Source organism: Pantherophis guttatus, chromosome 16 (genome assembly GCF_059756535.1).
Source record: "Pantherophis guttatus breed Tessera chromosome 16, ASM5975653v1, whole genome shotgun sequence".
Lineage (NCBI taxonomy): Eukaryota > Metazoa > Chordata > Lepidosauria > Squamata > Colubridae > Pantherophis > Pantherophis guttatus.
Genome location: NC_142078.1, coordinates 5,833,543 through 5,936,284, shown reverse-complemented (window position 1 = coordinate 5,936,284; position 102,742 = coordinate 5,833,543). Strand labels below are relative to the sequence as shown.

The following is a 102,742-nucleotide window of genomic DNA, read 5'->3' as shown; positions in this document are numbered from 1 at the left end:
GAAATGTAAAGATGGGTCAATATTAACAAAAAGCTTATTTTACCCGAGTAGACCTGCTTAAAATTGGCAAAAAAACAGCAAGGAACATGTTTATTTTCCACCCACCCACCCCTGAAATTAACCAGAAAAATCCAAACAAGCCTGAAAGTGACCAGAAATTGAAACAAATTTCCTAGGGAGTTGTAATTGACCAATAAAATTGAAATTGACTAATTTCTACTTGAAAATCAACTTAATTTCTAATATTAAATTCTATTAATTCCCTGAACAAAAATCAGCAATGATTTTGTTGGTCATTTTGCACTTGAGTTGGCATTTCTTAGGGCTTCTCTTAAGGAAGACCATGGTTAGTTTTGATCCTGGCTTGTTTTTGTTGCAAACATCCCCTTTTTCCTCCATAAGCTTTACATTTTCTCCCAATTTTTCTCCCTTTAGGCTTATTTTCCTTCTTTGATTTGCTTCTGAATTGCACTTTCAAGCTGATTTTTCATCCATTTTTCCCACCTATTTCTCCTTCATTTCTAAATAAACCCCACATTTGTCTACATTTTTTTCTTTTACCAATTCCTTTCCTGAAGCCATTTTTTTCTCTTTAAAATTCATTTTTTTTCTCACGGCCTTTCAAACCTCTTCTATATATTGCAGTATTTTCTCACTTTTCATAAATCTTGGGTTTTCTTTTTCTCCCATTTTCCTTGAGATATTTCCCCATTTTTCTTTCCTCGTCACTTTATTTTTCACTCCAAACCCATTTTTCTCATCTATTGCCCTTCCCTAAAATAAATTTAAATTAATTTTAATCTCCCAGTCACCCAAACTTTTTCCCCAATTTTTCTTTCAAGTTCCTCTTTGCTTTAGAATGTTTTTTTTAAAAAAAAACATTCTACATTTAAAAACATTTTAATTTTTTTAAAAAATTTTAATTGCTTTTCCCTCCTTCAAGCTTCAGCTCTCCTTCATTGGCTTCCTGCCCTTGTAATAATATTTATTTTTAAGATATATATATTTATTTCCAATTCTTTTTCCCCTCAGAAACTATTTTATTCCCCCCCTTTTTTTTGAAAGGAAAAAAAAAAACCGGGGACGGTTAGGGAGGCGGAGCCTTAAATACCTCCCACCTGTAAGCCCCGCCCCCTGAAGCCCCGCCCCTTCTCAGCGGCGTGGCGGAAGCGGGGAATTTCATTCGCTTCCCTCCTGCGAGCACGAGCCTGGCCGCGGGGCAGGCCGGGAATTGGGGCCGCCGCACGAGGGTTCGCGGGAGCGCGCTTCCCGACCCTCTCGCGGGCGGAGAGCCAGCATGGAGAGGGGCGGGGGCGCCTTCGCGGGAACGCGGCTGCCGTTCTTACTGCTGCTGCTGCTGCCTCTGCCGGGGTTGATGCTCTCGGGCGCCCTCTGGAGGCCGAGCGCCTGGCATTGCAGCCTCTCGGCGACCTGCGAATGCGAGTTCTTGCCGGATCTAACTGGTGAGGCTGCAGCGGGGTGTAGTGGTGGGAACGTCCGCTAGGGGGCGCGGGGGGCGCAGGGAGGCGAGTTCGAGTCCCTCCCCATCCAAGTAACAGCCCTGCTAGGTAGGCTGGGATTAATACAACAGCAATAAAATATATTTTATATAATATTATATATATATATATATAATATAAAATATATAGAATTGGAAGATTCTACCATTCTAATTGCACCTGTCCTACCTTGCAGGGTTGTTGTTGAGAACCAAAGTGGTTCATTTTATGGGTTCTCTTTTTTTGGGTGGGGGGGAGTTTTGTCAGTCCTAATTTTAAAGCCCAGGATCGGGCAGGAAGGGGGGGGAGAGGATATTTGGGGGCACAGAAATAGCAGGAGGGGTGGCCCCCGTGCCAAGAGACATTGGCAGATGCCCCCTTGGGACAGGCCATGCAGACGTGCCACGTGTGAAGACATCTTGGCCGACGTGCCAGAGGAGGCACGTCGCCTTCTCGAGCCCTTCTTCGTCTTCCTTCCTCCAGGTCTCGAGTGCGAATTAGCCCTGCGCCTCGTCGGACAGCCTCTGGCCAGGCAGCTGGTCCTCCAAGGCCTGAAGAGCTTCGTGCAGGACCCTGAGCCCGCCAAGCCCCTGGTCTTGTCCTTCCACGGCTCGACGGGCACCGGGAAAACCTACTTGACTTCCCTACTGGCCCGGCATCTCTTCCGGACGCCTTACGTCCACCGCTTCTCCCCGCTGATTCATTTTCCCCACGCTGACCACCTCCAGCAATACAAGGTAACAGAGGTTGGGCAGTGGGGAGTCCGTTTCCCCCCCCCCAAAAAAAACCCTGCATGCAAACGCTTGCTTCCGTGGACACAACAGCCTGATGAGGCGGTACGCTTGCAAACCAAAGGACCTTCTGATCTCCCGCCGTGGCTTTGCTTGGCGGCCCATTTTGAGCCACATCAGATCGGTGGCCGGGATCTCCGATAAACCCAGCCTCGGGCGTTGCTCCGTTAGAGGCAGTCCTCGACTTATGGCTGCAATCGGAAGCAGAATTTCCGTGGCTGAGCAAGGCGTAAGAGTAGCCCAGTGACTGAACGGGTATAACGTCATCGGCAAGCAAGGCGGTTGTTAAGAGGAGTTACGTCTGATTTTATGACCTTCCTGGCTGGGGTTCTTGAGCGAGGTCTTTGCAGTCGTTGAGTGGACCACATCGTTGTTAAGTGAATCCGGCTTCGTCCCCTTGATCTTGCTTGCCAGAAGCCAGCTGGGGAGGGTCAAAATGCAATTATCATCATAAATTTTGATCATGGGGTGGAATCTGTGGGGATTGCTGCCACCGTTGTAAATGCGAGGACCGGCTTTAAATCACATTCTTCAGTGCTGCTGTAAATTCTGCAATACAAGCAGTCCTTGACTTATGACCACGATTGAGCCCCAAATTTCTGCGGCTAAGGGAGACATCAGTTAGGGGAAGTTTTGCCCCGTTTTTACGACCTTCCTTGCGGCGGTTGTTAAGTGAATCGCCGCAGCCGACAAGTTAGGAGCCCGGTTGTTAAGCGAATCCGGCTTCCTCCATGGACTTGGCTTGTCAGGCCGGTCGCAAAAGGGAATCACATGGGACTCTGCGGCGGTCGTAAGTGTGAAGCGATTGCCAAGCGTGTGGATTTTGATCGCTCACACGATCGAAGGTCGTAACCTGTGAAAAACCGGTCACACGTCACTTCCTTCAGCGCCGTCGTAACTTTGAACGGTCACTAAATGGACCGTCGTAAGTCGAGGACTACCTGTAATGGCGGGAAAAAAGGGGGTACGTCGAGGACTGCTTAACGGTCCTGCCGACGACTTTTAAGACAGGGACTGGAAGGGAGATACCTATATCACCGTAGGGCGGCTACATCCCCTGGGTGTGGATGATGGGATCTGGAGTCCCCCCACCCGCTTTCGCTTATATCCTGATGGACGGTTTCTGAGCGCGCCTTTTTGTTTTTGGAATCCTTTTCCAACGTGGATTCTTTTCTTTTTTCTTCTTCTTCATTTTTTCCCCCCCCCTTCTACGTAGGACGATCTCAGAAACTGGATCCAGGGAAATCTCACTCGGTGTAGCCGATCCCTTTTCCTCTTCGACGAGATGGACGACCTGCAGCCTGGCTTGATGGACGTCGTCGCCCCCTTCCTCGGATCTTCCTGGGTGGTTTTCGGAACCAATTATCGGAAAGCCATCTTCGTCTTTATCAGGTAACGAGAGGGTGGGGGGGTGGGGGTTAGACACAAGGCTGGGGAATATGGGAGAGGTAGTCATTCAATCATTCAATCCGAATAGAGCTGGAAGGGACCTTGGAGGTCTTCTAGTCCAGCCCCCTGCTCAGGCAGGAGATCCTACACCAATTCAGACAAGTGGCTGTCTAGATTCCTCTTAAGGTTCCGCCAGGCTGGGTTAGCAACATAATTTTAAATTGGATGTTTTAAATTTTTGGGGTTTTAAATTAAGCCAAATTTATTTAATACTTTTAAATTATTTTAAATTGATGTCTATTCTGTTTTTAAATAGGCTGTACACCGCCCTGAGTCCTTCGGGAGAAGGGCGGTATAGAAATAAAATTATTATTATTATTATTATTATTTATTGGTTAAACTTTAGTGAGATTCACAGCCTTTGAGGCTGGTTAATAGCTCAGCAGCTCGAGTCCTAACCAAGGACCTAGGAACTGTTAAGGTATCGTCGGAGGATGTAAGCTGTTCCGAGTAAGGTGGTTTATTATTATTATTATTATTATTTTATTATTATTATTATTATTATTATTTAATCTTTGGTGAGATTCACAGCCTTTGAGGCTGGTTAATAACTCAGCAACTCGAGTCCTAACCAAGGACCTAGGAACTGTTAAGGTATCGTCGGAGGATGTAAGCTGTTCCGAGTAAGGTGGTTTTTTGTAGAGTCAAAATGTTCAAGTCCGGCAGATTTAGAATTTCTAAATAGTGGGGTAGCCCTTTGGGTATTGCTCCAAGGGCTCCAATTACAATCGGGACAACACTCGATTTCTTTTTCCACAGTCGCTCAACTTCAATTTGTAAGTCCCGGTACTTTGTGATTTTTTCTTGCTGCTTATCTTCAATCCGTGCATCACCAGGTATTGCAATGTCAATGAACCATACTTCTTTCTTTTCAACTATTGTTATGTCAGGTGTGTTGTGGACCAAGTGCCTGTCAGTCTGAATCCTAAAGTCCCACAAAATCTTGAGTTTCTCATTCTCTAAAACTTTCTCAACCTGATGTTCCCAGTGGTTTTTGCTGTACTCAAATCCAAACTTCTGACACAATTTCCAGTGAATGATCTTAGCAACACGGTCATGGCGTTGTAGGTAGTCAGTTTGTGAAATTTTGCTGCACCCACTGATCTTATTATTAACTTATTATTATTATTATTATTATTATTATTATTATTATTATTATTATTATTATTATTATTATTATTATTAAAAACCTCTAGTGATGGAGCACCGGGAACTTCTGGTGGCCAGCTGTTCCAGTGGTGAATTGTCCTCACTGTTAGGAAATTTCTCCTTAATTCCAGGTTGCTTCTCTCCTTGATTAGTTTCCATCCCTTGCTTCTTGTTTTGCCTTCTGTTGCTTTGGAGAATAGCTTGACCCCCTCTTCTTTGTGGGAACCCCTCAAATATTGGAATACTGCTCATTTTTCTTTTCTCGAGATTATCCATACCCAAATCCTGCAGCTGAACTTTGTATGTTTTAGTCTCCAGGTCTTTGATCGTCTTAGTTGCTCTTCTTTGCACTTTTTTCCAAAGTCTCAACGTCTTTTTTTTGCAACCAAAACTGGATGCAGTACTCCAGGTGTGGCCTTACTAAGGCTTTATAAAGCGCTACTAATACTTAAAATGATTTTGATTCTATGCCTCTGTTTATACAACCGAGGATTGTGTTAGCCTTTTTGGCTGCTGCCGCACACAACTGGCATCTGTTTAAGGGATTGTCTACTAGGACTCCAAGGTCCCCCTCACAGTGACTGTTTTGGAGGCAGGTTTCACCTTAATCTGTGCTTTTACTGTGTAAAAAGGAGCCTGGTTTATAGCTCAACAGACAGAAGCACTGTAATTTAACACCAGCTGTCTGCAATTAAAGTAAGATCGAATCTCGCCAGGCTCAAGGTTGACTCAGCCTTCCATCCTTTCTAAGGTAGGTAAATTGAGGACCCAGATTGTGGGGGCAATAAGCTGACTTTGTATAAATATACAAAAGTATGAAGGCTATTGCTTAGTGCATTGTAAGCCGCCCTGAGTCTCCGGAGAAGGGCGGCATATAAATCAAATTTAAAAAAAAAAGAAAAGAAAGAGAAAGAAAGAGAAAGAAGGAAGGAAGGAAGGAAGGAAAGAAAGAAAGAAAGAAAGAAAGAAAGAAAGAAAGAAAGAAAGAAAGGAAGAAAGAAAGAAAGAAAGAAAGAAAGAAAGAAAGAAAGAAAGAAAGAAAGAAAGAAAGAAAGAAAGAAAGAAAAGCTGACTTTGTATAAATATACAAAAGGATGAAGGCTATTGCTTAGCGCATTGTAAGCCGCCCTGAGTCTCCGGAGAAGGGCGGCATATAAATCAAATTTTAAAAAAAAAGAAAAGAAAGAGAAAGAAGGAAGGAAGGAAGGAAAGGAAGGAAGGAAAGAAAGAAAGAAAGAAAGAAAGAAAGAAAGAAAGAAAGAAAGAAAGAAAGAAAGAAAGAAAAGCTGACTTTGTATAAATATACAAAAGGATGAAGGCTATTGCTTAGCGCATTGTAAGCCGCCCTGAGTCTCCGGAGAAGGGCGGCATATAAATCAAATTTTAAAAAAAAAGAAAAGAAAGAGAAAGAAAGAGAAAGAAGGAAGGAAGGAAGGAAAGGAAGGAAGGAAGGAAGGAAGGAAGGAAGGAAAGAAAGAAAGAAAGAAAGAAAGAAAGAAAGAAAGAAAGAAAGAAAGAAAGAAAGAAAGAAAGAAAGAAAAGCTGACTTTGTATAAATATACAAAAGTATGAAGGCTATTGCTTAGTGCATTGTAAGCCGCCCTGAGTCTCCGGAGAAGGGCGGCATATAAATCAAATTTAAAAAAAAAAGAAAAGAAAGAGAAAGAAAGAGAAAGAAGGAAGGAAGGAAGGAAGGAAGGAAGGAAGGAAGGAAAGAAAGAAAGAAAGAAAGAAAGAAAGAAAGAAAGAAAGAAAGAAAGAAAGAAAGAAAAGCTGACTTTGTATAAATATACAAAAGGATGAAGGCTATTGCTTATCGCACTGTAAGCCGCCCTGAGTCTTCAGAGAAGGGCGGCATATAAATCAAATTAAAATAAATAAAATAAATAAATAAATAAAACCTGGGCAGGAAAACTCTCGCTGGGCTTCAGCTGCTCTCCTCTGACCGTCTTAGCAATACGGGAGCGGACCAGATTAACCGGATGGCTTTGGAGCTCTGGCGAGACCGCAGAGACCGCGAGGAAATCAGCCGCCGGGACCTGGAAGCGTCTATTTTGGAGGCCATTTCTAAAGACCCCCAAAGTGAGTATATCTTGGGAGGGAGGGGAGAAAAAAAGATGGAAAACCGTTCAGCCTTGGTGGGTCAGTTGCGATCTTAAAAAAACTGGACGTGCCCAAAAGCTAAAAAAAAAATACTGGATGAAAATACCGTATTTTTCGGACTATAAGATGGACTTTTTTGTCTCCTAAAAGGCAAAAATGCCTGTGTGTCTTATAGACCGAATATTACCGAAGCCCTGCCTACCCGCTGACTGATTTTTTTGGCCTCAGCATGGCCTTTTTCAGGCCTTTTGGGGCCCATTTTCAAGGCTTTTTTCAACCTGTTTTCAAGGCCTTTTTCGACCTGTTTTCAAGGCTTTTTTTCAACCTGTTTTCAAGGCTTTTTTCGGCCCCTTTTGGGGGCTTTTTTGGCCCATTTTTAGAAAAAACGGGCCAAAAAAAAGGCCTCAAAAATGGCCCCCCAAAAACCCCAAAACGGCCCCACAAGAGCCCCAAAAATGGGCTGAAAAAAACCCCCAAAATGGGCTGAAACGATTCACCATCACTGCCCTACACGAGGGGTCAGCAACCTGTGGCTCTGGAGCCACATGTGGCTCTTTCATCCCTCTGCTATGGCTCCGTCACTCAAAATATGCCTCACAACCGCCAATGTGCGACACCCGCCGGCACACAATTTATTGAGCTTTTCAACTCCCGGTAGGCCAACCATGGATAAATCCAAGAAAAGAAAAGTTTCAGAAGAAAACAGAACGTTTAATTCAACTACATATGCTAGTTTTGTGGCCGCTCAGGAAATAGTCAGGCACGGGAAGGGTTTTTGTGGCTCCCGGTGTTTTCTTTTCTGTGGGAAAGGGGTCCAAATGGCTCTTGGAGTGTTTAAGGTTGCTGATCCCTGCCCTACACCAATGTTACGATTTAAATCTTGAATTAAGCCTGGGGGGGGGGTCCCCTTGGCCAGGTCCCCGTGGCCACAAAAGGTATTTAACGGGGATCGGTGGTAAAGAAAAAAAGACCACTACCATAATCTAATGACCCTGAAACAAAGAGGGATAGAAATTCGGTGTCCCCCATGCCTCTTCGGTATCATTTCACCCTTGTCCTCCTTCGCGTCTCTTTCAGACGGATTCTGGCGATCCGGGATCCTTGAGCAAAACCTGATCGACGTCTTCGTGCCCTTCCTCCCCCTGCGACAACATCACGTGAAGCAGTGCGTGGTCAACGAGATGGCTGGCCAGGGTCTCACCCCTAGCCCGGACGTCGTAGATGGCGTGGCCGACAGCTTTTCCTACTTCCCCGAGGAGGAAAAAATCTTCTCTTCCACCGGATGCAAAACTGTGTCTTCCCGCATCCCGTTTTTCCTATGACGCCTTTTTTGGGCAGGCGTTTTCGGTCCGGAATGGAGTTTTTAACGGTTTTCGTCCAAGCTTTTGCGGGTCGCGAAAAAGTCCGCTGAACTGAAGGACTTAAGGGACGGGGCCTTTCGAAAAAAGCAAAGAATAACGTTTGGCTTTTTCAAACATTTTCCTTCCCCTTACAAGTCAGCCGGAATCTGGATTTTTTTTTTTTTTGAACTCAAAAAGAAAAGGGAAAAAAAAGAAGAAGATTGTGTGATGCATTATGTGGGGGATCTCGTCCGCTTTTAAAACACGGTTTCGCGGAGGTTTTTCAGGTTTACCGCAGTTGAATTAATTCGTTTTTCTGGGGATTCTTAAAATCCTACCTCTCAAGTCAAGGATTATTCTGTGATTTTATTTTATTTTTTAAAAAAAATCCAATAAGATGTATTTTACAATTCTAATTCAGGGACTTTTTTTGCAGGGAATTCCCCGCGGTGTCAACTTGATGGACGGAGATGCGGGTTGTTGCTAAAAGGTTACACCAACACGCAGCTACTTTTAAAAACACATCAACAACGAGAGATTGTTTTTCTCGGCGGTTTCAAGAATGCACCAGCCAGTAATAATCTTTTTTCTCTCTCTCCTTTTTTTTTCTATCCTTTTTGGTGCAGAGAGCAACTTGAACAGTTAAAAGAGTCGGAAAAATATACTGAAATCCGCTCTGTCTCAGTGCTGCTAGTTTTAAAAGGCAGGGAAGATGAGAAGTAGTGATTTATTTGATTTTTTTTTTATCGTGGAAATGTTTGGTGGCTGAGCGAAACTAGGCCATCACGAGACGTGCCGCCCTGATTCGAATCCGTGGCCCACAAAAATTTGGGACCCTCTCGAGAGAAAGTGGCTCGGTGGTTAAGACGCTGAGCTTGTCGATCGAAAAGTCGGCAGTTCGGCGGTTCGAATCCCTAGCGCCGCGTAACGGGATGAGCTCCCGTGACTTGTCCCAGCTTCTGCCAACCTAGCAGTTCGAAAGCACGTAAAAAATGCAAGTAGAAAAATAGGGACCACCTTTGGTGGGAAGGGAACAGCGTTCCATGCGCCCTTGGCGTTGAGTCATGCCGGCCACATGACCACGGAGACGTCTTAGGACAGCGCTGGCTCTTCGGCTTTGAAACGGGGATGAGCACCGCCCCCTAGAGTCAGGAACAACCAGCATGTATGTGCAAGGGGAACCTTTACCTTTACCTTTTACCTAGAGAAAGAAGGGAGGGCAGGAGAGAGCTGCGTGCACGAAAATACCAGCAGCCCCTTTCTTATTCAGGTTTGTTGCTGATTCAAACGCACAATGAATATGAAAAACCTGGACGTACCTGAAGGTCTTCAAAAGGTTGCTTTATTTAAATAAAAAGCAGGAAAAGCAGGCAACTTTATATATCAAGTCTTTTTCCAGAGTCTAGAAAAAAAAATGCAACAGAAGTGAGCTGGCTTCCGGCTTGCAGATTTCCGATAGTTCAAGCAATTATTACGGGGAAAAGATTTATTCTGGTGCTAACTGCTTTTTCCCACTGGGTAGACTTTTAACGGGGGGTCTGCCACAAGTCACTCAGGGCCCCGAAGGGAAGGAAGGATGGCATCACACACACCCCACCCCTTTCCAAGATTTTGGGGTTTTGGTTACAGAAACGAAGCCTCTTAGCCGAGCAAAATCTGGCCAAGGGATCCTAACTCTTTTAACGGTGAATCCAGATAGTTCGTGGGGTTTTTGAACTGGCAAGCAGGAGAAATCCGGTTTGTTTGACTCACTAGGAATTTGGGATATTTTGGGGAGAAAAGCAAGAAGAAGGGGGGGAGAGGGGGGTTTCCGTCCCAAGGCCGATGCTTCGGACAGGCCTAAAACGGACCGACGCCTTTTCTTAGAATTTCCTCCAGCAGTACGGTTCCTTGGGGCAATCCTTGGGGGGCGGACGAGGGCAGGGGTCTATCCAGACAGTTTTGGATTCCAGCGCTGGTTTATTTTGATAAGCATCCTTCAGCTCTTGGTTTGCCTGCGAGACACACGGGACAATTTGCCGCGGGCCAACCGGACGCTCCGACCCGCCTTCCGCACAGGGTCCCCAACGTTCGTTTCAACCTGACTTAAGTGGCGGTGATAGCAACGGCCCTAACGCTTAGACTTCTATACCGCTGCACAGCCCTCTCTCTGAGCGGTTTACAGAGTCAGCGTTTGGCCCCCACCAATCTGGGTCTTCGTCTGATCGACCTCGTTTGATTTATTTATTTATTTATTTTATTTGTTTAAATTTCTATACCGCCCTTCTCCAATATAGGACTCAGGGCGGTGAACAGCCAAAATAAAACAAGACATACATACAAAACATACAAAATCTAAAAACTGATTAAAATAATTAAATCTTTTGGCCGTAATTAAAACAATTCCAATTTAAAATCAGTTTAAAATTTGACTCAAGCCAGCCCAGCTAGTTGAAATAAATGGGTTTTCAGGGCCCGACGAAAAATCCGGAGGTCTGTTATTATCCGTAACTCTGGGGGGAGGTTGTTCCAGAGGGTAGGCGCCACCACAGAGAAGGGTCTCCCCCTGGGGGTCGCCAGCCGACATTGTCTGGCGGACGGCACTCTGAGGAGGCCCACTCTGTGTGAGCGCACTGGCCGGTGGGAGGCTACTGGTGGCAGAAGGCGGTCTCGTAAGTACCCCGGCCCTAAGCCATGGAGCGCTTTAAAGGTGGTCACCAACACCTTGAAGCGCACCCGGAAGACCACCGGGAGCCAGTGCAGCTCGCGCAGGAGAGGTGTCACATGGGAGCGCCTCGTCGCCCCCATAATCCCCCGCGCGGCCGCGTTCTGGACCAGCTGGAGCCTCCGGGTGCACCCCAGGGGGAGCCCCATGTAGAGAGCGTTGCAGTAGTCCAGGCGGGAAGTGACGAGTGCCTGAGTGACTGTACGTAGGGAGTCCCGATCTAGAAAGGGGCGCAACTGGCGTATCAGGCGGACCTGATAGAAAGCCCCCCTGGCTACGGCCGTCAAATGATCTTCCAAAGACAGCCGTGCATCCAGGAGGACGCCCAAGTTACGAGCCCTCTCTGTGGGGGCGAGTGATTCACCCCCAATAGCCAGCGATGGCATCAGCTGGCTATATCGGGACGCTGGAAGCCACAGCCACTCGGTCTTGGAGGGGTTGAGTCGGAGCCTGTTTCTCCCCATCCAGGCCCGCACGGCCTCCAGGCACTGGGACATCACTTCAAGGGCATCGTTGGGGTGGCCTGGGGTGGAGATGTACAGCTGGGTGTCATCAGCGTACTGATGGAACTCCACCCCGAAGCCACGGATGATCTCACCCAGGCGGCTTTACATAAATGTTGAACAGAAGGGGCGAGAGGACCGACCCTTGTGGCACCCCACAAGCAAGGTGCCTCGGGGTCGACCGCTGCCCCCCTGTCAACACAGATTGCGACCGGTCAGAGAGGTAGGAGGAGAACCACCGCAGAACGGTGCCTCCCACCCCCAACCCCGCCAGCCGGTGCAACATGATACCATGGTCGATGGTATCAAAAGCCGCTGAGAGGTCTAACAGGATCAGGATAGAGGAGCAACCCCTATCCCCGGCCCTCCAGAGATCATCCACCAACGCGACCAATGCCGTTTCCATGCTGTGCCCAGGCCGGAAGCCGGACTGGAGCGGGTCTAGATAGACAGCTTCATCCAGGTACCGGGGAAGCTGTTGCGCCACCACACTCTCAACAACCTTCGCAACGAAGCGAAGGTTGGAGACTGGACGATAGTTAGCCAAAACAGCCGGATCCAGAGAGGGCTTCTTGAGGAGGGGCCTCACAACCGCTTCTTTCAAAGCGGCCGGCAGGACCCCCTCACTCAAAGAAGCGTTAACAATCTTCTGGAGCCAGCCTCGTGTCACCTCCCGGGAAGCCAGTACCAACCAGGAGGGACACGGGTCCAATAAACATGTGGTCGCGTTCAGCCGTCCCAGGACCCTGTCCATGTCCTCGGGAGCCACAGGATCGAACTCCCCCCAGATAACACTCTCAAGACCTGCCTCAGTCATCCCGTCTGGACATACCCAGTCAGAGGCCAGCCCTTCCCGAATCTGAGCGATTTTGTCATACAGATACTGCACAAAATCCTCAGCTCGACCCTGCAAGGGGTCATCCCGCACTTCCAGATGGAGGAGGGAGCGGGTCACCCTAAACAGGGCAGCTGGGCGATTATCTGATGACGCGATAAGAGCGGCAAAATAGCTAGTTTTCGCCGCTTTTATCGTCACTAGGTAGGTCTTAATATGAGACCTCACCAGTGTTTGGTCAGATTCGGAGCGGCTGGTCCTCCAACTACTCTCCAGGCGTCTTTTCCGGCGCTTCATCTCCCTAAGCTCCTCAGTAAACCAAGGAGCTAGGTGAGTTCGGTGCCGGGTCAGAGGCCGCAAAGGCACGACTCGGTCCAAGGCCCCGGCAGCCGCACTATCCCAGGCGGCCACCAGGTCCTCAGCCGAGTCATGAGCCAGAATCTCAGGAAATGGCCCAAGCTCCATCTGGAACCTATCAGGGTCCATCAGGCGCCTGGGGCGGAACCATCTGGTCGGTCCCGCCTCCCTGCGGCGGGGTGCAGCGGTTAGAAAGTCTAGTCGAAGGAGCGAGTGGTCAGTCCATGACAAGGGTTCGATGGCTATATCCCCTATATCAAGGCCACTCAACCGCTGACCAGAGACAAAAACTAAATCCAGAGTGTGTCCCCCTGTGTGAGTGGGGTCATGAATTAACTGAGTAAGGTCCATGGCCGTCATGGAAGCCATGAACTCTCGAGCCACTTCAGACGTTTCACCGATAGATGGCAGGTTGAAATCTCCCATGATGACAAGTCTGGGGGTGCCCACCGCCACCTCGGCTATAACGTTAAGGAGCTCGGGCAGGGCCGTTGCCACGTGGCAGGGAGCCAGGTACGTGACCAACAAGCCCATCTGTACTCCACGACCCCACTTCACAAAGAGGGACTCGCATCCGGCTATCTGTGGAACAGTGGTCTCCCTTGGATCCAGACCTTCCTTTATAATAACCGCCCCCCCCCCCGCCCCTGCCCTGAGCCCTCGGCTGATGAAATGCACGGAAGCCTGGTGGGCATATATCCACGAGGGGGACTCCTCCCTCCTGGCCCAACCAGGTCTCCGTAATGCCCGCCAGGTCCGCCTCCCCCTCCTGAATAAGATCGTGGATGAGGGGGGCTTTATTAACAACGGACCTGGCATTGCATAACATCAGCCGGAGGCTCTGGCCCTGAGAATCTGGACAACCTGGGGAACAAGAAAAGCATTGGGGACCGGAGTGCGCAATCGCTCTAAGATAGCGAGTGCGCATTCCCCGAACATGATATGGTCCCCAGCTTCCGCCATATCTGCCCCTCCCACTCACTGTGTTGATGGTTGCTTTAGATATATCTAAATAGATATATATGCTTTAGATATATCTATATCTAGATATATAGATAGATATATCTATCTATAGATAGAGATAGATAGATAGATAGATAGATAGATAGATAGATAGATAGATAGATAGATAGATATGGATGGATGATAGATACATATAGATGGATGACAGAAAGATAGATAGATATGGAAGATAGAGAGAGATAGAGATGATAGAGATAGATAGATAGATAGATAGATAGATAGATAGATAGATAGATAGATAGATGATAGATAGATAGATGATAGATAGATAGATAGATAGATAGATAGATATGGATAGATAGATAAATTAGGTAGGCAGGCACGCAGTCAGACATAGATAGCAATAGCACTTAGACTTATATAACGCTTCACAGTGCTTCACAGCCCTCTCTAAGCAGTTTACAGAGCCAGCCTCTGGTCTCCAACAATCCGGGTTTTCGTTTTACCCACCTCAGAAGGATGGAAGGGACTGAGTCAACCTTGAGCCGGTGAGGTTCGAACTGCTGGCAGTGGGCAGAATTAGCCTGCAATACTGCATTCTAACCACTGCGCCACCCACGGCTCCTATGTTAGAATTGTTGGCCTCTTTTGCTTTTGACCTGGCAGGGCAGGGGTGGGACCTCACCCTGCCACTCCACCGGCCACCATTTCTTCTCTGACTCGGAAGGGACCTTGGAGGTCATCTAGTCCAACCCCCTGGCGAGACAGGCGGCCTCGCACCATCCCAGACCAAAAAAAGAACTTTTCTCAAGGGGTGGAAAGTTTCTTTTGTGATGTTTTCAGCTGCAAAGGGCTGGATGAAAAAATAAAAGAGTAAATCTCTTCATCCAGGGCTGTTTTTCTAGTAGCTGGATCTGTGACCCTCTGCGACCCCTTAATGGTTCTCAGAGAGTTATGAAAAGCCCCAGAGTCTTCAAGGACCAAGCTTCTGGGGGAGATGGGCAGCGTAAACTTTTAATAAGTAAATAAATAAAACGTCTTGTTTTCCTTCCAAGGGGCGGACATACCTGGTGTGACTTTTGCTGACATTCAGATAGTTTCTTCTGCAGCTTTTTTTCTTCCGAAACCTCCTCCTTCTCCTTGGCCAGCGACGTCTCAGAGTTTTGGTCCTCAATCTGAACGTACACGTTGATCAGGGGTTCGGATCCTGCAGATTTCAGAGGCCTGGGAGAAGGTGGAAAAGCAGGGAGGAGGGAGAGAGAATGAGAAAGAGAGAGAAGAGAGAGAGAGAGAGAGAGAGGAAAGAATGAGAGAACAAGAGAAAGGAGACAACGAGAAAGAGAGAGGAGAGAACCGGAGAGAGGAAAGAAAGAGAAAGAATGAGAGGAGAGAGAATAAGGGGAGAGAAAGAGAGGAAAGAAAAGAGAAAGGAGATAGAATAAGAGAGGGGAAAAGAGAGGGAAGAGAACGAGAGAGACAGGAGACAACGAGAGAGAATGAGAGAAAGAAAGGAGAGAAAGAGGAGAGAGAATAAGAGGGGAGAGAGAAAGAAAGAGGAGACAGAACGAGAGGAGAGAAAAAGGGGAGAGAGAAAGGAGACAGAATGAGAGGAGAGAATGGGAGAGAGAGGAAAGTATGAGAGGAGAGACAAAGAAGAGAGAATAAGGGATGAAAGAAAGAGGAAACAGAATGAGAGGAGAGAACGGGGAGGAGAGAGAAAGAGGAAAGAATGAGAGAGGGAAGAGAGAACAAGAGAAAGGAGACAATGAGAGAGAGAGGAGAGAACGGGAGAGAGGAAAAAAGGAGAATGAGAGGAGAGAATAAGAGGGGAGAGAAAGAGGAAAGAAAAGAAAGGAGATAGAATAAGAGAGGGGAGAAAGAGGGGAGAGAATGAGAAAGAGACACAGGAGACAATGAGAGAGAGAAAGGAAGAAAGAAAGAGGAAAAGAATGAGAGGAGAGAACGGGAGAGAGAGAGAAAGGAAAGAATGAGAGAGGGAAGAGAGAACGAGAAAGGAGACAACACACTGAAGTTTATCCTCGTTTTTGTATCCGCTGGGTGTTATTGATTGGGCTTGGTCTTAATTAAGGGACGGTGCTGCAAAGGAACGCAAGGCACCCAACAGGGACCAAGGCTGCGCAGAAGTAAACGGAGCTCGTGCGCGGGGGATCTCCCGTGCTGCAGACGACTACAACTCCCGTCTGCTCTGGCAAGGGTTGCAGAGTTTCCTGGCCCAAAGGCAGGAAAGAGATCAGTTCTCCCAGCTGACCGAGAAGTTCCCAGGTGCCGATAGAGAAGGGGAAAATGAGATTGTTTTTTTTTATATATATTATTTATTTATATGCCGCCCTTCTCCGGAGACTCAGGGCGGCTTACAGTGTGTTAAGCAATAGCCTTCATCCTTCTGTATATTTATACAAAGTCAGCTTATTGCCCCCACAATCTGGGTCTTCAATTTACCTACCTTAGAAAGGATGGAAGGCTGAGTCAACCTTGAGCCTTGGCGAGATTCGAACCTGCAGTAATTGCAGGCAGCTGGTCTTAATAACAGGGTGCTTTAGACCACTGTACTACCAAGGCTCCTACCAAGGTTGAGGGAGACACCCCCACCCCAAAAAACCCAACATGTCCAGGTCTCCAGAAAATAATATAACTCCCCCGTCCCCCTCGTGGTTTTCGATTCAATACCTCTGCAAGGCTTTTCCCCCGGGGAAAGATTTCAGCTTTCGATCCAGGAGAGCTTTGGTCAAATCTCCAACTTTGCTGTTGAGCAGGGATTCTGCGCTCTCTCCCGGAAAGAGGTTGCCCATCAAGACTCGGACCTGGAATTTAAAAAATAAAAAAAATTAAATAAAACCGGTTAACGTTTTTTTTTAAATCAAAAAGCTATACTCAAAATGGAGGAGCTTCTATTGCACCCATGGAGGTGTCTACAAATCTGGGGTGTGTTTTTTTTTTGTGTGTGTGTGTAGTGTTTATTACTATTATTTAATAATTTTAAATAATAACAATTTTAAATTTTGTATCTGTATGTGTTTTAGCTCTGGCTGTTCACCGCCCTGAGTCCACTAGGAGAAGGGCGGTATACAAATTTAAATAAATAAATAAATAAATAATTTTAATTATTTTTAAATATTGTCTGTCTTTGTGTCTTTAATTAGGCTATACACCGCCCTGAGTCCTTCGGAAGAAGGGCGGTATAGAAATAAAATAAATAAATAAATAAATAAATAAATAAATAAATAAATAAATAAATAAATAAATAAATAAAATATTACTCTCATCGGCTTTAAGTGCTGGGATTTCAACTCCCAGAAGCCTTAAGGTGGGTGGAAATTTGGGGCCACGATTGTGGTCGTAAAGTGGGGGGACTACCTCGACCCACCTCCTCCTTGTTGGGGTTCAGCAGCAGGGCGCTGATCATGTCTTCTTTAGCTCCCAGGAACTCCTGCAGGAACACGCGAGTCTTCGCCCTGTTCAGATAATACTTCACTTCCCAGGGATCGTTGTCCACGGCAGAGGAGAAATGCGTTTCAGCCTGCAAATACTGCCTGAAAACACACACAAAGCTACAGATTAACAGAGTGGGAAGGGACCTTGTAGGTCATCCAGTCCAACCCCCCGCCCAAGCAGGAGACCCTACGCCATTTTTGACAGACGGCAGCCCAGTCTCTTCTTGAATCTCGGTCCCAGTTGCCTGTTTCGCTGGGCTGTTGCGAAGAACGACGACCAAGAGGAATAAAATTCCTGCCTTAAAAAGGGGGTTGGACTAGAAGATCTCCAAGGTCCCTTCCAACTATTCTAAAACTGGGGTGGGGGGGGGAAACCAAGGTCTGAAGATGATCTACGTTAAGGGCCATCTTACGGGACAAGCGCTCCCCTCCGAGGAAATCTGGCCACGAGCCCTCCCAACGGATCCCAGCCTACTTTCTGCGGAAGTCTTGCAATCCGGTCTCGTTGGAGAGCCAAGCGATGCGACGCCGGAGTTTGGGATCTAAAGGACGCAGCTCTAAAGCTTGTTGATAATCCGCCATGGCAAAATTCAGCTGGCCCAGTTTCAGGAAACAGTCTGAGAGAGAGAAAGAGACAGAGAGAGACAGAGAGAGAGAGAGAGAGGGGGGGGGGTGGATGGATGGATGGATGGATGGAGACAGTCAGACAGACAGACAGACAGAAATAGATGAAAGATGAGAGAGAAAGGGAGGGAGGAGCGAGAGATGATAGATGATGGATGGACATAAGAGATAGATCGATAAATAGATTAATAGATATATATATATAGAGAGAGAGAGATGATAGATGGATAGATGGATGGAGACAATCAGACAGACAGACAGAAATAGATGAGAGATGAGAGAGAGAAAGGGAGGGAGGAGCGAGGGATGATAGATGATGGATGGACATAAGAGATAGATCGATAAATAGATTAATAGATATATATATATATAGAGAGAGATGATAGATGGATAGATGGATGGAGACAATCAGACAGACAGACAGAAATAGATGAGAGATGAGAGAGAGAAAGGGAGGGAGGAGCGAGGGATGATAGATGATGGATGGACATAAGAGATAGATCGATAGATAGATTAATAGACATAGAGAGAGACAGATGATGGATGGATGGATGGATGGATGGAGACAGACAGACAGACAGAAGACAGACAGACAGACAGACATAGATGAGAGATGAGAGAGAGAAAGGGAGGGAGGAGCGAGGGATGATAGATGATGGATGGACATAGAGTTAAGATAGATATAGGTAGGTAGGTAGGAAGATAGAGATAGATGATAGGTAGGTAGGTAGGTAGATAGATGGACAGACAGACAGACATAGAGATAGATGATAGGTAGGTAGGTAGATAGACAGATAGATAGACAGACAGACAGACAGATAGATGATAGGTAGGTAGGTAGATAGATAGACAGATAGACAGACAGACAGACATATAGATGATAGGTAGGTAGATAGACAGACAGGCAGACATATGGAGGGATGGAGACACAGAGACAAATACATAGATGAGAAATGAGAGAGAGAAAGGGAGGAAGAAGCGATAGATGATAGATGATGGATAGACATAGAGATAGATAGATATAGGTAGGTAGGTAGATAGAGATAGATAGATAGATAGATAGATAGATAGATAGATAGATAGATAGATAGATAGACAGACAGACAGACATAGATTATACATAGAGGGAAGGAGGGAGGGAGAGAAAGGAAGAGAGAGAAAGAGCAAAAATCCATCAGCAGGCAAGTGGGAATGGCTCTCAGGCCCAAAGAACCAAGAATGAGACGAGTAGTTTATTGCCGTTCGCCAGAATCTTGCCAGGTTAAAAACGATGATCTGCATAACTACAGATAGACTCTGTGAGTTGCTTGGAAGGGTCCATCCTCGCCCTCTTCCTGCCCATCGCACATTGCCAGCTCCCCTGCCTCTCTGTCCACTGGGAAAGCCCCCCACTCCCTGCATGCAACCATAGATCTAAGGGGTTGAAATGAGGGGGTCCTTGGTGCTCTCTTGAGCTTGGTGGTTTTCTAACCAAACCGTGTTTCCCCGAAAATAAGACCCTGTCTTCTATTTTTTTTGAACCCTGAAATAAGCGCTTGGCCTTATTGCCATGCGCTCAAAAGTCCGATTGGGCTTATTATCAGGGGAATGTCTTAATTTGGGGGAAACAGGGTAGGTAACATCATCAGTGCTAGAAGGGTGTGAGGAGGAGGAGGAGGAGGAGGATTGTGTGGTTCTTGGTACTCTCTGAGCCTGGTAATTTTCTTGCGGATGTTTCATTACCCAAACTATGTAACACTGAGCACTGATGATCCTACTTAGTTGGGTAATGGGACGTCTGCAAGAAAACAACCCAGCTCAGAGAGCACTAAGGATCACCCAGTCCTCCTCCTCTTCCTCCTCTTCTCTTTCTCTTCCTCCTCCTCTTCTCTTTCATCTCCTCCTTTCTTTCTCCTCCACCTCCTCTTCTTTCTCCTCTCCTCTCTCTCTTCTTTCTCCTCCTCCTCTTCTCTTTCTTCTCCTCCACCTCCTGCTCTTTTCTCTTCCTCCTCCTCCTCTTTTCTCTTCCTCTTCTTTCTCCTCACTTCCACCTTCTCTTCTTTCTCCTCTCCTCTTTCTCCTCTTCTTTCTCCTCCTCTTCTCTTTCTCCTCCTCCACCTCCACTTCTTCTTTCTCCTCTTCTCTTTCTCCTCTTCCTCCTCCTTATCTTTCTTCTCCTCCACCTCCACCTCCTGCTCTTTTCTCCTCCTCTTCTTTCTCCTCTTCTCTTTCTCACCTCCACCTCCTCTTCTTTCTCCTCCTCCTCTTCTTTTTCCTCCTCCTCTTTTCTCCTCCACCTCCACCTCTTTTCTCCTCTTCCTCCTCTTCTCTTCTTTCTCCTCCTCCTCCTCCTGCTCTTTTCTTCTCCTCCACCTCCACCTCCTGCTCTTTTCTCCTCCTCCTCTTCTTTCTCCTCCTCTCCTCTCCTCTTTCTCCTCCTCCTCTTCTCTTTCTCCTCCTCCACCTCTTCTTTCTTCTCCTCCTCCTCCTCTTCCTCCTCCTCTTCCTCCTCTCTCCTCCCACTCTCTTCCAGCACTGATGACATTACCTACTTGGGTAACGAAACGTCTGCAAGAAAGCCGCCCAGCTCAGAGAGCACCAAGGACCCCCTCCATCATAGCTCTGGAGATCTCGGGCCTGCCCCCAAACACCACCCCTTGTGCTTTTCCTCTGCGGAGACCACCGGAGGCCCATGGCGGGGAGGAAGACGGGGGAAAAGCAGAGGCGTCTTCTTCACCTACCCCCTCGGTTGATGTAGAGGCCGAACTCGTTCTTCTCCCCTTTGATCGCCTTGTTGAGCAGCAGCACCGCCTCTTCGTAGCAGCCCTTGAAGTAACAGTGGACGGCAAAGTCGTTGTAGCTCAGGAGCACCTGCTTCTCAGCCTCGCTACGCACCTCGCTGGCCTCGTCGGCCCGGCACAGCTCGACGGCCTTCAGGTAGTCGTCAATGGCCGCGCTGAAGTCCTTCAGCCTGCGCAGGAGGGTGCCTCTTCCAAGAGTCCAGAGGAGAGGAAAGCAAAGCAATGGAGGTGAATCCAGGGGCTTAGCAACGATTTCTACTTTCAAGAGTGTCCCCTCAGGAAAATTTCAAGGCACCTGAGAGGTTCTCACCGCAGCCACGCCAGGAGCAGTTAGCTGCCTTAGATATCGAATTATAACATATTTTTTCCCCTCTGACAATGACCTTGTAATGCCCTTGCATCAGGGTGGAGACTGGATGGAGCTGAGCGTTTACCGACCGGATGCCCTTCCTGACGCCTAGGGGGAGTTCACAGCAGATATTTCCTTCTTTGTGCCCTGAGAGAGAAATATCTGCCGCTACCTAGCATCGAACACACAACCTCCTGATGCTGAGGCGAAAGCTCCACCTCCAGGCCACCACGCAACTTAATAATTGAATTAGAACATCTATGGAATTCTATCGCTCCATATTATGGTTATTTTATTGTGGTTTTATCGTAGTTTAATATTTTATCTCCTGTATTATATTGTCCGCATATTTGTGGACAATACAATATAGTATACGTATGTACATATGTAAATGTATGTACATCTATCTATCTATCATCTATCTATCTATCTATCTATCTATCTATCTATCTATCTATCTATCTATCTATCACTATTATCTAACAATCTATCTATCATCTATATCTATCATCTATCTATCTATCATCTAACGATCTATTTATCATTCATCTATCTATCTATCTAATCTCTTATCTACATCATCTACTGTATATCTATTTCTGTCTGTCTATCTATTTATCTTCATCAGTATCTATCTATCTAATCTAATCTCATATCTGCATCTATATTTCTGTCTGTCTATCTATCTATCTTCATCAGTATCTATCTATCATCTAACAATCTATCATCTATCTATCATCTAACGATCTATTTATCATTCATCTATCTATCACCCTAACGATCTATCTATCATCTATCTATCTATCTATCTATCTATCTATCTATCTATCTATCTATCTATCTATCTATCATCTAACAATCTATCTATCATCTATCTATCATCTAATGATCTATTTATCATTCATCTATCTATCTATCTATCTATCTATCTATCTATCTATCTATCTATCTATCTATGCTTTATTTAAACCAAATTTGTATATCAGTGAGAGCATGACTTCTGTAGGTGCCATATGCTAAATAAATAAATAATTTCAGCCCCTTGTAGAAGCCCACCCCTTCCCCCAAAGAAAAATCCCAAGCCCAGAAACCCAACTTTTGGGGTTGAGGGCGAGACAGTTCTTACCGTGCTCCTTCTGAGCTACTAAATGCCATTCGAATCTGTTCTTCATCCCAGCTCTTCCCTCTCTTCATCCACCTCATTTACACCCCCTTGCAGAAATCCAAAACCGCAGCGACTACACCCCGGGTACCTGAAGAGGAAATACTTTTCATCCAAGGGGTTGTAGTTGATGGCACGATTGATCTTCAGCAAAGCACCTTTCAGGTTGCCCTTGATGGCCAAGCTCACCGCGCAATCTTTAGACCTCTCTGCCTCTTTGGTCATCTTCTTCAAGAGAAGACAGGCTTCCACATGGTCTGGATCCAACGCGAGGGCCTCTTGGACGTTGCAAAAACAGCAGCTCGCCTTTGGAGGGAGCAAAGCAGACGGCGCCGTTCTTAAGCGAAGATGGGTAAAGGTAAAGAGTTCCCCTCGCACATCTGTGCCAGTCGTTCCTGACTCTAGGGGGCGGTGTTGATCTCTGTTTCAAAGCCGAAGAGCCAGCGCTGTCCGAAGGCGTCTCCGTGGTCATGTGGCCGGCATGACTCAACGCCAAAGGCCCATGGAACGCTCTTCCCTTCCCACCCTATTTTTCTACTGGCATTTTTTTACGTGCTTTCGAACTGCTAGGTTGGCAGAAGCTGGGACAAGTCACGGGAGCTCACCCCATTTACGTGGCACTCGGGATTCGAACCGCTGAACTGCCGTCCTTTCGATCGACAAGCTCAGTATCTTAGCCACTGAGCCACAACTCAGGTTATACGGATTCAAATCCCCCCCACCCCCACTGACTTGGGAAGGTTGCAAATGGAGACCGTGTGACCCCAGACAATGCAATTGTTGTCAAATACACACCGGGCGCCAAACACCTGAGGAGAATCTCTGTAGCTCAGGGTTGACATGAAGGAGGCCTTGGTGCTCTCTGAGCTTGGCGGTTTTCTTGCAGACGTTTCATGACCCAACTAGGGAACATCATCAGTGCTAGAAGGGAGTGGTGTGTGGAGAGAGGAGGAGGAAGGAGAAAGGGAGGAGGAGGAGGAAGACTGTGCTTGTAGATGTTTCATGACCCAACTACGATAGGTAACACCATCAGTGTTAAGCATCACTAGCAGTGGTGGGTTGGTCCCGGTTCGCACCGGTTCGCAAGAACCGGTAATAAAAATTTGTAGTAGTTCCGAGAACCGGTAATAACATTGGCTGGCCACGCCCCCGAACCGGTCCCCGGCCCGGTTGCCGCTCGCTTACCCCGCCCACCTCATCAGAGGGTTTTTTTTAAAAAAAACTTTTAAAAGCGTTTTTTCTATAACCGCTTCGGCCGAAAAAATGCTTTTAAAAGTAAAAAAAAAACCTCTGACGATCACGTGGCTCAGCTGGGATCGTCAGAGGCTTTTCAAAGCATTTTTTCTGCAACCTCTTCAGCCGAAGAGGCTGTAGGAAAAAAAATGCCTTGAAAAGCCTCTGGCGATCCCAGCTGAGTTGCCTGATCGGCAGAGGCTTTTCAAAGCGTTGTTTTCTGCAAGGTTGTAGAAAAAATGCTTTTAAAAGTAAAATAATAAAAAAAAAAAAGTTGGCCACGCTCACCCAGTCATATTACCCCCCCACCAAGCCACGCCCACAAAATAAGCCACGCCCACAGAACCGTTAGTAAAAAAAAAATTTAGAACCCACCCCTGATCACTACCACTGATGATGTAACTTAGTCGGGTCATGAAACATCTGCAAGAAAACAAGCAACTGAAGATACCGAACATACTATTGGATCTAGGATGTGATGTTACCCTAACATGGGTGATGGAGTTATTAATCCAGCTGAAAGACATTATAGAAGATATCATATGGATTACAAGCTTAAAGTCTTTTTTAAGAGGATTTTATTTACATAAGGGAATATTTTTTAGTGGTGTGGGCAGAAGAATAAAGATATTACGAATTATTAAGTATGGTAGTCTAGTAGGAAAGTAGGTAGTTTATTGATTGTTTAGTTTAAGAAAAGGGATATTACGTTTAGATATGAATATATGTAAAAGATTGGAGTTAAGAGATATATCGATGGGGGTGAAGGAAATGGGTAGACTATCAATTGAATAAATGTTAAATTAGGATTTATTATATAGTTTTATAGCGGAAGGTTGCTTTGAAATGTTAGATTAATATACATAAAAGATTTGATTTAAGAGATATATGTATGGGGGGGTAGAAAAAGGGTAGATTATGAGCAGAAATCGCTAAACTGGGAGATATAATAACATTATTATGTTAAATTAGGAGTTATTATATAATGTTATAGTAGAATGTCATTTTGAAATGTATAGTATAAGGGGGATATAATAATATTATTAGAAAGAAAGGGTCAGTATATGGGGATGGAGTAAGGGGATGGTAAAGTATTACATAATCTGTTATGAATTTGGGTTTTATTATGAAGAAGCCACAGGGGGAGGGGAGGGGGAGGGGGGGTTAGGGAGGAGGGGGGAAAAAAGGAGGAAAAAATTTGTATTCGAAAAACTTTTTCAATAAAAAAAAAAGAAAACAAGCAAGATCAGAGGGCACCAAGACCCCACATCCTCCTCCTTTCTCCTTCCTTCTTCCTCCCTCTTCCTCCTCCTCCTCACCACATCCCACTCCCTTCCAGCACTGATGATGTTACCAAGTTGGGTCATGAAATGTGGGTCTACAAGAAAACCACCAAGCTCAGAGAGCACTAAGGACCCCACCCCTGAACTTCGATCCCATGACCCTGGGGATGCCACGATGGCCGCAACCTGAGGACCATCGGTTGTTAGGTCACTTCTTTCAATGGAACTGTCGATTCGTCAGTAAGCGAACGGTCATTAAGTTCAAGGGCGACCTGAGTATAACTAATGGGTGGGTGAGAGAACAATCCCCCAAAGAATAAAATCAGGTAGTTTTTCCACCTTCCCAAAATATTCGAAGAGACGAGCCCGCAGGACGAAGAGGTCGGCGTTGTTCTTCTCGAGCTCCACCTCCTCGTTGACCATCTGAAGGCAATCGTTGAATCGGTTCATGGCAGCCAGGCAGGCGATGCTGGCCGGCGAAAAAAAGAGGAGGAGGCTTTAAGGTTGGAAAAGAAATGCGGGGGATTCAAGAGCCGACGTGGCACAGCGGTTAGAGTGAGGTCCTGCGGGCTGACTGTTAGCTGCAGTTCAGCAGTTCAAATCTCACCGGCTCAAGGTTGACTCGGCCTTCCATCCTTCCGAGGTGCGTAAAATGAGGACCCAGATTGTTGGGAGCAAGAGGCGGATGCTATAAACCGCTTAGAGAGGGCTGTAAAAGCACTATGAAGCGGTATATAAGTCTAAGGGCTATTGCTATTCCTTCCTTCCCTCCCTTTCTTCTTTCGTTCTCTCTCTCTCCCTCCCTCCCTTTCTTCTTTCTCTCCCTCCCTTTTCTCCTTCCTTCCTTCCTCCCTCCCTCCCTCCCTCCCTCCCTCCCTCCTTCCCATGGTGGTGCGGTGGTTAGAATGCATTACTGCAGGCTAATTGACTGCTGACTGCCAGCAATTCAGCAGTTCGATCCTGACTGGCTCAAGGTTGACTCAGCCTTCCATCCTTCCGAGGTGGGTCAAATGAGGACCCAGATTGTTGGGGGCAAGAGGCTGACTCTGTAAACCGCTTAGAGAGGGCTGTAAAAGCACTGTGAAGCGGTATATAAGTCTAAGTGCTATTCCTAACTTCCCTTCCTTCTTTCTCTCCCTCTCATTTCTTTCCTTCCTTCCTCTATCCCTCCCTTCCTCCCTCCTTCCTTCCTTCCTTCCTTCCTTCCTTCCTTCCTTCCTTCCTTCCTCCCTCCCTCCCTCCCTCCCTCCCTCCCTCCCTCCCTCCTTCCTTCCCATGGTGGTGCGGTGATTAGAATGCATTACTGCAGGCTAACTGACTGCTGACTGCCAGCAATTCGGCAGTTCGATCCTGACCGGTTCAAGGTTGACTCAGCCTTCCAACTTTCCGAAGTGGGTCAAATGAGGACCCAGATTGTTGGGGGGCAAGAGGCTGACTCTGTAAACCGCTTAGAGAGGGCTGTAAAAGCACTATGAAGCGATATATAAGTCTAAGTGCTATTGCTAACTTCCCTTCCTTCTTTCTCTCCCTCTCATTTCTCTTTCCTTCCTTCCTTCCTTCCTTCCTTCCCATGGTGGTGCAGTGGTTAAAACAAAAATGGAATCCCCCCTCAATCAATAAAGGTCCTTCTCACATCAGTCATATCTTGACGAAAGGGCATTTTAGAACTGTCATTCTTTTTTAAAAAATAATCTTTTCAAAACAGGATGATTAATCACCCTGGTTGATCATCTTATTTAGTGGTCATCCTAGACAGGGACCTCGGAGGAGGGAAGACCCATCGTTCTTAAAACTTTGGGGAACAAATTCGGGGTTTTTTTGGTACCTCCTCATGCGGTAAAGCGTGCTCTGAGGCTGGAGCTCGCAGGCGTGAGTGAAGGAGTCGAGGGCATCCAGGTAAACCTTCTGCTCGTACAGAGACTGGCCCTGGTGAGGGAAGGGATGATGGGCGTCGTAAGGACCAGGTTGCAGAAAATGCCCCTTCCTGTTTTCTCCCATCCAGGCAGAAGTCTCAACGCTTTTATTATTATGCCAGACGAGATACTATAGTGGATAGATAGATAGATAGATAGATAGATAGATAGATAGATAGATAGATAGATAGATAGATAGATAGGGATGATAGATAGATAGATAGGCAGGCAGACAGGCAGGCAGGTTGAGGAATGAGGGGAAGGAAGGGAAGGGAGAATGGAGGCAGGAAGGCAGACAGGCAAGGGAAGGGAGGGGAAGGGAGAATGGACAAAGGCAGGCTGGTAGGCAGGCAGAGGCAGGAAAGAAGGAAGGAAGGAAGGAAGGAAGGAAGGGGGAAGGGAAGGGAAGGGAAAGGAAGGGAGAGAAAGGGAGAATGGACAAAGGCAGTCTGGTAGGCAGGCAGGAAGGAAAGAAGGAAGGAAGGAAGGAAGGAAGGAAGGAAGGAAGGAAGGAAGGGAAGGGAAGGGAAGGGAAGGGAAGGGAAGGGAAGGGAAGGGAAGGGAAGGGAAGGGAAAGAAAGGGAGAATGGACAAAGGCAGGCTGGTAGGCAGGCAGAGGCAGGAAAGAAGGAAGGAAGGAAGGAAGGAAGGAAGGAAGGAAGGAAGGAAGGAAGGAAGGGGGAAGGGAAGGGAAGGGAGAGAAAGGGAGAATGGACAAAGGCAGGCTGGTAGGCAGGCAGAGGCAGGAAAGAAGGAAGGAAGGAAGGAAGGAAGGAAGGGGGAAGGGAAGGGAAGGGAGAGAAAGGGAGAATGGACAAAGGCAGGCAGGCAGGCAGACAGGCAGGCAGACAGGCAGGCAGGCAGGCAGGCAGGAAGGAAGGAAGGAAGGAAGGAAGGAAGGGGGAAGGGAGAGAAAGGGAGAATGGACAAAGGAAGGAAGGAAGGAAGGAAGGAAGGAAGGAAGGAAGGAAGGAAACGGAAGCCTTTCCAAGAATATCCCCAACTCCACCTGTATGAACAGAATGAAGGCCAGCCGTTCTCGGATCTCCTCCTTCGGCGACATTCGAAAGACCTTCCGAAGGTGCATCGCGGCAGACTGGAAGTCGCAAAGCTGGAGAAAGGCTTCCGCTTTCTTCTCGTAAAGTTCTCCCTGGAGGGGGTGGGAGGGAGGAGAACCCACGATGGCCTTCAGAAGCTCCTTGGCATTGGCGATCCAGCCTGGGGAACTCTGGGAGTTGAAGTCCACACCCGCTTAAAGTGGCCATGGTTGAGAAACGCTGGCCTAGTGCCTCCACTTCTAATCTGGCTGATGAATTCTCAGAATGGACCCTCAAAACAACTATAGGGCACTGCACACCAGAACAACTAGACACAAGGACAGTTTTTTCCCAAATGCCATCACTCTGCTCAACAAATACTTCCCTCAACACTGTCAAACTATTCACTTAGTCTGCACTACTATTAATCTTCTCATCGTTCCCACCACCCAATTCCTTCCACTTATGACTGTATGACTGTAACTTTGTTGCTGGTATCCTTATGATTTATATTGACTGTTTCTTAGTAGGATTCGATTGCTTATTTGTTCCCTATGACTCTCATTAAGTGTTGTACCTTATGATTCTTGATGAATGTATCTTTTCTTTTATGTATACTGAGAGCGTATGCACCAAAGACAAATTCCTTGGGTGTCCAATCACACTTGGCCAATAAAAAAATTTATTCTGTTCTGTTCTGTTCTGTTCTGTTCTATTCTATTCTATTCCTATTCCTATTTCTAATTCCATTCCATTCCATCCCATCCCATCCCATCCCATCCCATCCCATCCCATTCCATTCTATTCTATTCTATTCCATTCCATTCCATTCTATTCTATTCTATTCTAATTCCATTCCATTCCATTCCATTCCATTCCACATTCTGTTCTGTTCTGTTCTGTTCTGTTCTGTTCTGTTCTATTCTATTCTATTCTATTCTATTCTATTCTATTCTATTCTATTCTATTCTATTCTATTCCATTCTATTCTAATTCCATTCCATTCCACATTCTATTCTATTCTATTCTATTCTATTCTATTCTATTCTATTCTATTCTATTCTATTCTATTCTATTCTATTCTATTCTATTCTATTCTATATCCCGTCCCAACTGTAGAACCAGCTTCTCCAATGTGGATCATTATTGCTCGACTTATTTATTTATTTATTTGAGGCTGCCAATCTTCATCCTCACATCTTGGCTTGAAATTTCAATCCAGGCTCGAAATTTTGGGCTTGGGCAACCTAGAACTACGCCGCCTTCGGTCTGACCCAAAATTGTCTGCTACAGAGTCCTACCTGTCAATGACAACTTCAGCTTCAACCTCAACAATACACGGGCAAACAATCGATACAAACTCAAGGTAAACCGCTCCAAACTCGATTGCAGAAAATACGACTTCAGCAACGGAGTGGTCAATGCCTGGAATGCGCTACCTGACTCTGTGGTTTCATCCCCAAACCCCCAAAACTTTAACCTAGACAGTCTACGGTGGACCTCACCCCATTCCTAAGAGGTCTGTAAGGGGGCGTGCATAAGCGCACCAGCGTGCCTTCTGTCCCTGTCCTACTGTCCCCATTTATTCATCCCCATTTCCTGTATTCATAATCGTGTTTATACTTATATCTGTTACCTCGTACATGTTTGGCAAACTAAACAAATAAAAATAAAATAAATCTACCTTATTGGGATCCAGATTCAGAGCCTTGGTGTAGCAAGTGATGGCTTTCTCCCATTCCCCTTGGGAGAAATGGAGATGACCTTCTTGGGAACTGTAAAATAATAATAATAATAATATTAATAAATTAATAATAAAAATAATAATAAAATAAAGTCTTGTGGGACTTTAGGATTCAGACTGACAGGCACTTGGTCCACAACACACCTGACATAACAATAGTTGAAAAGAAAAAAGTATGGTTCATTGACATTGCAATACCTGCTGATGCACGAATTGAAGATAAGCAGCAAGAAAAAAATCACAAAGTACCGGGACTTACAAATTGAAGTTGAGCAACTGTGGAAAAAGAAATCGTGTGTTGTCCCGATTGTAATTGGAGCCCTCGGAGCAATACCCAAAGGGCTATCCCGCTATTTAGAAATCCTAAATTTGCCGGACTTGAACATTTTGACTCTACAAAAAACCACCTTACTCGGAACAGCTTACATCCTCCGACGATACCTTAACAGTTCCTAGGTCCTTGGTTAGGACTCGAGCTGCTGAGCTATTAACCAGCCTCAAAGGCTGTGGATCTCACTAAAGATTAACCAATAATAATAATCCAAAAGGAAACCAGAGGTGTTGGGACTGGAGGCCCATCCATCTCTCAAAGCATCTTTAAACATTTGGAAGAAGAACGAAAGACCAACGATTTGCCTGTCTAAACCAGGGGTCGGCAACCTGTGGCTCTGGAGCCGCATGTGGCTCTTTCACCCCTCTGCAATAACAAGGGGGATTAAAAAAGCAAATGTTAAAAAAACAAGAGCAATAAAACAACCAAGGAAAAAGAAAATGTTGTGGTCCACCAGCAGCCTGCAGAGCTGGAAGCAGAGTCGGACAGTGAGGAGACTGGGGAGAAACATGGGCCAGTCCTGGAATCTGTGGAAGGCCCGGACGAGGGCTCTGCATCTGAGGCAGAGAAAGAGCCATCTGGGAGGTACGTGCTGCCTCCGGAGCCTCCAGAGTCGGATATCAGAGAGGCAGAGGAACAGGAGGAGCCTGTTCCTAGTGCATGCATGCGCAGACCTGCCAGAAGGCAAGAACAGTTAAAACAAAAGGGACGACTCGGGAGTAAGGCCTGGAGATGATTGGCCCCTCCCATAAGGCTTAAAAGAGGAGCAAAGGCACATGGGCCCTTTGCAGGAAAGCAACGTTGTTAATTCTGTTCTCAGTTGGCATCTCTGTTTGATTCTGGACTCCGTGTGGCTTTGCCAAGTCGGTCTTTGGCAGCGTGTCAAGGGAGATCAAGGTTGGTGATTCTCCCGAAGGACTTTTTGCAACTAATTGGGACTCAGCTGTGAATGAACGTAATTCACAGCTGTTGCAATAAAAGATATTTTTGGGACTACTCGTGTGTTTTAATGACTCAGGAAACCTAGAGGTCACAACAAAAACAAGGAAGAAAACAAAGAAGAAAACAAGAAAACTTCACAACTGTGGCAAGAACGGTCATAAAATGAGGCAAACCTCCCTTACCATCGATCTCCTTTAACAACAGAAATTTTGGGTCATATGTCGAGGACTATCTGTATTTGTTCACCATACCCTGACACAATTGCCTTCATTAATACAAACCTAGCCCAGTTTTAAGCTAAGCTTTAAAATTAAAATTATTTTAAAATTAAAGCAAATTTACGGATGAGTCACTGATCCGTGTTTTAGGGACGGGGAGAAAATTTAACACGTACTGCTCATCGATTTTCCTGTTCAAAATGCTTTCATAATCTCCTGCCCTTTGGGGGTTTTTAACCTTCAGCAAAGTCTTCGCCGGCCCAAAAATACGAGTGATGGCTTTTTCCTTGGATTCCTGAAGCTTTTCTTCAGTGACGGCCGTAGGGAAGAGCGTCATAACGATAGTTGACATCTTCACCTCCTGCAGGGATAGGAAGGATGGAAAAAAAGTCAGCGGGTCCTCTGGACGTATGCAGAGCGTTTTCACCCCATTGGCCAAGGAAAGCCACTTGGTTTTGACAGGAAAACAGAGGGATATCCAAACTATTTGAGTAAGTAACACAAAATTTTCTACTGTTGTGACTCCGACCCCCGAGCCCGTCTTATCGGAGGGAGAAGGCTCTGAAAGTGAAGGAGAGGAGTTGGCCAGGCCTCCCTCTCCAAGACCCTCCTCTCTGGCAATGCCTCAGGTGTCTCCCGAGGGAGAAGAGATTGGCCAGGAGCCAGGTATCTCCGAACAGTCGCAGTGGGACAGTGACGGAGATAAGTCTTGGCTGGATCCACGCCAGCGTCGGAGAGACAAGCGCATGCAGCAGAAAAGGAGGCGTGCAAGAGATTAAGCTGAGTCACTGGACCACACCCCACAGGGGATAAAAGGGGGTGTGGTGGCCATTCAGGCTCTGTGACGGACAAAACTAAACAACTAGCGAGTCGCATTGTATCTCTGAAACTACGTTATCTGCCTGCCTTCGATTTAATACGGACTGGACTTGACAATTCTGTGGCTTTGTGTATTTGTTTTGGTTTATTTGACGGAGGAGGAACACCTCCCTCTGTGAGTAAAGTTCTTGGCAAGCAGCTACTGGGTTGCTGCCAATCCTGTTATCGAAGGAATTTATTGTCTGCAAGTTTTATTTAACTCCTGGCTGACTGTTTATGTGCGTGTGTGAGACGGGGACAGAACATCTACCCAGGGACTCCTCTGAAAAAAAGCAAAGCTGGTTTGGTCATCATCATCATCCTTTTTTAACGACCCCATAATCCCTTGTGGGGCAGAGTCTGGGCAACTGAATGGAGCTGAGCGTTTACTGGCCAGATGCCCTTCCTGTCGCCAATGCGGAGTTTTGTTCAGCAGATAATATTCTCATTGTGCCCAGAGAGAGAAATATCTGGCTCTACCTAGGATCTGTTCTGTCCCCGTCTCACACGCACACACACCAACAGACGTTCAAGAGTTAAAGACCAAACCAGCCGACAAAATCCTTTTCCTTATGATAACGGAACTTGGCAGCAACCTAGTGGCTGCCTGCCAAGAGTTTATTACTACAAAGGAAAGAGATAACTTCTCTCCGCTTCTGGTACATCAAAGTAAAAAGCTCAATAATTACAGAGTCAATCAAGTCCAAAGATAATCCAGCAAAGTCTATAGCAAAAGTCCGGCAATGCAGAATGGCGTGGAAGCTTTCAGCTTTGTTCGTCACAAAGGCGCTCCCATGTGACTCCTCTCCTGCGCGAGCTGCATTGGCTTCTGGTGGACTTCCGGGTGCGCTTCAAGGTGTTGGTGATCACCTTTAAAGCGCTCCATGGCTTAGGGCCAGGGTACTTACAGGACCGCCTTCTGCCACCAATAGCCTCCCACCGGCCAGTTCGCTCCCACAGAGAGGGCCTCCTCAGGGTGCCGTCGGCTAGACAATGCCGGCTGGCGACCCCCAGGAGGAGAGCCTTCTCTGTGGTGGCACCTACCCTTTGGAACAATCTACCCCCAGAGATACGAGTGATCTCCGACCTCCGGACCTTTCGTCGGGCCCTAAAAACTCATCTCTTTCAGTTAGCCGGTCTCTCTTGATTTTATGATTTTATGGTTGGTTTTAAATTTTGCTATGGATTTTAAATTGATAAATTTTAAACTATGGGCCAAATTTAATTATTTTAAATCTATTTTTAATCGTATTTATGTATAAATGTTTTTATTTTGGCTGTTCACCACCCTGAGTCCGAAAGGAGAAGGGCGGTATAGAAAATGAATAATAATAATAAAAAAAAAAACAAGGTTTGACTGGCCACCACGCTCCCTTTTATATCCTGTGGGGTGTGGTCCAGTGACTCAGTCTAATCTCTGGCATGCCTTTTCATCTGTTGCGTGCGCTTATCTCTGTGACGCTGGCGTGGATCCAGCCAAGACTCATTACCCTCATCACTGTCCATCTGTGGCTGCGTGGACGTGCTTGGCCCCGGCCCTATCTCTTGCCCTTTGGCGGACACCGAAGGCATTGCCAAAGAGGAGGGTCCTGGAGAGGGAGGCCTTGCCAACTCCTCCCCTTCACTCTCGGAGTCCTCTCCTGCCGATGACACAGGCTCAGGTAACGGAGCCACAACAGGATCGAACTCACAGCCTCCATGATTGTGAGGCCTCCACCTCTAGGCCACCGCACCACTCACATGCTGGTTTGGTATTTCTGCAAAATTACTATGGGAAGAACTGAAGGCTAGGGGGCACGATTTCCCACCAAGGATCCCCATAATTTTGACAGGAAAGTTTGCATGCAACATTACTACAAGACCGCAGATACTATTCTCTCCATCAGTGCGTCTCCTACTCAGTCCAAGCCACTTGTTCTCGGCCGGGGTGCAACCTTCTCCTCACCTTCACCTTTGCTTTAGATTCTTCAGCCTCTTCTTCATCCTCCATCGCTCCCCCAACCGCTCTGTAATTTACGTCCCCCGGTTTCTATGTCAAGCGCTCGGCGGGCTCAAACTTCCCGTTGGCTGATGGAGAGGAAAAAAGGAATTTTAAAAAGGTTTCCTTGTCAGGTTTCCAAGTCTTTGGAGCACAGAAAGATTGCATGGAAGAGACTTAAGTTTAGTTTTCAAAGTCTCCAAAGCCAAAAAGTCATTACGTAGCTTCGGTCCAACGTCTGTGTTCCTTATTGCCCTGACTTAGAAGAAATACCTGTTTCAGCTCTTCCCTAAAAAGGGTTTTCAAAGCAAATTCCAGAATTAAAAACCCACCAAAGGGCCATAGAAAATGCTAAAAAAAAATGAACACACAATGCCTGTTACATCCAGTGGTGAAATTCAATTTTTTTTACTACCAGTTATGTGGGCGTAGCTTGGTGGGCGTGGTGTGGCTTGGTGGGCGTGGCAGGGGAAGGATACTGCAAAATCCCCAATCCCTCCCCACTCCAGGGGGAAAGATACTGCAAAATCTCTGTTCCCACTCCACTCCAGGGGGAAAGATACTGAAAAATCCCCATTCCCTCCCCACTCCTGGGGGGAGGATATTGCAAAATCCCCATTCCCTCCCCATTCCTGGGGGTAGGATACTGCAAAATCCTCATGCCGTCCAGACTCCTGAGGGAAGGATATTGCAAAATCCCCATTCCCCTTATGTCATTCATTTATAGTGCAAATTTAGTAACTATAATTAATATTTTATTATTATGGTTGACTGCACAGTGAAACTTGATTTGACACTTTTATTAAGCTATCAAGTCCTTCCCAAGGTATTATTATTATTATTATTATTATTATTATTATTATTATTATTTACTTTATTCATTAAACATGAAACTCAGTCAACTGAACATTCAAAAATGCATCGCAAATACCATTGACTGATGCTAATGGTTGATATGGGTTGCTGCCAGCGTCCTAGGTATCAATCAAGTACATTATTATTATTATTATTATTATTATTATTATTATTATTATTATTAATTAATCTTTAGTGAGATTCACAGCCTTTGAGGCTGGTTAATAGCTCAGCAGCTTGAGTCCTAACCAAGGACCTAGGAACTGTTAAGGTATCGTCGGAGGATGTAAGCTGTTCCGAGTAAGGTGGTTTTTTGGAGAGTCAAAATGTTCAAGTCCAGCAAATTTAGAATTTCTAAATAGCGGGGTTATTATTATATATATAATAACCTAGGGCTGTAGAACAACTAAGTTTACATAGGTAAAACCTGGCTAGAGAGAATATGCATGCATATATATATATATATATAGTTCGGCCTTGCCTGAACTACTCAACGTTATAGCCGCGGTGGCGATTGATACCCCTAGACTTATGGTCATGGGGGACTTCAACCTGCCATCCGTCGGTGAGGCGTCTGAGGTGGCTCAGGAGTTCATGGCTTCCATGACGGCCATGGACCTGACCCAGTTAGTTCATGGCCCTACTCACACGGGGGGAAACACGCTGGACCTGGTTTTTGTCTCTGGTCAGTGGCTGAGTGGTCTCGAGATAGGGGATATAGCGATCGAGCCCTTGTCATGGTCAGATCACTCCCTCCTTCGCTTTGACCTTCGAACCGCCACACCCCGCCGCAGGGAGGCGGAACCGATGAGGTGTTTCCGCCCCAGGCGCCTGATGGACCCGGATAGGTTCCAGACGGAGCTTGGGCCATTTCCTGAGGCTCTGGCACACGGCTCGACTGAAGACCTAGTGGCTGTCTGGGATAGGGCGGCCGCTGGAGCTTTGGACCGGGTCGTGCCTTTGCGGCCTCTGACCCGGCGTCGATCTCACCTGGCTCCCTGGTTCACCGAGGAGCTGAGGGAGATGAAACGCCGGAAAAGACGCCTGGAGAGCAGTTGGAGGGCCAGCCGTTCTGAATCTGACCGAACACTGGTAAGGTCTCATATTAAGACCTACCTGGTGGCAATAAAAGCGGCAAAGTGTAACTATTTTTCCGCTCTTATTGCGTCATCAGATAATCGCCCGGCCGCCCTGTTTAGGGTGACCCGCTCCCTGCTCCACCAGGAAGCGTGGAAGGACCCCTTGGAGGGTAGAGCCGAGGACTTTGTACAATATTTGTATGACAAAATCGCTCAGATTCGGGAAAATTTGGACTCTGACTGGGTAGATTCGGGAGGGATGATGGAGGCAAGTCTTGAGAATATTATCTGGGAAGAGTTTGATTCTGTGACTCTGGAAAACGTGGACAAGATACTGGGCAGACTAAGCGCGGCCACATGTTTATTGGACCCGTGTCCCTCCTGGCTGGTGCTGGCCTCTCGGGAGGTTACACGAGGCTGGCTCCAGGGGATTATAAATGCTTCCTTGAGAGAGGGTGTCTTCCCTGCTGCCTTGAAGGAGGCGGTGGTGAGGCCTCTCCTCAAGAAGCCTTCTCTGGACCCAGCAGTGTTGGCTAATTACCGTCCAGTCTCCAACCTTCGCTTCATTGCGAAGGTTGTTGAGAGTGTGGTAGCGCGACAGCTTCCTCAGTACTTGGATGAATCGGCTTATCTAGATCCGTTCCAGTCGGGCTTCAGGCCTGGATACAGCACGGAAACGGCATTGGTCGCATTGGTAGATGATCTCTGGAGGGCCCGGGACAGGGGTTTCTCCTCTATCCTGGTCCTATTAGACCTCTCAGCAGCTTTTGATACCATCGACCATGGTATCATGCTGCACCGGTTGGAAGAGTTAGGGGTGGGAGGCACCGTGTTGCGGTGGTTCTCCTCCTTTCTATCTGATCGGTCGCAGTCTGTGTTGACAGGGGGGCAGAGGTCGACCCCGAGGCCCCTTGTATGTGGGGTGCCACAGGGGTCGGTTCTCTCACCCCTTCTGTTCAACATTTATGTGAAGCCGCTGGGTGAGATCATCCGTGGTTTTGGGGTGAAGTATCATCAGTATGCTGATGATACTCAGCTATACATCTCCACCCCGGACCACCCCAATGATGCCCTTAAAGTGATGTCCCAGTGCCTGGAGGCTGTACGGATCTGGATGGGGAGGAACAGACTCAGGCTCAATCCATCCAAGACCGAGTGGCTGTGGTTTCCGACGTCCCGATATAGTCAATTGGTGCCATCACTGACTATTGGGGATGAGTCATTGCCCCCCACGGAGAGGGTTCGCAACTTAGGCGTCCTCTTGGACTCACGGCTGTCTTTAGAAGAACACTTGACAGCTGTGGCCGGGAGGTCTTTTTATCAGGTTCGCCTGATTCGCCAGTTGCGTCCCTTTCTGGATCGGGACTCGTTAAAAACGGTCACTCATGCCCTCGTCACTTCACGCCTGGACTACTGTAATGCTCTCTACATGGGGCTCCCCTTGAAGAGCACCCGGAGGCTCCAGCTGGTCCAGAATGCGGCCGCGCGGGTAGTTATGGGAGCAGCATGGCGCTCCCATGTGGCTCCCCTCCTGCGCGAGCTGCACTGGCTCCCTGTGGTCTTCCGGATACGCTTCAAGGTCTTAGTTACCACCTTTAGAGCACTCCATGGCTTAGGACCGGGGTACTTACGAGACCGCCTTCTGCCACCAATAGCCTCTCACCGCCCAGTACGCTCCCATAGAGAGGGGCTTCTCAGGGTGCCGTCAGCCAAACAATGTCGACTGGCGGCCCCCAGGGGGAGAGCCTTTTCTGTGAGGGCACCCACCATCTGGAACGAGCTCCCCCCAGAGATACAGAAGATTCCGGATCTGCGCACTTTCCGCCGTGCCCTCAAAACATTCCTGTCTCAGCAGGCCGGCCTGGCCTAACTTTCCCTTTATATTGCTTTTTGATTTTATTTTAAACTGGGATGTCTTGAATTATCTAGGACCAGAATGTTTAGTATATTTTAATTGGTTTTTTTATTATTAACGTTTGTATTACATGTATTTTTATCGTTCGCTGTTCACCGCCCTGAGTCCCTTAGGAATAGGGCGGTATATAAATATATAAATATATATATATTTTAATATTTTGTATTATTATTTACTATTACTATTATTATTACCAATTGCTATTATTATTATTATTATTATTATTATTATTATTATTATTATATTATTATTATTATTATTATTATTATTATTATTATTATTATTATTATTATTATTATTATTATTATCTTATTGTAGTCTAAAGGCTCTGACTTTAATTTCTAACTTTCAAAGTAATATTTTGCATCTTTTCAAGGGTTTTATACTATTCCATTACTGAGATTAGAGCTGCCCTTAAAAGAAGACTCGAGCTTCCGCCCCTAAGAAAGATGGCGCTGGAAACCTTCCTGCCAGGCCTCCCGCGATAGGCCACAAGCCTGATGACGTCACACTGAGGCAAAGGCGCCGCCGCAGAGCTCGGCTTTTTTTTTTTTTTAAAGACTGCGGCCGGCCCCCGGAAGTAGGCCTTCGGGAAGGGAGGGGAAGGGAGGGGAAGAGGCGAGGCGGAGCGGCCATGATGCGCCCTCAGACCTTCGGACAGCTCCTTCGCTGGGCTCTGGGTCACCGCAGCGACGAGCTACAAACCGCTCAAAAACGGATGATGGTAAGTCAGGCCGCGAACGCCATCATGGCCCGGCTCCTTCCGGTTTGGAGTCGATCGCTTCCGGGTCGGGTGAGTCGATTCTACCTCGGCAGCCCAAAGAGGTAAAGCAGGCATGGCTATCACATTAGACTTCCGGTTCTTTGTAACGGAAAAAAAAAAACCTTCCATATGCGGGTCAGGAAGGGAGAAGACGTTTAAATAAAGATAGGGCAGCGTGCCAGCTGTCCCTTCCAGATGTTTTGGGCTACAGGCTTGCATGAATAACCGGATGAGATCTCAGTTTTGTCTCCAATTAGAAGAGCTGCAGCTGTTGTGTCCCGTTCCCACCTCTCACAATGCAATGTTCCACTCTCTCGTAAACATCTGGATGGATTTGCCCCCAAGGAAAAGCTGGAATTTAAAGGGAGTGAAATTAGGGAATTCTTGCCTGGTTTGGGCCTCCAGGAGCTGGAGGTCTCGAAGTCCAATTGTTGGGGACAATGTGATCTATAGAACATCTCTAGAACATCTGGATAAGCTTAGAGAAGAAGACCAGCAATGCAAATTCATCCATTCATCAATTGCGAATGCTCCAACACTGGAAGTTTTAAAGAAGATGTTGGATAACTATTTGTCTGAAGTGGTGTAGGGTTTCCTGCCTAAGCAGGGGGTTGGACTAGAAGACCTCCAAGGTCCCTTCCAACTCTTCTCTTCTCTTCTCTTCTCTTCTCTTCTCTTCTTTATAAAACATATAAAGATATAAACATATGTCTAGTCTGATGAAAAGAAGGACCAGGGGTGACATGATAGCAGTCTTCCAATATCTCAGGGGCTGCCCCAAAGAAGAGGGAGTCAAGCTATTCTCCAAAGCACCCGAGGTAGAAGAAGAAGCAACGGGTGGAAACTAATCAAGGAGAGAAGCAACTTAGAACTAAGGAGAAATGTCCTGACAGTGAGAACAATTAACCACTGGAACAACTTGCCACCAGAAGTTGTAAATGCTCCAACACTGGATGTTTTTAAGAAGAGATTGGATAACCATTTGTCTGAAGTGGTTTTCCTGCCTAAGCAGGGGGTTGGACTAGAAGACCTCCAAGGTCCCTTCCAACTCTGTTATTCTATTCTAATTCCTTCCTTTGGACAATTCATCCCTTCTCCTCTTTCTTTGCAGGTGGCTGGCCTGGGCAACCACACGTACCCAGGCACCCGGCACAGCGTGGGTATGGCGGTGCTGAACCACCTGGCCTCCAAGCTGGACGTGGCTGACCAGTGGAAGAGAGACAAGCAGTGCTGCGCGGACGTGGCGGTGGCCCGTCTAGGAGAGGCTGAGCTTCTGCTGATGAAACCCCGCAAGTTTATGAACCTCAATGGGATCTCGTTGGCCACAGCTGGTACGATGGGCTCTCCTCCGTCCTCCCCACTCGCCAAGGGACGGCCACCTCCCTCTGTGAGGTCCACATGCCAACAGGAGGCTGAGCCACTGATGGTGTCGTTGAGGGTTTGTTGAAGGCATCACCCTCGATGGGGTTCACACACCACCGTTCCAACCACATTCCTCCCTGTGGTTGGTCAACCCAGTTAATTTATGGGTCACACACGATGAATTGAAGAACCATCGTGGAATCAGAAAGCAAGACTGACGCGCTTGTGGCTTAGATTGTGCATACAGGCAGTTAAGACAGGGACCATGGTTTACCGAAACGTTGTCTAAACAAATCATACAGCAATGTATGAATTAGGGAGGGAAGGAGGGAGATGGAGGGGAAGGGAGAAGAGAGGGAGGGAGAGGGAGGGGAAGGGAGAAGAGAGGGAGGGAGGGAGGAGATGGAAATATGAGGGGAGGAGGAAGGGAGATGGAGAAGGAAGGAAGGAAGGGGGAGGGGAAGGGAAGGAGGCAGGCAGGAAATAGGGAAGGAGGAAGCGTGGGAGGAATGGAGAGAGGGAGGGAGATGGAAATGACAGGGAGGAAGATGATGGACATGGGAGGAAGGGAGAGAGGGAGGGAGATGGAAATGATGGAGGGAGGAAGATGATGGACATGGGAGGAAGGGAGAGAGGGAGGGAGATGGAAATGACAGGGAGGGAGGAAGATGATGGACATGGGAAGAAGGGAGAGAGAGAGGGAGGAAGATGATGGACATGGGAAGAAGGGAGAGGGAGGGAGATGGAAATAGGGAGGGAGGGAGGAAGATGGACATGGGAGGAAGGGAGAGAGGGAGGGAGATGGAAATGACAGGAAGGGAGGAAGATGATGGACATGGGAGGAAGGGAGAGAGGGAGGGAGATGGAAATGACAGGGAGGGAGGAAGATGATGGAAATGTAAAGAAGGGAGAGAGGGAGGGAGATGGAAATAGGGAGGGAAGGAGGAAGATGATGAACATGGGAAGAAGGGAGAGAGGGAGGGAGATGGAAATGACAGGGAGGGAGGAAGATGATGGAAATGTAAAGAAGGGAGAGAGGGAGGGAGATGGAAATAGGGAGGGAGGGAGGAAGATGGACATGGGAGGAAGGGAGAGGGAGGGAGATGGAAATGACAGGAAGGGAGGAAGATGATGGACATGGGAGGAAGGGAGAGAGGGAGGGAAATGGAAATGACAGGGAGGGAGGAAGATGATGGACATGGGAGGAAGGGAGAGAGGGAGGGAGATGGAAATGACAGGGAGGGAGGAAGATGATGGAAATGTAAAGAAGGGAGAGAGGGAGGGAGATGGAAATAGGGAGGGAAGGAGGAAGATGATGAACATGGGAAGAAGGGAGAGAGGGAGGGAGATGGAAATGACAGGGAGGGAGGAAGATGATGGAAATGTAAAGAAGGGAGAGAGGGAGGGAGATGGAAATAGGGAGGGAGGGAGGAAGATGGACATGGGAGGAAGGGAGAGAGGGAGGGAGATGGAAATGACAGGAAGGGAGGAAGATGATGGACATGGGAGGAAGGGAGAGAGGGAGGGAGATGGAAATGACAGGGAGGGAGGGAGGAAGATGATGGAAATGGGAGGAAGGGAGGAAGGAAGGAGATAGGAGGGAGGGAGGAAAGGAAGAAAGAAAGGAATGATCTCACAGTAATGAGGTTCTCCCACTGATAACATTTTCCAATTCTTGTTCTGTCTAGTTGTATCTAAATATCCAGAAATGCCACTTGTCTGGAGGGAGGGGAGATGGACAAACCTGCCTTTTCTGTGTTTGGGGAACTTGGGGTGGGGGTGCTTTCTCTGGAATCGACATTACAAATGTCTCCCACTCGATCGGTCTCTGCCACTGACCATCTCTTCTCTCTCTCGTGTCAGCGGAAAGGTACAACCTGAACATCGAAGATATCTACCTGGTCCACGACGATCTGGATAAGCCTCTGGGGAAGATCTCCCTAAAACTAGGTGGCAGCGCAAGGTATTCAATGCCAAACGATTATCTTTAATTTACAGACACCCACAGACTCCTTATTTAAGAGCCGAAGAAAGTTTTTGTTTCAACCTAGGGAGTGGGGGGAAAAAAATCAACCCCAGGAAAAACAGCCCGGAGTTCTTACTACAGGCTCAGCAAAGTGGAGGAACCTGATTGCAAAGCAATGAAAGCACCACAGAGAGGCTTTAAAATGGAAAGGTATTTCGTTCTGGAGAAAACTTACTTAGAGGGTTCTTTGCAGGTGTTTCATTACCCAAACTAGGTACCATCATTCGTGCATTTATTTTATTTATTTATTTATTATTCGAATTTCTATACCGCCCTTCTCCTTTCGGACTCAGGGCGGTGAACAGCCAGAATAAAAAACATTTATACATAAGTACGATTAAAAAATAGATTTAAAATAATTAAATTTGGCCCATAGTTTAAAATTTATCAATTGACAGGGCAAGCAAACCCACAATTTTTTTTTTTAATTGAAAAAGTTTTTCAAATACAAATTTCCCCCCCCTTTTTTTCCCCCTCCTCCCTAACCCCCCCTCCCCCTCCCCTCCCCCTGTGGCTTCTCCAAAATAAAACCCAAATTCATACAGATTATATAATACTTTACCATCCCCTTGCTCCACCCCCCATACGCTGACCTTTCTTTCTAATAATATTATTATATCCCCCTTATACTATACATTTCAAAACAACATTCAACTATAACATTATATAATAACTCCTAATTTAGCAATTTAGCATAATAATATTATTATATCCCCCCGTTTAGCAATTTCTACTCATAATTTACCCTTTTTCTCCTCCCCCATACATATATCTCTTAATTCAAATCTTTTATATATATTAATATAACATTTCAAAGCAAACCCACAATCTTTACCAGCACTGATGAGATTACCTAGTTGGGTAATGAAATGACTGCAAAGAAACAAGCCAGCTCAGAGAGCGCCAAGGACTCCACAATTCAACCCTGAGCTACGGAGATTCTCTCTTATTGAAACCTAGATGGCCATTAAGAGACGACGCTGGCTTGATCCCACTTAATCAGTCAGGCGACCCCAGAACTCAGCAGAATGATAACAAGTCCACATCCCGCCTTTTTGTGTCGTTCTCGGGGTGTTGTTTCTCGCGTTGTGTTGTTTCCAGTCTAACTCCCATTGACTGGGATTCATACCTCTCAGGGTGGCTGGCTTATTCCGGCCAGGTCTTTAAACCACAATTAAGCTAGGATTTGGACTGAAATAAACCCATCGTGAAGGAACGACGGGATCTGACAGGCCTCGTTTATCTTTCAGGGGTCACAACGGAGTCCGTTCCTGCATCAGCTGCCTGCGCTCCGATGTAGGTCTTAATTTTGCTTTCCGAACCCTTCCTTGGCACCCTCGTGTCGCCATCGAAAGAGGAGATCCTTGACTGAAATCCCGCAACCCAGCAGCCGGGCCTATTTCGGCTTATCCCGGACGAACCCCCTTTGCATTCTTGATTTCTTGCTTGGCCCGAGCGCCGGGATAGAGCCTGGTGAAAAATGGCACCGGTGTGGCGGTTTGCCAAGCTAAAACGCCTGCTTAAAAAGCTGTGCTGTGCATGGTTAGAATTGCCTGCCTGCCTGCCTGCCTGCGCACAACTTCTAGTCCCGTGATGGCACGCGAGTGTTGCCCTAGCTCAGCGCCGGCCAGCTGATTTTCGGGCCTTCCGGGCCCACCGGAAGTCGGCAAATGGGCTGTTTCTGGCTTCCGGGGAAATGGGGAAGGCTGTTTTTGCCCTCCCCAGGCTCCAAGAAAGCATCTGGAGCCTGGGGAGGGCAAAAAACGGGCCCACCGTGCCATCGAGTGCCAAAAGTGGGGGGAGCGCAGAGGTGTCACATGCACAGGGGACGGGGCACACTGAATTATGGGTGTGGGTATGCGTGGGCGCGACCCCCCCACGCTCCCCCCACTTTTGGCACACGACGGCCAAAAGGTTAGCCATCACTGTTCTAGTCAGTTTCCCTCTGCTGAGCGGGGGAGGCAAATTAGGGCAGGGCCCTATCGAGAAGGGAAAGGGGTCAGCTCTGTGGTGAAATCCAATTTTTTTTACTACCGGTTCTGTGGGCATGGCTTGGTGGGCATGGTGTGGCTTGGTGGCAGTGGCTTGGTGGGCACGGCAGGGGAAGGATACTGCAAAATCTCCATTCCCACCCCACTCCAGGGAAGGATACTGCAAAATCCCCATTCCCTCTCCACTCCTGAGGGAAGGATATTGCAAAATCTCCATTCCCACCCCACTCTGGGGTCAGCTGGAGATGGCATTTGCCAGTTCTCCGAACTACTCAAAATTTCCGCTACCGGTTCTCCAGAACCTGCTGGATTTCACCCCTGGGTCAGCTGATCTAATGATGCTTGAGGGGGTTGACGGAATCTGTAGATCCCCACTGTAGATCCTTCATGCCTTTTTTTCTTCACAGCGCATGATCCGGCTGAGGATCGGCATCGGCCGTCCGACAGGGAAGACATCCGTAGAAGACTACGTCCTAAGCCGATTCACCGACGCGGAGCAAGAGGTGTTGCCGCCCGTTTTGGAGCTGGCAACCACGATGCTGCTGAAGCATATTCAACAGAATTGCGGCAGGAGGGAGTCCCCGGGTTCTTGTGACGGAGTCGTGAGCCCCCCTCCCAAGACAGAAGGCTGGGGCCCCTCTTGAACCCACCTATAAGACCGGCCAGTGAAAACAGCTGAGTGTCGTGTCTGTCTTTTGATGGAGCTGAGTTGTGTGAACTGAGCCTCAGCTCGTCCGCAGGTTGCAGCTATGCACAACGGGCAAACCTTACTCCAAGAAATGAGGGTTAGGGTCCTTTAAGGGGTTGCGCCCCGGATAATCCAAGCACCACACCGCGATGAACAGGGAGGGGGGAATCTTACGAAAACAAAAGGGGGGGGTCGAGGATTAATCAACAAACACACATGTTGTGATCGTTTTGTTCCGTTCGATCCGTTCGTTGGTGCCCTCGGAAATTACAGTTTTAGGAGAAACGGAAACTCATGTTTCTAGTTCTTATGAAGTCCCCCGTTGGGATGTTTGGAGGGGGGGCCTTTCCTGGCGAGAAAAAAAAAATGTTGTTTTGCACTTCTTGCTGCCCTCAAATTGGAAGTGGGTTTGAAACAAACGATTCGTGCAACGGTGGAAGGAATGGCCTCGACTTACGGCCGGCCGTAAGGGAAACTGCTCGGTCAGTAAGCAAGGCGCCCGCGTGGTCGCCTTGCCGCTGTCCTGGATCTCGGGTTCGAATAGCCGAGACCCCAACCGCACGGGCGCTGCCATGAGAATAAGGTTCGGACACCCGTCATTTGGAAGCGGTCGCTGAGCGAACGGTCCGAAGCTGAGGAGTCCGTTCTTCCCCACCCCAGGAGCGGCGAACTGCTTCCCCTCCCTCTTTCAAAAGGAAGACTTTGGGGCTCCGTGATTCGAAGGGTACCGTCCAGTTTAATATGGCTACGAGACAACAAGAACAAAAATGCAGCAAGGGCAGCCAATTGGGGCGAATGGCCGATGGGGACCCCCAGCATGGCCTGTGACACCACCACCCGCTCCCCCCCCCCAATCTCGGTTGGGTCTCCGCCATATTTGTCACTCCTGGCTATGCGACTTTCTCGTTTTTTCCTTTTTGCTTTTATCAGGGTTTGCACAGGTCATTGCATATATTTATTTTTTTGTAAGAATAAAGCCACCGCGGGCAAGCCGTTTCTCTCCCCCCCCTCCCCACCCGCCTGGAGGAATAGCATCAAGCCCCCCCCCCACTCTCCCGCCCTACTTGCTGAGCAGCTCCTGCTTGGCAAGGTGTGTCACTATTTCCGGCAAGTCTTCGCGGATCACCACCTCCTCCGATGCCTGGACCCCTTCCTCTGGCACCTGGCTAACACTCCGGGCTGCCGGGATGACGTTGCTGCCGTTACTCTCGGCTCTCCATGACAATATAGACTGCGGAGGAAGCAAGCGGGGGTGGGGGGGTGGGGGGATTTAAAGCGAGGGTGCTGTTTTCTTGAGGACTAGAAGCCCCGTTTTCCCCGAGGATTAGACGCCCTGTTTCGTGAGGAACTGGAATCCCGTTTCATGAAGACTTAAAAAGCCCTGTTCTATGAGGACTAGAAACCCTCTGTTTCATGAGGACTAGAATCCTATTTCATGACTAAAAACCATGTTTCATGAGGACTAGAAACCCTCTGTTTCATGAGGACTAGAATCCTATTTCACGAGGACTAGAAACCCTGTTTCATGAGAACCAGATGCCCCGTTTCATGAGGACTAGAATCCTATTTCACGAGGACTAGAAACCCTGTTTCATGAGAACCAGATGCCCCCTGTTTCATGAGGACTAGAATCCTATTTCACGATGACTAGAAACCCTGTTTCATGAGAACCAGATGCCCCCTGTTTCATGAGGACTAGAATCCTATTTCACAAGGTCTAGAAACCCTGTTTCATGAGAACCAGATGCCCCCTGTTTCATGAGGACTAGAATCCTATTTCACAAGGTCTAGAAACCCTGTTTCATGAGAACCAGATGCCCCCTGTTTCATGAGGACTAGAATCCTATTTCATGACCAGAAACCCTGTGTTTTACGAGGACTAGCCGTCCTCTGTTTCATGAGGACTAGAATCCTATTTCACGAGGAGTAGAAACCCTGTTTCATGAGAACCAGATGCCCCGTTTCATGAGGAAACGGAAACCCTCTGTTTTACGAGGACTAGCCGCCCTCTGTTTCATGAGGACTAGAATCCTATTTCACGAGGACTAGAACCTCTCTTGTTTCCACGAGGACGAAAAAAGAGACGGAAGGAAGCTACGGGACAGCAATCCTCCCTCTCTTTTGCTACGAGGCAAAGGTCCTTTCTCTGCCCCCCCTCAGACCCTTTCTCAGCCCTACACCCTACCTACCTCGCTGGCGCTGCCGTACGGGCGAAGGGAGACCAGTTGCGTGGACGAAACGGACTCCAGGGAGGGCAGGCTGTGCACCGGCTTGGGCAGCTTGAAGATGTTGCAGTGGGACGTGGTACGCGGGCCCTTCATGTGCCAGTCGCTGGAGAAGCTGCGGAGGGAAGCAGCGGCTGAGTCTTGGGCACAGGGGAGGGGGGTGGGTGTGTGAGCCAGCAGGACCCCTCCCTCCCCGTCCTCCCTTCAACAGCCTGTTCGCTCGGATCCTATGCCTCAGTTTCCCCTCACAGCGGACAGAAAATGTGACTTAGCAACCAGTTCGTTTAGTGACCATTCAAAGTTACAACGGTCCTGAAAAAGAGTGACCTAGGACCCCGTTTTTCACACAACCGCATTCCCCTAGGGGTCACATGATCCAAATTCAGACCCTTGACTCAGGGCGGTGTACAGCCAGCTAAAAACATACAATACAAACATTAAAAACAATTAAAAGGATATATATTAATTTGGCCCCAATTTAAAATGACAAACCAGTTAAAAATGTTTTTAAAAAACGTATTTATGACAGCCGGAGCATCCTGGGATTCGTGCGAACCGGACAGAACCGGCAGGATTTCACCATTGGAAAAAAACTCCCCTCAGCAAAGGTTCCCACTTCAGAACACAAAACGTTGGGCTCGACTGCGGCCGTAAGGTGAGGACAACCTGTAATCCACGCACCTAAGTCCCGTTTGCCGCAGCCCAGCCGCGCAAGCAAACACTTCGCGGTTGTGTGGTGTGGCTCCCCACAGACTCCCCACCTTGAGCCCCATCGGGGAAGGGGCCACGCGGTTCTCCTCGCCCATCCCAAGATGGCGGTGCCCAACGCTCAGCTCCCGCCTCTCTGTGCCCACATTTGCCCCTCTCCCCGCCTCGGGCTCACACCTTCTGGATAGGTTGGTGACTTTCACCACCTTGCTCTCGATTGTGACGGGGTGGAGGCCTTGTTGAGCATCCAGGCGGGCGATGCTCCTCTGGACAAAGCGTAGGATGCCGTGCAAGGCATTTTTACGCCGCAGCTGGAACACCACGTCGAAGTCGCCGTCTTCCTCCTCCGCCAGCGGCCGTTCCTGAGCAGAGAGGGAGAAAATGGTGGTTTATTTCGCGCATACTCTGTGGAGATTCTCCGTCATCCAGGACGTGGTTGTCCCAAAGGTGTTTTTTTCAAGAGGCAACTGGACTTTCTTGTTCTTTTTCTTTTGAAGACATTTCCCTTCTCATCCAAGAAGCTTCTTCAGCTCTGACTGGATGGTGGTGGGGAATGGAAGGATTTATACTCCTTGCAGACAGCTGGTCCTTTGCATCCTTTTAGAGCAGTGTGCCAGCACTCTAGTGCTGCCATAAAGAGAAGAAGAAGAGGCTTGACTTTTCACCTACTTATTTTCTCTGTAGATAATATCCCCTAGGAGATGGGATGGGAGGGGGGACATTCCTGTGAGTTGAAGTAAGGAGATGGGGAGACTGACTTGGAAGATGGCCAATGAGACGCTGAGAATTGGGGAACGGAAAGGGAAGGGTTTGGGGGTCGGAGGGTCAGTGTCGGCTACGATGTAGTCGGGGACAGATTGTTGTACTCAATAAATGGAAGATTTCATCAAAGACTTTTTGTTTGGAAATGCAATTTATTTGAGACGGCATCGTAACCTGACACAGTGATGGTTAACCTTTTTGGCGCTGAGTGCCCAAAGCGCGCGTGAATGCACGCACGCATCTCCAAACCCTCAAAATACAATGCGAGCACCCCCCCCACGCACACATGCCCCCTGCCCCCCCACACCCCATTTTGGCTTCCAGGTTGGTGCAGGAGGCTTTTCAGGTGCACAACAGGGCGCAGGGGGGCTGCACGAGGTCCCCTGTGCCCCGTTTTGAGCCTGGAAAGCTGCCTGCAGCAACCTGCATCCCCCTGCGCATGTACCCCGCCCCTCCTGTAGATGCATGTGTTTCCTGCATGCACCCTGCACATGCGCGGCAGAGGCCTGAAGAACAGCTGGACAGCTGTAGGTGTGTACGCATGCGCGGTGGAGCAGGGCTGGGACAATGGCTGGCGTACCCACAGAGATAGGTTCGCTAGCACGGTTTTAGAGGGTCGTTGAGGCCACTTGGAGGTTTAACTATGTCCTCAGGGTCACCTGTGTGGTCCAATTGGTTCCTGTAATCTGCCATTTATTTATTTTATTTTTATTATTTTATTTTATTTTATTATTTTATTTTATTTTATTATTTTATTTTATTATTTTATTTTATTATTTTATTTTATTTTATTATTTTATTTATTTTATTTTATTTTATTTTATTATTTTATTATTTTATTTTATTTTATTTTATTATTTTATTTTATTTTATTATTTTATTTTATTTTATTATTTTATTTATTTTATTTTATTTTATTTTATTATTTTATTATTTTATTTTATTTTATTTTATTATTTTATTTTATTTTATTATTTTATTTTATTTTATTATTTTATTTATTTTATTTTATTTTATTATTTTTTTATTTTATTATTTTATTTTTTTATTTTATTTTATTATTTTATTTTATTTTTTTATTTTATTTTATTTTATTATTTTATTTTATTATTTTATTTATTTTATTTTATTTTATTTTATTATATTATATTATATTATATTATATTTTATTTTATTTTATTTTATTTTATTTTATTTTATTTTATTTTATTTTATTTTATTTTATTTTATTTATTTCGAATTTATATACCGCACCTTCTCCCGAGGGACTCAGGGCAGTGTACAGCCAGATAAAAACATACAATACAAACATTAAAAACAACTAAAAGGATATATATTAATTTGGCCCCAGTTTAAAATGACAAACCAATTAAAAATATTTTAAAATATGTTAAGCCAGCCCGGCTTGCTGGAAAAAGGAGGTTTTAAGGGCACGGCGGAAGGCACCGAGGTCTTGGATTCTCCTTATCTCTGGGGGCAACTGATTCCAGAGGGTAGGTGCCCCCACAGAGAAGGCCCTCCCCCTGGGGGTCACCAGCCTACATTGTTTGGCTGATGGCACCCTGAGGAGGCCCTCATTGTGGGAGCGCACGGGACGATGGGAGGTTGTCGGTAGCAGCAGGCGGTCTCTAAGATAACTAGGCCCTATGCCATGGAGCGCTTTAAAGGTGGTAACCAACAGCTTGAAGCGCACCCGGAAGACCACCGGGAGCCAGTGCAGCTCGCGCAGGAGCGGTGTTATGTGGGAGCGCCATGCAGCTCCGGTAATTACCCGCGCGGCCGCATTCTGGACCAGTTGGAGCCTCCGAGCGCTCTTTAAGGGGAGCCCCATGTAGAGAGCGTTGCAGTAGTCCAGGCGAGAGGACTACTCGGATTTTGCGGAAAATCCGTTCCTACTCCCACCCCATTCAAAAGATGTCCATCCCAATTGCATAGCTAAAAGTCTGTAGAGATTTCTGAGTCATCCAGGTGAGTTGCAGACTACAAGAAGCAGGAGCCCTACTCAGGGGACCCTGACATAAACCTCCAAGTAGCCTCAACAACCCCCTAAAAGGATGTAAATGACCAGCTGTTTGCAACAGAGGTGGGTTTCAGCAGGTTCTGACCAGTTCTGGAGAACCAGTAGCGGAAATTTTGAGTAGTTCGGAGAACCGATAGTAAAAATTCTGACTGGTGCTGCCCCCCCATCTATTCCCTGCCTCCCGACTCCCAGCTGATCGAGAGGAAATAGGGATTTTATTTTATTTATTTATTTATTTATTTATTTTTATTTTATTAAATTTCTCTACCGCCCTTCTCCCGAAGGACTCAGGGCGGTGTACAGCCAGAAATAAAACCGTGACAATATAAAAATTAAAAGCAATTTAAAACAAATAAGTTGGCCAAAAACTCTCATAAAACAACCCATTAAAATAGTAAAATATTATTATTATTATTTAGGCCAGCCCTACTTGTTGGAATAATAATGTTGTTTTTTTTTAATTTTATTGAAAATTATTAAAAAATACAGGAAAAAAAAAGTATAACAATATGGATAGAATTGCAGAGAATAATATAATACATATAGAGTTTTCAAGTATCAATTTTCGCCTAGAGAAAGTACAAACCTCCATTAAGCCAACTCATCAAAAGAAAGAAAAGTTTATCCAGGAGAAAAAATTCTCAACTGTCATGCAATGCTCCTATAAATATTTAGCCCCCGTTCACATTAAGGTTAATATTTTCATTCTTCTTAAGATTTCTTTTTTTGCAGCCTATATATATGTTTTCTGAGGTTTTCGCGGGTGTTTGTATGTAGGTCTTTGGTTATTTGGGTTTTCTCCCGCGTAAAATTGGAGGTTTCTTGGCTAAATATATATATTTAATTTGATTTATATGCCGCCCTTCTCCGGAGACTCAGGGCGTCTTACAATGCGCTAAGCAATAGCCTTCATACTTTTGTATATTTATACAAAGTCAGCTTATTGCCCCCACAAACTGGGTCCTCAATTTACCTACCTTAGAAAGGATGGAAGGCTGAGTCAACCTTGAGCCTGGCGAGATTCGAACCTGCAGTAATTGCAGGCAGCTGGTCTTAATAACCAGCTTAATAACAGGGTGCCTTAGACCACTGTACTACCAAGGCTCTTTTATATAACCCCCATTCTTATCTATCTCGCAAAAAATAATAATAATAATGCGAATAATAATGTTTTTAGGGCATGACGAAAGGTACGCAGGTCGGGAATCCTACGAATCTCCGGGGGCAGCTCATTCGAGAGGGTAGGGGCCCCCACAGATTTTGCAGTAACCTTCCCCTGCCACACCCACTAAGCCACGCCCACCAAGCCACGCCCACAGAACTGGTAGTTAAAAAAAATTGAAACCCATCATCTGCAAGGGGGCCGTGGCCAGGGGGGCTTTTTATCAGGTCCGCCTGATACGCCAGTTACGCCCCTTTCTAGATCGGGACTCCCTACGCACAGTCACTCAGGCACTCGTCACTTCCCGCCTGGACTACTGCAACGCTCTCTACATGGGGCTCCCCCTGGGGTGCACCCGGAGGCTCCAGCTGGTCCAGAACGCTGCCGCGCGGGGGATTATGGGGGTGACGAGGCGCTCCCATGTGACACCTCTCCTGCGCGAGCTGCACTGGCTCCTGGTGGTCTTCCGGGTGCGCTTCAAGGTGTTGGTGACCACCTTTAAAGCGCTCCATGGCTTAGGGCCGGGGTACTTACGAGACCGCCTTCTGCCACCAATAGCCTCCCACTGGCAGTACGCTCGCACAGAGTGGGCCTCCTCAGGGTGCTGTCCGCCAGACAATGTCGGCTGGCGACTCCCAGGGGGAGAGCCTTCTCTGTGGCGGCACCCGCCCTCTGGAACAACCTCCCCCCAGAGATACGCACAATAACAGACCTCCGGATTTTTCGTCGGGCCCTGAAAACCCATTTATTTCAACTAGCTGGGCTGGCTTGAGTTAAATTTTAAATTGATTTTAAATTGAGTTGTTTTAATTTACGGCCAAAATATTTAATTATTTTAAACTGTTTTTAAATTTTGTATGTTCTGTTTTTACTTTGGCTGTTCACCGCCCTGAGTCCTATTTGGAGAAGGGCGGTATAGAAATAGGAACAAATAAATAAATAAATAAATAAATAAGGAATATAAATCCTTCCATTCCCCACCATCATCCCGTCAGAGCTGAAGAAGCTCCTTGGATGAGAGGTGAAACGTCTTCAAAAGTAAAACCAGGAAGTCCGGTTGCCTCCTGAAAAATAAGCACCCTGGGGCCTATTTTGCATATGGCACATCACAGGTGGGCCAGACACCTGGGGCCCAGGTGGGTCTAAAGGGAAACGCTCACCGCCAGCACTTCCTTAAGCCCCTGAGCTGTGTACTTCAGCAGCCTCTCGGCATTGACCCTGCGCTGCTGTTCGCTCTGCAGTAGCTTCATCTGATCGTGGTCCTTGACCAGCTTTTGGCTCAGTTCTTCTTTCAGCATGTTCAGCTCTTCTCTGCGGGACGGAGGGGGAAAAAAAAGGAAGAGGAAGGAAGGGAGAAAGAGGAAGAGAGGGATGGAAAGAGGGAGGAAAAAAGACGGATGGAGGGAAGGGAAAGAGAAAGGAAGGGAAAGAGGGAAGGAAGAAAGGAAAAAAGGAAACAAGAAAGGAAGAGGAAGAAAGGAAGGGAGAAAAAGGAAGAGGAAGAGAAGATGGAAAGAGGAAGGAAAAAGATGAGGGATGGAGGGAAGGAAAAGAGAAAGGAAGGGAAAGAGGGAAGGAAGAAAGGAAAAAAGGAAACAATAAAGGAAGAGGAAGGAAGGGGAAAGAAGGGAGAAAAAGGAAGAGGAAGAGAAGATGGAAAGAGGAAGGAAAAAGATGAGGGATGGAGGGAAGGAAAAGAGAAAGAAAGGGAAAGAGGGAAGGAAGAAAGGAAAAAAGGAAACAATAAAGGAAGAGGAAGGAAGGGAAAAGAAGAGGAAGGAAGGGAGAAAAAGGAAGAGGAAGAGAAGATGGAAAGAGGAAGGAAAAAGATGAGGGATGGAGGGAAGGAAAAGAGAAAGAAAGGGAAAGAGGGAAGAAAGGAAACAAAAAAAGGAGGAAGGAAGGAAGGAAAAAAGGAAGAGAGAAAAAGGAAGAGGAAGAGAGGGATGGAAAGAGGGAGGAAAAAGACAAGGGATGGAGGGAAGGAAAAGAGAGAGAAAGGGAAAGAGGGAAGGAAGAAAGTTAACAAGGAAACAAAAAAGAAAGGAAGAGGAAGGAAGGAAGGAAAAAAGGAAGGGAGAAAAAGGAAGAGGAAGAGAGGGATGGAAAGAGGAAGGGAAAAAAGACGAGGGAGGGAGGGAGGGAAGGAAGGAAGGAAAGGAAGGAAGGAAACAAAGGAAGAGGAAGGAAGGAAGGAAAAAAGGAAGGGAGAAAAAGGAAGAGGAAGAGAGGGACGGAAAGAGGGAGGAAAAAGAAAGACGGAGGGAAGGAAGGAAGGAAAAAAAGAAAGGGAAAGTGTGAAGGAAGGAGGGAAACAAAAAAAGGAAGAGGAAGTGGAAGGAAGGGAGAGGAAGGGAGGAAAAAGAAAGATGGAAGGATGGAAGAAAAAAAGGAAGGGAAAGAAGGAAGGAAGGAAAAGAAAGGAAGAGGAAACGGAAGGAAGGAAAAGGGAGAGAGAGAGGGATGGAAAGAGGGAGGAAAAAGAACGACGAAGGAGGGAAGGAAAAGAAAAAAGAAAGGAGGAGGAAGGAAAAGAGAAATAGAAAGTGAAACATGGGAGGGAAGGAATGAAGGAAACAAAAAAGAAGGAAGGAAGGAGGGAGGGAAACAGAAGGAAAAGAAAGAAAAAGTTGTTTTTTACCTTCCCTTCCCACCTTCCTTTCCTTTTCTGCTGCCTCTTTTCTGAGAGGGCAGACAGGCCATCCCAGAAGCTACCAGCCTCTCCACACTTCCGACCAAAGGCAGAAAAAGCGTTTTCCGGGATGGAGCCTCCTGCCGCTCTGGTCCCCCTCCGGAGCTAGCGGGAAAAGTAGGGGAGGGAGATTTACCGGAGGACCAAATTCTGCTGGAAGAGGCTTTCGCTGGACTTCTGCATCTTGGCCAGGAGGTTCTTTGTTTTCAGGTGCTCCTCCAGCTGGGTTTCCAACTCTTTGCATTTTTCCGTCAACATCCAGATGATCTGCACAATAATTTTTAAGATTTTGTTTTTTTTAAAAAAGCATCAATTTTGGGGGAGTTTTCAAAAGAAAACCAGACAAAGTTAGCGGGCTCGGAAGGACAAGCTCCACCGTGAAAAGGTAAGAGTCTGATCGGGCGCATTGCAGGTAGCATTACGACCACCACGGAGCCTGCCTGTCACGGTCGTAAAGTCGTCACGGTCGTAAAACGGGTCAATTGTGTGACCAGTTTATAGCTCCATTTGTAGCTTGGAAAGTTCATGAAGCAACCGGTCGTAAGCCAAGGACGGCCTTTAATACAACTGGTGGGTCCGTTTGTAGCTTCAAACCGTCATTAAACAATGGGGCGTAAACCGAGGACTACTTTTAATACAACGGTAGGTATGTTTGTAGCTTTGAACCGTCATTAAGTGACTTGTCATAAGCCAAGGACTACCTTTAATACAACGATACATCTGTAGCTTTGAACCGTCGTTAAGCGAGCAGTCATAAGCCGAGGACTACAACAATAGGTCCAGGTTCTGCCCCAGCTACGGACCCCAAAGAACGCAGCACACACAAAGTCCGTTCAAATCTTAGTTTACTGAATAAACCAGTCTTTTACAACAATGTCTGTTAATTAATTGCATTAACAGCCGCCAAGAATTCAAAGAATAATAACTGAAAGCTTACTGTGGTTGGCAGAATGCCCAGAAGCAATTTGCAGGAAGCTGATAAGATAAGCAAGGCAAGACACGAAGGAGAGTGAACTAAAGTTGTTCCCTACAGCTTGCTGCAATTGGCGTTCCTCCTTAAATAGGCTAAGGGAGTGGCCAATTAGCCCCAAGCCTTACTCTCAAGGAGACCTCCTCCTGAGGAGCCACTCCTGCCTTTTAGCAGCTCTGTGCGCCCGTGCATCGAGAAGAGGCTCCTTCTCTTCTTCCTCTTCACTTAAGGGAGCTTCTGGAGGTTCTGAAGGCCCTGGCTGAATCCCCGCCTCTGGCACCGAATCTTCTCCAGCCTCCTCATTGTCCAACTCGAGTGCCAGCTGCACAGGCTGCTGGCACAGCACCACACCAGCCTCCTCACTGTCGGAATCAGCTACTAGCTGCACAGGCTGCATACGGGCCACAACAGTCTGTCTGTAGCTTTGAACCATTGTTAAGCGAGTAGCCGTAAGCCAATGCCGGAGAGTCAAGGAACGGGGGCCACCTGGCCCAGTGGGCGCAGCTGTCAACCCGTCTGTGTGTGTGTGTGTGTGTGTGTGTGTGTGTGTGTGTGTGTGTGTGTGTGTGTGAGAGAGAGAGAGAGAGAGAGAGAGAGAGAGAGAGAGAGAGAGAGAGAGAGAGAGAGGGAAGCAACCTGCCTTCTGGTGGCTGAGCCTGTTGGTGACCATTCTCTTCTCGTTCTGCTCCAGCAGCTGGAGCTGCTTGATGGCCTCGGCATGGCCCTCCTTCAGGCGGTCGTTCTCCTGGATCAGCTGCAGGCTCTGCTCCGACACCTTGGTCAGCTGCAGGCTGATGGCCACGTTCTCCCGGATGGTGCGCTTGGTGGTCTCCGCCATCTGGTTGTTGGCCACTTTGCGGAACTCGGCGGCCACGGCATTCACCCGGTGCAGCATGTCCTTCTTCAATCTGGGGTGAGGGGGAAAGGGGAGGTTATCAGTTTGCCCCACAGCAACAAACCTGCGAGGTGGGGTTGGGTTGAGAAAGAGGGACTGGCCCAAAGTCACTCAGCTGGCTTTCACGGCTACAGGAAGACTAGAACTCACAGTCTCCAGGTAATTGGCCCAAAGTCACCCAGTGGGCTTTCATGGTTAAGGCTGGACTAGAATTCACTGTCACCTGGTAATTGGCCCAATGTCACCCATCAGGCTTTCATGGCTAAAGCGAGACTAGAACTCAAGGCTGCAAAAAGCCTTGAAAACGGGCTGAAAAAAGCCCCGAAAATGGTCCGAAAAAAGGCTCGGAAAGGGCCAAAAAAAGTTCCAAAAACGAGCCAAAAAAAGCCTCGAAAATGGTCCGAAAAAAGCCTCAACGGGCCGAAAAAAGGCTGGAAAAGGGCCGAAAAAAGGGAGGCCAAAACCTTTTTTGTTGTTGTTTTCCCCCTTCTAAATTTAGGTGCATCTGCTGACCTCTCTTTATCGATCACCGCCTTCCGTTCGAGGTTATAGATGATGTCTTTATGCTGCTCCTCTTCCTTCCTCAGCTGGTTTTCCCGCTCAGCAAATTTTGCCAAAATCTCGTCTTTCTGCAGCCGAAATTCCTCCAGCGCGGCCAACTTCCCACCTGCGCAAGGGGAAAAAAAAAACCCCCACAGTTTTATCTTAAGTTTATCCTGATAAACTTTAAATTATTCCTCAGAAGTTTGACGAAGCGCTTCATCTTATAAAGCGGCTTCTCGAGTTCCGACCATAATTGAGCCCAAAGTTTATGTTGACTCTGTAAATGGCTTAGAGAGGGCTGTAAAGCACTATAAAGTGGCATATAAATCTAAGTGCTAGTTATCTATCTATCTATCTATCTATCTATCTATCTATCTATCTAATCTCTATATCTTTTTCTGTCTGTCTGTCTGTCTGTATATCTGTCTGTCTATCTAGCTATCATCTATCAGCTGTGGTAGCACAGTGGTTAGAATGCAGTATTGGAGGCTAATTCTGCCGACTGCCAGGAGTTCGATCCTGACTGGCTCAAGGTTGACTCAGCCTTCCGTCCTTCTGAGGTCAGTAAAATGAGGACCCAAATTGTTGGGGGCAAGAGGCTGACCCTGTAAACCGCTTAGAGAGGGCTGTGAAGCTCTGTGAAGCGGTATATAAGTCTAAGGGCCATGTCTATTATTATTATTATTATTATTATTATTATTATTATTATTATTATTATTATTATTATTATTTATTGGTTAATCTTTAGTGAGATTCACAGCCTTTGAGGCTGGTTAATAGCTCAGCAGCTTGAGTCCTAACCAAGGACCTAGGAACTGTTAAGGTATCGTCGGAGGATATAAGCTGTTCCGAGTAAGGTGGTTTTTTGTAGTCAAAATGTTCAAGTCCGGCAAATTTAGAATTTCTAAATAGCGGGGTAGCCCTTTGGGTATTGCTCCAAGGGCTCCAATTACAATTACAATTACAATTACAATTATTATTATTATTGTTATTGTTAGGGTGTGTGTAAAAAGTATTTGTTGCTTGTGCAACGAGCAGAGCAGAAACACACAGGGAAGGAGATAAACGTGCAGCTCGTGTGAGAAAAATACTTTATATACAAGATAATAAGCAGTCTCGGTGTAGGTAAAAACAGTCCAAGGTCATAAACAGTAATATCAGTCCAGTAAGTATCTTCCCTTACCAAAGCAAACAGACTTTAGTAACTCTCGGTATACAGTACCATATAACAATCCAGTCTAACACCAATCAGCAGAAAGACGCAGGAAGCAACAGGAACAATCAGGAACAAAGAACGCTTCTCTGCGCTGCTTATTTATGCACTGTAGCCTAATTACAGGGTTCAGCAAACCCTGATTACGTGGCTCAGTTGTTTCTTAAAGAAACAGATATATTGCCTGACCAACAAGTTAGGAGTAAGCTACAAGCTGAACCTAACAATTATTATTATTATTATTATTAAAGAATTGCACCGGACGCGCGAAAGGAGCCCCCGATTTGGCTTACTCAGCAGCATGTTCTCCGAAGTCAGCTGGTCCTTGGTCTCCTGGAATTCGTGCCTCAGTTGGACCAGCTGGGTTTCGAAGGCGTCCTTCTCAAAGTCTTTGGCCTGCTGGAGGTTCTGCAACTGAATGGTCAACTCGGCGATCTCGTCCACCCGTTGGTTAAGGGTCTTCTTCAGGAAGGCCACGATCTCCTTGTTGTCGGTCAACATTTTTTCATATTCGTTCCGGAAAAGTTCTTCGCTTACCTGTAACTGGTCCCATTTCTGCTGGTACCTAGCAAAGCATCAACGACCCCGCACCCCCCCAGGCCCCCCCCAAATCAATCAGTCTCGACTTATGGCCACAACTGCCTAAGCAGGGGGTTGGACTAGAAGACCTCCAAGGTCCCTTCTAGGCTCCTAGAGGCAGAAAAAGCGGGGGGTCGCGCGGGGGGGGTCATGCGTGCACGTGCCCACACCCGTAATTCAATGTGTCTCGCCCCCTGTGCATGTACATGCCACCACCCCATGCTCCCCATGCTTTTGGCACGCAATGGCACAGTGGGCCCGGTAGGCCTGTTTTTTGCCCTCCCCAGGCTCCAGAGGCTTTCTAGGAGCCTGGGGAGGGCGAAAACAGCCTTCCCCCCCCCCAGAGGCCCTCCGGAGGCTGGAAATGGCCTGTTTCCCGACTTCTGGTGGGACCGGAAGGCCCGTTTTTTGCTCTCCCGAGGCTCCAGAGGCTTTCTAGGAGTCTGGGGAGGACGAAAACAGCCTTCCCCACTCCCTTGGAGACCGTCTGGAGGCCAATAACGGCCCATTTCCCAACTTCCAGTGTGCCCGAAAGGCCCGAAAATCAGCTGGCCGGAGCACACGTGCGCACTGGAGCTGAGCTAGGGCAATGCTCGCGTGCCTACAGATATGGCTCCGTGTGCCACCTGTGGCACGTGTGCCATAGGTTCGCCAACACCGTTCTATTCTATTCATGTATCTGGCCCAAGACGGGATGACAAGCTATAAAATCCCGATTTTTAGGATTCACTTCCGATTTACCCAATTTGGCAGCGACTCAAAAAATAGAGCCTCAGGAGCTAAGCATAGCCTGTTCCAGATCCAAAATAAATAATAAAAGCCAGTTGGGGGTCACGGACTTCCAAGCTGCCCCCGTCACACACACACACACACACACACACACCGACTCACCGGGCCAGACGCCCCTCCAAATCTCGGATCTGGATCAGATAAAATTCTCGACTATGCTCTGGCACAATGTCCGAATCCACCTCTTGCTCTTTGGGGGGCTCCTCTTTTTTGCGCCCCCTTTTTTTGGGTGCCATGGCTGACCTTCCGTTAAAGACTCTGCCCTTCGGGAGAAGGGGAGGAGGGGAAAAAAAAAAAGGAACTGGAACAGGGGCGCTTTAAAAGCTAGAATGCCTGCCCGGTTGCTAGGCGAAGGAGATGTACATAGCAACGGAGCTGTGGAATCTAAGAGAGCCAGGCATCCATTTGAGAACCAGCCCTCTGTCTCCAGCACGGAAGGATTCCACTCCTAGCCGAGCCTTTCAGGTGCCTTCCACAAGGTCTGGACTACAGATCCCCTCGTTCCCAGCCAGAGGGGCCTGCATTGGGGGGGGTTTCTTGGTGAGAAGGAAGGAAGGGAGGGAAGGAGGGAGGGGTTGGAAAAAGGGAAGGAAGGAGTAAAGAATGAAAAAAGAAAAGGGAAGGAAGGGGAAATGAAAGGAAGGAAGGAAAAGAGGAGAGAGAGGAGAGGAAAAGCAGGGAAGGAAATAAGGAAGTAAATAAATGAGAGAAGGATGGATGGATGGGTGTGTATGTGGGAGGGAGGGAGGGAGAGGGTTGGAAAAAGGGAAGGAAGGAGTAAAGAATGAAAAAAGAAAAGGGAAGGAAGGGGAAATGAAAGGAAGGAAGGAAGAGAGGAGAGAGAGGAGAGGAAAAGCAGGGAAGGAAGTAAGGAAGCAAATAAATGAGAGAAGGATGGATGGGTGTGTGTGTGGGAGGAAGGGAGGGAGGGAGGGTTGGAAAAAGGGAAGGAAGGAGTAAAGAATGAAAAAAGAAAAGGGAAGGAAGGGGAAATGAAAGGAAGGAGGAGAGGAGAGGTAAAACAGGGAAGGAAGGAAGGGTTGAAGAAAAGGAAGGAGTAAAAAATGAAAAAAAGGAAGGAATGGAAAAGGAAAGGAAAATGAGGAAAGGAAAGGACGGGAAAAGGGAAAGTAAAGTAAAGTAAAAACAGGGAAGGAAGGGTTGGAGAAAAGGAAGGAAGAATGAAAAAAAGGAAGGAATGGGAAAGGAAAGGAAAATGAGGAAAGGAAAGGACGGGAAAAGGGAAAGTAAAGTAAAAACAGGGAAGGAAGGGTTGGAGAAAAGGAAGGAAGAATGAAAAAAAAGGAAGGAATGGAAAACGAAAGGAAAATGAGGAAAGGAAAGGACGGGAAAAGGGAAAGTAAAGTAAAAACGGAAGGAAGGGTTGGAGAAAAGGAAGGAAGAATGAAAAAAAAGGAAGGAACGGAAAAGGAAAGGAAAATGAGGAAAGGAAAGGACGGGAAAAGGGAAAGTAAAGTAAAAACAGGGAAGGAAGGGTTGGAGAAAAGGAAGGAAGAATGAAAAAAAGGAAGGAATGGAAAAGGAAAGGAAAATGAGGAAAGGAAAGGACGGGAAAAGGGAAAATAAAGTAAAGTAAAAACAGGGAAGGAAGGGTTGGAGAAAAGGAAGGAAGAATGAAAAAAAAGGAAGGAATGGGAAAGGAAAGGAAAATGAGGAAAGGGAGGGAGGGAGGAAAGGAAGGAAGGAAGGAAGGAAGGGCATCAGAGAAAGGGAGGGATCCAGGAGGCTGTCCCATTTTTTGTGTGCGAAAGTCTTTATTGCATCAATAAAAATTTGGCTCAGGATTGTCCAATGGAGACCCTCGTCCCTGCACAGCAAGGCGCCATCTCTAGCAGACGGGCGAGCCCCGACCCATCCCTGGTCTTTGCCCGCCCCCCCCCCATCCCTCTTTCTCCAAACAGTTGGAGCCACCACCACCCCCGTGTCTCGGGCGGAGGGGGGAAACGGAGCTTCCATTCACAAATCTGTCTTTGCTCTCCCTCTACCCGACAACGGAAGGCGAACCTGGAAGAGAAAAAAAAAAAAAAAAGCACCGATGATGAGTCACCCAAATTCCATGGATTGACAACACCGATCAAAGCAAAGACCAAACCCTCCCCCCAGCCTCTGAAGAAGAGAAAAAGAAAAAGAAAAAGAAAAAGAAAAAGAAAAAGAAAAAGAAAAAGAAAAAGAAAAAGAAAAGAAAATATTCCCTGGAAAAACTGACAGCTCCCAGAGAGTTTCTCCCCTCTCCTCCTTCATCTTTATTTCTCTTTCCTTCCTTTCTCCTGTCCTTCCCTTCATTTTTCCTTTCCTTTTGTCTTTCCTTCCCTTCCCTTCCTTTTTCCTTTCCTTTCCTTTTTCCTTCCTCTTTCCTTCACTTTCCCTTTCCTTTCCTTTTTCTCTTCCCTTTTCCTTTCCTCTTTCACTTCCTTCCCTCCTCCCTCCCTCTCTTGTTCCTTCCTTCCTTCCTCCCTTCTTTTCTCATTTTCCTTTCATTTCCCCTTCCTTACTTTTAATTTTTTCATTCTTTACTCCTTCCTTTCCTTTCCTTTCCTTTCCTTTCCTTTCCTTTCCTTTCCTTTCCTTCTTTTCCTTTCTCCTTTCCTTTTGGTCTTTCCTTCCCTTCCTTTTTCCTTCCTTTCCTTCCCTTTTCCTTTCCTTTTGTCTTTCTTTCCCTTTCTTTTTCCTTCCTCTTTCCTTCCCTTTCTTTTCTTTTTCCTTTCCTTCCTTTCCCTTTCCCTTTCATTTCCTTTCCTGTTTCTTTCCCTTCCCTTCCTTTTTCCTTCCTCCTCCCTCCCTCCCTCCCTTTTCTCATTTTCTTTTCATTTCCCCTTCCTTGCTTTTTCTTTTTTCATTCTTTACTCCTTCCTTTCCTTTCCTTCTTTTCCTTTTCCTTTCTCCTTCCTTCCTTTTTCTTTTTTCATTCTTTACTCCTTCCTTCCTTTTCTTCTTTTCCTTTTCCTTTTCCTTTCTCCTTCTTTCCTTTTTCTTTTTTCATTCTTTACTCCTTCCTTCCTTTTCTTCTTTTCCTTTTCCTTTCTCCTTCCTTCCTTTTTCTTTTTTCATTCTTTACTCCTTCCTTCCTTTTCTTCTTTTCCTTTTCCTTTCTCCTTTCTCCTTCCTTTCTTTTTCTTTTTTCATTCTTTACTCCTTCCTTCCTTTTCTTCTTCTTCCTTCCCTTCCCTTCCCTGTCCTTCCCCTTCTCCCTTTCCTTACCAGCCAGACGTTACAGCTCATCCCGAGACGCTGTGGGGAAGGAATGGCTAAGGGAGCCTCCGTGGCTGATGCTTCGGGCGTCCTTCAGCGTCTTCTGTGAGCCGCTCCAGGTGGTTTTCCGTGAATCGTCATCCCAGATGGTGGAAAACTCCGTATCGCTCATCCATCCTGGGTCCCCAGCATAATGAGAAGGATAAGCCACGTAGGGCCGGACGGAAAAGGCCCGCAAATTCCGGTTGCTGAAATATTTTTTGTAATCCTCACTGCGGGAGAGAGGAAAGAAAGGGGAATTACGCACGGTGTTCACTGTAAAAATATTTTAAAAATTAAACATGATTTGTCGTCAGAAAGAACTTTGAATATAAAGATCAATATTGTATCCCTCAAAACATGTGCAGGGTCTTATTCTCTTCTCTTCTCTATTCTCCTCTCCCTTCTTCTCTCCTCCTTTCCTCCCTTTTTTCCTCTCCTCTCCTCTCCCTTCTCCTCTCTTCCTTTCCTCCCTTTTGTCCTCTCCTCTCCCTTCTTCTCATCCTTTCCTCCCTTTTTTCCTCTCCTCTCCTCTCCCTTCTCCTCTCTTCCTTGCCTCCCTTTTTTCCTCTCCTCTCCTCTCCTCTCCCTTCTCTTCTCTTCCTTTCCTCCCTTTTTTCCTTTCCTCTCCTCTCCCTTCTCCTCTCTTCCTTTCCTCCCTTTTGTCCTCTCCTCTCCCTTCTTCTCATCCTTTCCTCCCTTTTTTCCTCTCCTCTCCTCTCCCTTCTCCTCTCTTCCTTGCCTCCCTTTTTTCCTCTCCTCTCCTCTCCCTTCTCTTCTCTTCCTTTCCTCCCTTTTTTCCTTTCCTCTCCTCTCCCTTCTCCTCTCTTCCTTTCCTCCCTTTTTTCCTCTCCTCTCCTCTCCTCTCCTCTCCCTTCTCCTCTCTTCCTTTCCTCCCTTTTTTCCTCTCCTCTCCTCTCCCTTCTCCCCTCTTCCTTTCCTCCCTTTTTTCCTCTCCTCTCCTCTCTCTTCTCCTCTCTTCCTTTCCTCCCTTTTTTCCTCTCCTCTCCTCTCCTCTCCCTTCTCCTGTCTTCCTTACCTCCCTTTTTTCCTCTCCTCTCTTCCTCTCCCTTCTCCTCTCTTCCTTTCCTCCCTTTTTTCCTCTCCTCTCTTCCTCTCCCTTCTCCTCTCTTCCTTTCCTCCCTTTTTTCCAGGGGGAAGGGAGAAAGACATGATTGAGGTTGAGTAAATCCAGAACCAAACAAGGACCAGATGAAGATTGGCTAGGGAGCACCAGCCAAGCTTGGATGGGAAAAAAAAACTCAGAATATAAGCCAAGAGGTTAGGCTCTGTTTTAGCTCATGCTACACACACAAATTGCTTTTGCATACAGTCTGGAAGGAAAGCCAAATGGCTTGGCTGGGAGCCTTACAAGCTGGAAACTCAAAAGAGTTTTCCCTACTCAAATGTTACTCGCTCGAGCAGCGGGGGAGCCTCGCTTTTTGGCGAGGTCGCTCCTTGCAAATTCGGAGACGCAGATGATGATTGGCCCGTTTCAGATTTTGGGGTGGAGATACAGAGATATAAAATGTAGAGTTTTGGCTGCAACAGGAAATTCTTTTCTTTCTTTCTTTCTTTCTTTCTTTCTTTCTTTCTTTCTTTCTTTCTTTCTCTCTCTCTCTCTCTCTCTCTCTCTCTCTCTCTCTCTCTCCCTCCCTCCCTCCCTCCCTCCCTCCCTTCCTTCCTTCCTTCCTTCAGTTCTGCAGAGGAGTTATTGAGTCTGTCATCTGCACCTCTATAACTGTCTGGTTTGGTTCTGCAACCCAACAAGACAAAGACTTCAGAGGATAGTTAGAACTGCAGAAAAAACAATGGCTACCAACCTGCCTTCCATGGAGGACCTGTATACTACATGAGTCAAAAAGAGGGCTGTGAAAATATCTACAGACCCCTTGCATCCTGGACATAAACTGTTTCAACTCCTACCCTCAAAACGACGCTATAGGGCACTGCATACCAGAACAACTAGACACAAAGATAGTATTTTCCTGAACGCCATCACTCTGCTAAACAAATAATTCCCTCAACACTGTGAAATAATTTACTAAGACTGTATAAGTCTTTCATAACAGGGATGTTATTATTATTAATATCAGTATTATTTTTAATATATTATATGTCTATTGCTGGTCGATGACCGTAATAAAGTTGTATTTTATTCTGTTCTTCTGCTAAGACTGTATTACTATTATTCTTCTCTTCCTTACTAATATCTATCTCTTCCCATATTATTATAACCATGTTGCTTGTATCTTTCAATTTATATTGTTTTTATTTGTTTCCTAGTACGATTTGATAGCTTATTGGTAACCTGTGACTATCGCCAAGTGTTGGATCTGTTTATTCTTGATTAATGTATTTTATTCTCCTTATGTACACTGAGAGCTAATGCACCAAAGACAAATTCCTTGTGTGTCCAATCACACTTGACCAATAAAGAATTCTATTCTATTCTATTCTATTCTATTCTATTCTATTCTATTCTATTCTATTCTATTCTATTCTATTCTACTCTACTCTACTCTACTCTACTCTACTCTATTTTACTCTATTCCACTCCATTCCACGTTCTATTCTATTCTATTCTATTCTATTCTATTCTATTCTATTCTATTCTATTCTACTCCACATTCTATTCTATTTTATTTTATTTTATTTTATTCTATTCTATTCTATTCTATTCTATTCTATTCTATTCTATTCTACTCTACTCTATTCTATTCCATTCTATCCTTTACTATTCCATTCCATTCCTTCTCTTATTCTATTCTATTCTATTCTATTCTATTCTATTCTATTCTATTCTATTCTATTCTATTCTATTCTAGTCCAGTCCAGTCCAGTCCAGTCCAGTCCATATTCTATTCTATTCTATTCTATTCTATTCTATTCTATTCTATTCTATTCTCTTCTAGTCTAGTCTAGTCTAGTCTAGTCTAGTCTAGTCTAGTCTAGTCCATATTCCATTCCATTCCATTCCATTCTTTTCTATTCTCTACTCTATTCTGTATTCTAGTCTAGTCTATTCTATTCTATCTGATTTGATTCAATTTGATTCTGCATTCTATTCTATTTTATTCTGCATTCTATTCTATCCCTTATTCTATCCTATCCTATCCTATTCTAAAGAAACAGAGCAGAACCCCGGCCAGCCAAAGAAACAGACAGAGCCAAACATTCGCAAATGACATCAGCGCTCAGAAATGAGGCTGCTAGAGTTAAGGAAAGCCAGCCCGATTTTGCAACGCTCAACATCTGTCCTCCAGATGACTCAGGACTGCGAGAGTTACGATTCCCAACCGGGCTGTGTGGGCGTGTAAAAATCCACCTCTCACTTTCTCTCTCTTTATTCCACCTCCTGCCACCGGCAAACATTAACTCAGGGTTGGCATTGGTCATTTGCTGGCACGATTTTTGCTAAAATAACTTCTTTTAAAGAAATAGTTGGAGCAGCTGTTCCATTTCTGAGCTTTGCAGGGAAGAGTGTGTGAAAACTAAGAGGGAAAAATAGGAACTGCTATAAAAGGTAAAGGTTCCCCTTGCACATGCGTGCTAGTCGTTCCCGACTCTAGGGGGCGGTGCTCATCTCTGTTTCAAAGCCGAAGAGCCAGCGCTGTCCGGAGACGTCTCCGTGGTCATGTGGCCGGCATGACTCAACGCCAAAGGCACACAGAACGCTGTTCCCTTCCCACCAAAGGTGGTCCCTATTTTTCTACTTGCATTTTTTTTTTTACCTGCTTTCCAACTGCTAGGTTGGCAGAAGCTGGGACAAGACACGGGAGCTCACCCCGTTCCGTGGCACTAGGGATTCGAACCGGTGAACTGCTGACCTTTTGATCAACAAGCTCAGTGTCTTAGCCACCGAGCCACCGCATCCTAGTACTGCTATAAGATGCTTGATTTTGGCTGGAGGGGGCACTTTGGATTCCTGAAATGGTTTCTCCCCAAGAGAAGAAGTCTAAATTCTAACAAATGCAAACTTCCCATCTCTAAGAAGTTTTAAAAAACAAAAAAAAAAAGCAGAATATCTAAGGGAGGGTGCAAACCAAAATGTCTCCCCAAAGGATGGGGGGGAAGAAATCTGCAGATGCCAAAAAGCAGGAGATGGAAGGGAGCGTCCCATAAGAGGGCTCGGCTGACTGGCTGGCACGCCATGTTCTTTTTCTTGGCCCACATTTTCACTGGGAATGTTTTCCCTTTTAAGGGATGTTCCTTTGATTTCGGGTGAGGAGGAGGAGGACAGCAAATCCTTACTTGGGATGTTTGTCGTACATAATGGGGAGGAATTCATCCACGGGCAGGATTTTAGAGAGGGGCCGCGCCTCGATCAGCTTCTGAGCCCCCCGTCGCGAGAGGACGTAGGCCAACGTCCAGTAGGAATATTCAGGCACCACCAGATAGGGGATTTCTGCCACTGCTTCCTCCTTGTCGGAGTTGACTTGTTTCCTGCCCAAGTAGCTGAAAAGAGAGAATAACAGAATGACAAGAGATGGAAGGGAGCTTGGAGGTCTTTTAGTCCGACCCCCTGATCAAGCTGCAGACCGTATCTCATTTCAGACAAACGGTTGTCTTGAAAACCTCCAGTAATGGAGCATTCACAACTTCTGGTGGCCAGTTGTTCCACTAGCTAATTGTTCTCACTGTCAGGAAGTTTCTCCTTAGTTCTAGGTTACTTCTCTCCTTGATTAGCTTCCATCCATTGGGGAAAAAAAATCACAAAATATTGTGACCTGGCTATCGAAACGACGGGATTATGGATGAAACATGTAACAGTGATACCCATGGTCATCGGGGCACTTGGTACCATGTCCAAGAATTTTACAAAAGACATCAATAAATTGCAACTTCCTGCAATAACACCAATGGAACTGCAAAAACCTGTGCTCCTCAGAACACCGCACATTTTAAGAAGGTACTTAGTCGATATCTAGGATGCTGGCAGCAACCCGTATCAACCATTAGCACCAGTCAATGGTATTTGTGATGCATTTTTGAATGTTCAATTGACTGAGTTTCATGTTTAATAATAATAATGATCACATAAACACTGGGACGTACATCAGCTCCCAATCGAGTTGCGTCCGCTCCAACTCGTCCATCATCTTCAAAAGGCGCCTCTTGAAATAAGCCTCAAATCGGATGTCGTCTTCCAAGACGAGGGATTTCTCCAGCCCTCTCTCAACGATCTGGAAGACACGCGTAGGCAAGAGATACGGAGGATCCCGGATCTGCGCACCTTCCGCCGCGCCTTAAAGACCTTACTATTTCACCAGGCTGGCCTGGCCTAATTTTCCCCCTCTTTTATAAAAGATTTTTAAAATTTTAAACATCTTTTAGTATTTATATATTCAATTTTAAATTGGTTTTAAAAGTTTGGGGTTTTAAATTTGTCGGGGCCAAAATTATTTAATTTGATTTTATTCTATTTTTTTAAATTTTGTATTGTCCTACAAGGTCCCTTCCAACTCTGTTAATCTGTTAAATCAGTATTTAAAATGAATAGCCAAGATGTGGAAGCAGACAGAAATTAAGATCCCAGAGAGGAATACGGGAGGCAAGCTAAGAAATGAACAATTAAAGTGTCAAGTTTCCGAAAGATGCCCTAATTAATTCATGAGCCATGATCCAAACTTCAAAGGAAATACAGTCATTTATTAGGAGCAACATTCCGGCAATACTCGGATGCAGTTAGGACTGATCCCACGTAGATTTACGTTCCCCTATGACCCTGTCTCTCCCCTCCTCTCTGGCCATGTCATAAATCACATTCTCCAATTAACCACTTTGGCTGGCTGTGAAACCTAACACCCTCCTTCTGATTGCGGCCAGGAAGAATGTATGGAATTCACTTCAGTTCTCCCTCCCTCCTGCTCATGGCAACTTGAAAGCTTTGCAAGTTGACATAAAGCTTTAAAGCGGGTAAGAGATGATGGTTAAAAAGGGAATATGTTTAAGTACAGTAGTGGCATAATCAAAGTTAGAATAGGGATGGAAACTAGAGAGGGGGGATTAATAAAATACACATGTTTATATAATAAGGAGAAGTAATAGTAAGGGGGGAATTTAGAATTTGAATGATGGTATTACTTAGTATACTTAAATAATTTGGTGATTGGCATAAAAATAATATATTGAACTATTAAATAAATATTGAAAGATTATAATTTAATACAAATAGGTATACGTTTACTAAATGTAACAAAGATGATCAAAAATACTTTATTTGTATTAAAATATACAAATTCATATTCAAATGACATGCAGAATATGGTGATTGACATAAAAATAACATATTGAAATACTGAATAACTAAATAATGAAGGATTATAAATTGAACAAACAAATAATGGAAGGTTTCAATTCAGCATAAATGTTTGTACTATTATTAGAATTATATAAGCTTGTTAAAAGTAATAAATATGATTAATAATATTCTATTTGTATTAAAAGGCATGACACTTTAGAATAGGGTGATTGGCATAGAAATGACACATTTGAAATATTGAATGGTTAAATAATGAAGGATTATAATCTAATAAAAATATGTGTATTGTTTACAAGGATGATATAAGCTTGTTAAATGAAACAAATATGATTTTTTTTTCTTTAATTTATATGCCGCCCTTCTCCGGAGACTCAGGGCGGCTTACAATGTGTTAAGCAATAGCCTTCATACTTTTGTATATTTATACAAAATCAGCTTATTGCCCCCACAATCTGGGTCCTATTTTATTTGTATTAAAATGTATGGCACTCAGGTGCCACGCTGTTCACACATTGATGTGTTTGTAAAAAAATTAAAAATAAAAAACTTAAAAAAAAACATTTTAAAAAAATCTGTTAAATCAGTGGAGTCTATCGCAACGTTTACGTTTCCTCTGCCCTCTGCAGCCTGCTTTCCTTTCGTGTCGTGCCTGCTCCAAGGATCAAGCAGAAAATCGGAAAAGTCTGGTCGGACTTATTAGAAATTCTGCTTGAAAAGCAAAATTATAGGTAGTCCTTGACTTACAACAGTCCATTTAGTGGCAAGGGTAGGTCGTTATATGAGGCAAAACTCATTCAGAACAACAGAAATCTTGGACTCAGTTGTGGTCGTAACTCGAGGACTAGCTGTAAATACAGTTTAAATATTGAGGTATGTTTCTGGAGCCCTGTCAAGAGTGAAAGCTGAATTATCACATTTAATGCTTAATTAACGGGAAAGGGAAAATGATGAAATAGACCAGGAGTAATTTTATTAGCTGCCAATTTTTCCTCAAATAAAACATATTTTGAAATTAAGTCACGTTTAGTTCTGATTTCTTCTTCTTCTTTTTTTTTTGTTTAAATATTTTATATTTTAAATATTTAATATATTTTAATATAGTTTTCTTCATTTTACATCACAGTTTCAAAATTTGCAAAAAGCGATAGACCGGTATATATCCATATTTTTTTTTAACATTATATATTGTATTATGTCTCCTAATATACAGTATCATATGATCCGTAGCTATTTCCATATTTCTAACACAAATCTATATAATTATTTTATAATTATAATAAAATAATAGGTATGCTATTTTACATTTTACATTTTTAGAATTATTATAAAGATAGTTCTGAACTCAAGGAGAAAAAGGATACAGAATATTACAAAGTGTGGTGTAGATGGTATGAATGATTGAAGAATAGGAAAAATGAGAAAGAGAAATAAAGGAGAGAGGGGGGAAAATGTTGAAGATCAAGGTGCAATGTAGACGAAATAAAGAAAGATGGAAAAGAATTGTTGAATAAGACAAAATTTAAAATACGTGTAAATAGATGTAAATAGCAAGAAAGGATCACCTTGAAATAGCTGAAGGAATAAGGGATAATGTATATAAATGTTGTGTGTTTGTGTCTTGTTTTAATGTGTTCAAAATAAAAAACTTTTTTTTAAAAAAAGATAGTTCTGAATTCTTCATCATCCTGGTCGCCTGGAAGACGAAGGTTGGTGCTTGATGTGTAAAAGGAAAAACAAACCAGGTTTAAACCTGGATTCTTACCTCTTTCCAGACATGGTGGTGACTGAGGAAACAGCCAACCTCCCCTTTGGTGAGGGTCCTTCCCGAAAAGGGGTCATAATATCCCGGCAGTAAGTCGATGCCGAGTTTCTTGATGCTGCTGCTATTCAGGGCCCTGACAGAGAAAAAGAGAGAGAAAGAAAAGAAAAAAAGAATCAAAATATTGTAATAAGAATTGGGGGGAAAGTCATCCTGATTTAGCTCAAATCAGAGACAATTGTGTCTTTTGTGAGATTTGGAGACATTGGGGAAAGGCATTTGCGCCCTGAGCTACTTTTAAGGGTAGACTGCTACTGAAAGTGGAGGCTTTGTCGTGGACAAAAGCTTGGCCTTGTGATCTGTCTCTTGATCACCACTCTAAAGTGGGGGGGGGAGTCCTCTTGGAAAGGCGGCCAAAGTCCGGAACTCCTTCCAGATTGAAAAAAGACAACGCAACCCATCATCCACCTTCCATCTACGGCGTCGACCAGCAAGGGGTCTATTTCCAGCTCAGAGAGAGCCTCCAGCATGCGTTGCCGCCGGTCCGGGCGTCGGGGCAGGTTGATGAGAAACACCTGTGAGAAAAGGGAAAAGATGGAGGCGTCTAAAGGGTCTATAGAGGGCATCTAGTCCAACCCCCCTGCCCAGTGCAGACCAATCAGCTTGCGTTTTTTTTCCCTCACCTCATCAAACCCGATCTTGGTGGGATGTTTTGGGGGGACGTAGAGGTGTCTGGAACGGGCCATTGGAGGCCCATCGACTGCAAGGGAGGAAAACAGACCGAGAGGAAATTGTCACCCTGTAAAAGTTTAAATTTTGTTTTCCTTTTTTTCCCCCCCCCTTCTTAGAAAGCTTGACAAGGAAGAGAGGGAGGGAGGGAGGAAGAAGGAAGGGAAGAAAAGGGAAGGGAATGAAGGAAAGGAAGGGTAGAGGAAGGAAAAAAGAAGGGGAGGGGAGGGAGGGGAGGAAAGAAAAGGGAAGGGAAGGGAAGGAAGAGGAAGAAAAAAGAAGGGAAGGGGAGAGGAGAAAGAAAGAAAGAAAGAAAGAAAGAAAGAAAGAAAGGAAGGAAGGAAGGAAGGAAGGAAGGAAGGAGGGAGGGAGGGAGAAATAGAAAGAAAGAAAGAAGAGAAAGAAGGAAGGAAGGAAAGAAAGAAAGAAGGGAGGGAGGGAGAAAGAAAGAAAGAAAAAAGAAAGAAAGAAAGGAGGGAGGGAGGGAGAAAAAGAAAGAAAGAAAGAAAGAAAGAAAGAAAGAAAGAAAGAAAGAAAGGAGGGAGGGAGAAATAGAACAAAAGAAAGAAAGAAAGAGAAAGAAAGGAAAGAAAGAAAGAAAAAAAGAAAGAAAAGGAAAGAAGGAAGGAAGGAAGGAAGTAAAGAAATAAAGAAAGAAGGGAGAAATAGAAAGAAAGAAAGAAAGAAAGGAGGGAGAAGTAGAAAGAAAGAAAGAGAAAAAAGGAAAGAAAGAAAAAGAAAGAGAAAGAAAGAAAGAAGGAAGGATAGAAAGAGAAAGAAAGAAAGAGAAAGAAAGAAAGAAAGAAAGAAAAAGAAAGAAAGGAGCGAGGGAGAAATAGAAAGAAAGAAAAAAGAAAGAAAGAAAGGAGGGAGGGAGAAAAAGAAAGAAAGAAAGAAAGAAAGAAAGGAGGGAGGGAGGGAGAAATAGAACGAAAGAAAGAAAGAGAAAGAAAGAAAGAAAGAAAGGAGGGAGAAATAGAAAGAAAGAAAGAAAGAAAGAAAGAAAGAAAGAAAGGAGCGAGGGAGAAATAGAAAGAAAGAAAAAAGAAAAAAGAAAGAAAGAAAGGAGGGAGGGAGAAAAAGAAAGAAAGAAAGAAAGAAAGGAGGGAGGGAGGGAGAAATAGAACGAAAGAAAGAAAGAAAGAGAAAGAAAGAAAGAAAGAAAGAAAGAAAGGAGGGAGAAATAGAAAGAAAGAAAGAAAGAAAGAAAGAAAGGAGGGAGGGAGAAGTAGAAAGAAAGAAAGAGAAAGAAAGGAAAGAAAGAAAAAGAAAGAGAAAGAAAGAAGGAAAGAAAGAGAAAGAAAGAGGGAAAGTAGAAAAGAAAGAAAGAAAGAAAGAGAGAGAAAAAAAAATGAGTGACTTCAACTGTTTTCAGTGCGATAAGGTACAAAAACGAAACGAAACGAAACGAAAACACAGCCTGAAGTTTTTGCTCTACATCTTCCCACCCGTTCAAGCCCTTGCCAAACCCCCAGCCCTCTCCCAATCCTCACAACCTCAAATCGACGTTCCGTTCTCAATTCCAACGCTTCCTTCCCCTAAAAACCCTGCCTCGCCTTTTCAGTTCAATACCTCCCCACCCCCCCACAGCCCCGGTCCCCCAAAACCGAGCGCTAATCCTTCCCCCGGGGCTCCCTCTGAGGAAGCAGAGACCTTTGGGGGGGGCGGGGATGGGGACGACACGAGGGCGCCCCTCTTACCCACCGATGGCCTCCAGGACGAGGTGCACGAACTGGACCTCTTCCTCTTCCAGCGTTTGGTGGGACCCCATCGGCACGTTGATGTACCCGAACCTCTCCTGGTTGCACAGGAACATCTCCGCGCCTGGATGGAGAAAAACTGTTCTGACCCGGCTCCCCGAACACGACCAACCCTCTGAAGCAATGATTCCTTTATTAGAAGTTTCTTTATTATTATTTATTATTATTATTCTTTATTAGAAGTTTCTCTCTCACCGCAGGCTAATGATTAATAATAACGATGATTAATGATTAATAATATTAATGATTATTAATAATAATAATGCCACATCTATTCATCTCCGCCCCCTGCCTTTTATCCCCGGAGCTAAGGTGGGGCTTCACTAGCAGCGGTGGCTTTTCCGTCCCGAGGACCGGCCCATAGATTTCCACTGCTCTCCTCTCCTCTGCCTTCTGCGTATCAGGCACTGGACCCAGCTGTTCCTCCTCCTCCTCATCAGCCACTTCCAGACCTGGGGGCTGTTGACTCTCCATCTGAGGGCTGACGGACGGCCCAGGCTCCACCTCTGTCTCTCTTTCTCTGAGAGTTTTATTACATTCCTCTCATTCCCATCCAGCAGAAGTCTTTCAAGGGAGGATTTACAATCACAGACCTTCTCTGGCTTGGAGAGCTGCCAGGCCGATATCTTCAAAAGTTGGCCAGGAGCCTCGGAGAGTCACCAACCAATTGAGCGAACTAATTGTCTCCTGCAAAACCCCCACTCCCCCTTTCGCTCTTCTTTGATTCCCTACGGAATAAATAAATCCGCTATTTTTCCTTACTGTTTGCTTTTGTATCGTTGTATGTTATCTGATCAACAAACTGGCCTGGCCTAACTCCCCTCTTTTAAATTTTTTAATTCGTGATTTTATAAATTGGGTGTTTTAATCTGTGTTTCGGCCAAAATATTTCATAATTTTAAGGGATTTTTAATATTTGTATTATCTGTATTTTATCTTGGCTGTTCACCGCCCTGAGTCCTTCGGGAGTAGGGCGGTATAGAAATTTGATTAATAAATAAATAATAATAAATAAATAATAAATTAAAAACCGTAAAATCCCTCCAAAAAGCAGATTCTTCTAGATGGTGCCACTGTCTGTCCTTACCTCAGGGGTGGGCTTCAAAAATTTTGGGCAAGGGGTTCCCTGCCCGGTTGCTGGGTGGGCGTGGCCATGGTGGGCGTGGCCTAGTCAGCCTCCTGCACCATGGTGGGGGCGATGGCGTTTTTGCCCTCCCCAGGCTCCGGAGGCTTTCCTTGAGCCTCCAGAGAACAAAAATGGCCTCCCCAGGCTCCGGAGGCCCTCTGGAGGCCGGAAACCTTCCCGAACCTCCAGTAGGCCAGTTTTTCACCCTCCCCGAGCCTCTGCGCGCGCCCTGCACTTACCTGCATCCAAAATGGGCCATGTGGGAACTCCTGGGAGGGGCGGGGTGTGGTGGGCAGGGCCAGCCAGGAGTGGGATTTGGGGGTTCTCCGAACTGCACAGAATCTTAGCTAGGGGTTCTACCGAACCCCGGTGAACCCCCCCAGCAACCCACTCCTGCCTTACCTGCAACTTGGCAAGAGTAGGCGAAGACGTTGATATCGTCGAAGGGCCAAGAGTAGGTGGGGTGAGGCGGATAGAAGGCCAGGTGGGCTGTGTCATCCTTTCGCAAATCGATCAAAAAGGTTCCGAAGACCATGGGCAGAGCGAAACAGCCGAGACGCTGGCGGTTCTTGGTAGGGAAATAGTCCACTGTCCGTCGGTAATAACCCTGGCGGGAACAAGATCCCTTAAATCCAGATCCCCGGGGCATAACTCAACCACCCAATAAAATATACATGAGATTAAGCCCAATTGTTTTACCCTTCTGATCAGAAAGAGGGAGCGCTCGATTTACGACCGTGAGCCCAAATTATCTGTTGCGAGACACTTGATGTAAGTGAGTAAGTAAGTAAGGAGGGAGGGAGGGAGGGAGGGAAGGAAGGAAAAAAGGAGATATTGAGAAGAAGGAAGGAAGGAAGGGGGGAAGGAAGGAAGAACGAAAGGAAGGAAGGAGATGAGATTAAGAGAGAGGAAGGAAGGAAGGAGGAAGGAAAGGAAGGAGGAAGGAGATGAGATTGAGGAAGGAAGGAAGGAAGGAGATGAGATTGAGAAGAAGGAAGGAAGGAAGGAAATGAGATTGACAGGAAGGAAGGAAGGAAGGAAGGAAGGAAGGAAGGAAGGAGGAAGGAAAGAAAGAAAGAAAGAAGGAGATGAGATTGAGGAAGGAAGGAAGGAAGGAGATGAGAGGAAGGAAGGAGGGAAGGAAGGAAGGGATGAGATTGCGAGAGAGGAAGGGAGGAAGGAAGGAAAAAAGGAGATATGATTGAGAGGAAAAGGAGATGAGATTGACAGGAAGGAAGGAAGGAAAGAAGGAAGGAAGGAAGGAAGGAGATATGATTGAGAGGAAGGAAGGAGGGGAGGAAAGAAAGAAGGAAGGAGATGAGAGGAAGGAAGGAAGGGATGAGATTGCGAGAGAGGAAGGGAGAAGGAAGGAAGAAAGGAAGAAGGAAGGAAGGAAGGAAGGAGATATGATTGAAAGGAAGGAAGGAAGGAGATGAGATTGACAGGAAGGAAGGAAGGAAGGAAAGAAGGAAGGAAGGAAGAAGGAAAGAAAGAAGGAAGGAGATGAGATTGACAGGAAGGAAGGAAGGAAGGAAGAAGGAAGGAAGGAAGAAGGAAAGAAAGAAGGAAGGAAATGAGATTGCGAGAGAGGAAGGGAGGGAGGAAGGAAGGAAGGAAGGAAGAAGGAAGGAAGGGAGGAGATATGATTGAAAGGAAGGAAGGAAGGAGATGAGATTGAGAAGAAGGAAGGAAGGAAGGAAATGAGATTGACAGGAAGGAAGGAAGGAAGGACGAAGGAAAGAAAGAAAGAAGGAAGGAGATGAGATTGAGGAAGGAAGGAAGGAGATGAGAGGAAGGAAGGAGGGAAGGAAGGAAGGGAAGATTCGTCGTAATTTCGAAGGGTCACTAAATTGAACTAAATGTAAGCCGAGGACTGTCTTGTGTTCAAACCTGCTTGCTTACCTGCGGGGTGATCCCACACCAGAAATTAGAATAATAGGTCTGGGAATCCATCATGGGGGCGACGACCGATTTGTTTTGTGCGATGAGGAACTTCAGGGTTTGGTTGTTGGTCAGGATGCTGTCCGTGTCGGCAAACTGGGAGCAAAGGACACATACCAGCTCAGTCAGAGAGAAGGAGGAGGAGGAGGAAGGAAGAGGAGGAGGAGGAGGAGGAGAAAGAAAAGTAGGAGGAGAAGGAGAGAGGAGGAGGAGAAGAGGAGAAGGAGGAGGAGGAGGAGAAGGAGGAGAAAAGGAGGAGAAAGAGAAGGAGGAGGAGGAGGAGAAGGAGATGGAGGAGGAGGAGGAAGGAGGAAGGAGGAAGAGGAGAGAGGAGGAGGAGGAGAAGAGGAAGAGGAGGGAGGAGGAGGAGAAGGAGGAGAAAGAGAAGGAGGAGGAGGAGGAGGAGGAGAAAAGGAGGAGAAAGAGAAGGAGGAGGAGGAGGAGAAGAGGAGGAGGAGGAGGAGGAGAAAGAAAAGTAGGAGGAGAAGGAGAGAGGAGGAGGAGAAGAGGAGAAGGAGGAGGAGGAGGAGAAGGAGGAGAAAAGGAGGAGAAAGAGAAGGAGGAGGAGGAGGAGAAGGAGATGGAGGAGGAGGAGGAAGGAGGAAGGAGGAAGAGGAGAGAGGAGGAGGAGGAGAAGAGGAGGAGAAGGGAGGAGGAGGAGAGAGGAGGAGGAGAAGAGGAGAAAGAGAAGGAGGAAGAGGAGGGCTGTGGGGATGTTGGTGCTCTTTGAGCTTGGTGGATTTTTTGCAGACATTTCAGGGCCCAACTAGGTAACATCATCAGTGCCAGAAGGAATAGGAGGAGGAGGAGGAGGAGGAGGAGGAGGAGGAGGAGGAGGAGGAGGAGGAGGAGGAGGAGGAGGAGGAGGACTGTAGCATTTTTGATCCTCTCTGAGTTTGGTTGTTTTCTTGTAGACATTTCATTACCAAACTAGGCAACATCATCAGTGCTAGAAGGGAGAGGGGTTTATGAAAGGGAGGAGGAGGAGGAGGAGGAGGAGGAGGAGGAGGAGAACTGTGAAGTCCTTGGTGCTCTCTGAGCTTGGTGGTTTTCCTGCAGGCATTTCATGACCCAACTAGGGAACACCATCAGTGCCACAAGGGAGAGGAAAGCAAACTTCAATTCTTTCTAGCACGGATGATGTTCCTTTGATGGGTCATGAAACGTCTCCAAGAAACCAACGCAGCTCAGAGAGGCACCAGGGACCCCCGCAGAGAAATGCATCACGCCATGCATAAAATCCTTGGCTTCAAATTCCCTTAATGCTCTTGTTTCCTGCAACGCACTGAGCCCCCCAATGTATGAACCAAATCGTGATTTAATGGGATGGGAAGATTCAGCCAGCAGGCTATATAAATCGAGGGCTGGGCCTCGCACCGCTCTCTCTTTGGCTGAAGGTAGCCCAGGGTCAGGTTTACCAAAATGTAACCGGCTTCTTGAGATCGGGCGAAAGTCAGGGCTTCCTGCTTCAGTCTCATCATCTGTTCGAAACGCGGCTCCGTCCAATGTTTGGGTCCCAGTTCGTTGGGATAAGATCTAAAAAAAAAAGAAAAAAAAGGGGGGAGTGGGGGGCAAAAGAGTCAGAAGGGACAAGTCATCCCACGCAAACTTCGATCAGGTTTCTCTAAAGCGTAAAATTCCACATTTTTGCCAAGGAGGTAAAGAAACTGCTAAAAAGATGAAGAGAATGATTAATTTTATATAGTGAAAGTTTTTCTAGTATGGGAAAGCTAATGCCACGATTACTATGTGATTGTTATTAATGATATGTATAATATGATTACCATTATGCTTATTGTCTTTTGGTTGTTCATATAGATATTGAGTTTTTTACGTTTATTAAAGAAAAACGTATCAATAATAAATATATCTTTATCTATATATACACCATGTTTCCCCGAAAGTAAGACCCTGTCTTATATTTTTTTGAACTGAAATAAGTGCTTGGCCTTATTGCCATGCCTCAAAAGCCCAATTGGGCTTATTATCAGGGGAGGTCTACAGGATATCTATCTATCTATCTATCTATCTATCTATCTATCTATCTATCTATCTATCTATCTATCTATCATCTATCTATCATCTATCTATCTATCTATCTATCTATCTATCTATCATCTATCTATCTATCTATCTATCATCTATCTATCTATCTATCTATCTATCTATCTATCTATCTGTTATCTATATCTATCTATCTTTCTATCTATATATCTATCTGCTATCTCTCTCTCTCTCTGCTATCTATCTATCTATCTATCTATCATCTATCTATCTATCTATCTATCTATCTGTTATCTATATCTATCTATCTTTCTATCTATATATCTATCTGCTATCTCTCTCTCTCTCTGCTATCTATCTATCTATCTATCTATCTATCTATCTATCATCTATCTATCTATCTATCTATCTATCTATCTATGTTATCTATATCTATCTATCTTTCTATCTATATATCTATCTGCTATCTCTCTCTCTCTGCTATCTATCTATCTATCTATCTATCTATCTATCTATCTATCTGTTATCTATATCTATCTATCTTTCTATCTATATATCTATCTGCTATCTCTCTCTCTCTCTGCTATCTATCTATCTATCTATCTATCTATCTATCTATCTATCTATCTATCAGCTATCGGTTATCTATATCTATTCATTCTATCTATCAGTTATCTATCTATCTATCTACTGCATTTCCCCCAAAATAAGACCCTGTCTTATTTTGGGGGAAACAGGATATATATATATATGGAAAATTTAGAAAGAGGCACTCAGTTCAAGGAAGGATAGACTGCCTCTGTCCAGAGAGGCTCCGTTTCAAGGCCTCAGACAAACGTACCTGGGCTCATCCACAGATCTCCACACGATGGACCGGTAATGTTTTTCCACCGCGCCGAGCCATTCCTGCAGCATTTGCGTGGTGTTGTCTACGTTGTGATCCGTGGCGCACCTGGGAAGGGAGAAGGAGGAGGGCAAGAGAGATTCCGGTTGATCCCCAAAAGCTGTGGGTCCAAAGCTCTGTGTTCAAATCCATCCGTTTGCGATTTAAAAATAAAAAAAATCGGGCAGTCTCGGGTCAAAAGAAGCACAAAACAGCCCAACGTATTAAGATGCCGGAGATTTTTTTTTTAAAAAAAAAACATTGTGAGAACCATTATGGCGGATCGGAGTTCCCCCCCTGCCCTCTCTCATCCCAGAAGCTTTGGACTCCAAGACCCATAAATCCACTGGCTGGGGATTATGGAAGCTGCCCAGTACATGCAGGGAGCATCAGAGGTCTCCCCATGTAGTTTTAAGGGAAGCCTGTTCTTCCCAATGGCACACCTCCCAGCTCTCTTTCAGCGTGATTAAACCTAGCAAAATGGAAAGGTCACCACCAGGTGTAGACCTCTCGGTCCAAACATCACCGTGCGAGGTCTCCGATCCACAACAACTTTTCAACAACCGCACTGAAGCTCCCTCCTGATTGGAGCCACAAACCAACGTCAGCAGCCAAGAATTTCCAGAGGTGGTTTTTTTTCTTCTTCTTCTTTTTAACCAAATTCCTTATCATTGGAATTCTGCACCTCCAAACTCAGCTCGTTTTTTTTTTTTTCTCTTTGCACAGGCCAGAAAATCAGCAGAAGGCCTGGTCTAGTCACAAGCCAAATTGTTCCTTGGCTCAGCCGGTTCCTCGAAATTACATGTTTACTTTCCAAGTGCCTCTCAAGCGGCGTGTGGTTATGCCAACACATCAACTCCGAACATATTCCTAGCACGTGGCGTGTCCGTTGAGTTAGGATCTCTGCTTTGTTGCTTCGTCAACTGGCCACCCTTGAACGAACTAGAGAGCCAAGCCAAGTAAAATACGCCTCTAATTGCAGGATAATTGGAATGATGAAGTTCACAGAGGGAAACGGGAAGGAGGAGGAATTAAGAATTCCCAGAGAGCCTACCGTTGGCAAGAGGGAGGGACGGGCAAAAGAGAGGGAGTTGGGGGATAATGGGAGTTGTAATCCATGCCCTCCAGAGGGCGGAGATGGGCCCTCTGCGGAAAAGGAGAGAAATTGTCCTGTGAAGAGGCCGAAGAGAAAACGAGGCCCGGATGTTGAAGGAAGAAGAGAAAACAGAGTAAAAAGAGGGGGGAAGGAGAGGGAGAAGGAGAAGGGAGGGAGGGAGGGAGGAGAGGGAGAACGGGAAGGAAGGGAGGGAAGGAAAGAAGGAAAAGGGAAAGGAATAGAGGAAGGAGGAGAAAAGGGAGAAAGAGCAGGAAAGAGAGGGAGAAAGGGAGGGAGGGAGAAAAAAAAGAAGGAAGGAAGGAAGAAAAAGGGAAAGGAAGAGAGGAAGGAGAAGGAGAAAAGGAAGGAAAGAAAGAAAGAAAGAAAGAAAGAAAGAAAGAAAGAAAGAAAGAAAGAAAGAAAGAAAACAAATAGAAATTTGTTATACAAATTATACAAATTTGGATCCTGATTTTCTGCAACTGCCCAGCGACATCCTAAAATTGCCTGCATCGCTTTAACAGATCCCACAGATGGGAAAAAGCTCATTTCTTCCTTCATATAAAAACCACCCACCATTCTTATTACATTACTGGACTCGGGTATTCCACGAGTTCCTAAAAAAAGAACAAAACAAACTGTTTTGTTTTTTGGGGGTTTTTTTCCCCCTTGTTTTTGGCCAGGGAGAAGCTTTGAAACACAGCAAAGCACATCTTTTGATCTTTGCCAGCAGCCCAGGTGGAAGGGGAGAGAGACAGGTGAGCCATACCTTCCCGGACTGGGAATTGTACCTGTTTGAAGGACAGGGTCATGGATGAGATGAGAGGGATGGCAGATCAATTGCTCTGGGGGGGGGAAAAACCGAATTTATTTGCAGCTTCTGAGCCTTAGGCATGTTCTAAAAATCATAACATAAAACAAGGTGTGGCATCAGTTTTTTTTACGGAGGAAAAAAAATAGCTTTATAATATCCCTCTCTCCTCCCACAATAGAGGCCGCAACCCACACATCCTGATATGGTTTATAGAGGCCTCGGACTACAACTCCCATCGTGCTGGGATGGGGGAGGATGGGAGTTGCAGTCTGTTGCAATCTGCAGGGCAACGGTGTGTGTGTGTGTGTGTATGGAAGGAGAACTGATTTTCAGCTATGCTGAAGCCAAATCCCCCAAAAAAGGAAGATTGCGGCTGGGAGGAAAAACAACAAAAGAAATTCCTTGGAAAAGCCACAACAGGGCAAACAACAGCAAAAGACAAACCCCCCCAGCACCCCAAAACGTGAACTCTGCACCCCCAAACTAGCATCTATTAACGCTCAGGGGGAAAGCGGGGAGAGAAATATGTTCCCAATCGGTTTTGCAAATCTCCTAATGGAGACATATATAAACACCCAAAAGCACTGTCCTTAAGCGGGGTGCCCTCTGGATGTCACACGCCGCATTCCCCCATCGTCCCTGGCCCACACAGAGCCCCAGAATCTGGAAGACACCCCCAAAACGGACAGGGAGAGCTTCCAAGGGACCCCAAAGTCTTTCCCCAGCCAGCCTCCCCCGGTGCAAATTAAGAACTTCACGACTCTTGCAAAGGAACCTCCAGATGTCCAACTAGGCCAGACTCCCCCAACTCAGCATCCAAAGACCCCCCAAAAAAGCCAACTCCGGGACGAAGTGGGACCCTTCCCCTTCCAGCAGGCAGCTGTCCAGCTAAGAAGGGGCATCGCCGGTGCTTTGCAAGGAAGGAAACCCCCTTCCCCCAAAAAACGCACACAGGCTCTCCAAATGAAGATGCGCTCCGCGGGTAATCCAGACCCCCCTAAAGCCAACTCCGGGACGAGGCGAGACCCTTCCCCTTCCAGCAGGCAGCTGTCCAGTTGAGAGAGGTCGTCGCCGGTGCTTTGCAAGGAAGGAAGCCCCCCATCCCAAAAAAACCGCACACAAGAGCTCACCAAATGAAGATGCGCTCCGCGGGGTAATCCAGGCGATCCAGGGCCCCCAGGTAGTGGGGCAGAGAGTGTTGGGCATTGCGGGCCAGGACGGCGACCACCACGGTGGGCAGCTCTTCTTCTTCCTCCTCCCTGGCCGGGGGTCCCCCTTCCTCCTCCGTGGGGGGAGAGGGGACCCCCAAACCCAGGAGGAGAAGCGCCAAGGCGCAGCGGAGCAGAAGTCCGGGCGGAGGCATCGCGGCGGCCACGAAGGAGGAGGAAGAGGAGGGGGCGTGGGGAGGGGGGCAGAGGAGGGAGCAGAGGCGGGGGGGAGGAGCCAAGGGGAGGGGAGGAGCCAGAAAAAGAGGGGTGGGCTTTGAATCTGTTCCCCGGAATCGAAGCTGCTTCCCCCGCATCGGGGTTCTCCTGCCCATCGCTTTATCCCCTTTATCTTTTCAAAGCCTAGATCTGTGAACGCCAGGTCTACTTAAGACAATACTCTCCTTCCCATCCCAGCCGAGGATGATGGGCCTTGCAGTCGCTGCCCAACTCTCTCTCTCTCTTTTGCCTTTGTTCAGTTTCAGGACCAGGGTCGGCTGGCTCCCGGGAGGAGAATCGGTCCCCCAAAGCGCTAGTCCTCATGAGGTTTTATTTTTTGGGTGGGGGGGGGTTGGATGGGAGGGAAGGGAGCTGTTTCTTATTTCAGACCGTCCCCCTCTCCATCCCAGACTAATTTTGCCCGGGTCAACCCTGCGTCCCTACTCCCACCCCAAAGTGGATAGGGATGCTGCCACTTTTCCGAAACAAGCAGCAGAGTTTTACGAGACTCCAGCGGCCGAGCTACACGTTACACTCAAACATGACTCTGAGATACAGCTAGATTACAGGAAGGGGATTCGTCTCAATGTCCACTAGAAAGGATAAACTGGGAAAATGCTGCCATCTGTTGGGTAGAAAAATATCCTTTTAATCTGATAGTTTAATTCCGCCTTTTGAATGGAACTCTGTTTGGTGGGGGGGAAGAAAGTGGCAGATTTAAATTTCCTGCCATTTGTCAGAAATGGTGTAAGGTCTCCTGCTTGGGTGGGTGGGGGGTGGGGGTTGGACTAGATGACCCACAAGGTCCCTTTCCGACTCTGTTAATCTGTTAAGGATTTTTTTACAAAGCGTTCGTGAAAATGGCTTTAAAAATGGATCCGTTTGCACGTTGCATGTTCTCTATGCATCCTTCGCCACTCCACCAACACACCCTCAAGGCAACGGGCGCAGGGAACGCGTAACTACAACCAAACCGTCATCTGGATGTTTTGAGATGCTCAGAAAAAAAAGCTTTCTTGGTGGTGACATCTTCTCTCTCTCCTCTCAATCTGACTTTAGAGAATAAATGGCCTCAGAGAACATACCAGAAAAAACAGAATAAGAGTTGGAAGGGACCTTGGAGGTCTTCTAGTCCAACCCACTACTCGAGCACCATTCTGGACAAAGGGTTATCTAATCTCTTCTGAAAAACTTCCAGTGTTGGAGCATTCACAACTTCTGGAGGCAAGTTGTTCCACTGGTTAATTGTTCTCACTGTCAGGAAATTTCTCGTGAGTTCTACGTTGTTTCTCTCCTTCATTAGTTTCCATCCGTTGCTTCTTGTCCTGCCTTAAGGTGCTTTGGAGAATAGCTTGACTCCCTCTTCTTTGTGTTGTTGTTGTTAGTTGCGAAGTCGTGTCCAACCCATCACAATCCCATGGACCACGTTCCTCCAGGGCTTCCTGTCCTCTACCATCATCTGGAGTCCATTTAAGCTCACGCCGACTCTTCAGTGACTCCATCCAGTCACCTCCTTCTCTGCTGTCCCCTTCTTCTTTTGCCCTCCATCGTTCCCAGCATTCGGCTCTTCTCCAGGGAGTCCTTCCTTCCTTCTCATTAGGTGGCCAAAGGATTTGAGTTTCCTCTTCAGGATCTGGCCTTCTAAAGAGCAGTCAGGGTTGATCTCCTCTAGGACTGACCGGTTGGATCGCCTTGCAGTCCAAGGGACTCGCAGGAGTCTTCTCCAGCACCAGAATTCAAAGGCCTCCATTCTCAGCCTTCCACAACAGTTGTGGCTCCATCCCTAGGAGAGAATCTCTTGGTCTCTATGGAGCCATCACATCTAAGTCCCTATCCATGGTCCTTCCCAATCCAACTGTTTCACGTAAACCTTCGGAAACAAATCTCAAACTTCAGATTTAAAGATGGACAGCTGTTCCTTTTTTTTTTTTAATTTTGATTTATATGCTGCCCTTCTCCGGAGACTCAGGGCGGCTTACAAGGTGTTAAGCAATAGCCTTCATCCTTTTGTATATTTTATACAAAGTCAGCTTATTGCCCCCACAAACTGGGTCCTCATTTCACCTACCTTAGAAAGGATGGAAGGCTGAGTCAACCTTGAGCCTTGGCGAGATTCGAATCAGCAGTAATTGCAGGCAGCTGTGTTAATAACAGGGTGCATTAAACCACTGTACTACCAAGGCTCTTCACATATACAGGTCCCAACTGGGTATCTTCAGCTGGTATTTACCCTTTAGAAGAAATAATAACACAAGGAAGTTGTGGGAAGCTCAGGGAGGTTATGGCCCCATTCTCTTGAGACTACAAACATAGGACTGAGAAAATGTATTAACAGATTAAGAGAGTTGGAAGGGACCTTGTAGGTCATCTAGTCCAACCCCCCACTCAAGCAGGAGACTCTACACCATTTCTGATAAATGGCAGTCCAGTCTCTTCTTGAAGGCTTCCAGGGATGAAGCTCCCACAACTTCTGAAGGCAACTTCTGTTCTACGGGTTGATTGTTCTCACTGTCAGAAAATTTCTCCTTATTTCCAGGTTGAATCTCTCCTTGATCAGTTTCCATCCATTATTCCTTGTCTGGCCTTCGGGTGCTTTGGAAAATAGTTTGACCCCCTTCCTCCTCTCTGTGGCAGCCCCTCAAATATTGGAAGGCTGCTATCCTGTCTCCCCTGGTCCTTCTCTTCACTATTATTTCACACAAGAAAAATGTCTTTATGGTTCCTGCGTTATTATTTTTTTAACACTGCCTTCTAAATAAATTCATCTAGAAAAGCACAGTAGCCTTTTCACAACTTTGCCTGTTGGTTTTTAAGAAGGGATTATTGGGGCTCCATTTGTCTGAAATGATACGAGTCTCCAGGCTGAGCAGGGGGTTGGATTAGAAAACTTCCAAGGTCCCTCCCAGCTCTGTTATTCCATTCCATTATGATGGGTAATAATTCTTCTGAACCAGACTTTCTTTTCGGGAATAGAAAGAAGGAACAAGGGGGGAGAATACAAAGTCAAATATTCTAATTTAAAGTTTGTCCTTTTCCAGATCTGCTGTGGTTTCAACCTTTGCCCCTTCCATCTTGGGTTTCTCCCAAACTGGATTACTGGCCGTTAAATATGGCTCTTGCACCTATGCACGTTCCTGAGAAAGTCATTTAACTACATTGCTGCTCCAGAAATAGAGAAAAAAACAGAAAGAAAGAAAGAAAGAAAGAAAGAAAGACAGAAAGAGAAAGAGAAAGAGAAAGAGAAAGAGAAAGAGAAAGAGAAAGAGAAAGAGAAAGAGAAAGAAAGAAAGAAAGAAAGAAAGAAAGAAAGAAAGAAAGAAAGAAAGAAAGAGCCTTGATAGTGCAGTGGACTAAAATGCTGTTAAGTAGCATTTAGATGCCAGCTGCCTGCAATTACTGCGAGTTCAAATCTCACCAGGCTCAAGGTTGACTCAGCCTTCCATCCTTCCGAGGTAGGTAAAATGAGGACCTGGTTTGTGGGGGCAATAAGCTGACTTTGTATAAAAAAGAACACCGCTTGGGGGGGCCCGAAAGCCCTACTAAGCAGGTATATACCAAAGTATGAAGGCTATTGCTTAACGCATTGTAAGCTGCCCTGAGTCTCCGGAGAAGGGTGGCATATAAAATCGAACCAATAATAATAAATACAATAAATAATGAAGGAAGGAAGGAAGGAAGGAAGGAAGGAAGGAAGGAAGGAAGGAAGAAAGAAAGAAAGGAAGAAAAGAAAGAAAGGAAAGAAAAACTAAAAGATAGAAAGAAAGAAAGAAAAAGAAAGAAAGGAAGAAAGGAGGGGAGGGAGGGAGCGGGGAAAGAAAAAGAAAGAGAAAGAAAGAAAGAAAAAGAGAAAGAAAGAAAGGAAGGAAGGAAGGAAGGAAGGAAGGAAGCGAAAGAAAGAGAAAAAGAAAGAAAGGAAGAAAAGAAAGAAAAACTAAAAGAAAAAGAAAGAGAAAGAAAGAAAGAAAAAGGAAGGAAGGGAGGGAGGGAGGGAAAGAAAGAAAGAGAAAAAGAAAGAAAGAAAGAAAAAGGAGGGAGGGAAGGAAAGAGAAAGAAAGAAAGAAGAGGGGAAGAAGGGAAGGAAGGAAGGAAAGAAAGAAAAAAGAAAGGAAGATAAAGGAAGAAAGAAAAAGAAAGAAAAGAAAGACAGACAGAAAAAAGAAAGAAAAGAAAAAGAAAGAAAGCGGAGGGGAGGGAGGGAGGGAAGGAAGGAAAGAAAAGAAAAGAAAGACAGAAAGAAGGAGGGGAGGGAGGGAAGGAGGGAAGGAAAGAAAGAAAGAGAAAGAAAGAAAAGAAAGACAGAAAGGAAGGAAGAGAGGGAGGGAAGGAAAGAAAAAAGAAAGAAAGAAAAAGAAAAAAGAAAGAAAGAAAGAAACCAAACCTAATTAGGGCTGTCCTTTAAAAAAATAAATAATTCCTGCATGTGTTTCAGAGTGACTGCAGAGGGCAACACCGCACCAAAACTGCCAGAGAAAAATGTAGCTTTATTACCGAAGGGCTGTTAAAAGCAGCCAACCAAGTGAGAAAACCCATCATTCCATCATCCTGAATCAAATTAATCGAGATTTTTTTTTTGCCTAGTAGGGACTCGTCCCAAGCCTTCATCTATCTCCATGTTTAGTGGAATTCTCCCCTCTTAAGATACGATTCGCACATGCAATTCTCCTCTGAATGAAGGATCTGGCTACAAAACGTTGGTTTACGGGAGCCTTTTCCCCCATCTGCATTTGTGGGACTCCAGCTCCCAGCATCCACAACCAGCCTCGTGGGAATTTCCCAAAGACGCTGCAATGGAAAAGCAGGTTGGTAAACCGAGACTGGTGAGGTGAATCCAAGCGAAAGAGACTTATTCAATAAAACCGCGGTCGAGTCGTTTGACTTTGTACGACGTCTACAATCCAGAACTTTTCTCCTTTTCTTGCACGTCGCCCCAAACGAAATTCCGAGTTTGGCTTTCCGAAGCTTTGCTTTTTTTTTTTCCAGCCTGGATATCCTAAGACAGGAGTCGGCAACCTGGGGCTCTGGAGCCGCATGTGGCTCTTTCGATCCTCTGCTGCGGCTCCCTGTCGCTCAAAATATGCGTCACAACCGCCAATGTGCGACACCCACCGGCCCGCGACTTTATTGAGCTTTTCAACCCCCGGTAGGCCAACCATGGATAAATCCAAGAAAAGAAAAGTTTCAGAAGAAAAGAGAACATTGAATTCAACTACATATGCTAGTTTTGCGGCCGCTGAAGAAATAGTCAGGCACGGGAAGGGTTTTGTGGCTCCCGGTGTTTTCTTTTCTGTGGGAAATGGGTCCAAATGGCTCTTGGAGTGTTTAAGGTTGCAGACCCCTGCCCTAAGACATCCTTGGAAAGCTGCAGCTAAAATTCGAATTAAAAAAAAAAATCCTCATCGTGTGTAATACAAACCGAGAAGTTGACATATTAAGGATGCCCCCACAAAAAAACTTTCCAAAGTTTCTCATCCGTTTCTCGTTCTTGCTATTCATAGAGGGATCCAAGCCTCCAGATTTAAAATCTCCTCCAGGTTTCTGTTAAACTCATCTGCGGCCTTTTTCTCAATCGTTTTGCAGTTTTGGAAAAACCAAGAGCTATTTTTGCCATGTCAGAATCTGGCTATTTTTAGGTAGAAGGGGTTTTTTTTTTTTCCCTTTCTTCTTTTAAATGCATGACTTGTCTTCTTGTATTCCTTGTTATTCATAAATCCTTCGACATTATAAGGCTTTTGCTCTCCAGATACGACAGGAAAAAGTTTCATGCTGCGGTGGAGATTCCCCCCCCCCTTCACGTCTCCAAAATAACAGAAAAGCAAATTTAGTTTGCTTTTCCACTTGGGGCCGTTTGAAAATATCATGATGTCTATTAGTGGCACCAGCCAGCCAGATGTTTTAGGCTGGTTTTGGCATTTTTTTAAAATTCCCCTTTTAAGACTTTCCTCCTGCTCGTTGCTATCAGATATCCTGTAAAGATAGACTGCCCCTTCCTGAGGAGGTTCAGCTCTTGCCTACCATACACTCCTATGAAGATTCTTCTTAGGTCCAATGAGACTCCGCGTCCCACCCATCCTTATCTCCAGCCTCGCCTCCTAGCAGTGGTGAAATTCAATTTTTTTTTACTACCTGTTCTGTGGGCGTGGCTTGGTGGGCAGGGTTTGGTGGGCGTGGCAGGGGAGGATATTGCAAAATCCCCATTCCCACCCCATTCCAGGGGAAGGATACTGCAAAATCCCCATTCCCACCTCACTCTGGGGCCAGCCAGAGGTGGTATTTGCCGGTTCTCCGAACTACTCAAAATTTCCGCTACCGGTTCGCCAGAACCTGTCGGAACCTGCTGGATTTCACCCCTGCCTCCTAGCAATAAACCTTAAGCGCAGAACATAGAATCATAAAGGTGGAAGCCACCCCAGATGTCATCTAGACCAACCCCCTGCTCAAGGTAGGAGACCTTATCCCATCCCGGTTCAATGGTTGCCCAATCTTTTTTTTTTTTAAAAACCTCAGTGATGGAGCAGCCACTCAACTCCAGGAGGCAAGCTATTCCCTTGATTAAGAACCAAATTTAACCCTGGAAATGATGAATATTAATATCGTATTTCGCTCGCTTGCTCAGCCCACTTTATCAAAAGCAAAGAAATAAGATGAAATAAAGCTGGAGGAAAACGTTGAAATCCATTGCTATTTGACACAGGTCCCCTGGCAGGTTGGAGGAAGACAGAGAAAATTTAAGTACAGGTAATTTGTAGGGATGCGGTGGCTCAGTGGCTAAGACGTTAAGCCTGTCGATCGAAAGGTCGGCAGTTCAGCGGTTCGAATTCCTCGTGTCGCGTAAACGGGGTGAGCTCCCGTGACTTGTCCCAGCTTCTGCCAACCTAGCAGTTCGAAAGCACGTAAAAAAATGCAAGTAGAAAAAATAGGGACCACCTTTGGTGGGAAGGTAACAGCGTTCCGGGCGCCTTCGACGTTGAGTCATGCCGGCCACATGACCACGGAGACGTCTTCGGACAGCGCTGGCTCTTTGGCTTTGAAACGGAGATGAGCACTGCCCCCTAGAGTCGGGAACGACCAGCACATATGTGCGAGGGGAACCTTTACTTTTAATTGTCAACTTAGACGACCATTTATAGTTCCTTTAATGACCTTTATAGTTACAACAGCCCTGAAAAAAGTGACTTGTGACAGTGTTTCACACTTGCGACCTATGCAGCCTCCACATCCGTGGTCACGTGATTGAAATACAGACGCTCAGCAACTGACCCGCATTTATGACGGGTGGCAGCGTCCCGGGATCACATGATCCCCTTTCGCGAGCAAAATCAGTGGGGAAGCCAGATTCACTTAACTGATCAACTGGAGTGAGTCACTTAACAACCCGGGGGCAAGAAGGGTCGTAAAATGGGACAAAACAAATGTCTCACTTAACAACATCCATGTTGGGCTCAGTTATGTTTCTTAATGGAGGATTGCTTGCATACCCCGGTTATTCTCCCCGGCACCGTGCTTTTTAACCGTATATTTAATCTGGGGGGCAAAAGTCCCTTCCTTCCTTCCCTCCCTTCCTCAAGCCCCCCCCTCCCCACCCTCTATCTACTTCCACGGATTCTTCACTTCAGGTTCAGAAAAAAAGAAAAACCACACACATTTTCTCTCCTTTCCATTTCGTTCCCCCTCTCTTGTCAATTCCTCCGCTTTAGGGGAAAAATAAAAATTAAAAATAAAAAACCGTCGGACAGCGAAGGGAAGGGCCCTGGAAAACGCTTCGTCTGGCCTGTCTGAAGTTTGGATGGAAACCCATTTCGGTTTGGAAGGGGTGGGAAAAAAAGGGGGGGAGCCTTCTCAGAAGCACTGACCCATACAAACTGCCCCCTCCCACCGCCCCCCCCCCATTCCTCTCCTCCTCCTTTCTCTCCCACCCACCAGGCCTTACGGTCAGTTCCAGCCCAAACCGGGCAGCTGTGATGGAAAACAAAGCTATTCCCCACACAATAGCCTTCTGTCCGTTGCCAGATGCTGACCGGTACGGTGGACAGAGGCCTGTCCGGAGCCATTCAAGGACCGTGCCAGGGCCCTGCTGGCGAGAGACAATCTCCGCCGGTGATGGAAGAGTCGATATTTCAAAAGGTTTTGTTGTCAGATGACCCAAGGAGATGAGGCTGACCCTGGAAGGGGGGGTCCCCCACCCTGCCCCGCCACCCTGCCAATGGCAACCGGGCGCATTCCTGACCTCGGGGAGGGAGGAAAGTTTAAAAACTCCAGCAGGACAAACAATAACCGTGTCATGGAGCTGATTTAGGGGACCACTTTCCATCACAAAAGGCAGACAAAGGAACTCGGAGGTAGGGAAGGAACAGGGAGGGGAAGAGAGAGGGGGGGAAAACCAGGGAAGGAATCAAACAGAGGGAAGCACACATAATATATATATATATATATACACACACATATATATTCTCCCTGGGGGGGGGGCTGTGTGGACTTCACCTGTCCTCCATCCCAGCCTGGCCTTCCCACCTGCATTCTTAATTCACCTCTGTAACATTTCAACTTGCTAGTCCAATCTCCAAGTTCCTTAACCCTCTTCTCTTTTTAGTTTGAAAGGCCTTGGCCCTTTTACCCCCTTCCTTGGCTAAAAGGCTAACCCTTTCTTCCCCAATAGCATTGCTGGGTCCCTTCTCCCAGCTCCCACCCACCCCCTTCTCCAAATAAACCCAATTTGCTTCTCTACGGTCTCACAGGCACGGAGTTGGAAGGGACCTTGGAGGTCTTCTAGTCCAGCCTCCTGCTCAAGCAGGAGACTCTATACCAGGGGTGAAATGCTCCCGGTTCGGACTGGTTTGACCAAACAGGTAGCGATGGCGGCCAGTAGTTCGGAGAACTGATAGCAATAGCGGCCGGTGGTTAAGAGAACCGGTAGCGATGGCGGCCGGTGGTTCGGAGAACCGGTAGCGATGGCGGCCGGTGGTTCGGAGAACCGGTAGCCATGGCGGCCGGTGGTTCGGAGAACCGGTAGCCATGGCGGCTGGTGGTTCAGAGAACCAGTAGCGATGGCAGCCGGTGGCTCAGAGAACCAGTAGCGATGGCGGCGCAAGGCTCCAACCATCCGCCTTGTCGTCGTTACTTCTTGGTTAAAACCTGTTTTTTACCCTCTGCGCATGCACCGAAGGGTTTGCGCGTGCGCAGAGGGTCCAAGCGCACGGGGCGCGTGCCCTTCCGAACCAGTTGGGAAGGTAAGTAGATTTCACCCCTGCTCTAGACCAATGATGGCGAACCTTTTGGGCACCACGTGCCGAAAAGGGAGGGCATGCGTGCGTGTATACGGCACCAAATCTGGGCCGCGACTAGGAAAAGGAGTTGCCTAAGGGGCATGCCCGCGCCAAAAAATTTACTTCCGGTTTCCGGCGTGCCGGCAAGTCTCCTTGTTACTGTCGTGAATGCAAAGGCGCCGATCAGTTGGCCGGGACACATGCTCACGCCGGAAAACGGAAGACCAGTTCTTCTGGTTTCCCGCACTTTCGCATGTACAAAAGCCAGTTGATCGTCGCGTGCGCATGTGCGGCGGAAACCCGGAAGAGGAAAGGCTGACACCACACGTGCCAGGCAACGTGGCTTCGCGTGCCACTGTGGGCACGCTTGCCATAGGTTTGCCATCACGGTTCTACACTATCAATTCACTATCCAGTCTCGTCTTAAAAAACCCCAGTGATGGATCACCCACAACTTCTGGTGGCAAGCTGTTCCACTGGTTAAGTGTTCTCACTGTCACGAAATATCTCCTTAGTTCCAGGTTGCTTCTCTCCTTGGTTAGTTTCCACCCGTTGCTTCTTGTCCTGCCTTCAGGTGCTTTGGAGAATAGCTTGACTCATGTTTTGGGTCCTATTCAGGCAGACATATTGAAAATTCTAAAAAGTTCAGAAACATGCACTGTAGGCGATTTCCTGGATGGCGACGCAACTCGTCTAGTTTCCGCCCTGGTCTATTTCACACCAAGTTGTTTACTCAGCTCTCTGTACTCATTTAAAAGCAATAAGAAGATTAACAGAGCCTTGAAGAGCCTTGGTGGCGCAGCAGACTAAAGTGCTGTTAAGTAGCACCAGCTGCCTGGAATTACTGCAGGTTCAAATCTCACCAGGCTCAAGGTTGACTCAGCCTTCCATCCTTCCGAGGTAGGTAAAATGAGGACCCGGATTGTGGGGGCAATAAGCTGACTTTGTATAAAAAAAGAACACCGCTTGGGGGGAACCGAAAGCCCTACTAAGCAGATATATACCAAAGTATGAAGGCTATTGCTTAACGCATTGTAAGCCGCCCTGAGTCTCTGGAGAAGGGCGGCATATAAATCGAACCAATAAATAAATAAACAGAGTTGGAAGGGACCTTATAGGTCATCTAGTCCAACCCCCCACCCAAGCAGGAGACCCTACACCATTTCCGACATATGGCAGTCCAATCTTTTCTTGAAAGTCTTAAGTGGGTGGGCCTGGTGGCTCAGCAGACTAAAAGCATTGTGATTAACACCAGCTGTCTGCAATTACTGTAAGTTCGAATCTCACCAGGCTCAAGGTTGACTCAGCCTTCCATCCTTTCTAAGGAGGATGGAAAATGAGGACCCAGTTTGTGGGGGCAATAAGCTGACTTTGTATAAATATACAAAAGTATGAAGGCTATTGCTTAACGCCTTGTAAGCTGCCCTGAGTCTCTGGAGAAGGGCGGCATATAAATCAAATTAAAAAAAAAAAAAAGTGATGAAGCTCCCACCACTTCCGAAGGCAACTTCTGTTCCATGGGTTGATTGTTCTCCCTGTCAGGAAATTCCTCCTTATTTCCAGATTGAATCTCTCCTTGGTCACTTTCCATCCATTATTCCTTGTCTGGCCTTCGGGTGCTTCAGGTCTGGCCTTCCGTCGTGAGGGGAAAAGTGAAATTCAAACACATTTACTTCCAAGGGGGTCCCGACAAATAGCGGAGGATAGAATTATAAATAAATAAGTGTAGGACTCGCCGGACGTTTGAGAAGGAAAGCTGGTAGGTGAATAAGTGTCATTTGAAGATGGAAACCGATTTTGAGATGAGCTATTTGGGAGGTACCGTGTAAAAATTCACGAAATGGATCTGGGTTTTTTTTAAAATTTGATTTATATGCCGCCCTTCTCCGGAGACTCAGGGCGGCTTACAATGCGTTAAGCAATAGCCTTCATACTTTTGTATATTTATACAAAGTCAGCTTATTGCCCCCACAAACTGGGTCCTCAATTTACCTACCTTAGAAAGGATGGAAGGCTGAGTCAACCTTGAGCCTGGTGAGATTCGAACCTGCAGTAACTGCAGGCAGCTGTGTTAATAACAGGGTGTTGAGAAGCAGGATGGTATCCCATGTATAGTTTTGGTCACCCCGATACAAAAAAAAAAGGCATTGAGACTTTGGAAAGAGTGCAGAGAAGAGCAACACAGACGATAAAGGAGCCTAGAAGCTAAAATATACGAAGAATGACCGCAGGAACTGGGTTTGTCTAGTCTGATGAAAAGAAGGACCAGGAGAGACAGGATAGCAGTCTTCCAATATCTCAGGGGCTGCCCCAAAGAAGAGGGAGTCAAGCTATTCTCCAAAGCCCTGGAAGGCAGGACAAGAAGCAACGGGTGGAAACTAACCAAGGTGAGAAGCAACCTGGAACTAAGGAGAAAATTCCTAACAGTGAGAACAATTCACCAGTTTCCTCCAGAAGTTATGGGTGACTCCAATACTGAGCCTTTTAAGAAAAGAAGCCATCTATCAGAAATAGCATAGGGCCATGATGGCAAACCTATGGCACGCGTGCCACAGGTGGCACGCTTAGCCATATCAGTGGGCACGTGAGCTCAGCTCCGGTGTGCATGTGTGTGCTGGCCAGCTGATTTTTCAGGCCTTCTGGGCCCACCAGAAGTAGGGAAACAGGCTGTTTCCAGCCTCTGGAGGACCTCGGGGGTGGTGGGGAAGGCCCATTTTTTCTCTCTCCCCAGCCTCCAGAGCCTTCCTAGGAGTCTGGGGAGGGCAAAAATGGAGGCCGTCCGGTGGGATTGGAAGTTGGCAAACAGGCCGTTTTCGTCCTCCGGAGGGCCTCTGGGGGCATGGGGAAGGCCGTTTTTGCCCTCCCCAGACTCCTATAAAGGCTCTGGAGGCTGGGGAGAGCAAAAAATGGGACTTCCGGTCCCACCGGAAGTTGGCAAACGGGCCATTTTCGGCCTCCGGAGGTCTTCCAAGCGGGTGGGGAAGGCCGTTTTCGCCCTCCCCAGAGTCCTATAAAGGCTCTGGAGGCTGGGGAGAGCAAAAAACGGGCCCGCCGTGCCATCGTGTGCCAGGAGTGGGGGAAGCGGGGGGGTTGCACGCACATGCGCGGGGGCAGGGCGCATAGAATTATGGGTGATGGCAAAAAGATTAGCCATCACTGGCATAGGGTCTCTCCTGTGAGAGCAGGGGGTTGGACTAGATGACCTTCAAGGTCCCTTCCATCTCTGTTACTCTATTCAGAGGTGAGGATCATAAGTTTCGATCCGATAGGAAGCTAACTCACCTTACCCCCTTGCGCCGACGCATCGGTTCTAAGAGACTGGACGGACACGTATCTGAGCAGGTGAATTAACCTTTTCTTCCTAATTCCCCAAAGACTGAGAACAGAGAGAGCCATAAATTTTGGGCTGACCACAGCTGTCTTTCTCCCCAGAACAAGGTAAAGGTCAAAGCACGGGGGAAAAAAAATATTACAAAACTGGAAGGCCTCCACACTTCCACACCTATAACTTGGTTTTGAAGAAGGGATCAGCAGCTGGACAGAAAATTTGCAAATGGTGGAGTGAAAACAGAAAGGCGGAATCACAAAGAGAGAGAGAGAGAGAGAAGGAATATACACTTTAAAGTAGCCAGCCGCTTATAAACAGTCTATAATTTTTATGACTCCTCAAAAAAGCTCCAGAAATAACGATGGAAATTAAAAACAAAGGAGAAACAGAGTATTACTTAATATGGGACCTGTGGTTCAATTGGCTAGATAATAGATGCAACGGCTAAAAAATGAAGGATGAAACAGGATCGATAAGCTAGAAAGAAATACAGGTACAAAGCTATATAGAATAATAATAATAATAATAATAATAATAATAATAATAATAATAATAATAATAATAATAATTTTATTTCTATACCGCCCTTCTCCCGAAGGACTCAGGGCGGTGTACAGCCTATTTAAAAACACAAGACAAAACATTGATTAAAAATTTTAAATAATTAAATAAATACTACTAATAATTACATACTACAAGCAATATTATTACTACATAATTGTAAATCAAAATATGCAGAGTGATAAATGTATAGAGAATTATGTTATAACCAATATGTTATGTTATTATGTTATAATATATAATAACATAATACATATATATATTTCCGCCGCGAACTAAAAACATGGCTATTTAAATTGCCCAGCCTGGACTGATGGGGTTTTGATTTTTAATGTATTTTAATATGCGTTTAATATGCATTTTAACATGTTTCTTACTTGGATTGAGATTGTATATCTTAATTGTTGTGAGCCGCCCTGAGTCTTATGGAGATAGGGCGGCATATAGATCTAATTAAAATAAATAAATAAAATAAAACATATTATGTTATAAACAATAGATATAAGTTATGTTGAATAATATCGAATTTTGGGGTTTTTTCCCTACAGACCATATTGTATAAATAAGAGAAAAATGGTCGCAATTAGGATGTATAAAATCATGTACATTTAAAAAGACGCTGAATTGCTGATACAACCAGAATATCGCAGTTGCAAAATTGAAATTGAAATGAAGGAAAATGTACAATAAAAATATATGTTAAAAAAAAAAGCTCCAGAAATAGGATTTTTTTAAAAAAAGTGGAAAAGCATACACAAAACCCTCAAAACAACGTCCCTCTTTGTGTTTGGTGTAAAAAAAAAAAAAGCATTTTTCTGATCCTAATCCTAGATCTGAACCAGGGGTGAAATCCAGCAGGTTCTGACAGGTTCTGGCGAACCGGTAGCGGAAATTTTGAGCAGTTCGGAGAACCGTCAAATACCATCTCTGGCTGGCCCCAGAGTGGGGTGGGAATGGGGATTTTGCAATATCCTTCCCCCAGGAGTGGGGAGGGAATGGAGATCTTGTAGTATCCTTCCCCTGCCACGCCCACCAAGCCACGCCCACAGAACCGGTAGTAAAACAATTTGGATTTCACCACTGATCTGGACCGGGTACCAACGTTGGCCCCAAAGTGGGTGGGAGGAAAATAAATACGCACTTTTTAGGGAAGGAAAAAGTTTTGGGAAATTCTGGAATGGGGAAAGAGCTTCTCTGATCTAGAACCGGTGAGTCCTTTCCGTCTCTCAGAAGGGAACGGAGAAGCATATCCTCTCCCCCCCACCTCCAGGGGGGGAGAAACTGCCCCGTTCTTTCTAGGGCCAGGGTGTCCAACCCTTCGGGGAAGAGAACGCCTCATTCATTGGCAAACCCTGGTCAAAAGGCCTTTGTGAAAAGCTTTCACTCTTGGGTTTAGCCTCCGAGATGTTCGTTCCCTGCGCCGCCAGACACGCGCCGGTGGAACATGGCTGGGCCCTTCCTCCCAATGGGTAGAGAGACAACAAGGACACAAAAACACATATAAAGTCTTTCGAAGCACAAGACGGCGTGACCACCAGAGCCACAGAACGCGGATCGGATTCCTTTGCAGAATTGCTACCGAATAGAATAGAATAGAATAGAATAGAATAGAATAGAATAGAATAGAGTAGAGTAGAGTAGAGTAGAGTAGAGTAGAGTAGAATAGAGTATATAGAGTAGAGTAGAGTAGAGTAGAATAGAGAATAGAATAGAATAGAGTAGAGTAGAGTAGAGTAGAGTAGAGAATAGAATAGAGTAGAGTAGAGTAGAGTAGAGTAGAATAGAGAATAGAATAGAATAGAATAGAGTAGAGTAGAGTAGAGTAGAGTAGAGTAGAGTAGAGTAGAATAGAGTATATAGAGTAGAGTAGAATAGAATAGAATAGAATATATAGAGTAGAGTAGAGTAGAGTAGAGTAGAATAGAATAGAATAGAATAGAATAGAATAGAATAGAATAGAATAGAATAAGAGAACAGAAGAGGAGAGGAGAGGAGAAGAGAAAAATGGAATGGAACGGAATAGAACAGAATTAGAGTAGAGTAGAGTAGAGTAGAGTAGAGTAGAATAGAATAGAATAGAATAGAATAGAATAGAATAGAATAGAATAGAAAATATGGAATGGAATGGAATATAGGATAGGATAGGATAGGATAGGATAGGATAGGATAGGATAGGATAGGATAGGATAGGATAGGATAGAATTCTTTATTGGCCAAGCGCGATTGGACACACGAGGAATTTGTCTTCGCTGCATAAGCTCTCACTGTACGTGAAAAATACATTCATCAAGAATCATAAGATCCAACACTTAGTGATTGTCACAGGTTACTAAATAAGCAATCAAAATCTTACTAGGAAACTAAATAAAACAATATAAATCGTAAAGGTGCAAGCCACAAGGTTATCGTCGTAAGTAGAGAAGGGGATAGGTAATAGGGAGGATGAGAAGAAGAATAGTAATGCAGCCTTAGTAAATAGTTTGACAGTGTTGTGGGAATTAGCTGTTTAGCAGAGTGGTGGCATTCGGGGGAAAAACTGTCCTCGTGTCTAGTAGTTGTTCTGGTGGGCAGCACCCTATAGCCGTGATGGCGAACCTATGGCACGCATGGCAGAGGTGGCACGCAGAACCCTCTCTATGGGCACACGCGCCTTTGCCAGCTGCTCTTCTGGTTTCCAGTGCGGCTGGCCAGCTGGTGTTCACGGGCGCCAGAGCACCGGAAAAAGGCCTGAAAACAGCCCCCAAAACGGCCAAAAAACAGGCCATTTTTTGAGCCATTTTTAGGCTGTTTTCAGGCCGTTTTCAGGCTGTTTACAGGTCGCTTTTAGGGCATTTTCAGGCTGTTTTGGGGCCATTTTTCAGGCTGTTTTCAGGCCATTTTCAGAACGTTTTCAGGCTGTTTTCAGGCCATTTTCAGGACGTTTTTTGGGCCACTTTTAGGTTGTTTTCAGGCTATTTTCAGGCCGTTTTGGGGCCATTTTCAGGCTGTTTTCAGGCCATTTTCAGGCTGTTTTCAGGCCGTTTTCAGGCTGTTCTCAGGCCGTTTTTTTTGGCCATTTTCAGGCTGTTTTCAGGCCATTTTCAGGCTGTTTTCAGGCCATTTTTATGCTGTTTTCAGACTGCTTTGGGGGCATTTCCCAAATGGCCTGAAAACAGCCCAAAAACGGCCTGAAAATGGCCCAAAAACAGCCCGAAAAATGGTCATAAAACAGGCATGTGCACACTGGCCAGCTGGTTTCTGGGTTTCCGGTGCTCCGGCGCACACACGCGTTCATACGAACATGCATGCACAGATGTTCCAGTTTGGGCACTCAGTGCCGAAAAGATTCGCCATCACTGCCCTATAGCGTCGTTTTGAGGGTAGAAATTGAGACAATTTATGTCCAGGATGTGAGGGGTCTGTAGATATTTTCACAGCCTTCTTTATTAGGGCAGACCCTAAGAATATTTCTTCCCTGTCTTAACCTAAAAAGGATCCATTAAACCTTAGGGAACAAATTGTCTGCCGTGCCTTGTTTTCCTCTACCCTCACCTGACTTTTTCCTCTTGTGCTGTGTGTTTTTATCTTGTATCTCTAAGGGCTGTCTGACTTCCAAAGAACAGGAGTTTCTCCATTTTTATTTTTTTTTAAAATTTGATTTATATGCCGCCCTTCTCCGGAGACTCAGGGCGGCTTACAATGTGCTCAGCAATAGCCTTCATCCTTTTTGTATATTTATACAAAGTCAGCTTATTGCCCCCACAAACTAGGTCCTCAATTGACCTACCTTAGAAAGGATGGAAGGCTGAGTCAATCTTGAGCCTTGGCGAGATTCGAACCTGCAGTAATTGCAGGCAGCTGGTCTTAATAACCAGCTTAATAACAGGGTGCCCTAGACCACTGTCCTACCAAGGCTCTTTGCTCATTGCTGGGGTGATGCATCAAATAAAGAAATAAACAGGTGCCCCCAAATTTGCAAAACTGCCTTCCAATATCTCTTTATCCCTTTATTTAAGGAGGTGGTTATTATTATTATTATTATTATTATTATTATTATTATTATTTCAGTTTCAAAAAAATTTTATTGTTTAAAAATTATAGTACAATTAAGGAGGTTATTATTATTTCCAGAACGCTTTTAAACTTGAGAACCAACGCTTAGGATTCCACAATGATTTAAATCCGGAATTTGCTGGGCTAAACTCTTGTTTCTGCCCTGTTTTATTCCCCCAGGTGAAAAAAAAAAAAAGCATAAACAAATATGCAGACATTGGAAAAGATGGAGAAGGACTAGAATCTAAAGAAACTTCCAACTTTAAAGAGAACTTCCAGCCTTTTGACGCGAAGCAGTTCAGCAGTTCGTTCTGAAGGCTTTGGGGATTTTTATTTCGCTTCTGCTCTGCTTTTAATGCAGGCATTTTGCTTTGTTCTTTTTTTTATTATTATTATTTGGAAGAAGTAGAAAGGGAAGGGGGAAAATATTGGAAATAACTTCAGAAGGGGTTTCTCCCCACCCACCCCCATCGTTCTGCCTCTTTGTATTTATGAGAGGAAAAGCAACAGGAAAGAAAAAAAAGGGGGGAATTGAACCGGGCAAATGTTAACGTTATTTATTTAGCTCAAAGAATCAGCATTTGCCATCTGGGGATTTTTTTTTATATAGAAGTGTTTGATCTTTCTTTTCTAATCCTTCTCTGAAACGAGATCCGCGGCAGAGAAAAAAAAAAAATCAACGTTTTAGGCCAATTCAGGCCAAAATTAAGATGCCCCCCCAAATAACAATATTTGGGTTTATGGTTGGTTGTTTTGACCATGCCAGAAAAAACATTGAAAATGTGCTTTTGCCCAAAAAAGTTTTCTTTTTTTTAAAAAAAATGATCAATCATCTTAAAAGAAGGGGAAACTTCTAATGCATTTTTTAAAAAAAATCCTAAAATCTCAAACGTGGATCGATTTGGTAACAGAATAGAGGAAAGAAGAACGAATTCTTGCAATGCAAACTTTTTTTAAAAAAAATATCGTTTAGAATTTTTTTTTTTTTTAAAGAAATCAAACGTTAAAAGAATCAGGCTCCAGATTTTAATCTTGCTTTCTGGCCTAAATGCTGAATACAATTAGCATCGTTTATGCTTGAACTACAAGGCGGGTGAATTTCCCACAATGCCTCTTTCCCAGGGCAGCAAAGCATTGTGGGAAATTGCCAGGGAAGCTGGCAAGGTTCTCAGCTGGAGGGATTCCGCAATTATTCTATCAATATTCGCCACCCGAACCAAATGTGGATTTTCTCCTAAACACACCAATAATAGAATAGCAGCGTTGGAAGGGACCTTGGAGGTCTTCTAGTCCAACCCCCTGCTCAAGCAGGAGACCCTATACCCGTGATGGCGAACCTATGGCACGCGTGCCACAGGTGGCCCACGGGGCCATATCTGTAGGCACGCAAGCATTGCCCTAGTTCAGCTCCAGCCCACACGCATGTGCTGGCCAGCTGATTTTTGGGCCTTTTGGGCCCACTGGAAGTCGGGAAAAGGGCCATTTCTGGCCTCCAGAGGGCCTCCAAGGGAGTGGAGAAAGCTGTTTTCGCCCTCCCCAGGCTCCTAGAGAGCCCCTGGAGCCTGGGGAGGGCAAAAAACGGGCTTACCAGGCCCACAGTGCCATCACGTGCCAAAAGCAGGGGTCGCGTGGGGGTGATTGCGCCTGCATGCACGGGGGCGGGGCGCATCGCATTATGGGTGTGGCCCCGTGCATACTCAACCCCGCTCCCCCGTTTTGGCACGTGACGGCAAAAAGCCATCACTGCCCTATACCATTGCAGACAAACGATTGTCCCATCTCTTCTTTAAAAACTTCCCTGATGGACCGTCTACAACTTCTGGAGGCGAGCCGTTCCACCGATTAATACTTCTAATCTCCAACTCAGGGGTGAAATCCAGCAGGTTCTGACAGGTTCTGGCGAACCGGCAGCGGAAATTTTGAGCATTTCGGAGAACCGGCAAATACCACCTCTGGCTGGCCCCCGAGTGGGATGGGAATGGAGATCTTGCAATATCCTTCCCCTGGAGTGGGGTGGGAATGGAGATTTGGCAGTATCCTTCCCATGCCACGCCCACCAAGCCACACCACGCCCACCAAGCCACGCCCACAGAACCGGTATTAAAAAAAATTGCTCCAACTCCCAACCACTTTCTCTCTGCCCCACACCGGAGCTTCCCTATTGCCTTCAGAAGTTGTGAATGCTCCAAAGCAGATTACAGGTGTTGAAGTTACAGCTGGAAACATGTTTAGTTGTAAGTTTGGGGTTTTCTTTTTAATGTAAAGGTGGCTTGTTCCTTTTAAGCTGTGAAAAGGACAATGTCCATGGAGATTCTCAGTCCCCCAGGTCATTTTTCAAAGGTGTTTTTTTCAAGAGGCAACTGGACTTTTCTTGGTTTTTCTTTGAAGGCATTTCACTTCTCATCCAAGAAGCTTCTTCAGCTCTGGCTTCGTTAAATGTCTATGGAGATTCTTAATCCTCCAGGTCATGGTTGTCCCAAAGGTGCTTTTTCAAGAGGCAACTGGACTTTCTGGGGATTTTTTTGAAGACGTTTCACTTTTTGTTCAAGAAGCTTCTTCCGCTCTGACTGTCAGAACTGAAGAAGCTTCTTGGATGAGAAGCGAAACATCTTCAGAGGAAAACCAGAAAGTCCAGTTATCTCTTGAAAAAGCACTTTTGGTCCAACATTAGAAGCTTTTAAGAAGAGACTGGACAACCATTTGTCTGAAATGGTATATGCTTTCCTGCCTGAGCAGGACTGCAATCTGTCGGTAATGGTGTAGGATCTCCTGCTTGGACTAGAAGACCTCCAAGGTCTCTTCCAACACTGTTGTTACTATTATTAATTCTAAGTCTGCTTGAACTCAAAATTGATCCCAGAAAGTCCTCTGTTCCCCCAAAACTGGAGCTCAAGAAGATGGCTGTCCAGTCTCTTCTTGAAAGCCTCCAGTGATGCAGCTCCCACAACTTCTGAAGGCAACTTCTGTTCCATTGGGTGGATTGTTCTCACGGTCAGAAAATTTATCCTTATTTCCAGGTTGAATCTCTCCTTGATCAGTTTCCATCCATTCTTCCTTGTCTGGCCTTTGGGTGCCTTGGAAAATAGAAGTATGAGTATAGGTCAAGTTAGATCTATCTATCTATCTATCTATCTATCTATCTATCTATCTATCTATCTATCATAGTCTGAGAGCGTATGCACCAAGACAAATTCCTTGTGTGTTCAATCACACTTGGCCAATAAAGAATTCTATTTATCTATCTATCTATCTATCTATCTATCTATCTATCTATCTTCTATCTATCTATCTATCTATCTATCTATCTATCTATCTATCTATCTATCTATCATAGTCTGAGAGCTTATGCACCAAGACAAATTCCTTGTGTGTCCAATCACACTTGGCCAATAAAGAATTCTATCTATCTATCTATCTATCTATCTATCTATCTATCTATCTATCTATCTATCTATCATAGTCAGAGAGCGTATGCACCAAGACAAATTCCTTGTGTGTCCAATCACACTTGGCCAATAAAGAATTCTATTTATCTATCTTGAGAATATTTGAGCCAGCAGCTTTCCCAATGCAGCTTCCCTACTTTTTCCTGGACTCTTTCTTTCTTTCTTTCTTCTTTTTTTTTTTCTCAAAGAGTGACTCAGCTTCGGTCTCCATGCCAATAGCATCTTTTGCAC

The 102,742-nt window shown here is 45.9% G+C and overlaps 5 protein-coding genes across 6 annotated transcripts; 2 read left to right on the top strand and 3 right to left on the bottom strand.

Annotated features, from left to right (window-relative positions):
• Positions 1 to 1,149: 1,149 nt before the first annotated feature.
• Positions 1,150 to 9,697, top strand: TOR2A (torsin family 2 member A). The gene is made up of 5 exons (XM_034438717.3): positions 1,150 to 1,463; positions 1,983 to 2,236; positions 3,507 to 3,682; positions 6,843 to 6,970; positions 8,069 to 9,697. Exons 1-5 carry the CDS (start codon positions 1,298 to 1,300, stop codon positions 8,311 to 8,313), a joined length of 969 nt encoding a protein of 322 aa, XP_034294608.2. The 5' UTR covers positions 1,150 to 1,297; the 3' UTR covers positions 8,314 to 9,697.
• A 332-nt stretch (positions 9,698 to 10,029) lies between these two features.
• Positions 10,030 to 38,232, bottom strand: TTC16 (tetratricopeptide repeat domain 16). The gene is given in 15 exon segments (XM_087879532.1): positions 10,030 to 10,194; positions 10,197 to 10,325; positions 14,761 to 14,917; positions 16,382 to 16,515; positions 17,079 to 17,244; positions 17,621 to 17,762; positions 20,490 to 20,737; positions 22,152 to 22,366; positions 24,916 to 25,045; positions 26,402 to 26,502; positions 27,499 to 27,639; positions 29,211 to 29,301; positions 30,938 to 31,122; positions 33,565 to 33,686; positions 38,098 to 38,232. Coding segments are annotated over 14 exon segments (1,908 nt in total). The 5' UTR covers positions 33,610 to 33,686; positions 38,098 to 38,232; the 3' UTR covers positions 10,030 to 10,170.
• PTRH1 (peptidyl-tRNA hydrolase 1 homolog) lies at positions 37,823 to 44,262 on the top strand. Its single transcript, XM_087879535.1, has 5 exons — positions 37,823 to 38,170; positions 39,321 to 39,540; positions 41,435 to 41,534; positions 42,848 to 42,893; positions 43,996 to 44,262. The coding sequence occupies exons 1-5, from the start codon at positions 38,081 to 38,083 to the stop codon at positions 44,230 to 44,232; spliced, it is 693 nt and encodes a 230-aa protein (XP_087735661.1). The 5' UTR covers positions 37,823 to 38,080; the 3' UTR covers positions 44,233 to 44,262.
• Positions 44,263 to 44,445: 183 nt separating this feature from the next.
• CFAP157 (cilia and flagella associated protein 157) lies at positions 44,446 to 59,216 on the bottom strand. Of its 2 annotated transcripts, XM_087879533.1 has the most exons (10): positions 58,937 to 59,216; positions 57,760 to 58,031; positions 56,224 to 56,377; positions 55,456 to 55,723; positions 53,982 to 54,112; positions 52,314 to 52,464; positions 47,387 to 47,571; positions 46,466 to 46,616; positions 45,341 to 45,507; positions 44,446 to 44,625 (listed from the first exon to the last, which is right to left on the bottom strand). In XM_087879533.1, the coding sequence occupies exons 1-10, from the start codon at positions 59,068 to 59,070 to the stop codon at positions 44,577 to 44,579; spliced, it is 1,662 nt and encodes a 553-aa protein (XP_087735659.1). In that variant the 5' UTR covers positions 59,071 to 59,216; the 3' UTR covers positions 44,446 to 44,576. The 2 variants fall into 2 exon arrangements, with proteins under 2 accessions (XP_087735659.1, XP_087735660.1); XM_087879534.1 differs by lacking the exon at positions 44,446 to 44,625 and having other exon boundaries at positions 44,993 to 45,507.
• Positions 59,217 to 60,589: 1,373 nt separating this feature from the next.
• CERCAM (cerebral endothelial cell adhesion molecule) lies at positions 60,590 to 81,835 on the bottom strand. The gene is made up of 13 exons (XM_087879531.1): positions 81,591 to 81,835; positions 78,509 to 78,619; positions 77,082 to 77,199; positions 75,625 to 75,759; positions 74,125 to 74,329; positions 72,541 to 72,660; positions 70,791 to 70,867; positions 70,576 to 70,682; positions 70,111 to 70,243; positions 67,142 to 67,269; positions 66,338 to 66,541; positions 62,054 to 62,316; positions 60,590 to 60,859 (listed from the first exon to the last, which is right to left on the bottom strand). Exons 1-12 carry the CDS (start codon positions 81,821 to 81,823, stop codon positions 62,064 to 62,066), a joined length of 1,824 nt encoding a protein of 607 aa, XP_087735657.1. The 5' UTR covers positions 81,824 to 81,835; the 3' UTR covers positions 60,590 to 60,859; positions 62,054 to 62,063.
• Between the last annotated feature and the right edge of the window lie 20,907 nt (positions 81,836 to 102,742).

Coding starts and splice junctions, on each gene's coding strand:
- CERCAM (XM_087879531.1), bottom strand. CDS start 81,823: ATGCCTCCGCCCGGACTTCTGCTCCGCTGCGCCTTGGCGCTTCTCCTC. Junction 78,620..81,590: donor GCGGAGCGCATCTTCATTTG/GTGAGCTCTTGT, acceptor CTCCCTTCCCAG/GTGCGCCACGGATCACAACG. Junction 72,661..74,124: donor CTACTCTTGCCAAGTTGCAG/GTAAGGCAGGAG, acceptor TTCTCCATCCAG/GCGCGGAGATGTTCCTGTGC.
- CFAP157 (XM_087879533.1), bottom strand. CDS start 59,070: ATGGCACCCAAAAAAAGGGGGCGCAAAAAAGAGGAGCCCCCCAAAGAG. Junction 47,572..52,313: donor GGCTTAAGGAAGTGCTGGCG/GTGAGCGTTTCC, acceptor CTCTCTGCTCAG/GAACGGCCGCTGGCGGAGGA. Junction 44,626..45,340: donor AAGCAGGAGCTGCTCAGCAA/GTAGGGCGGGAG, acceptor TTTTCTCGCCAG/GAAAGGCCCCCCCTCCAAAC.
- TOR2A (XM_034438717.3), top strand. CDS start 1,298: ATGGAGAGGGGCGGGGGCGCCTTCGCGGGAACGCGGCTGCCGTTCTTA. Junction 3,683..6,842: donor GCCATCTTCGTCTTTATCAG/GTAACGAGAGGG, acceptor TGACCGTCTTAG/CAATACGGGAGCGGACCAGA. Junction 6,971..8,068: donor CATTTCTAAAGACCCCCAAA/GTGAGTATATCT, acceptor CGTCTCTTTCAG/ACGGATTCTGGCGATCCGGG.
- PTRH1 (XM_087879535.1), top strand. CDS start 38,081: ATGATGCGCCCTCAGACCTTCGGACAGCTCCTTCGCTGGGCTCTGGGT. Junction 39,541..41,434: donor GATCTCGTTGGCCACAGCTG/GTACGATGGGCT, acceptor CTCTCGTGTCAG/CGGAAAGGTACAACCTGAAC. Junction 42,894..43,995: donor TCAGCTGCCTGCGCTCCGAT/GTAGGTCTTAAT, acceptor TTTTCTTCACAG/CGCATGATCCGGCTGAGGAT.